A 123,147-nucleotide genomic window follows, 5' to 3' on the forward strand; every position below is an offset into this window, starting at 1 on the left:
AGTCATGGCAACAAAGAAGAACAGAGTCCTGAAGGGGATGCTCTGTGGCTATAAAGGAGCTGGAAAGGATTCTTGTCAGGTAACTTTGCGGACCCTGTTGCATCTGCACATTGAGGGTGACCCCTCCAAGCTTCCTCATTCCCAGGTGCCAGGGCCTGGGTGACCTGCCACCACCTCCTTTCGCTCCTTCTCGAAGGAGATTCATGGGCAGAACCTGGCCCGCCCTCTTCTTCCCGCGTCGAGTGCCTTCTGGAGGAGGGCGCGTTTGAGCCTGGACTCAGAGGATGAGTCTTGGGATTTCTTGGAAAGAGGAGAACAGCACTGTAGGGAGGGGGAGCAGCACGGACGGTGGCTCCGAGGTGTGAGGGAACTTGTCACATGTAGGGCCCACCTTCCAGGTCTGGAGCAATGAGGGGACCAGAGAAGAGGGCTGGAGTCGGGTTCCGCGTGGCCTGGGGCGCTGGGCCGAGTTTCTCGATGCCATCCGGGCAGGACTGTAGGCTAGGTGTTTGCGTCCGTCATCTCGGTGATGACGCGGAGTCCCGAGCGGGACCTGGGGCGGTGAGGGGGTGAAGGGGGTGTGTCTGAAGTTGGATCCTGCGTTCCTGGTGACTGACTGCTGGGAGGGTGAGGGCGAGGGAGAGGTTTGGAGGGTTCTGTTTCTGTCTGAGCTGGTTGGTGGGGGGCGGGGGCCCCCGAGCAGGTCTGGGAGAGGACATGCTGGGCATGCTGGGTTCTGCGTCCAATGGGGTGTCTATGGGATGTCTGGAAGTGGGGCATCAGATACGGAGGGAGCTGGCTGTATGGGTTAGGAGATTTAGAGAAATTTTAAGCTAGATGTATGGATTTGGGGGACTCTCATGCAGATGTGATATTCAAAATACTTAATAGCTAGTATGGTATGGGAAACAACCAGTTATAATAGCCTCCCAAGGATAGTAAAATTTTCCCATTAACGTTCCCCTTCCTGCCTCCCTCCCTTTCTTCTTTTCTTTCTCTCTCTCTCTTTTTTTTTTTTTTTTGAAGATTTTATTTTTAAGTACTCTCTATACCCAGTGTGGGGCTCAAACTTACAACCCCGAGATTAGGGTTGGGCCAGCCAGGCACCCCTTCCCATTAACTTTTCAATTCTCAGTTCTCAGGTTCACGGAAGGCCGGGCCCGGTAGGTCCCTGGGGAAGGCCCCCGCGTGCCCGACTGCCCAGTGCCTTACACAGCAGTCAGCCTGCTCTGATGTGGATGGCCTTCTAGTCCTGCATTCGTCTCTTTCTCTTTCTCCAGGGAGACTCTGGGGGCCCTCTGGTCTGTAAATTTAAGGAAACATGGGTCCAGGTAGGAGTCGTGAGCTGGGGCATTGGCTGCGGTCGTGGAAATATGCCTGGAGTTTATACAGATCTTGCTGTCTATGCGGAGTGGATAGCTGGAGTGATTAATCAGGCCTCCTTTTTGTATCCGGTGGTGTTCCTCATCCCACTTCTATGCCTAGTGCTGCCCCTGGGCATCCTGGTGGCCCCCTGATCACCCTGGCCCACTCCCCCTCCTATTTCCGAGTCTCACACCGGGCCTCTCCTCCGACCTCCCACTCCTGCTCAGATGCCCTTTCCTCCAGTTCTGGTTGGCATCCCCTGACCCAGTAGAGAGCCACACAATAGGAACTGGCAGCAAGGCTGGAGCCCCGAAAGCATCCCAGCCTGATGCCCCAGTCACCTGCACAACCTTGGCTGTACCTTTGCCCTCCTGGAAGGATGGGGTCAGGCATCCCAGCCTGAGAGCCGGCCGACCTGCCAGGGGGAGTGCGGGGCTTCCTTGTCATCTTGGAGAACCTCTGGGAGAGAAGAGCCCTCAGGAGTGGTGAGACAGCGTGGGACCTGGGTGTGGTCTCAGGCTGTCACCTGACCTTGTGTTGAAGCAGTCAGCTTGCTGATTGTGCAGAGAGAGAGAGAGGGAGGGGGTGTCACCATGTCCCTGCTGAGGTGTGAGGCCTGGGGTTTCCACATTGGACTGGGGTGCCTGAGTCTGGAAGACGTTTCCCTAGCACCCAGCTTGGATCCTGCCACACAGGTGCTCCTGTGGCAACCCCGTGATGGGCCCCCCTTCCTCAGTCTCTAGTGGTCCCATCCAGGCTCAGCCCAAGCTATGTGGAGGCATTGAGGAGTGTGGAGATCTCCGATGTCAACTGAATAAATGTTTGGATTGTCACTTGCGTGTTCTGTATCTCTCCTGATGTGGGGGTGTGGGGACACTGAGGAAAAGTTATCTCACATTTAACTTAGGGATGTGTTTGCGATGCTTTGGAAACTCTAGAATGAGAGGGGAGGCCCTCATCTACTCTGATCCGAGTCCGACTTGGGTCCTGCTGCTGTGCCCCTCGTGGCTACCAGCATCTCTTCAGGGAGCTTCGTAGCTGAGTTTGCTGGCCATTGCCTCTGGGGAGAAGACATGAGAGAGAGAGGAAGCTTGAGAGGGGTTAGGGCAGTGCCTTCGAACAGCAGCCCATACTTTCTGCCTGTTGGAGTTAGATGGAGCCTTGAGCACCATAACCTTGACCCAGCTCTGAAGGACACGGGGCCGAGGCTCAGGCAGGAGACAGGCTGAGTACTCACCATGTGTGTGCCGGACCCTGCCATCCCAGAGTCGCTGTTTGTCACCTTTCTCCCACTGTTAACGATTTCCTTCCCCCATCTCAAAACCTTGAGGTTCCTTTCTTTTAGCAGGGGATCAGTGCTGGTTGCATGTGAGAAGAAAGTGCCTGTGAATATTTAGGTGAATAAAGAAGTGATTAGATCCATAATAGCCCCATCTCACACTTTTCATTGCCTTCCTTCTGGACACATAGCCAGTCAGAGAAAAGACTGTCTTTCCAAGTCCCACCCACCTAAGTGTGGCACGAATTCTGGCCAATAAAATACAGACCGAAAGGTTGGTGAATTTGGGGGACGAGCCCTTCTTCAGCTCTCTTTCTTCTCTCCTGGCTGGAAGGCGTACATGGGAACCAGAGCTTGAGCACTGATCTTGGGACACGAGGGTATGGAGGTCTGGAGCTAAGGGTATGGAGCAGGAATTTAGAAGGAACTTGGCTCCTTGGAATTTGCAGGGCTGCTATCACAGCTCTTCATGCGACAGGGAAAGAAACTCTTTAATTAAGCCATTGTTCTCTTCCGTCTCAGTTACTTATAGAAAAACCTCATTCTAACCAACCAGGTGGAGCTTTATTTCTGGATTGTTATGAATATAAGTTTTAAAAGTCATTTATTTAGACTAATTAAAAAAAAATTTTTTTTAGGGAGGGGGTGAGAGGCAGAGGGAGAGGGAGAATCTTAAGCAGATTCCCTGCTGAGTGCAGAACCCAGCGCTGGGCTCCATCTCAGGACCCTGAGATGAAATCAGGAGTCAGACACTTAACTGACTGAGCCACCCAGGCGCCCCTAGACTAAATAATTTTTAATTCCCACTTCACTATACACTATGGCTTCTTTCTCTGTTCATTTTTCCAAAATTGATAAGGTTAAAAGCTTATGTTCATGAATGACTGTTCTTTCTTAATGCATTTCTGTATTATTTTCTGTATTGGGGTATAATTTATATATAGTAAAAGGTACACATTGCAATATACAATTTTATGAGTTTTAACAGAGGTATTCCCCCATGCTAATGTCTCCAAATCAGGATTGAAAACATTTGCATTAATCCAGGATATTCTCTTGTATCCCTTTCTAATCATCCCCTCCCAGAAGTAACCACGGTTCTGATGATCAGATTATTTGCATATTACTGAACCTCATTTTTTTTTTTTAAGAGTGGGAGGTGGGGTGGGGGTCTGAGGGAGAGAGAGAGAAGGGAATCTTTTTTTTTTTTTTTTTTTAAGATTTTATTTATTTATTTGACAGAGATTTACAAGTAGGCAGAGAGGCAGGGAGAGAGAGAGGAGGAAGCAGGCTCCCCGCTGAGCAGAGAGCCTGATGCGGGGCTCAATTCCAGGACCCTGGGATCATGACCCAAGCTGAAGGCAGAGGCTTTAATCCACTGAACCACCCAGGCGCCCCGAGAGAGAGAGAGAGTCTTAAGCAGGCTCCACACCCAGCAGGGAGCCTGATGCGGGGCTCGATCTCCCAACCCTGAGATCATGACCTGAGTCGAAGCCAGATGCTTAACTGACCGAACCACCCAGGTGCCCCTAGTTCATTCTTTTTTATTGGGGAGTAGTAATATTCCCACACAAACATTCCACCATTGGCTTAGTCTCCTTGATGGACACTTGGGTTGTTTCCAGTTTGGGGTATTATGAATGAAGCTGCTAATAAGCATTCTAGTACAAGATTTTTTTTGTTATCTATATACTTTCCCTTCTTTTGGGAATCAACCTAGGAGCAGAACTGCTGGCTAATGAGATTAACGAAAGGTTAATGTTATTAGAAATTTCCTAAGAGTCTTCCGAATTATTTGTACCATTTTACACTACTCCCAGCAATAAATGAGAGTTCCAGTTGATCCATACCCTCATCCGTCCTCAGGCTTTTTTTTTTTTTTTTTTTCCCCAATTCTAATAGGTATGAAATGGTACAGCATTAGGTTTTTTATTTCTGTTTCCCTGTAGATAATGATGTTGAGCATCTTTTTATGTACTACTGGTCATATGCATATCTTCTATGAAGTATGTTTTCAGCTCTTTTGTCCATCTTTAAATAGGATGCTTTTTTTTTTTTTAAATTGCTGACTTCTAAGTAGCCTTCCTGTATTCTGAGTAGATTCCTAAGTCTGTGACTCTTTTCACTTTTTAGCTAGGGGCTGTGAGGCTTTTTCTTCTATTTATTTCTCCTGGAAACTTTATAATTTTAGCTTTCATGTTTAGGTCTGTGGTCTACAAACTAATTTGGGAGATGGTATGAGACACAGGGATGAAAGTATATTTTTCTGTATCTTTAATGCTTATCCAGTTCCGGTACCATTTGCTGGAAATACATTTATTTTCACATTGACTTACATTGGTGCTTCGTCCAAAATTGACATCATATATGTGCATCTCTTTATGGATTCCCTATTTAGTTCCTTATCTGTTTGTGTGTGTGTGTGTGTGTGTGTGTATATATATATATATATATATATAGGTTTATCTGTATATTCTTATGCCAATTTTACAGTGCCCTAGTTACTGTAGCTTTTATAGTGAGTCTTGAAAGTCAGTAATGTTACACCTCCCAATTTCTTCATGTTTCTCAAGGTGGAGATTTGTGTAGAAATGGACAAGCTGATTCTAAAATGTATACAGAAAATCAAAGGATATAGAATAATAATAAAAAGAAAACTCTTATACTTCAAGACTTACCATAGAAGTGTAGTAGTCAAGGCAGTATGGTATTGGCACAAGGGCAGACATATGGGTCAGTGGAACAGGATAGAGAGTCTAGATATAGCTCCACACATATATGGCAAATTGGTTTCAACAATGGTACTGAGGCAATTCAATGTAGAAAAGGACAGTATTTTATTTATTTAAATTTTATTTATTTACTTATTAAAAGATTTAATTTATTTATTTTGGCAGAGAGAGACACAGCAAGAGAGGGAACACAATCAGGGGGAGTGGGAGAGGGAGAAACAGGCTTCCCACCAGGCAGGGAGCCCAATGCTGGGCTCCATGCCAGTTCCCTGGGATCATGAACTGAGCCACCCAGGCGCCCCAAGGATAGTCTTTTAAATAAATGATAACCGGCACAATGGGAGATTCCTATGTAAAAACAAAACAAAACAAATCTCTGAATCTTAACTTTGCATTGCATGTAAAAAATTACTTAAAATGGATTATAGAACTACACGGAAAGTCTACATCTAGAAAACTTCTAGAACAAGGAAGTAAAGTCTCTGTGACCCTTGAGTTCCAAAGATTGCTTAGACAGGACACAAAAAGCATGACCTACACAAGAAAATAAATGGTTGGATTTCATCAAAATGAAAATATTCTGCTCCTTAAAAGACACTGTTAAGAAAGTGAAAAACCGAAGCCACAGGCTGGACGAAAAGAGCAGAAATATCCACTCAGAGACTTATATATGAACGTTCATAGCATCTTTATTCATAATAGCCAGAATCTGGAAACAACTCAAGTGTCTGCCAACTGATAAATGATAATCAGTGAAAATGCTACTTGGCAATAAAAAAGAATAAACTGTTGATAGACCCAAGAACATGGATGGAAATTAAAAAAGCCTGTTGAGTGAAAGAAGCCAGACCCAAAGAATACAGATTTCTGATTCCATTTCTATGAAGACCATATAGGCACACTGGGTGATCACTGGTTGCTTATGATGCATGTGAGGAAGGCACAAATGCATTTTCTGGGGTTTCAAAATGATTTATAGCTTGATCAAAGTGGTGGTTATATGGAGATATATATATATATATATATATATATATATATATATACATTTTAAAGATTTTATTTATTTATTTGACAGAGATAGATCACAGGTAGAGAGGCAGGCAGAGAGAGAGAGAGAGGGAAGCAGGCTCCCTGCTGAGCAGAGAACCCGATGTGGGACTCGATCCCAGGACTCTGAGATCATGACCTGAGCCGAAGGCAGTGGCTTAACCCACTGAGCCACCCAGGCGCCCTGGATATATATATTAATTAAAAAGTAGATTGTGCACTTAAGGTCTATTTAACCATATGCAAATTTTTCCTAGTTAAAAAAAAAAAAAAGGCTAATATGACATATTCTAGTTTGGCCCCAATGTCTATTCTCTTCCTCTTGAATGATACATGTCTTATGAAATGACCTGATGTTTTAGGTCATTCTAGTGTTGTGCCAGCAGATATTTAACAAGCAGCTCTGGAGGGGGAAAAAAGCCCAGATTTGTAACATTTATTAGATTTCCATAGTATAAATACTTCCACTATGGCTTCTTTCTTTTTTTTTTCTCTCTCTCTCTTCTCTTCCTTCCTTCCTTCCTTCCTTCCTTCCTTCCTTCCTTCCTTCCTCCTTCCTTCCTTCCTTCCAGATTTTGTTTATTTATTTGAGAAAGAAGAAAGAATGGCAGAGAGAGGGTGTCAGAGAGAGCCCAAGCAGAGGGTAGGGGCAGAGCAGGGAGGAGAAGCAGACTCCCCCCTGAGCAAGGAGCCTGATGCAATGCAGGGCTTCAATCCCAGGACCTGGGCATCATGACGAAGGCAGACGCTTAACCACCTGAGCCACCCAGGTGCCCGCCCCGTGACTGATTTCAAGCTACCGACATCACATTACTGCATCTGGACTTGGGAAGAGAAGTATACCGTTAGATAGAAGTTCTACCATACAGCTATAGTAGCCCTAACCTCAAGAGCACAGGTAGTTAAAAAATTCAGGAAAATAACTAGGATGTAATGAATTTGGAGTATTTATTACCTCTGTTTTTAGTGTAACTTCTTTAATTATAGATTTTATAATTTAAATTTTAATAATGACCGTGCTTAACAGCCAGCTCATAAAATTCCTGACAATCACGAGTCTGCTTTCATGAGCTGGGACAAGCCAGCTCCAGCATCTACTGGGCTATGAGCAAATTTGGGGGCAGGCATTCGTGTTCAAATAACTTATTAAGAGAGTTATTTTCGAGGCACCTGGGTGGCTCAGTGGGTTAAAGCCTCTGCCTTCGGCTCAGGTCATGATCTCAGGGTCCTGGGTTCGAGTCCCGCATCGGGCTCTCTGCTCAGCAGGGAGCCTGCTTCTCTCTCTCTCTCTCTCTCTCTGCCTGCCTCTCTGCCTACTTGTGATCTCTGTCTGTCAAAAGAATAAATAAAATCTTTATAAAAAAGAGAGAGAGTTATTTTCAAGAAAAACCTATAGGGATGTGAGGGAAGCAGGATAGGAGAAAGGTCAAGAAATTTACTAAGAATGTGATTACAGGTGAAGTCTAGGCTGAGCAAGATCCTGGTATCTATGTTCTAGAATTCATCCAGACTTAAGGCAAGGGAGCTGGGCTTTCGTGCCCTGCCCCACTCTGTCTTTGGCTGTAGGCTGACTGGAGGGTTGGGAGGTAGGAATGCAACTCCTCATCACCTTCCGTCCTGTGGCTCCATGATCTCGAGGGGAAACCTCCTCAGAAGGATGCAGGTGTGAATTCCTAGTAACAATGCCCAGAGCAGTTGGCAGGTAGGTACACCAGAACAGTGTACATCTGTACATCTGTACATCTCCTGGAGATCTGGGTGCCTATGCACCTAACAAGTGCCATTCTCAGCTTCCCCTGAAGCTTAGGGTGACCATGGATTTAAGTTATGTTCCATGAGAGGTAAGTAGAAGTATGTGCTGTTGGGGGGATGTCCTTCAAAGGGACACAAGTATGGTTTTTGGCTCTTTCCCCTTTCTAAATTGGAAGAGGAGAAAGATGGAGATGCAGTTTTGGATGTTGAGAGGTGTGCCCGTGTGAAGGGTGACAGAACTGGACTTGGCTGCCTACGTTTAGACTGTGGAGCAAGAGAGAAAGAAACTGTATATCGGGACATCTCTGTTACCGCACCTTAGCCTGTATCCTAATGAACACAGTGAGTAAAGAAACAAGTAATAGCAAATATTTAAAAGCATGACTGTGTCACACAGTAACTTCTAATTTGTAGGTTTTCTTTTTTTCAATATAGAACCCCCCCAAAGAATCTATGAATTATCAAAACTGATAAAACAATTTGATAAGATTGTTGACTAGGAGAATAATGTAAAATTGTGTTTCTGAAAGACGTGTGTGACTTTGTGGGAAAATTTATGAAATTTTATTGAAGGCTGTGAAGGAAGACCTAAATAGAGATGCACCAAATTCATGAGCAAGGAAGCTCAATACCACGCAGATGTCAGTTCTCCCCCAAATGCTCTTTAGATTCAATGCGTATTTGAATAGAACTTTCAACGGTTAAAAAAAAAATTGTCAAACTTATCCAAAAGTTTATATGGAGTACCAAAAAGAGCCAAAACCCTAAAGAAGAAGTCAAGATGGGAGAATGCATCCTGTCATGTACTGCTACTCAAAATCTCTAGTAATTAAGAATATGTTAACTATACTTTAATTAAAAAAAAAATAATGGGCCATTCAGTACATGATGCTGACATAAAAGGTTAAATGGAAAATAAATAAAACTGAATTCCTATCTCACTATAAACAAAAAAAATACTTGGCTAAAAGACAAAACATAAAAAAAAAACTTTAAAGCTTTTAGAAGAAAATACAGGACAGTATCTTTAAGACCTCAGAATAGGGAAGGCTTAAAAAAAAAGATTTTATTTATTTGAGAGAGAGAGAACAAGAGAGGGGGGAGGGTCAGAGTGAGAAACAGACTCCCCACTGAGTGAGGAACCCAATGTGGGGCTTGACCCTGGGACTCTGGGATCATGACCTGAGCGGAAGGCAGATGCTCAAGTGACTGAGCCACCCAGGCGACCCTAGGGAAAGCTTTTTAAAATCAGACACGAAAAGCATAAATGATAAAGAAAAAGATGTAATGAAGTGAAAAGACAAGTTTATGGTTGTGAAATGATATCGGGAGCATTGCATTTACCAACAAAGAATTAGCATGCATAAAAAAAAAAAAAAAACCTCAGGGGCGCCTGGGTGGCTCAGTGGGTTAAAGCCTCTGCCTTCGGCTCAGGTCATGATCTCAGGGTCCTGGGATCGAGCCCCACATCGGGCTCTCTGCTCTGTGGGGAGCCTGCTTCCTCCTCTCTGCCTGCCTCTCTGCCTACTTGTGATCTCTGTCTGTCTAATAAATAAATAAAATCTTAAAAAAAAAAAAACCTCAATAAGAAGTATTTCAAAAGCAATCCAAATATAAAATTGGGCAGATGTTACAAACATTTTATAAAAAGACAGCACAAATGGCCAGGAAAGACATGAACATATACTCTAGGGAAATGCAAATTAAAGCCATAGCAAGATAGAATTTTATGCCCACCATGTGGGAAAAAACAGAACTGTGGCAATAACTGTTGGGACAAGTGGAGATTAATAGAAAGATTCATCTACTGACGGCGGGAGTATGGTTTGGTAAAATTTAATTTGAAAACTGGCATTAGGAGTTAAGAAAAATACATTTACACACAAATTATTGACAAATACATTTACACATGAATCGTTGACATCCAAGGTCATAACTCTTGCAGGTGACACAGGTAATTCAAAAGATACATAATGATGTGGAATTACTCTTAATCAAAAGTGAAAATCCACTGATTGTATATGTGGAAAACCAGTTGTTCTGCTAGAACTAGAGTTGTTAAGAGTTAGCACTGTATGACAATGTAGGACGAGGACCCTAGGGAGAAGGGCAAGTGAGTTGAACACTACAGTCATCCTGGCTTCCTAAGCAGAGGCAATTTTCACATGAAACAGGGAAGCCCAAACAGAACACAATGATAACACTAAGTTAAGGAGACAGACTGGGGCTCAGGAGGGCCAGGCATCTGGAGTTTCCAGGTCAGAATCCTGTAGAGCAGGGCTTAGCATGCTATGGTTTGTGGGCTAATTCCAGACACAGGCTGTTTTTGTATAGGACTAAGAATGGGGGCACCTGGGTGGCTCAGGTCATGATCTCAGGGTCCTGGGATCGAGCCCCACATCGGGCTCTCTGCTCTGTGGGGAGCCTGCTTCCTCCTCTCTGCCTGCCTCTCTGCCTACTTGTGATCTCTGTCTGTCAAATAAATAAATAAATAAATCTTTTAAAAAAAAGGACTAAGAATGATTTACACAGTTTTTAAAAAATTTTTAATTAAAAAATATTTTATTTATTTATTTGACAGAGATCACAAGTAGGCAGAGAGGCAGGCAGAGAGAGAGGGGGAAGCAGGCTCCCTGCTGAGCAGAGAGCCCAACTCGGGGCTCAACCCCAGGACCCTGAGACCATGACCTGAGCTGAAGGCAGAGGCTTCAACCTACTGAGCCACCCAGGCGCCTCAAATGATTTACACAGTTTTTTTTTTTGATTTGCACAGTTTTAAAGAGTTGTTTTTTATTTTCATTTAAAAAAATATTTTAGTTATTTACTTGACAGAGTCAAAGGGAGAGAGAGCACAGGCAGGCAGAGCAGCAGGCAGAGGGAGAGGCAGAGGAAGAGGGAGAAGCAGATTCCCTGCTGAGCAGGGAGCCTGATGGTGGGACTCTATCCCAGGATCCTGAGATGCTTAACTGACTGAGCCACCCAGGCGCCCCAAGAGTTGCTTTTTATTAAAATGCATATATGGCAGAGTCCACATGTGGCCTGCAACGCTTAAAATATTTAGTGTCTTTTATAGGGCAAGTTTGTCGATTCCTGCTGTACAGGATGGAGATATGCAGAGAAACAACTCCAGAATTTTGCAGAACACCCTCTTCAGTCTTTGGCTGAATACGAATGCATGCACACATAGGTTACACACAAGGCAAAGAACAGCTGGCAGGGGACAGGTGGGGGAGGGGCGGTGGGGAGTACAGGATGAACGGCTCAGAGAGCTCACACAGTGCTGGGAGATTCAAGGTTCATCCATCCAGAGAGCAAGGACCTCAGCCAATACTCAGGCAATCAGTAGAGACGTCACAAGCCTCGCACCTTAGTATTAAGGTAAGGTAGTCCTAGAATAAAGGCTATTCTAGACTTATCCTAACAAAGCTTAAAAACCAACTCCGGGTGATGGGTATTAAGGAGGGCATGTCTTGTGATGAGCCCCGGGTGTTAGGCTCAACTAATGAATTGTTGAACACTACAACAAAAACAAATGATGTGATATGTTGGCTAACTGAACATTAAAAACAACAACAACAACAACACTTCAAATGGACCACGATGAACTGCAAGTAATTTAGCTGCCTGCCAAATTTCCACACTCCTTAAAGAAAGAACATACAAGTCAAATAGTCCACAATGTAATATTAATAGTGCTCAGCATTCATTAAAAATCACTAGACCTATAACAAAGAGGTAAACCCATCAATAGAAACACATACAGAAATAGTAGCAAGAACTTTAAAACACCTGTTACTGGGGTGCCTGGATGGTTCACTCAGTTAAGTGTCCAACTCTTGGTTTCTGCTCAGGTCATAAGCTCAGGGTCCGGGGATGGAACCCCTGGGGTGGGCTATGAGTTCAGCATGAAGTCTGCTTGAGATTCTCCCCCTCTCCCTCTACCCTGCCTCTGGCTCACGCATTCCCTTTCTTGTACTCTCTCTCTAAAAATAAATAAATTAAATCTTAAAAAGTTAATAAAACACCTGGTATTAGTATTCTAAATTTGCTCAAAGATTAAAAAAAAAAAAAAAACATGAGGGCGTCTGGGTTGCTCAGTGGGTTAAAGCCTCTGCCTTCGGCTCAGGTCATGATTCCAGGGTCCTGGGATCGAGCCCCCATTAGGCTCTCTGCTCAGCAGGGAGCCTGCTTCCTCCCTCTCTCTCTCTGCCTGCCTCTCTGCTTACTTGTGATCTCTGTCTGTCAAATGAATAAATAAAACCTTTAAAAAAAAAAACATGAATGTGTCTAGAAGAGAATATAAAGAAAAAGCTAAATGGAACTGTTAGAGGTGAAAAATACACCACCTGCAGCGAGAAATTCGCTGGATGGGTTTGATCACAGATTGGATACTACAGAGGAAAATATTAATGAAATCGAAGGCACAGTCTAATATAAACATCCAAACTGAAGCACAGATAAGAAAAGGCTGAAAAGGGGCCCCTGGGTGGCTCAGTGGGTTAAGCTTCTGCCTTCAGCCCAGGTCATGATCCCAGGGTCCTGGGATTGAGCCCCGCGTCGGGCTCTCTCTCTCTCTGCCTGCCTCTCTGCCCACTTGTGTTCTCTGTCAAGTAAATAAATAAAATCTTTAAAAAAAAAAAAGAAAAGGCTGAAAAAAGTTATTGGACCCTGAGGATTTGACCTGTGGGATGGTATCAAGCGATCTTGCCTGAGAAATTGGAGTACAGAAGGATGGAAGAAAGCAGTGGGAGCAGAAATACCCGAAGACAGGATATTCTTCAAAAAATTTCAAAGAATTCAAATAATTGCTGAAAAATTTCTAAGTTTGATTAAAAACTAAAAGCCACAGTTTCAGGAAGCACAACGGACCCCAAGTAAACATAAAGAAAAACCACACTGCCGAACATAATCATTGAATTGTTATTTGAAACTCAGGGCTGGAGTTGAAAAGCAACTGGGAAAAAGACATGTTCTATACAGAGGAGCAAAGATAAGAATGATCAGGGCACCTGACTGGCTCTGCCAGTAGAGCACGTGACTCTTGATCTTGGGGTCGTGAGTTTAAGCCCCACACTGGGTGTAGGGATTATTTAAAAATAAAAAATCTTTAGAAAAAAGAGATAAGAATGATTGCAGACTTCTCTCCAGACACAATGCAAGTTAGAAGATAGTACAGAGAGGATCCTCTTCAAGTGTTAAAAGACGTCAAGTAAGAGTGTAGAATTCTACATCAAATGGAAATATCTTTCAAATATGAAATTGAAGTAAAGACGTTTAAAAACAAAAGCTCAGAGAATTCCTTCCCGGACTTCAAGAGATTCTGAAGTTCTTCAGGTTGAAGCAAAATGATATTATATGGAAATTGGTCTGTAGAGACACGAGGTAGGCCAGAAATGGTAGCATTGTTAGGAAATACTAAGGACTTCCCAATTTTCAATGTCTCGTAATGGAGCATATGAAACTTTCTGAACTTTCTGTACTCATTCCATTATAATCTATAGGTCTTTCACCTTGAATGGCTCTTATACCATATCTAATTTTGTAAAATCTTTGGAAAATATTGGTTTACCTAGTTAGTTAGATTTACCAAATGTTGACACATTTCATTACACAATATAAAAAATCACATTTACTTCTATCACTACCGTTGTCACAGAAGTATTTAATTATTGGAAATCTAAAATGTGTTGTCAGCCTATGATGCCTTTGCCAGAACCACTATCAGTGGACTCGTGGCACTGATTTAGTGTCTTGGGATCCTACATAGCATAGTACTACCAAGTACTGAAATGCATTGACTCCAGTAAGAATGAACAGCTAGTCCTCCAGGGTGGAAAGAAATCAATAGAATTATCCTGCCGCCAAATAGCTGTTTGGTCTCCTTCAGGGATGTAGCATTTTGGGGGGCTGGCATTGACTTTGGATGCTAACAGATAAGACTGTCCACAGCCACAGTAGCTCTACCAGTTTTGGTAAGAGGAAGCCCGTGTTGCTTTATCCAGTTGTGCCAGCACAAATACTCTGTTCATGGACACACTGTGCAAGCATGGAGGCTGACAAGGATGAGTGTTAGCTGATTTCTAGTGTGTGGGGGGGTTGTCTTATCCACTTGGTTGTTGAGTGGCTCTCATTGGTGGGAACTGGCACAGAATAGAAAAGGCTACATCCTTTTTTTTTTTTTTTCAGAGCTTTATTTATTTGAGAGAAAGAGAGAGAACAAGCTGAGCTGGGGGAGATGTAGAGGGAGAGAGAAGCATGCTCCCTGCTGAGCAGGGATCCTTATGCGGGGCTCAATCCCAGGACCCTGGGATCATGACCTGAGCTGAAGGCAGACGCTTAACCGACTGAGACACCCAGGCACCCCAAGGCTACACACTTTGTTTCTGCTCCCCTTGGTCCATTCATGTGCTCCTTCCCCAGATCTTGGAGTTTTGCTCCAACCAGTCACCCATTCATTACTGTGCGGGTGTCCATATATATTCTTACTCAGGCCACTTCTCCTTTTACACCAAGTCGATGAGCAGGTGTTCTGTTTGAAGCTCTATGCACAGGATGTCTCCCCATCACATTGGGGTTCTAGAGCAATAGCAATCTGTCTCCAGTTGGCACCGAGATTTTGGACCCAGCTGTGAACCAGGCCTTGGTTTTCTCCTCTTTCATCGGCTGATCATAGGATGCTCCTTATAAGGCTAGGGGCACGAACAGAGGGCAAAACTTTGATTCAATACAAGCAGGTGATACGGAGGTCAAATCTATTATTTTTGTGCAGCTTCCTCGTGTCTTCAAGACCTGTCATAGTAACCCAATTCCAAACGGCTCATGTCCATTGAACGACGAATTGCTTTGTCCAGCCGAGTTGACAACTTGGTTAGTCTGGCTGAATATCTCCTTTCTGATAGGAGGCACAGGAGTCTCAGTCACTTGATGTTCTTTGGTCTGGTACTTGGTTTCCTACTGGGGTGCAGGAGGGGGCTAGGAGCTGCTTTTCAAGTTTCTTTGCTGCAGACACTATGGCCTTGCTCTAGTACTCTTGAGGACTCTGCTGTGACTGTATAATTAGGACATAGCAGGGACTCCTGACAGCCTTTTTACTCTACCACAGCAAACTCTAGTAACCACGGGCTTTGCAGGGTCTTAGAGCCCCAGCGATAGACTGCTCATACCACAGCCTGACTTCACTTCTAGATAGAAGGAACGGCCAAGCACGGTGGCCACGTTTATGAACATACTCCAGGATAATGTCCCCGCTCAAGAGTTTTCACTTACTGGGGCGCCTGGGTGGCTTAGTGCGTTAAAGCCTATGTCTTCGGATCAGGTCATCTCCGGGTCCTGGGATCGAGCCCCACATCAAGCCCCACATCCCCACATTGAGCCCCACATGGAGCCCCACATCGGGCTCTCTGCTCAGCGGGAAGCCTGCTTCCTACTCCCCTCTCTCTCTGCCTGCCTCTCTGTCTGCTTGTGATTTCTGTCAAATAAATAAATAAAATATTAGGAAAAAAAAAAGAGTTTTCATTTATTCACGTTCCTTTTGCCATGTAAGGTAACATATTCATAGGTTCCAGGGATTAGAATAGGGACATCTTTGGGATGTCCGTATTCTGTCTACTATAAGGGTGTTTCCAGATGTTGGCTATTCAGAACAAAGCTACTAAAATCATTCGTACAGGTGTGTGTGTGTGTGTGTGTGTGTGTGTGTGTAGCTTTACTTCTCTGGGGTCAGTGTCCAGGAACGCAATGACTGAGTCCTACCGTAATGGCACATTTTGTTTTATAAGAAACTGCCAGTCTGCCTGCCTTACTTTCCTACCACAGGGTCTGGGTGATGCAGGACCTCTGCACCCGCGTCAGTCCGGGGTGTTGTCGCGACTGTTTCTCCTGGCCCGTCTGTTCCCGCTGTCCTGAGATCTCACTGTGGTTTGCGTTTGCCCTTGACTCTGGGCTCTGTGCCCGCGGAGGGGCAGTGTCATCTCCAAGCGGTCGGTGCCTCCCCGGGCAGCGGTCCGAAGTCCGCCCAGCAGGCCCGATCACTGCGGCGAGCCGGCGGAAGGAGGGGGCCGGGGTGGGGTGCGCGGGGACAGAAAGCCTCCCCGACGGTCAGGTCCCCCAGGGGGCGCGGCGGTACCCGGTTTCCCGCCTGCGCGAGTGCAGGGCCGCGGGCCGCCGCGAGGGGGCGCGGCGACAGGCGCGGCGTGGCGAGCCCATGGCGTCCCCGGGCGGCGGCTCCCCGGGCCTCCTGCTCTGGCTGCTGCTCCTCCAGCCCTGGCTCCGTGGGGCGCAGAGCGGGTCCGCGTCGCCCCCACTCTCCTCGGCGCCCACCTCCCAGTCGTCCTCGGGGGGCGGCCACGAGGTCCCCGGCGCGAGCGTGTGGAGGGCTGAGGGACAGTCTGCGACCCCGGGGCCCCAAGAGGCTGCCGCATCCCCCCAAGTGGTGGCGGTCACCCCAGGTGCCTCTGGCCCGTACAGGGCTGTGGCTACGGCAAAGCAACTGTTTCCTGCAGGTGATGTTTCTGGGCCTCGGAGAACTGGCCGGGGCCGAGGGGGCCGAGGGGGCCGAGGGGGACAGGACCCTGCTCTGGGGAGATGGCTTTTCCCGGGGAAGTGGGGGTGGGAGTCGGAGTGGGCCCAACCCTGCGCTTGAGCTCGGATGGGGACACGTGGCCTTTCTCCGAGGAGCCTTAGGGGATACAGAGCTGCTCTGGGGATGGGGTGGGGGCTCTGATGTAACATGGCCTTGTTTTGAGGGTTCTAGACTTCTGAGCATTATCCCGGCTCTGTGGGTGGTGCGGTCAGTGGCTTTACTTTCGGTCCCCTCCCTTGACTGACCTGTGCAGGATGCGGCCAGAGGTCCATGAGGATAGTGGGCGGATTCCCCGCGGCAGAGGGGAAGTGGCCTTGGCAGGTGAGCCTGCAGATCAATGACATACACATGTGCGGAGGCTCCCTCATTGCCAGTCGGTGGGTGCTGACCGCTGCCCACTGCATATTTGGGTGAGTGTCTGGGGCTCTGTGACCTGGAGCCAGTCCTGTCCCCTTCCCTGAGCTTCCTTTCCCTCATCTGAAGAAGAAGGGTCATAGATCCTGCCCTTCAGGCTTTGGTGGATGGGAGGTGACCATAGGGCCCTTGGTAGCCTGAAAGATTAAGACCCCAAACTGGGTTCAAAGCTTTTGCTGATTAGCTTCAAGCCAGTATGTGGACAAGGGGGAATATTTAAGAAGTGGGGAGTGCAGTAAACCAATATGGCTAGATTGGTGGGCTTAAACTTCCAAGCATGGGTAAACCGGCAGAGTTTGTGAAAACACAGATGGCCGGTCCTCAACAGCCCGTCTCTGATACAGACCAGAGTGGGATCTGAGCACCTGCCTCTCTAACATGGATGCTCCTCACCAGGGAACCAGACTTGGAGCACCACTGGGTAGACTGATCAGGGGTCCGGGGATGGGCCGTGGTGGGGGGGGTGGTGGCAGTGGTTGGTGGAGAGAGGCCCAGGCTGGGAAGGCCCAGAAGATGAGGAAGGGGAGGGTAGAGCCCTAGGATCTTTCTGCAGCCATGTGGAGTACACGGCAAAGCTGGGAGACATCTTCATGGAGGAGCATACCTCCAGAATGGCCATCGAGATCCCCGTCCAAGACATCGTTATTCATCAAGATTACAATCCTATCGGAATAATTGAGAATGACATTGCCCTTGCTCTGCTTGAGTTCCCTGTGAATTTTTCCTCCCACGTGCAGCCTGTGTGCCTCCCCAAAAAGGCGTTCATGGTACAAGGTGGTACTGAGTGCTGGGTGACTGGATGGGGGAAGCTCAACGAAGCAGGTAAGACTGAAGCAAGACGTGAAGCTCGGGCCAGGCAAGGGGCTGCCTCGTGCCCAGCGGCTGGCCTGCAAGCTCAAGGGGGAGACAGCGAGGCCATTGTTAGCAAGCGGGTGGGGAGGGGAGATGCCGGTAGGGAGTCATTAGTTGGTGTTCCACATTTTGATTAGAATTTCAGGACCTGGGGTCTCGGGTGATGAGCAAAGCAGGTTCTCTCTAGGGTGGATTTTAGCGCAGGGGGTGCTGGTGTTGCTCGCTCTGCTCACGGGAGGTGTCCCAACCGGAAGTCCTTGCCTTGGTGGACGGGGAGCTTCCTGTGAGTGAAAAGAGCCCAGAAAACTCCTCTTGGTGAGGCTGTTGGGCTTTCCATTCCTGGGGAGAGGTTGGATTTGATACCTTTGGGACACTTCTTGTCCAAGAATTTATGATCCTGCTCAAAAATAAAGCCACTTTGCGATGGACAGGACAACTGTCATGATTCCTAAAGATACTCAGAGGGACAGAGAGTTGGTTTTGATTTCTCAGGCCTGGTAAGGCCTCACCTCTTCCTGTCCTGATCTGTGCTTCCTTCGCCTGCCTTGGTTTTGAGTCCTACCTCCTCCTCTCCCCGACATCTGCTTCGGGCCTCATTGCTTCCTGTGTCAAATGGGGACCATATTCACTTCCCTAATGGGGTGTCTCTAGGTGGACACACTGCATCGAGACCAAGAGTGGGTGCTGGGGGCTCCTGTTCTGTTCCATTAGGCAGATCTACCTGCTCCTAAATTATTTCCACAGATCAACCCGGAAAAGTTGTGAAACGGCTACAGGAGGCTGAGCTAAACATTGTCCGTTATGAGAAATGTAACACGATGCTCCAAACAGAGATGGAAACTAGCAGCGACCTAGTCAAGGAGGGGATGGTCTGTGGTTACAGTACCCAAGGAAAGGATGCCTGCCAGGTCAGTTCATGGGCCCTTGGCTCTCTTGCCACTTTGTTGTCCCCTCACAGTTTCCTCGTTTGCAGGCTTCGGGACCTGAGGGATCCGCTGGCCCCTTCATTCATCCTTAATTCACGTCAAGGGGTTTCAAAGGGGAAAATGCCGAAAACTCGGCTGGCTGGCCTGCTTAGAGTGGGTTGGGAGAGGAGGGGAGACTCAGGCAGAAAATTACCAAAAATGCAAATCACATGTTTTGTACCCCTTCTGTGTGACAGGCAGTGTGCTTAGTGAAAGACTTTATTCATTATGATTAGCTCAACAGACATTTGGGGTTATATTCCATTTTTTTGGTACATGATTTTTTGCATAGGTATATGAATTTTGTTGGCTAAAATTTTCAACCCTTAAATCTGATATTCCCAGGAACCTAGGGCTGGTGGATGCCTGGGGGAGGGGAGTCCCCGGGAAGCCCCACGCGTGCCCATCTCCCCAACAGCCGGTTCTGATGTTGATTCTCTTCCATTCCTGTGTTTTTGTTTCTTTCTCTTTCTCCAGGGAGACTCTGGGGGGCCCCTGGTCTGTGAACTTAATAAGACATGGGTCCAGGTGGGGATTGTGAGCTGGGGCATTGGCTGCGGTCGCAAAAATCTTCCCGGAATTTATACAGAAGTTAGTTTCTACAAGGACTGGGTCATTGATCGCTTGAGTCAGGCTTGCTCTTGGGACGCAGCAGGCTTCCTCCCATTTCTGTGCCTGGTGCTGCCCCTGGGCATCCTGGTGGCCCCGTGATGACCCCGGCCCACCCCCCTCCTATTTCCGAGTCTCACACTGGGTCTCTCCTCCGACCTCCCACTCCTGCTCGGATGCCCTTTCCTCCAATTCTCGTTGGCATCCCCTGACCCTATAAAGAGCCACACAGTAGGAACTGGCAGCAAGGCTGGAGCCCCGAAAGCATCCCAGCCTGATGCCCCAGTCACCTGCACAACCTTGGCTGTACCTTTGCCCTCCTGGAACGATGGGGTCAGGCATCCCAGCCTGAGAGCCGGCCGACCTGCCAGGGGGAGTGCGGGGCTTCCTTGTCATCTTGGAGAGCCTCTGCGAGAGAAGAGCCCTCAGGAGCGGTGAGACAGCGTGGGACCTGGGTGTGGTCTCAGGCTGTCACCTGACCCCGTGTTAAAGCAGTCAGCTTGCTGATTGTGCAGAGAGAAAGAGAGAGAGAGAGGGAGGGGGTGTCACTATGTCCCTGCTGAGGTGTGAGGCCTGGGGTTTCCACATGGGACTGGGGCGTCTGGGGCTGGGAGACGTTTCCCTATCACCCAGCTCGGATCCTGCCACAAGACCCTCCTGGGGCAATCCTGCGGTGGGCCCTCCTTCCTCAGTCCCTAGTGGCCCCATCTAGGCTCAGCCCAAACTATGTGGATGCATTAAGGAATGTGGAGATCTCTGATGTCAACTGAATAAATGTTTGGAGCGTGTTCCTGTTCACTCTAAGTTCTGGTTTCCTGAAAGTTGTGGGCTTGCCTATGACATACTCTGTAGAGAAGTATGTTGCTTCGAACACACTTCCTGGCATCCAGTAAACTCTAGGATTCTAGGGTCAGAGGCGGGGCACTTGTCTACCTTGATACAGATCTGATGGATGGCCTTAGCCAGTGGGTCCTTCTGCCTGTCCTCCTGTTAGAGCCACCAGCATCTCTGTGGTTGGAAGTATTGTAGTTGAGTGTGGCAGCCTCTGTAGTCAGGAGCGGGGTGGCAGGGGCAAGAGGTCAGAGACGGGGGTGTGGCCCACTCACACAGCCTCATGCCTCCCCTTTGCTGCCCTGTGATGGACATGCCTTGAGGAGACACTATGGGCTGGGCGGGGTGTCAGGACGCCTTGAGCCCAAAGAGCTCCCCACAAGGAAAAGGCAGGTGGGGGGCCCTGGCTCATGTGTGTGTGTGTGTGTGTGTGTGTGTGTACAGTTTCTTTTTCCCAATCACCAGGTCTTGCGTCCCACAGTCACCTGGTACTGGCTGCCGATTCTCCCCCAGCCTCTCTCGCCTACCCGTCCTTCCAAAAATGCTCAGTGCTAAAGCTCCCAGTTATCCAGGACCTCAGTGGGCAGTCTGCGATCGCCCCACCTGCTGTCTGAGGGAGGCCCGTGTGGGACACTCTGCTTTGCAAAGCCCAGCCAGTTACAGCTAAATTCAGTAAAGACAGTAAAGGCAAAGAGAGAATCCCACAAGGGGCTAGCCCGGAGTCCCAGCCGCGGCTGCAGGAACATACCGCTCTGGAAATTTATGGTCCAGATGGGATGCCGCATGGCACGCTGATATTAGACTGTGGTTCTTGCTGGGGACGGAGACAGGAATTTAGTCCTGTGGTTTAGTTCCTGAGGATCCGCCTCTGGCTGCCCCAAAAGCTAGGCAGAGTCTCCCCGAGAGCGGCGCGCCGACTGCCAAGGAAGTGGCAGCCACTTTTTGTCTTCCCGACCAATATGCAATACCTTTTGTGAACAGGCACTGGGCTGCGGCCATGAAGAAGATGGGGACTGCAGGCGGAAGGGGAGAGCCCGTCGGTAGGATGACCCTTACTCGGGTCAGGGGCTTGGTGGCTGGGCAGAGCCTCTGAAAGACATAGATGACATGAGCCAAGAAGGAGGTTGAGGGGCAAGCAATGAGTTCTCCTGAAAATATTAGACTTTAAAAAGAAACAAAACAAATAGCGCTGGGGGTTTCTGGTCATAAGAAGGAAGCTACATCTTGCAATGACCATTCCTAGGGCCCAGATCACGGTCTTGAAATACAAGACCATGGGGGATCCCAAAGAAATCAGTGCCTCTTGGGAAAGCGGTCTGCAAAACGTCCAGGTGTGGGGCAGGGAATGTGTCCGAGGAGACGGAAATGTCGCGTCGAACCAGATAGCAAGGAAGTCATCCAAATGGCCAGGATCATGTCAGAAGGACTCAGGAGTCAACCAGAAGTGGTACCCCTAGGGGACAGCTGGTGTTGCCACGACCCCCACACACCTCTTGCAGAGAAATTATGTCATTCTCCCAGCTCCGGAAAATACTACCTTAGCTTCAGCCCTCACAAAAGCTGCACTTGGCGGTGGGAACGGACACACTGAGGATCCCAGCTTTGTACAGGTGCAGCCCAGGGCAGGTGCTTGGCTTTCTTGCCTCACTTGGGGCCAACTTGGCAGGGCTGCTTAGAGGATCAGTTGAGACTCAGTTGCAAATGCACTGTAGCTCAGCTTCGCCCATTGCCCAGTTCTGCCTCCCTTGCTCCCTTCCCCGCGTACCTCCCGAGAGCCCTCCTCCACACAGACCCTCGGCTACAGTTCCTGCTTCCGGGGAACCCCATCGGAGACACCTGGCCAGACCAACAAGGGACATGAGTTTCAATAAGGGTTTCAGTTCCCTATTGCTGCCTAACCAACCACCCCAAACTCAGTTGCTAAAAATAACATGGCTTTCTTTTTTCTTCCTTTTTTTGGTTTGTATGTTCTATTAAGTAGCCATGAGCACTGAATTAACAAATACCTAACAACCAGTCCTCAGGGAAATGCAGAAGGAGATTCACAGGACAGGAGCCGCACAACTTTGTCATCAGGGGGTCAATATGTGACTTTATTTTCTGTTGGTTTCTGGCTAAAGACACCTCATTTAACACACTCTGTTGATTCACTATCATTGAACTCAGGGCCCGCAGAAGGGTCATTCGTGCCTGCACGAAGCTCACCTAACATGTGTTTTCTCTGCGACGCACATCACAGCCCGGAGTCCTTAGCGACCCGAGATAGCCCCTAAGAAATATGCTTGAGGATCGTTTTAAACAGCAAAATCAGCAGCAGAAAAAAAAGCACACAAAAATGGAACGATACGGCACACGATAGACGGGGAGCAGGACATGGGTTACCCTGTGAGAGCTGAAGCTAGAAGGCATGGCGTCGCCCTGTCTACCTCAGCTGAGATCGGCTCTCGCCTTGTTTCTGATGAGGCATCTACTGTCACGCTTCCCTTCACATTATCATTGGTTTGGAGCCACTTCCTGAGGTTGTGCTTGGTCCAGTTTCACTTGTTTCGCATTCATTGAGCTGCCAGGATCTCCGAGGTCATCGTTTTTATTAAATTTGGAAAAATGTTGGGCCATTATTTCTTTTCTTTTTTTTTTAAGATTTATTTATTTATTTATTTGACAGACAGAGATCACAAGTAGGCAGAGTGGCAGGCAGAGAGAGAGGAGGAAGCAGGCTCTCCGCTGAGCAGAGAGCCTGACTCGGGGCTCGATCCCAGGACCCCGGGATCATGAACCTGAGCGGAAGGCAGAGGCTTTAACCCACTGAGTCACCCAGGCGCCCCACCTCCCAGTGATTTTTAACACCTGTCAGTTCTGGGTTGCTTTGGATTGACTGATTATTCTCATTATGCATTATATTTTCATGCTCCTTGAGTGCTGGGTATTCTTTGATTGTATACCAGACACTGTGACTTTTACCTAGATGTTTGCTATTTTACTAGACATTTTCTCAAGCTTTATTTGGGATGCAGCAAAATTATTTAGAAATGGATATTCTCAGAGCTCGCTTTAAAGAGCTGTTAGGACTGGAACACTTCTAAGTCTAGGAACTGTTATTTACTATTGCACAAGACCGACCTACCTTCCTTCCTTCCTTCCTTTAGATTTTATTTATTTATTAGAGAAAGAGAGAGAGCATGATCAAGGGGGATGGGCAGAGGGTGAAGCAGACTCCCTGCTGAGCAGGGAGCCGGAAGCTGGACTTGGTGGGACTTGATCCTAGGACTCTGGGATCATCACCTGAGCCTAAGGCAGACGCTTAATGGACTGAGCCACCCAGGTGCCCCGCCTGAGACAAGACCTTTCTGAACATGCTACCCAGTGCTCTGAGTCTTGGGTTCTTCCCAATCTGGCTGATGGAAACAGGCACTGTTCCTGAGCCCTGGTGAATACTGGGCATTGTTATTTCTAATCCTTTCAAGTGCTTATCTCTCTTGTTACAGATAGTCCCCCCCAACCCCCACTCACTGATCCGTGCATGGGGGAGTACTCAAGGGGGAGTGTCTGCGGATCTCTGGAGTTCTCTATGTCCCCTCCCGTCCCCCGTTAGTTCTCTGCATAGATGCCTTGCCCCCCAACCTCATAGCTTTACTTGCTCACTTCAGGGAGTCTCTGGGGTTCTGCCTAGGTTCCCCTTCTCTGAACTGTGGCCCGGAAATGCTCTGAAGGCCGCAAGCAGAGCCATGATAGAACTCACCCCATTTGGTTTCTAACTATCAGTGGTCCTGCCCTTGGGGGCCTGGCATCCAGTGTCCTGAAAACGATCGTTTCGTATTTTCGCCCATCTTTTGTTGTTCAGGTGGGAAGGGAAATCCTTGGTCATCTATCTTGGCCAGAAGGACAAGTGAGCACATGCATTTAATCATATTTTTCTATAATTAAAAGAAAATATCGGTAATATCTTGAAGTTCCTTCCCTTTATTCTGTATTTTTGTCTTTCTTTTATTCATTCTTCCTAGAATGTTGTCTCTTATTAAGCTTTTCAGAGAACAAAATTCTGATTGTGTTCACTTTCTTTATAATTTTGTCTCTATTGACTTCTGCTGCTGTTTCTTTCTGTTCTTTTTTTTTTTTTTTAAGATTTTATTTATTTATTTGGCAGACAGAGATCACAAGTAGGCAGAGAGGCAGGCAGAGAGAGGGGGGTGGGAAGCAGGCTCCCCGCTGAGCAGAGAGCCCAATGCGGGACCGGATCCCAGGACCCTGAGATCCTGACCCAGGCTGAAGACAGAGGCTTTAACCCACTGAGTCACCCAGGTGCCACAAGATTTTTAATTTATTTATTTTTAATTTTATTTATTTGAAAGAGAGATAACAAGCAGGCAGAGAGGCAAGCAGAGAAGCAAGCAGGTGGGGGGGGGGTTGGCTCCCCGATGAGCTGAGAGCCCAGTGTGGGGCTCAATCCCAGGACCCTGAGACCATGACATAAGCCGAAAGCAGAGGCTTAACCACTGAGCCACCCATCGCTGTTCTTTCCTTTTTCCTGAGCCCTGTTGTGGGGATTACTCCATTGACAGTTTTCACTTTCTGAGCTGTATATTTAGCTCATTTGTTAATGAGCTTTTTCTCTTCTTCTTTTCTTTTCTTTTTTTTTTTTTTTAAGATTTTATTTATTTAGGGACGCCTGGGTGGCTCAGTTGGTTAAGCAGCTGCCTTCGGCTCAGGTCATGATCCCAGCGTCCTGGGATCGAGTCCCACATCAGGCTCCTTGCTCCGCAGGGAGCCTGCTTCTCCCTCTGCCTCTGCCTGTCACTCTGTCTGCCTGTGCTCGCTCTCTCCCCCTCTCTCTGATAAATAAATAAAATCTTTAAAAAAATTTTTATTTATTTATTTGACAGACAGAGATCACAAGTAGGCAGAGAGGCAGGCAGAGAGAGAGGGGGAAGCAGGCTCCCTCCTGAGCAGAAAGCCCGATACGGGGCTCAATCCCAGGACCCTGGGATCATGACCTGAGCCGAAGGCAGAGGCTTAACCCACTGAGCCACCCAGGCACCCCAGTCTTTTTTATTTTCTGATATGGTTGAAGCTTTACATTACTTGCTAGGACTACAATAGCTGCCATGCGATATTTCATGTAATGCTTTCATTGTTAGTAATCTTTAAACTGGAATTATGTTTCTCATGATTTCCTTTTTAAAAATTATTTTATTTTATTTTAAAGTAAATTCTACATCCAACGTGGGGCTGGAACTCACGGCACTGAGATCAAGAGTTCCATGCTCTACCGACTGAGCCAACCAGGTACCTCTCTCATGATTTCCCCCAAGATTTTATTTATTTGTTTGACAGACAGAGATCACAAATAGGCAGAGAGGCAGGCAGAGAGAGAGGAAGGGAAGCAGGCTCCCTGCTGAGCAGAGAGCCCGATGCGGGGCTCGATCCCAGGACCCTGAGATCCTGACCTGAGCCGAAGGCAGAGGCTTAACCCACTGAGCCATGGAGGTGCCACTCCATTTTTTTTTTTAATTTTAAGATTTTATTTATTTATTTATTTAGAGAGCAGGAGATTGGAGAAGGGGCAAAGGGAGAGAGAATCTCTAGCTGACTCTTCCCTGAGCACGGAGATGTGGAGCCCACCTAGGGCTTGATCCCACCACACTGAGATCAGGACCTGAGCCAAAATCAAGAGTCAGATGCTCAACCAGGCACCCCTATGATTTTCTTTTTAACAGGAGGACCATTTTCTAGGCTTTTGTCTTTGTTGCAGAACTACAGGATTTTTTGCAGTAGTTGAGTTTGGTATTAGAGCTGTGAGGCTCAGGAATAGAAGCTATAGATCTTGATTCCTAGAGTTTACTGGTCTTCATTTGTGACCTTCATTCTGAATGTTTCTTATGTACTCAATGAGAATGAATGTTCTCTGTTTGTAGTAGTAAAATTCATCATACTGCTATCAGATCAAGATTATCAGTGGTGAAGTGCCTGGGTGGCCCAGTCGGTTGAGTGTCTGCCTTCGGCTCAGGTCATGCTCTTGGGGTTCTGGGATCAAGTCTCACATCAGGCTCCCTGTTCAGTGGGGACCCTGCTTCTCTCTCTACCTCTGCCTCTCTCTTTCTCTCATGAATAAATAAATCTTTAAAAGAAAGCTTATCAGTGGTCATAGCCAAATATCCTGTAATTTTTGCTTAATTTTGCCTGTTGGCTTCTTAAAAGGAATGTTTCAAAAACTCTGGTTTCCCATGAAGTTGGTCAACTGTTTTTTTTTGTTGTTGTTGTTTTAACCTGTTAAGGGCTCCTCATTGCTTCTTTTTAATTATTTCTTATTTTTACTGTATATAAATCTCTCTGTCCCTAATGGAATCTTTTAATTAATCAATTAATTAAACAGGACAGAGCACGCCAGCAGGGGAACAGGCAGAAGGAGAGGAAGAGAGAGAATTTCAGCCGACTCCGTGCTGAGTGTGGAGCCCAAACGGGGCTCTTACAACCCTGAGGTCATGATCTGAGCTGAAACTGAGAGCTGCAGACTCAGCTGACTGAGTCACTCAGGTGCCTCCCTCCCTGGCATAATCTTTGCCTTTGATCCTATGATCTGATAGAAAATTACTATCCCACCTTTCCTTTGCATCAGATTTGTCTGGTATTTCATTCCTATTCCTTTATTTCCGATGTATCTTCCTCTCTTTTTTTAGTATCTAGTATCTTGGAGAGTCTATTTCGGGACCTTATTTTTTTCTACCAACGTGAAAGTTCTTGTTTGTCTGCTGTGTCCAATCTGTTCATACTTAACTGCAAATACCATCGTATTAGGACTCGATACTGCTCTTTGGTTTTGTGTTTTCTATTTACCGTACTTCCCTTTTGTTTCTCGCCCTCTGTTGTGTAGGAAGCATGTCCTCGTCCTTTTAAGGGCTCCAGTGATTAGGTTACTCTGGGGGCTTCGGATCCAGAAGATCTCTATTTTAAGGTCGATGCAAGCAATGACATCTTCAAGCACCCGAGGAGCTTGAAGATTGTTTTCGGTTGAATAACCAGGAGGCGGGAATCCTGGAGATGCCACTCGGTGGGAATTGTGCCCCCCGCCCCTGGGTCCGCCAACATGAGCGCAGGGCCGCGGTCTGCCGCGAGGGGGCGCGTCGAGAGGGCTGCCTCACAGGTGGGTCCGTGGCATCCCGGGGTGGCCCCCTGGGCCTCGGCTCTGGCTTCTGCTCTTCCAGCCAGTGCTCAGTGGGGTCCGGTGGGGGCGGGGGGTTGTGGAGCGTGTTTGATGTCGGTGCCGGCTAAAGGGGCAAGGCCAGGGGGTATGCTGGGGGCCAGCTCCTGCCTCACTGATCTTTGCCAGGTGAGCGTTAGGGCCCCAGTGAGGATTCTGCAATGACCCTGGCAAGCCCAGAGGCGCCCTCGCCACCACGGCCCCTGGAGTCACCGCCCACCCCAACATCTACAACAGGGGCAGGGCCTCTAACGCTCACAGTGGAATCCAGCCAGACCACTGTATCTGAAACGTTCCCTCTTCAAGGTACTGCTTCTGGGAAGGTCTGAAGAGGTCTGCCTGGGAGGCCAGAGGGGAAGCTACTCCCCCCAGGAGCTAGAAGGGTCAGACTCTATCTTGAAGTGTTGGAGAGGAAACCTGCATCTGCACAATGATGGGTGCCCAGGGACCGGCGGTGGGAGGAGGGGGGAAAGGAGCCTCTAGCTTCACCTCCCATCCTTTCTCTTTAGTGAGCCAACCAGGATGCGGCCAGAGGTCTATGAGGATAGTGGGTGGATCACCGGTCCCAGACAAGAAGTGGCCTTGGCAGGTGAGCCTGCAGGCCCGGGATAGACACATATGTGGAGGCTTCCTCATTGCCAGTCGGTAGGTGTTGACCGCTGCCCACTGCATAATTGAGTGAGTGTCTGGGGCTCCAGGCTTGGCCCCAGCAGGCTCTGTGACCTGGAGCTGCTCCTGTCCCCTTCCCCAAACTTCCTCTTCTTCCTCTGAAAAGGAGTCACAGCCCCCTAGGTTTTATTCAGTCTGGAGTGAGACCCAGAATGCACATGTCCACCAAGTTTCGGGGGGCTGCTTTGGTAGTCTTGGGGCCTCACCTGGAGAAGCACCCGCTGGCGTAATTAGGGTCTGGAGACCGGATGTGCTTTGCAGGCAGGCAGGTGCCAGATGCTGGCTGAGGAGACAAGACCAGGCTGGGACAAACTTGGAAAATGTGGAAGGGGAGTGCAGACGCTTCGGGATTTCTGCGAAGGGCATGTCCTCTTCCCACAGCCAGGAGGAGTATACAGTGAGGCTGGGAGACAAGTTGTTACATTTTCGTTCCGAAACAACACCGGTGGTTCCCGTGCAAGACATTGTGTGCCATCGCTTTTACGAGGAGAAGTTGAGACGTGACGCCACCCTCGTTTTGCTGGCCTTCTCTGTGAATTACTCCTCATACATCCAGCCTGTGCGTCTCCCTGAAAGGGCGTGCCACGTGGAAAGTGGGACAGAGCGCTGGGTGACTCGCTGGAGCCGAGTGGCGGGAAGTGTGACAGGTAGGTGGGGAGCCGAGGGGCAGGCTGGTGGGCTGGCGTTGGCCCGCAGGCTGTTCCACAAGGGACAGGGAGGCTGATTCTTTAGCAGACGGGCAAGGGAGGAGGGGGAGGACGGCCCGGAGTAACGGAACCTCAGTAAGAATTGCTTAATGAGGGGTGTCTGGGTGGCAACGTCTGACTGTGGCTCAGGTCATAGTCTCGGGGTCCTGGGATTGAGCCCCGCACTCAGTGGGGAGTCTGCTTCTCCTTCTCTCTTTGCCCTTCCCCCCACTTATGCTCTCACTCTCTCTCAAATAAAAAAAAAAATCTTTCAATATTTTACTTATTTATTTGACAGAGAGAGACACAGTAAGAGGGAACACAAGCAGGGGGAGTGGGAGAGAGAGAAGCAGGCCTTCTGCTCAGCAGAAAGCCCGATGTGGGGCTGGATCCCAGAACCCTGGGATCATGACCTGAGCTGAAGGCAGACACTTAACGACTGAGCTACCCAGGTTTCTCCTACCAAAAAATCTTAAAAAAAAAAAAAAAGAATTGTTGGAATGTTGGAATGGCACCTCGGGGCTTGGGTGCCAGGGATGGTGGGTTCTGTCCAGTGTGGATTTCAGCTCCAGGGGGGATGAGCTGGCTGACATCCAGAGCTGTCCCTCCGTGGAAGTCCCTGCTTTGTAGGGAGGGACCTTCTCAGAGCAACCCTCCTGGTGAGGCTGGAGGGCCTCCTATCTCAGGGAAGAGGCTGGACCGGGATCTTTGGGGGTACTCCCTGTCTGAGAGTCTGCGAGTCTGACCGGCACAGGACACCTGTCACTTACTCTTGGTACTCAAGGGTGACACTTGCCTTTCACTTCCGGTTGGGAAGGCCTGGACTCTTTCTGTCCTGAGGGGTCCCTCCTGCTCCTGTCATGGCTTTTCTCCCCTCCGCCTCTCTCCTTGCCACCACTGCCTCAGGTCCCCCCTGTCAATAGGACAGCATCCATTGCCCTGACTACCTCTGAGGGGACAACAGAGTGGGTTTCGGGGGCTACTGTGCTGTCCCCTCACGCAGACCCTAACTTCGTCTTTGTCACTCCAGCTCCGGTGTCCATTCATCTTCAGCAGACCGAGCAACTCATCCCTCAATAGAAGAAATGTAACGACACAGTGTGGACACAGTTACGATCACGGTGCAACCTAGTGAAGAAAGGGGGTGATCTGCGGCTGTCAGCAAGGGAAGAGAGTCTGCAAGGTCAGTTCGTGGCTCTGTTGTGGCCTCTGTGGTGAGGATGGTCCCCCCACAAGCTTCCTCATTCCCAGGTGCCAGGGCCTGGGTGACCTGCCACCACCTCCTTTCACTCCTTAGTGAAGAACATTCATGGGCAGAACCTGGCCTTCCCTCTTCTTCCCACATCGAGTGCCTTCTGGAGGAGGGGGCGTTTGAGCCTGGACTCAGAGGATGAGTCTTAGGATTTCTTGGAAAGAGGAGAACAGCACTGTAGGGAGGGGGAGCAGCACGGACGGTGGCTCCGAGGTGTGAGGGAACTTGTCACGTGTAGGGCCCACCTTCCAGGCCTGGAGCAATGAGGGGACCAGAGAAGAGGGCTGGAGTCGGGTTCCGCGTTGCCTGGGGCGCTGGGCCGAGTTTCTCGATGCCATCCGGGCAGGACTGTAGGCTAGGTGTTTGCGTCCATCATCTAGGTGATGACGCGGAGTCCCGAGCGGGACCTGGGGAAGTGAGGGGGTGAAGGGGATGTGTCTGAGGTTGGTTCCTGACTGCTGGGAGGGTGGAGGCAAGGGAGAGGTTTGGACGGCTCTGTGTTTCTGTCTGAGCTGGTTGGTGGGGGGCGGTGGCCCCTGAGCAGGTCTGGGAAAGGACATGCCGGGTTCTGCATCCGTTGGGGTGTCTGTGGGATGTCTGGGACAGTGTGGGGTTGGGTATGTGGGTTTAAGGTCAGGGGGAATTTCAGGTTGGGGGAGAGGATTATGGGATCTTCCCGTGCAGGGTTGATACTCAAAATATTTCACATCTGTGGAGGCCTGGGACTGGCCAATCAGAATAGATATGAGCCTTAGTGCTGGAGGAGGGCTCTGGAGGCTGTGGACTGTGCTGGGGGTACCTGTTTGGTTGCTGGGTCATGGGAGGCTTGGAGAGGACCATGGGGGGCAGGTCAGGGGTAATGGAGGAACAGGGACATTCAAAGAGGATTTTAAGACATTACTGCTGCCCTGGGGCCCCCGGCTATATATCTGTGTGCATCCGTGAGCACCTGGGAAGGAGGAGTATTTCTCAGAGGCTGTTAAGGTTTTCACTTAGTTTTCAACTCTCAAATACTCCCAGGAACCTAGGGCTGGTGGATGCCTGGGGGAGGGGAGTCCCAGGGAAGGCCCTTGTGTGCCCATCTCCCCAACAGCCGGTTCTGATGTTGATTCCCTTCCATTCCTGTGTTTGTTTCTTTCTCTTTCTCCAGGGAGACTCTGGGGGGCCCCTGGTCTGTGAACTTAATAAGACATGGGTCCAGGTGGGGATTGTGAGCTGGGGCATGGACTGCGGTCGCAAAAATCTTCCCGGAATTTATACATAAGTTAGTTTCTACAAGGACTGGGTCATTGATCGCTTGAGTCAGGCTTGCTCTTGGGACTCAGCAGGCTACCTCCCATTTCTGTGCCTGATGCTGCCCCTTGGGCATCCTGGTGGCCCCGTGATGACCCCAGCCCACCCCCCCTCCTATTTTCGAGTCTCACACCGGGCCTCTCCTCCGACCTCCCACTCCTGCTCAGATGCCCTTTCCTCCAGTTCTGGTTGGCATCCCCTGACCCTGTAGAGAGCCACACAGTAGGAACAGGCAGCAAGGCTGGAGCCCCGAAAGCATCCCAGCCTGATGCCCCAGTCACCTGCCAAGGCCACACACACGACCTTGGCTGTGCCCTGCCCACCTGGAAGGATGGGGTCAGGCATCCCAGCCTGAGAGACCAGAAAAGGGAGCAAGAATGAACTTAGGGCAAGAGAAATATTCCTTCTCTCCTGCTTCTTCCACTTGCTGCTGCCCCCCCCTCCACTTTTTCTTTTCTTTTTTAAAGACTTTTATTTATTTGAGAGAGAGAGAGCGTGTGAGAGTGCACAAGCCAGGGGAGGGGCAAAGGGAGAGGGAGAAGCAGACTCCCCACTAAGCAGGGAGCCAGATGCCAGGACCCTGGGGTCATGACCTGAGCCAAAGGCAGACACTTAACGCACTGAGCCACCCAGGCGCCCCCCACTTCGTTAACAGACATCTGCGCTCCCACTGGGAGAAGGCAAGTGAGATTTATTGTTTTAGACACTGGATCTTTACCCTCATTCTCTGGCTCTGTGTTCCAGCGTCTCTCTTTCTGGCTTGGTAAAACACACATCACTGGTCCCCTGCCAGAGTTTTCAGTCCTGTAGGTCTGGGGTGGGGCCTGAGAACTGCATCTCTAACCAGCTCCAAGTTGACAGTTCTGCCGCACTGGGCACCAGTGCTTGGCCTGAACACGAGCAAAGAAGGCATTCTCCTCCCGACCACCTTGACACGGAAGTGGCACACATCACTTCTACTCACCTGTCTGCGGTGGGGACTCATTATGCGGACCCCCTTAGATACCAGGCTGGGGAATGTGGTCCCCAGAACTGAACACTCCCTCCCTCCCTACTAGACAAAAGAAGCGGGAATCTTCTGCTTCTGGGTGGTTCTCTCCCAATTCTGCCACACCCACCAGATGCAAAGACCCCGTCCTACAAAGTTGCTCTTCGAAGGCCCAAGGCCTAGCTAGCATCTGCCCCGCCCCCATTTCTTTCAGGTGCATACATCCCCTTGGTGGTCTGTAGAGGAGGAGGAATGCCTTTCCTTTCTCAGGACTCCCCCCAAGACTCCATATTCCAGTTTTAGATCCAGCTCAGATGCCACTTTCCTAAAGACATCTTCCTGGATTCCCCAGCCTTACTGTTCCTTTCTTGTGCTTTTCAGATTCTCAGATCAACAAAATCTGTGAACCCTTCCAACGCACCAATGCCAGGGGACCAAGGGTGTGGTCAGAGGCTGGGCGACAAAGGTGCCCTCAGAGGTCCAGAGGTTGGGGGCACTGTCCCCATCTTAAAGCAACAGGGGAGTGCTTGGCCACCCTGGAGGCGATCCTGGATCCTGGGCTCCGATGCCATCTTCAGGGAACAGGCACGAGGTGAGGGTGTGGATGCAGATGTGCCCATGGGGTGGGGGGGGGGGGGCGGGCGGGAGGGAGTCCAGGGCGTCATTGCGGGCTAGTGGGGCCGTCGTGTGCCCAGAACTCCATCACGTGCTGGAGGTGCCCTTGCGCGCGGCGGGGTCGCCATCACCTGCCGGGGCTCGCGGCACCGTGTCTGTCCCGTTAGGTGGCACCTCCCGGACCTCATGGCCGCCTTGCCGTTCAGCCACAGCGCTGGGCCTGGAGCCTCGGGGCTCTGGGGCCTGAGCCGCTGCGTCCTGCTGCTGCTGCCGCTGCTGACCTCGGGTGAGGCTGCGCCTCCTCCACCGCCCTGTGTCCCTCCGTCCGCCAGTCGGCCACCTTCCCCGTACTCCCCCCACCCTCCCCTCTGCCCCCCAGCCCCGCACTTGAGCCCAGATCCCTGCACGTGGCTAGCTCTTTGGCCTCCGGGGACTCTGTCCGCCACCCCCACCATGCTCCCCTGTCCCCCACTGCCATCCGTGTCGCCAGACTTCTGCCCGCCCCGCCCCGCCCCGGCCTCCTCCCTCAGACTTCACCAGCAGTGCGGAGGACCCCTGTGTCTTCTCCGGACGTGCAGCCACTTCCTCCGGCCTCCACGCTGGTGGGCATCGCGGCTGAGGCCAGAGGCACCCTTCCAGGCGGGCTCAGGCCGCCCCGCTGCCCCTTCTCCCACCGCCCCAGGCCACTGCGCATGTGCCGCGGCACGGCGGGCCCCACGCGGTCTCCCCGCGCTGAAACCCGGATCCCGCCTTCCCGCTTCTCCCCAGCGCCCTGTTCCCCCTGGCGTCTGGCTCACTGCGGCTTTATTCGCCGTGAAGATGCTCTCCCCCTTGCCCGCCTCCAGGCCCCAGGGGCCCTTCCGAACCCCACTGCTCGACACCAGCCTCCCCCATTTCTTTAGCAATCAGGGACTCCCCTCGTGTTCAAGGTCAGCCCGCTCGCCCTGCACCGGACTGCGGGCTGTGCCCGCGCTGTGCTCCCTCCGCCAACCTCTTGCTCATCTTCATCCTGTCCCTCTTTGCCATGGTTGCTTCTCCCCGTCCCTTCCCGCTCGCTGCCAGGTTTCTCAGAGTAGCCGCGTCCCCTTCACGCTTCCTTCCAGGGCTTCCTTGCTTCTCCCATAATCGTCCGCCCATCCTGGCCGCAGCTGCGACCTTTCTACCTTTTCCTCCGTTTTTCTAGTCCCCTGGCTTCTCGGGTCAGGCCTTCCGCTTCTCCTCTGTCTCAGGATAGCTCTGCGGCTCCGCACCTGCTTCCCAGCCAGTGCGCTCTGTTCATCCCTGCTGCGCTGTCTGGGCTCTCCCCCCCACACCCTGCCGCCCCCCAACGCCCCTGGGGCTCTGCTATGCAACGTGTCTGCGAGTGCACCTGCCTGCTGCAGGACCTAGAAACATCTCTGCTCCCCCGGGGTCCAAAGTGGAGCTTCTCGGCTGCCTATAAACTGGGTTCTCTAAGCCTGTTCTCTACTGCGCTGAATTGTAGGCACTCCTCTCTAAAAGCGGAACCTGGGGGTCATCCCAGACCCCCATAACGATCTGCCTGCATCCCACATCCAGCTCACCCTGTCTAGTCTCAGAGCCACTTCCTCGGACCACCTCCTTTCTTGCCTGGGTCCTGAAGAGGGATCTCAGCACCTACAGTCCGGTCAACTTCCTACTTCCTTGTCACAGTCCAAGCCTGAACATGTCACCCTTCTATAGGCCTCCCTCCTCCCGGAGGGTCTCTTTGCTTCTCTGCCTGGGTTATGAGGCCCCTCGTGGTTGACCCTGACTCTTCCTCCGTGGCATCATTTCTGGCCATCCTTGGCCTTGTTCTTCATTCTCATGGCATGCATCACAGTGTATCTTTTGCAATAATGTCATTGTCACTTTTCTGTTCTTACTGTCTTCTCATCTTTAAGTCCTGGCCCCAAAACTCTACTTCTCAGGAGCCTTCTTGTCCCCCCACTTCTTCTGGGCTCCCCTGAAACCTGTGGCCTTGTCCTTGCATTGATTTTCACACAGGTGGTTTTTTTTTGACTTTCATCTCCCCTGCTGGACAGCACGTTATCTGTTTGATACGCTCTGTCCCCTCCCTACCGGTCTTGGCTGGGAATGGAGTGGGAGGTTAGGAAATATTTGGTGAATGAATGAATGAACTAATTCATGATCTTTTGCTTCATCTTTGTTCCCCCTTTCTCCTTCAGGTTATAAAGAAAACACTTCCATACCAGGTGGGTAGGCTGAGCCGCCGCTTCAGAAAAACCTCAGCTCCGGGGAGGATGTGTTCTGAAGAGGGTCAGAGAGGTAGTGTTTCTGGGTCTGTAGGAAGCAGGAATTTAGTCTGAAGGACCTGCTTTCTAAAATGTCTTTTCCCTTAGACGTCATGGATGGTGGGTTACGTTCCTCATTGGTTCATGGGCTTCCGTTGTCATAGGACCTCCCTAATTGGTTATGAATTGTTCGGCTGATTAAATTAGTTATGCCTCCTTATATCCCTGCCCCTCCTCTTCCTCCTTTCAACCTTGCTTATATGTTCAGTGTGTGTCTCTGCTTATGTGTGTTCTTGTCAAAATACATATTGTGGTTTTGTGTGCACGTATTTTAACTTAAATAAATGATGTCTACAGTAGATCTCTTTCTATTTCCTCCTCTTTTCACCAGTTCCATTAAAATTTTTTTTCTATTTGGAAATAATTTTAAACTTACCAAACACTGCAAAAATACATTTAGGTCAAGAAACACATATCTAAATTTTCCCAGAATCAACTGAGGGTCACTTGCAGCCTGACTTCTGATCTCTAAATACCTAGGCATGTTTTTTTCTAAGACTATTCCCTTAGATAACCACAATATCTACTGATTAACTTCACTTCTCACATATCAGCCACTTCTCAATTTCAAAAATGTGCATTGAGGGGCGCCTGGGTGGCTCAGTGGATTAAACCTCTGCCTTCGGCTCAGGGTCCAGGGATGGAGCCCCGAAGTGTGAGCAGGGAGCCTGCTTCTCCTCTCTCTCTCTGCCTGCCTCTCTGCCTATTTGTGATCTCGGTCAAATCAATAATTAAAATCTTCTTAAAAAATGTACATTGAGGTGGCACCTGGGTGGCTCAGTGGGTTAAAGCCTCTGCCTTCGGCTCAGGTCATGATCCCAGGGTCCTGGGATCGAGCCCTGCATCTGGATCTCTGCTCCACCGGGAGCCTGCTTCCTCCTCTCTCTCTCTCTCTGCCTACCTGCGATCTCTCTCTGTCAAATAAATAAATAAAATCTTTTTAAAAAATATACATTGATACAGTGCTTTTATCTTATGTCCATAATCTAATGTGGCCAGCTCTCTGTATTCCTACTGGCCATCTGTAAAGGTGTAATGTTGTTACAGACGTACCAACCATGGTACGATGCAGCTTTTATATCTTTTTACCAATTAAAAAAAATCTAATAGAATGAAAAATGGCTTCTTGATTTAATTGACATTTTTCTCATTACTAATGAGTCTCAGCATGTCTCAATATACTTTTGACCTCTTGGATTTCTTCTAATAAATTGCTTGTCCCCTTCACATATTAACTGTTCTTTTTTTTTTTCTTATTGATTTCCTAGAGTTCCTTGTATATTCCTAGTAAAAGTCTTGTATTGATTTTCAGTGTCATAAATATTGCCACCCAATCTGTCATCTGCCAGTTAACTTTATTGCTAGAGTAAGAACAAAAACTAAGGGGTGCCTGGGTGGCTCAGTGGGTTAAAGCCTCTGCCTTCGGCTCAGGTCATGATCCCAGGGTCCTGGGATGGAGCCCTTTGGGGGAGGCTCAATCTCTGCTCAGCAGGGAGCCTGCTTCCTTTCCCCTTCTCTGCCTGCCTGTCTGCCTACTTGTGATCTCTGTCAAATCAATAAATAAAATCTTTAAAAAAAAACCCAAAAACACAAGACCTTGGTTTTGATGTAATAAAATTAATCCATTTCATGTTTTATGATTTGTTTTGAGATTTTGTTTAGGGAGCTGTTTCTCACCCCGTGCCATATGGTCTACTTAGCTTTAGGGTTTCACTTTTCTATTTAGGTCTCCAAGTGCTGCTATGGAGGAATCCGGTTTTGTTTTTCTTAATTATTTTGTCGTGAGTCAGTTTCCCCAGCCCCATCTACTCAACATCCATCCTTCACCCACCGATGGTGGTGACTCCTTTATCTACATTAAGATCCTGGGTCCCCAGAGCAGTCTCAGGCTCTCTGTTCTTTTCCATGGCTTCATTGGTTTGTCCTTGTCCATACCACACCGTTTTTGTTGTGACAGCTTTGATGTGTGTCTTGCTAGACACACACACCTGCTAGGACAAGCATTGTTTTATGTTCTCCTTTTTCAGAGACTGAGCTATTCACGGACTTTTGTTTTTCTACTTGAATTCTAGAGTAAGTTTATAAAGCTCCCTAAAATCCTCACTTGGAAAATGACTTTATAGTTTAGTTTTGGGAAAAAGTACATCTGAAATGGTTAGTTGTTTATTTAAAAGCAAGGGACGTCTCTCCATTTATGCTGTTCCTTTTCCATGTCCTTTATTGAGTTTTATTTATTTTTTTTCTTTATTAAGAGTTTTAAATGTATCACCATGATAAACTGGCCTAATGTTAATTTCTTGTTACTTAAGATATTTTTGTTGTTGAAATATATCTTATTTTGAATATATTTTCTCGTTGATTGTGCTGGAGTCAAGAAGCATAAATGATTTAAAAAGTAAGCCATTGGGATGGGCGCCTGGGTGGTTCAGTGGGTTAAAGTGTCTGCCTTCGGCTCAGGTCATGATCCCAGGGTCCTGGGATCAAGCCCCACATCGGGCTCTCTGCTCAGTGGGGAGCCTGCTTCCTCCTCTCTCTCTGCTTGCCTCTCTGCCTACTTGTGATCTCTGTTTGTAAAATAAATCTTAAAAAAAAAAAAAGGTAAGCTGTTGAAGTCTTATATACACGCACAACAGTACACAGATTTGAAGTGTCTGGCCTAAGAAATGATCACACAGTGAACCCACCTGTGTTAGTCACTGTCTTGGTGAGAAAGTAGAACTTTCCCAGCCCCCGATAGCTCCCTTATGCTCTCTCGATTACTTCCCCAGCCCTCCTCCTGCAAAGTACCATTTTTCTTGGCTTCTGACCGTATAGAATCTTTTTGCCTCTTCTTTAATGTTATGTGGTGCTTGCTGTAGGTTTGTGGTCTCTAACTTTCCTAAAGTTAAGGATTTCTTTTCTGGTCCCAAAGTAAGAGGTATTTTTGTTTCTATTTGTTTTTAGTCATAAATATATGTTGAATTTTTCAAATGTCTTCTGTGTTTTTTTGAGAAGAGCACATGATCCTTCTCTTTAGAGAAAAAGAACTGTGTATGTGGCAAATACAGGGAGGGCTTTTCTAGTGCGGGACCTCCCTTGCGCTCCTGAGACAATCTCTCTACACGATCGTGGTGCGTTATTTTTTCAAAATATAATGTTGAGTAACGCTCTATTTAGAAACTTTGGCATCTGTGCTCATTCATACTGCCGTACCAGTTGCCTGTGTTGGAACGTGGTGCAGACGAAGACTGTAAGCTGTGAGCGGGGACCCTCCGTGGGCTCCACGCTGGTGGGGCTCTTTCTTGAACGGCCTGTATAAAGGTTTCTGACCCAGAAGCCTGGAACTTTTCTCAGCTCCGAGCAGTGGCACTTCAGGAACATGGCCTCGCGATTCAGGCTAGACACAAGAGAACGCAGGGCTTGTGCCAGGACTCCTTCTATGCTTTCCCCTTGTTTTGGGGTTCCCTTCGAATCCCCTGTTGTCTCGGTATCTCTCTCTCTCGCCTGTGATGTCTTTATGTCTCTGTCTTCCAGCCTTGTATCTCTGTCACTGTCATTTCTGTCTAGCACAGTGCCTCTGTCCTTCTCTCGGCCTGCCTCCCCATCTTTGAAATGAGGACAAGCCCCCGCGTTTACAGCTTTGTGCCCATTGTCCCGGGGTGGGGGAGGGGCATCTTAGTCTCCGTTGTTCTCATCCTCCAATATGTGGTCCCTGTGTCTCCCTGGCACATCGTTCCTGAAGTTTGCGGCAGACCCTGGTGGTCCGAGGATTTGGAAGTGACCCGCCACTGGCCCTGGGAGGTGAGCCTCCGGCTAGAGAATGAACACGTATGTGGAGGGGCCCTCATTGATCTCAACTGGGTGGTCACTGCTGCCCACTGCATCCAAGGGTGAGTGTGGCCCCCGTGTCCACGGCCTGGAGCAAATGGGGGGTGGATTCTGCTAAGGGAGGGGGTTCTTGGTGGAGGTAGGAGCATCATGTTGTTTGCGAACCTGACTGGCTAGCCGGGGCAGTATGTCTTCTGTAGCACCAAAGAGTACTCAGTGATCCTGGGCACCTCCAAGCTGAAGCCCCTGCAGGCTTCCTTGATCCCTGTGAAGGACATCATCCTGCACCCCAAGTTCTGGGGCCGGACCTTCATCATGGGGGATATGGCCCTTCTCCAGCTTCACAGCCCTGCCACCTTTAGCAAGTATGTGCAGCCCATCTGCCTCCCGGAGCCCAGCTACAACCTGAAGGTGGGGACCCAGTGCTGGGTGACTGGCTGGGGCCAGGTCAAACAGCGCTTCTCAGGTGAGCACAGTGGGTCAAGGCGGGGGGTGCGGAACCACAGAGGGGGGCATTGCCTTCCTGCTGGGGTCTTGCTTGCTGGACCCCTTCATGGTGCCTCTCAGGAAGCTTGCAGCTGTCACCTCTGGGCCCTGGCTCTTTGGACTTAGGACTCTCCTTGTCCTAACACGTCTCCAGGTCTCCACGGCCAAGGCCACCATGCTTGCCGTGGGTACCTCACTCTGGTCCAGTGGCGCCGGGGCTGGGTGTGGTCTTTTGGCCTCTTACAGCAGCTCAGAGTCCGGGAATCCTACACTTACTCGTCCTCTCACTCATTCATTTGATGGGCGGCCCACCAGACCCTTCACGTGGGGAGTGCGTGCCTTACCTGCAGGGTGCTGGTCACTGAGTGTGGGCAGGGGCCCAGGCTGATGGGGAAAGGAGCTAAGACTTGGTCAGGTGATCCTTGAGATGGAGCTGGGAGGAATCTGGGATGAGTCTGGCCAGGGGCACATCTATCTGAGATGCCTGAAGGGGGAGCGAGGGTAACCAGGTGACAGAGGTCACAACCTATGCCAGACCCGGAGGCTGGAGAGAGAAGCCAGACGTGACTGGGGTCTCAGTTCGTCAGTGGTTGCATTGAAACTTGGCTTGTGGCCTGCTTGGTTTGGAAGCCAAAGCTTCCCAGAGAAAGGGATCCTGAAAGAGAGCCTGAGAGGGTGAGGGACTTGCCAGACGTGGTCCCCCCCATCCCCCGAAGGGAGACAGACTGGTGAAGGAAGGCATGAAGGGGTGTGGCTTGGCTGAGTCTCAAAAATGGAGGTGGCAGGACCCTGGGAGGAGGCCAGGGCTGAGCGGAATGAGGAGAACTTTCTCACCCCTCTGGGCTCCCCCACAGCTAACTCCACACTGACCACGGAGCTGCAGGAGGCTGAGGTGTTCATCATGGACAACAAGAAGTGTGACCAGATTTACCGCAAGAAGTCCTTCCTCCCCCACCTTGTCCCCCTTGTCCTGGGGGACATGATCTGTGCCACCAACTACGGAGAGAACTTGTGCTCTGTGAGTGGTTGGGAGGTCCGGCAGCTCTTCGGTCCAGAGCGACTCCCCGGGGTGGGGAGTGAGGGGACGTTCCCAGGGAGGGCTTTGCTTCGCGACCCTCACGGCGCAGCGCTCTGCTCCCCTCTTCCTTCCCCTGTGGCTTTGATTTTGCCTGATATTCTGGGATGGGTCTGAGGAGCCGAAGGGGGAGCTGAAGGAGGTAGTGAGATCCTCAGGGAGCAAGAAGAGGAGTCAGAGGGGTGGGCATTCCGGGTCCTCCGGGGTCCCGGCTCCCAGAGCTTCCATGATTCCTCCCTCTTTATCTAGGGGGATTCTGGCGGCCCACTGGCTTGCGAAGTCGAGGGCAGATGGATTCTGGCTGGGGTGTTGTCCTGGGAAAAAGCCTGTGCCAAAGCGGAGAACCCAGGCGTGTACACCCGCATCACCAAATACAGCAAATGGATCAGGAAGCAAATAGGCAGTGAGGCTCTCTCAGGCCCCCCAGCCTCCACCTGGCTCCTACTCCTGCTCTGGCTGCTGCAGCCCCAGATGGGTCCTTAGTCTCCCCTCTCTCTTCTTCCCGCATTGCCTCTGCCCTATGGGTCCGGATCAAGGTTAGACCAAGGTCATGTGTCTCTATTCAACAAGAGTCAAGGTGGGGAAAGAGTGGCCCCTGGGGATGGGGCTCTGCCTCGGCATCTGAGTGGGGAGAGACGCAGAGGATGACTACGCCCTGTGTGACTCCAGGAGAAGGGAAGTGTGGCCTCGAAGGGCTCTGGAACGGGGGACCAGGAGAGCAGGGATTAAATTTGTGCAAGTGTGAGCTGGCTCTGTTCTCTTTTGTGGGTGACCCTGGGATCTTAAATGTATTGTTAGTAGTCTACATTAAAAAAAAAAAAAATCACACACGTTGACAAACTTTCTCCGTCAATACCTAAAGCTAGTCATCATGTGATGTCATTGCGTATGTTCTGGGCAGCTGTGACATAGGTTTTGTAACCAGCAGCAGGTTTTGGGCTGTTTCGGACTCGCCCCCCTGGCGGCAGTCCTGCATGTGGGTGGTGGGGTTGGGGGAGGACACTCTGAACCATTTCTGCAGCTGTCTCCCTAGGAGTGGGCTGAGGGCAGGACAGTCGTCAAAGGACACACAAATTTTAGTACTTTTGGATGACTACAATCAAAGAGTATTCCTTCCCAAAGCTGAGCCAGTTTACAGTCATACCTACAGCATGGGAGAGTGAAACATTTCCCCTTTTGCTAAAGATGGATATTATCAGTCTTTAAAAATACGTCCATCCAATGCTAGAACACTCTCTCATTGCTGTATTCATCTGTATTTCCCTGATTGGAAATGTGCCTTTTCATGTGTTTATTGATGAAAAGATATACCTTTTCTCGAGTGAATCCTCTATTCATAGGCTTTGTCTCTTTTTAAGATTGGGTTGCTTTTCTTTTTCTTAATGAAAGTTTTTATCTTTTCTGAGTACTAAGCCTTTGTAAATTATTTTACAACCATTTCCTTAACTTTTAGAAATATGTGGAATGGATGGAATGATGAAAGTTTTCCATAAAGACCTTTAAAATTATCATGGAGTCAAGGGGCACCAGGGTGGCTCAGTTGCTTAAGTGTCTGCCTTTGGCTCAGGTCATGATCCTGGGGTCCTAGGACTGAGCTCCGCATGGGGCTTCCTCCTGAGGGGGGAACCTGCTTCTCCCTCTCCCTCTGCACCTTCCCCTGCTTGTGCATGGCACACTTTCTCAAATAAATAAAATTAAAAAAAAATTATTATGGAATCAAATCAATCTTTACTTCCCTTTATGGGTTTTGTGTCTAGTAAAATGTGCTCTTCTCCATCTCCAGGTTATAAAAGCTGTCTTCCCATATTTCTTTTCATCTTGATAAATTTATTTTTTATGTGTAACTCTGTGTGGTGTGAGGTGGGGATCCAACTCTTATTTCCAACTGGAGAGCCAATTCCACGGATACTATTTCTTGTAGCACCTGTCTTTTTCCTGCTGATTTGAATATCTGCATTTATAATAAGCAAGTCTTAATATATCCATGTGTATGTTTTTGAAACCTCTATTGTTTTCCCACTGATCTGTTTGTCCCTGGGTTAGTGCTGTATTGTTTCAAATAGCTTTATGTCATATTTTGTTAAGTGGTAGCGAAAGCTCTCCTTTAAAAAAAATATTGCCTAATTTACAGAGTTTATCTTCCAAGGAAACTTTACAGTCAGTGTGTCAATTTTCATTAAAGACACAATTGGTATTTGAATTGAAATTAGATATGCAGATTAATTTTTACAGTGTTGAATTCCTAACAGGGGTATGGTATATGTCTCCATTCATTCGGCTCTTCTATTCACGGATGTCTGGAAAAATACTGAGTGTATTTCTAAGTATTTTACAAATTTTGATTATATTCATTGTGGATGATTATCTCCTCCCATTATATTTTTTTCTAATTTTATATGTTAGGTATTTTAAAGCTGCTGATTTAAAAAAACAGTGATCATGGGGCACCTGGGTGGCTCAGTGGGTCAAGCCTCTGCCTTCAGCTCAGGTCATGATCTCAGGGTCCTGGGATCGAGCCTGAGTCAGGCTCTCTGCTTGGCAGGGAGCTTGCTTCCCCCCTCTCTCTCTGCCTGCCTTTCTACCTACTTGTGATCTCTCTCTCTGCCAAATAAAGAAAAAAATCTTAAAAAGAAACCCCAAAACAACAACAAAAAACGCCATAGTGATCTTGATTCCTGGTCATCTTGCAAAACTGACTTATTTAATTCATCAGTTTCTCAGTGGATTCTTTTGGCTTATTTTTGGCTAGTCAAATTCCCTAAAATGGTGAGAGTTACATCTTGTCCTTTTTGAAAATCCTACCATTTATTTTTGTTTTCTCATTGCCTGGGACCTCTAACCCATTGTGAAACAGTGGCCATAATGGTGGGGGTTCATGTGCTGACCCTGACCTCATCCTTCATGTGCTTCTCAGACACTCACTGGGAACCTTTGCTGTGCGAGGCAGATTTGGGCCCTGGTGACGCAGTAATGAACTATTAAGATGATTATATGGTTTTTCTTATTTAATTTGTTCACATAATGAAATTCATTGCTAGATCTCAGAAGGTTTCTTAGATAAATCCCTTAATACATTGTGGGTTCCATTTGCTGGCATTTTGTTTAGAATTTCTGTCCCAGACATGGTGGGCCTCCACTTTTCCTCTCTGTTCTACCATTGTTCAAGTTTGGTGTCATTGCTGTGCTAGCCTCTTAAAACAGGTTGAGAAGCGTTGTAATATTTTTCCTATGCCCTAGAGCAGTTTATATAAGGCCAACATTATCAGTTCCTGAGATTTTGTAGATTGTGCACATGAAACTCACTGGGCCCTGGAGGGGAGGGGGTTTTGGAGGGAGGGGATGGCTGGGTTATGGGCATTGGGGAGGTTGTGTGCTATGGTGGTGCTGTGAATTGTATAAGACAGATGAATCACAGACCTGTACCCCTGAAACAAATAATACATTATATGTTAATAAAATTTTAAAAAATAATGGGAAAACTCACTGGGCCTGATAGTTTTTTGTAAGGGATAAATCTTTATTTTTTAAAAATCTTGTATAGTTAATGGCCTAGTGGGTTCCTCACTGTTTTTGCATTACTTTAGTCTAGAAAATCACTTATGTTAGCTTACATTCTTACATTTCAACCCGATGTATAAAATTTGAACCCACGGCCTCTTTCCCATTTCTAATATTATTTATATATGTACTCATTGCCCTTTCTTAATTATTAGAGACTAGAATTGCCAAATTTTTGTCTATTTCATAGGTGTTTAAAAAAAAAAAAAACCCCAATCCATCTGCTAAGGGCACCTGGGTGGCTCAGTCGGTTAAGTGTCTGACTTGTGATTTCAGCTCAGGTCATGATCTCAGGGTGGTGGGATCAAGCCCAGTGTTGGGTCTACACTCAGTGCGGAGTCTGCTTAAGGTTCTTTCTCCCCTTGCCACTCTCTCTCTCTCTTAAATAAATAAATGAATCTTAAAAAAAAAATCCATCTGGTATACCTTATTGGTTGGCTTTATGGTTTCCATCCTTCCTTCATATTACCCTGGGTCCTGGTCTGCAGCCCTCCCACTCTGCCATGCTGTTCATGTCTTCAGGGTGAAGCTGTCACCCTCCCAGCTCCCAGGGTCTGATCGAGTCAGCCTAGTCCAGTGCCCTGGCCAGCTGGCTCCAGTTGGGTTACCAGGCAGCAGAAGGTATGGTTAGAGAAAGGACATACACACTTCTTCTCTAAATGTGGGTGAGAAAGCAGGAGGATGTGGGCTGTCAGCAACCATTTTTTAAACGTTTTTGTATCAATTCCACTTAGTGCTCATACAGTGTGAGATTAGTTTCAGGTGTACAATACAGTGACTCAACACTTTCGTACATCACTCCGTGCAGCTGGCATCCATTTCTCAACAAGGGGACCAACTCAGGAGGAAGCTGCCACCACTGAAGGGAGGGGACACATTTTTTTTTTGATTTTTTAAAAAAATGTATTTATTTGACAGAGAGAGAGATCACAAGTAGGCAGAGAGGCAGGCAGAGAGAGAGAGAAGGAAGCAGGCTCCACTCTGAGCAGAGAGCCCGATGTAGGACTCGATCCCAGGATCCTGAGATCATGACCTGAGCCGAAGGCAGAGGCTTAAACCACTGAGCCACGCAGGTGCCCCAGGAGGGGACAAATTTTAAGCCTATATGAGTAGAAGGTTCTCTTCTTTGGGGACACCTAAATGGTACAAACTAACTTTTGGTTTTGTAATCAAATCTTTTTTGTTCATGTCACTAAAACTCTTTTAGTCATTCTAACCTACTTTGGGGGGGGCTTATTTTACTGTCCTTTTTCTAACTTATTGAGTTGTATGCTGAATCAGTTATTACAGACTTCTTTGGTTTCTAATATTTTCACTTAATTCTATAAAATTTCCTCTGGGTCTTCCTTTGTCCATATGGCACACAGGTTGATATGTACTGACCTCATTATCATTCATTTCTGTATTGTTTCTAATTTCATGTGTATTTCTTATTTAACCCAAGAGTTCCATAGATGGGTGTTATTTGGAGGAGGATGGGGACTTCTTTTTTCCCCCATTAAAAATTATATCGCAGTGTGAATTTTATTATTTTTATGTTTTTCAATTTATTGATGTTTTATTGAGGCCTAGTATCTGCTCAGTTTTAGTGAATGTTTCATGTGTATTTGAAATGAAAACATTGTGTGTTTTGAAGCAGAGTTCTAGCCATAACTGATTGAACCAGGTTTGTTGACTGTATTACTCAAATCCGTTCAACACTTCAAATATTTTATGTCTATATAACCCATTGATTTCTGAGAGGCTTACCATGAGAATTAAGACTTCTTATAGTTCTAGCAATTCTTAATTTATGTATCAAAGCTATTTTGGTAAGAGTGCAAAGTACATGCTTACTACATCATCTTGGTGGGTTTTACCCTAGCAGTAAAAAAGTTGTCTTTGTCCCAACTGATATTATTTGTTTTTTCAAAGATCCAGATCATAGAGTTCATTCGTAATTCTGCTGTCCTAATTGATTAGGGTATAATTTTATATTTTGTACATGTTTCCAAAAGACTTTCCTTGGTTTTATTTTTTAATTTATTTAAATATTATTTATTTGAGAGAGAGAGAGAGAAGTGAACAGAAACAAGGGGAGAGGCAGAGGGAGAGGGAGAAACGGGCTCCCCTCTGAGCCAGGAGCCTGATGATGGGGCTCGGTCCCAGGACCCCAAGATCATGACCCAAGCCCAAGGCAGAGGCTTAACAGACTGAGCTGCCCAGGTGCCCAACTTGGCTTTATTTTATGTCTTTTACAGTTTCCTGATTGGAGCTTTTAATCCATTTGCGTTCTTTGTTATTCAATAACGAATATCCCTAAGGTTGTAGACTTGCTTTGAACACACCCAGTAAATTTTTAATGCATTGCTCTAATTATTCATATTTTCTGAAGAGTTTATAGAATGTTATTTCATCAAAATAAGTTAACAAAGTTTATTTTTAAAAATTTCGGCTAAGGCATTCACTGTTTTGTTATTAAATCCTTGAGTCATCGTGTCGTGGTACGAAAGTGTGGCCCAAACTGTTCAGGTTTTAGGGCAGTTACTGTGGTCCTGTTAGTAGTCTAGTGGGTGGTTCATTTTTATACCTGTTCCCTTCCCCCTAAGATAGTCGGAGACGGCTGTCCCCTAAAGGGAGGTGTTTCGGTTTCTCGCAGATCACTGATTGACGTTGCTTTATGGGATCCATGTTATGTGATCGATGGAGAGAACTTTATGATGTTACGTAGTCACTCTAATTTTTATCTTTTCCCAACATTAAATAGCCTTTTCTGTGTAAAGCTTTTGTCCTGAATCACATCTCTAGAGAGCAACATGCCATGTCTATTTTCACTTGCATATAATTATATATTTTTACCTGTCTTTTTACTTTTATGCTTCACGTCAATTTGTTTTAGGTGGCTCTCTGATAAGTAGCATGTGAATGGACTTTTCTTTTACCCAATACAAGAATCTTTGACTTTTTTTTTTTTTTTAAAGATTTTATTTATTTATTTGACAGAGAGAAATCACAAGTAGATGGAGAGGCAGGCAGAGAGAGAGAGAGAGGGAAGCAGGCTCCCTGCTGAGCAGAGAGCCTGATGCAGGACTCGATCCCAGGACCCTGAGATCATGACCCGAGCTGAAGGCAGCGGCTTAACCCACTGGGCCACCCAGGCGCCCCAGAATCTTTGACTTTTAAAAGTAGAGGGTTTTTGTATTCACATCGGTGGTGATGGTGGATATGCTTGTTTTTTTTTTGTTGAATTTTCTTATTTTGTTTCATTGATTAACCCCCTCCCCCAGAGTATTGTTTTCCACGGAGGCAGGAGAGTAGATCGGGTTTTTCTTCTCTGGATTTTTTCCTCCCCTCCCCTACCTTTCCCTCCCCTCTTTTCTCTCTCCCTCTTTCTCCCTGTTTCCCCCTAGAGGAAATGTGCTTGTAGGGAGGAAATGTGCTTGCAGGGAGAATCATTTCCTTGGTTTTCTGCCATGGATCTCTAGACATAGTTTGTTTTGCCTGTTTTTGAATTTCACACCGTACGTACCTTTCCGTGTCCGGCTTCTTTCCCTCCGTGGCATGTTATGACATTGGCCACGTCTCTCCGTGGAGCAGGCCACTCACTCTTGGCAAGCATTCTGAGCCTCCCCCCTGCCTTGGTTAGCTTTCAGTTAGGGCTCTAACCAGCAGTACTGGTGTGAACCGTCCTTAGAATCTTCCTGTGCATCTGTGCCTGACCGTGTCCAGGGCACGCAAGTGGGAGGGTGCGTACATGTTGTGGGACAGGCACACACTCTGCCTTACTAAGTGATCCCATAGTTCCCCACCGTGCTGGCCCGGTCCGTACCCTAGCAGTGTGCCAGCAACCTGGTTACCCTGCATCCTCAGCAACCCTGGTGAGGAGGGGCAGGAGGGAGCTGTCCTAATGGATAGTGTGAAGCACATGGGGTCCCTGGGGGGAACATGACTTTCAGAGAGGAAGAAGCTTGCAGGCCTGGGTCTTCATGAGCCAGCAAAAGAAATGCCTTCTTGGGGACCTCAGTGAGGTGCTGGGGAGGGCTCCCCAAGAAGGCATTTCTTCTTCTGGCTCATGAAGACCCAGGCCTGCAAACTTCTTCCTCTCTGAAAGTCACGTTCCCAGGCCCGGAACACCTGGCCTCCCTCTACCCAGGAGCCAAGGTTGTGGGAAAAAGGAAACCTCAACTTCCGGCTCAGGTACCCCCAGTAGGAACTAGCCATCATCCCCTTCCAGTGCCTCAGTTCCCACACCTGCAGGGTGCTCTCAGAAGGGTTTCATGGAGACTGGACTGGGCACTGGGGTCTACAGGTGCTGTAGTGGGCTCAGGACTAGGCACACAGGAGCACCATCAAGGTCAAGGCTGAGCCCAGGAGGCACCGTCGTGAGCCAGATACCAGCTGCTGTCACAGGCTCAGGGCTAGGCACTAGGCGCATCATTCCAGGGAGAGGCCTGGCGGCAGCATCCCATTATCACACAGGCCAGCCCTCACCATGACCACACTCTCTCCTCCTCAGGATCCTGCTTCTGTCCCAGCTGGGTGAGCCCCCGACCCTGTGGCAGAGGCCCACTCCCCGCTACCGTGAATAAACAAACCATGAGTTCTAGAATTCTCACATAGTGGAGATGCCCTGCCCCACCCCCACTCCCCACATCCCACTGGGGACCAGTGCAGGCTGGGCACCTTCTGGCCATGGAGTGTGGGCCAGGAGATCTTCAGAACTTCACAACTCCACTTGCCTCTGCCAGAGATGGGAATACCCTGTATTTTGAAGGTAAGGCTTTAAGGACATGGGAGAGAGGTGGGAGAGAGGGGTGCTGTCCTCATGCCTCAATTTCTCCATATCCTGATGGCCACATCATTACCAGCCTGCATGGTGTGCCAGCCTAGGGACCCAGAGGGTGTCGCAGAAGTTCTGGTTCACAGAGTAGCCACAACTAGAGGGAAGTGCCTTGTTAGAACCTGGGGAACAGGGCGCCTGGGTGGCTCAGTGGGTTAAGCCGCTGCCTTTGGCTCAGGTCATGATCTCAGGGTCCTGGGATCGAGTCCCGCATCGGGCTCTCTGCTCAGCAGGGAGCCTGCTTCCCTTCCTCTCTCTCTGCCTGTCTCTCTGCCTACTTGTGATCTCTCTCTGTGAAATAAATAAATAAAATCTTAAAAAAAAAAAAAAAAGAACCTGGGGAACAGGGTTGCCTGGGTGGCTTAGTCCGTTGAGTTGATGCAGCTCAGGTCATGATCTCAGGGTCCTGGGACGGAATCCCACATCAGGGTCCCAGTTTAGTGGGGAGCCTGCTTCTCCCTCTGCCTGCTGCTCCCCCTGCCTGTGTGCTCACTTGTTTCTCACTCTCTCTCTTGCTCTCTCTCTCTCACACAAATAAATAAAATCTTAAAAAAAAAAATTCGGGAACAAGCTAACAGCCTTGGACCAGATGAGCTTGTTTGAGGGGCGCAATCTCAGAGAACCAGGGCAGTGTGAGGTGTGAGTGACGGCTTCATGCTACCGACCCATGGTCTCAACCATGTGAGCTGGGCTTTACAGTACCCCCATTTCACAAGAGGAAACTGAGGCCCAGGGGACTTATGGGACTTGCGGAGCCAGAGTCAACACCAGTTTTCAGGAGACTCTTCTGGGTGAAACATTTGGGGCGCCGTGTGACAGAAGTCCTCTCAGCTGCCGCGTGGGATCTGGCCATGGCAGCCCTGGCTCAGGTCACCCGCCGGCTGACCGCTCATCCACTTGTCAGGAAACATGCTGGTGTGGCGTCTGTGGGTAGGGACATGTTCCCAACTCAGGGACCTCGCCTTTCTTTTTCCCTCACTGCGCACCTCCCCTTCTGAGACCAGTGCCTTGTAGAGTGAGTGAGTGAGAGATTGTCCTACTCGAGGCTGCCCCTGGACATCAGGGATGTTTTAGGGCAGGGAGGGTGGGCTCTGCCCCCCCAGAGCTGACTGTGGTGCCTACGATGATGTGGGAGTGGGCGGTACGGGGGTGTGACCTTACAGAGACAGAGGTCAATGAGCCAAGACACATTTTCCTGTTGCCACAGTTGAGCGTGGGCCGCGATGTCGAGGTGCAGCTTGTAAGTGGGCGTGCTGTGACTCCCGGGCTCTAAGAAGGGGTAGAGGTCGTCTGCTGTGGAGTCCATTTGAGCCCCCAAGTGTCCCCTGTGTGTGGGTTAGTGATACTGGGCCTCTGGGGAGGGTGATCTGCCAATCCATCATGGCTCGCCCCGGATCTGGGGGGAGCTTGGCATCTCCAGGCAGAATCCTGCCATTCCTGTGTGAGGTTTTGAGGCAGAAGGTTGGAGTAGGTGTTGTTATGGATGTGAGCCTGGGGAACGCATGCGAAGCCCACGCCTGCCCCTAGGTCAGTCACTTTTTAGGTGCTGAAGGTCATTGTACAGAACCCTGTCTCCGCAGGGCCCACAGCTTTGTGAGGAAGGAAAGGGCAGGCTTCTGGAACTCTTCTTTCCTCCCGGAGTGGGACAGTGCCCGTTGGGCAGGCTGTCCTCGGAAACAAGGTAGCCAGAACCCTACCATACCACATGAGAGGAGCTGGACATGTGGCTCGCTGCTGAGGGGAGATGGAACATAGGACAGCAAGCCACTGGACAGAGACACGAGCAGGAATGGAACAGTGAGAGAACAAGGCAAGACAAAAGTCCGTGGAGATGTGGGGCCTCGTGAGGGTGCCTGTGGACCCCTGTGGAAGGCCCTGTTGTGGGCAAAGGTGTCCAGCCATCGAAGTCTGTGGCAAGGGAAGCGGCCATCCACATGTCATTGCCCTGGGACATGGTTGAATGGTTTGGGGGGACTTCTATGAGGCAGGGCTCACTAGATGTTTCTGCTAAAGTATTTGGACCACCATAGATTATTAGGCTTATCTGATTATTAATGGACCCCTCCACCAGCGTCATGGGCCCTCCCTAGGCAAAGACAAGTCTTGGTTACTGCTTCTGAGTCCCTGATGATCTGCTTGGCAGGCACACTGAGGGAAACAGACTTTCTGGAACCACACCAGCTTCTGACGGCTGTAAACACATGTCTAGCTTTGCCTCTGATCTGTGATTGTGTGTTAACAGCTTGTTGGCCAGCCCAAACGTGACAGCAGGCTATATGCATAAAAAGCCTTATTTGTCTTTCTTCTTGGTCTCCAACCTTTGCGGTAGCATTTCTCCCTTTCCTGTCCTCAACGATGTTCACTTATTAAATCCCAGTACAAGACGGTCCAATTCAAGATCTCAGTCTCCAAACTAGTTCCATGCAGCTCCTTCTCCTCCCACTCCTCCCTGTTGGGGACAGGAAGGGGCAACGGGGGGACTGACATCACTACTCACTTCCACCTATGGTCACACAGAGCACACCTCTTGGGGCGTGGCTGTGAAGGTGGGCCCTGGAGTTGTACAAGGTGGCATCACTGTCCAGTCCTTTCTGGCTGGGCATTTGCTGCCTCTGGGTCTTTGGGTGTCATTTTTAGGGCAGTATGTGAGGTGGCTAGAATGTGGTGCTCTCTGCCTCGATGGTCTGCTGTGCTCAGCAGTTGGAGGGCCACTTGAGAATCTGCTTTGGGCTGGTATAGTCCCTTTTACCATTTTCCCTAGATCCCTGGTTACAGACCTGTGGTCATACCAACACTGCCTGCAAGATGGTGAAGGGGAAGCTGGTGGAGGTAGGCAAGTGGCCTTGGCACGTGAGCATCCTGTTTCTGGGAGCGTACATCTGCAGCGGCTCCCTCATCCACCACCAGTGGGTCCTCACGGCTGCACACTGCCTGCACAGGTCAGTCAGCGTGGCCAGCGGGTCCCAGGGGCTTTGCTTTCTGGCCCCAGGGGGAGCCCCCTGGTAAATCTGGGGATCTGGGACTAGGGGGCTGGTGATGCTATGCTCTACTCAGTCTGTGTCTCTCCAAACACTTTTGGCCTCACTGCTGGCTACCTGCCTCCTACCCCTGGACCTGCAGATCCAAGGACCCCAAAATGTACTCTGTGAGTATGGGAATCCAGCACCTCCCAGGCAACGGCACTCAGCTCCTGCTCACCGGCATTGTGATTCATGAGGATTTCCGCAACCTCATATCCCAGGACATTGCTCTCCTGAAGCTCAAGGACCACATCTCCTGGTCCCCCCTCATCCAGCCCGTCTGCCTTCCCAACAACAGATTCAAGCCATCTGTCGGAACCTCGTGCTGGGTGATCGGGTGGGGACGTAAACGCACTCAAGGTGAGTGAAGGCAGGCAGAGGGACCAAGACCCGGGACTCTTCAGAACACAACTCCAGCATGGGCTCATTTTATCAGTCTATCTATCTATCTATCTATTTACTTGAAACAGAGAGTGAGTGGGGGCTGGGGTTGGGGTGGGTGAGGCAGAAGGAGAGAGAAAATCCCAAGCAAGCTCCATGCCCATCCCGGAGCCTAATCTGGGGCTCGATCCCACGATCCCCGAGATTATGACCTGAGCCAAAATCAGGAGTTGGATGCCCAACGGAATGAGCCACCCAGGCGCCTCTCTTTGTTCATTCCTTTATTCACTTGTTCCCTCCATCAGCACACATTCCTGAGAACTCACACACACTGCACATTACCCTGACCTCTGTTGCTAGGAAGATACATACAGGGCTCTTGCGTAAAAGACGTACATAACCTTCATGAACCTCTGTTGCCAAAGTGGGGTTAAATCCAGTGCCAAGCCCACAACTTGCAACATGGCAGGGAATTGATCTTTGGCTATTAATGGGGTTCTCTGTCTGCAAGTGGTATATGGGCCATGGTCTCAGGAAGCATTAAGGCTTTGGGCAGCATTCATGCATACTCATTACCACCAGGCACCAATAATTCCTGGAGATCTGGCCTTTGTGGGAGCCACCCTCGAGTCCTAGAATCGAGGAGTGTTTGTGGGATCCTGCCTTCCAGGGGGTGGTGCACTTTGGGCTCTGGGGTCTTGACATCTTACCAGGTAGCCTTGGAGCTTGTCAGAGTTTAGCCTCCACCCTCATGAAACCTGAATTATTGCAGGAATCTCTCCTTGTCCTCATTCAGTGCCTGGGTGTTGTTTTGAGCCCCCGGGGATAATTTTGCTTCAGTCTTTTTAATGAGTTTAGTGTTCCCCACCCCGCAAAAGTCAGGCATGGAGATGGGGCCTTCACAAATTACCATCCCAGGAAACAGCCCTGCCTCGCACCCTGGTGAATCTGGGCAACTTCAAGTTGTAGGTGTGCCCGACGGTTGCAGAGATGACAAGGCAGGATCTCTCTCTCTCTCTTTCTCTCTCTCTCTCTTCAGTAACCCCAAAGAACACCTACAGTCTTCATGAGATGGCTGTCAAGATCATAAGCAGTGAAAGCTGCCATCAGCAGTATCAGTTCCTCTTCTTGAAGGACAAGAAGGACTTCATTGGGAAGGACATACTGTGTGTCAGCTCAGAATGGGGCATGGACTCTTGTCAGGTGCGGGGTGTGTGGCCCAGGGAAGGGAGAGGGCTTTCAGGCGCCATGTCTTCCTTTTCACAGGGCACTATATAACCTTATGAAAATCTCCTTCCCTTGGTCTTCATTTTCCAAGTCTGTAAAATAGGGCAGAAAATAATCTTTGCCTTTGTCCCCAATAATGGTAATAATTGGCAATGCATCTCAGGTCTTCAAAAAAATTTTTTTTTAAAGATTGTATTCATTTATTTTTGAGAGTGAGGGAGAAAGCAAGCACGTGCACGCACAGGGAACAGGGGATGGGCAGAGGGAGAGAATCTCAAGCAGATTCCCTGCTGAGCATGGAGCCCAACACAGGGCTCCATCGCATGACCCTGAGATCATGACTTGAGCCGAAATCAAGTCAGATGCTCAACCGACCTAGCCACCTAGGCGCCCCAGGTTTCAGTTCTTTTCATATCACACACTGCTAGGTAGTCTCACACACATCTCCCCATTTACACGTTCCAAAATTTCTCGATGGGATGTATCCCGCAGGGAACTTGTGGGTCATAGGCTGTACATACCGTCATCTTCAATAGTTCTTGCCGAATTGTTTTCCAAAGTGATTGCACGAATCCGTATTCTTAGAGCAGCGTTTGAGAATTCTGCTCTTCCCTATTGTTGCCAACATTTTTGGTACTGGCAGACTATAACACGTTTTCCATTCTGTTAAGTGAGAAACAGAGTGATAGTACACCATTGTGGTTGCTGTGGGCATGTCCCCAGTTACTAGTACAGTTATACATCTTTTCCCGTGCTCATTCTCCATTCGTGATTCTTCTTCTATGAATCACTATTTCAGCTACTTTGCACATTTTCTATTGTTTACCTTTTTCTTTTTATTATATTTTTGTATTTTGGATACTGGTTCTGTCTTCATTATATATATTTCAGGTATCTTGTCCCAGTTTTTCATTATGCTCCCAACATCTGTTGCTGAAGAGCAGTTTAGGTTTTTTTTTTTTAAAAGATTTTATTTATTCATTTGACAGAGAGAGAGATCACAAGTAGGCAGAGAGGCAGGCAGACAGGCGAGGGGAGGAAGCAGGCTCCCCACTGAGCAGAGAGCCCGATGTGGGGCTCAATCCCAGGACCCTGAGATCATGACCCAAGCCGAAGGCAGAGGCTGAACCCCCTGAGCCACCCAGGTACCCCAAGTTTAGGTTTTATGGTATCAAATGTAGATCCATGTTTTCCTTTCTGGTTTATGCTTTCTGCATCTTATTTAAGAAATCTTTCCTTTTCCTGAGGTCATAAAGACATTTTTTTCTTAAAAGTTTGGAAATTTTGGTGTTCACATTGACATCTTAAATCCATAGGCATTCATTTTGTGAATGGTGTAAGATTGAGAGAGAATTCTTTTTATTTATTTCCTCATGTGGACTTGCATTTGTCCCAATGGCACCCATTGCAAATTAAAAAAAAAAAAAAAAAGGACATCATATACACAAAATGTGGAGGTGATGGGGGTATAAAAATGTAGTGTTGAGAATATGTTCAAACTTAACTGATGTTAACTTAAAATAGATTGTTATATAGATAAGATGTTATGAACCTCAATGGTAAACACAAGTCAAAAACCTCTAATAAATACCCCCCCAAACACACAAAGAGAAAGGAATCTAAGCATAACACCAAAGAAAGTCGTCAAATCTCAAGAGAAGAGAACGAGAGAGGAAGAAAGGAACAGAGAAGAACTATAAAAACAACCAGATAACAATTAACAAAACTGCAGTAAGTATATAGCTATCAGTAATTACTTTAAATGTAAATGGGCTAAATGTGCTCCATTTAACTGAATGGATTTAAAAAAAAAAAAGCAAGACCCATTTATATGCTGCCTATAAGAGACTCCCTTCAGAACTAAAGATACATGCAACCTGAAAGTGAAGGGATGGAAAAAGATATTCCATGCAAATTGAAGCAAAAAGGAAAAAAAACCTGGGGTAGCAATGCTTATATCAGACAAAAGAAATTAAAAAAAAAAAACCCTAATGTAATAAAGAAGGGGATTGCGTAATGATAAAGGAATGAACCTAACAAGAGGATATAACAATTGTAAATATCTATGCACCCGATTTAGGAACATCTAAATACATAAAGCAAGTATTAACAGATGTAAAAGAAGAAATTAACAGTAGTACAACAATTTTGGGGTAATTTAGCAAGGAAACAACCCACTAGGTCAGATGGACTTTAATATAGTATATATGCTGCTGAATGTTTTATATATATAATATATATGTATGTGTATGTGTATATATATGTGGTGTGTATATAATGTATATATTATACATACATATATATAAAACATCCCATCCAAAAACTGCAGAATACACATTCTTTTCAAGTGCACAAGTGCACGTTCTCCAGCATAGATCATTCTCCAGGATAGATCACATGTTAGGCTCCCAAAACAAGTTTCGGTGAATTTAAGAAGATTGAAATCCTATCAAGCATCTTTCTGACCACAACAGTATGAAACTAGAAATCAATTACAAAAAAAAAATAAAAAAATTAAAACCCTGGAAAAAAATGGAAATGTGGAAGCTAAACTACACACTCCCAAATAAGCAATGGGTCAATGAAGAAATCAAAGAGGAAATTAAAAAAATAACTTGAGACAAATGAGAATGGAAATGCAATGGACCAAAATTTTTGAGATGAGGCAAAATCAGTTCCTCTTTAAAAATATTTGTTGTTTTTAATTTTAATTCCAATATAGTTAACGTACAGTGTTACATTAGTTTTAGGTGTACAATATAGTGATTCAGCAAATCTATGCATCATTATGCAGTGCTCATCATGGTAAGTTGACTCTTACTCCCCATCACCTATTTCACCCATGCCCCCACCTCCCCACTGATACGCTTTATTTTTTTAAAGATTTTATTTATGTATTTATTTATTTGACAGAGAGATATCAAAGGTAGGCAGAGAGGCAGGCGGAAAGATGGGGGGAAGCAGGCTCCCTGCTGAGCAGAAAGCCTCATGCCGGGCTCAGTCCCAGGACCCTGAGATCATGACCTGAGCCCAAAGGCAGAGGTTTAACCCACGGAACCACCAAGGTGCCCCTGATATGCTTTATTTTAAATGAGTACCCTCAGTTAAAGTTACTATTTTTTTTTCAACAAGAACATTTTTTACTTGAAGCATATTTCAAAATACATGGTCCTAAGAGATGTATAGAATATATTCCATCCAAGAAAAATACATATTTTCCACAAGAATACATAGAAGAATACTCTGATCAAAATATAAGAAGGAATACTCTGATCAAAATATAAGAAAGAGAAGAATAGGGGCACCTGGGTGGCTCAGTGGGTTAAAGCCTCTGCTTTCAGCTCAGGTCATGATCCCAGGGTCCTGGGATCGAGCCCCGCATTGGGCTCTCTGCTCAGCAGGAAGCCTGCTTCTTCCTCTCTCTGCCTGCCTCTCTGCCTACTTGTGATCTCTGTCTGTCAAATAAATTAAAAATTAAAAAAAAAGAAAAAGAAGTATACTCTGATCAAAATATAAGATAAATATTATAGATTTAAGACTGAAATCATACCAAAGATATTTTCCAACAATATCAACAATAAAACAAAATTGGAAAGTTTACAATGTAAATATTAAATATTTAATACATAAATATTAAATAACACACTACTGCACAAGCAATGGGTCAAATAAGATGGCAAGTCAAAATAAGTCTCAAAAGAAAAGATAAAGAAAACACTATTCTAAAACCTATGAGATGCAGCAAAGCAGATTTTAGAGTGAAATTTATGTTATAAGTGCTTATATTAAAAAAAAATTTCAAATAAATAACATTACACCACAAGGAGCTAGAAAAAGAAGAGTTGTAGCTAAAATTTAGTAGAGGAAGGAAATAACAAAAAAATCATTAATAAATAAAAATAGAGACCATAATAAACAATAAAGTAACATTGAAAGTAATGACTAGTTTTTTCAAAACAAAACAAAGCAAAAAACAAAACTGACAATGCTTTGACTAAAAAGAAGTTTGTAATATACAGGCCTACCTTGAGAAACAAAATGTCAGACAATCTAAACTTACATCTGAAGGAACAAGAGAAAGAACAAATCCCAAAGTTAGTAGAAGGAAATAATAAATATTGGAGTGATATAAATAAAATAGAGACTTAAAAAGCAATAGAAAAGATCACTCAAATTAGGAGCTGGTTCTTTGAAAAGATAAAATCGATAAACCTTTAGCAGGCTCATCAAGGAAATGAGAGAGGGCTCAAATAAACAATGAAATTAGAAATGAAAGAGAAGTTCAACTAACATCACAGAAATACAAAGAATTATAAGAGATGACTGTGAAAAATAATACACTAAAAAATTGGACAACCTAGAAGAAATAGATAAATTCCTAGAAACATATAATTTTCCAAGAATTAATGAGGAAGAAATCAAAATTTGATCGCTAGTAATGAAAAATGAATCAGTAATAAAAAAAAACTCCCCCTCAAAAAAGTCCAGGACAAGATGACTTCACAGGCGAATTCTACCAAACATTTATTTTTTATTTTTTTAAAAAAGAGGTTGGAATCTTTTATTTTATTTATTTGACACAGAGAGATCACAAGTAGGCAGAGAGGCAGGCACAGAGAGAGGGGGGGAAGTAGGTTCCCCGCTGAGCAGAGAGCCTGATGTGGGGCTCAATCCCAGGACCCTGAGATCATGACCTAAACGAAAGGCAGAGGCTTAACCCACTGAGCCACTCAGGCGCCCCTCTACCAAACATTTAAAGAAGATTTAATACCTGTTCTTCTCAAACTATTCCAAAAAATTGAAGAGGAAAGAATGGCTCCAAATTTATTCCATGAGGCCAGCACTACCCTGATACTAAAACCAGACAAAGACAGTACACAAAAAGAAAATTATAGAGCAATGTCCCTAATGAACATCGAAGCAAAAATCCTCAACAGAATATTAACAAACTGAATTCAACAATACATTAAAAGAATCATTCACCAGATCAAGTGGGATTTTTTCCAGGATGCAAAGATGGTTCAATATCTGCAAATCAATCAACATGATACAACACATTAACCAAAGGATAAAAATCATATGATCATTTCATTAGATGTAGAAAAAGCATTTGGCAAAATTCAACATCGATTCATAGTAAAAACTCTCAGCAAAAAGTGTATTGAGGCAAGATACAACATGATAGAAGCCATATATGACAATCCGCCAGCACAAAATACTCATGACGAAAAACTGAAAGCTTTTTCTCTAAGGTCAGGAACTAGGCAAGGATGTTCACTCTTGCCACTTTTACTCAACATAGTATTGAAGTTTTAGTCACTGCAATCAGACAAACAAAAGGAATAAAAGGCATCCAAATTAGTAAAGAAGAAGTAAAACTGTTTCTATTTGCAAATGATATACTATATATAGAAAACCCTACAGACTCCATCAAAAAACTAACAGAATAAAGGAATTCAGTAAAGTTGCAGGATACAAAATGAATATATAGAAATCTGTTACATTTCTATACACTAATAATGAAGTAACAGAAAGATATTAAGAAAACAACTCCATTTATGATTGCATCAAAAAGAATAAAATGCCTAGGAATAGATTTAACCAACGAGGTGAAAGACTTGTACTCTGAAAATTATAAGACATTGATGAAAGAAATTGAAGACAACCCAAATAAATGGGAAAATATACCATGTTCATGGTTTGGAAGAATTAATCATTAAAATGTCCATACTACCCAACTGAATCTACAGATTCAGTTCAATCCCTGTCTTAATACCAACAGGAATTTTGACAGAACTAGAAAAAAAAATCCTAAAATTTGTATAAAGCCACTAAAGACCCAGAATAGACAAAACAAACTTGAGAAAGAAGAACAAAGCTGGAGGTATCACAGTCCCAGATTGCAAGCTATACCACAAACTAGAGTAATCAAAACAGTATGGTACTGGCACAAAAATGGGCACAGATCAGTGGAACAGAATAGAGAGCCCCCAAACAAACCCATGATTACATGGTTAATTAATCTATGGCAAAGGAGGCAAGAATAGACAATGAGGAAAAGATTGTCTCATTAATAAGTAGTGTTGGGAAAACCAAACAGCTACACGCAAATAAGTGAAACTCGACCCTTTTCTTACACCATACACAAAAATAAACTCAAGATGGATTAAAGATCTAAATGTAAGACTCCCAAACCATAAAACTCCTAAAAGAAAACAGGCAATAAACTCTTGCATATCAGTCTTAGCATTATGTTTTTGAATCTGTCTCCTCAGGCAAGGCCAACAAAACAAAAACAATACAATTGGGACTACACCAAACTAAAAACTTTTGCACAGGAAAGGAAAGCATCAACAGAATGAAAAGGCAACCTACGGAATGGGAGAAGGTATTTGCAAATGATATTTCCTATAGTGGGTTAATTATCCAAGATATGTAAGAAACCATCAACATAAAAAAATACCCCAAACCAACAAAAAACCCAAAAATCTGATGAAAATGAGTAGAGGGCCTGAAAAGACATTTCTTCCAAAGAAGACCTACAGATGGCCAACAGACCCATGAAAAGATGCTCATCGCTCATCATCAGAGTAATACAAATCAAAACCACAATGAAATATCACCTCATGCCTGTCAGAATGGCTAAAATTAACAATACAAGAAACAACAAGCATCCATGAGGATGTGGAGAAAGGGGGGACCCTCTTGCACTGTTGGTGGGAATGCAAACCGGTGCTGCCACTGTGGAAAACAGTGTGGAATTTCCTCATAAAGTTAAAGAGTAGAACCACTCTATGATTCAATAATTCCACTGCTGGGTATCTACCTGAAGAAAACAAAAACACTAATTTGGAAAGATTAATGAATCCCTACACAGATTGCATTATTTACAACAGCCAAAATATGGAAGCAGCCCAAGGTCCCACCAATAAATGAGTGGATAAAGAAGACCTCTAATGTATTTTTGAGCTTTTTTCTTTTCTAATAAAGGTGTTTAAGGCAGGGCGCCTGGGTTGCTCAGTGGGTTAAAGCCCCTGCCTTTGACTCAGGTCATAATCCCAGGGTCATGGGATGAGTCTCTCTGCTCAGCAAGGAGCCTGCTTCCCCCCTCCTCCCGCCTGCTGCTCTGCCTACTTGTGATCTCTGTCAAATAAATACATAAAATCTTTAAAAAAAAAAAAAAGTATTTAAGGCTACAAATTTCCCTCTAAATACTGCTTTAGCCTAATGCCACATATTTTAATATGTAGCATTTTTACTGTTATCCACTTTCAAGTATTTTCTATAATTTCCATTCTTATTTTATTTTGACCCATGACTTATTTAGAAGTGTTTTTTTTCCATCCCCAAATACACGTGTGCTTGTTTGTTTCATTAATGATTTCTGACCAAGTCATCATGTGGTTATACATGGGGTAATACATACAGCAATACCAATTACATGAAATATGTTGCAACTTGCCTAGTTGCCTGGTATGTAGTTAAGTTTTTAATATTTATCTCACTGTTTTCTATTTCTTTTAATTTTTGTCCTTCTTCCCTTGGGCTTGAATTTTTTTTTCCTATCTTCTTGAGCAAAAAGATTTAGTTTTGTGTTTGAAGTACTTAAAACCATGAAATCATCTTTTAATTAAATGTGGTTTCATCTCTTAAATTTTGTATTATTGTGATTCCTTTATGGCTACCTTATTTTAAAAATATATATAGTATGATTTGAAAGGAAATGCATGCATTTCCTTCAAAAGGTGGTACATAAATGAAAAAATTGGGAAACGAAACTCTCCTATAATCAAACTACCTAGAAATTTCCCCTCTAAGTTGCTTAGTTTCTAACCTTAACACTTTCTTTCTATTCATATATGAACCTCTAAAAAAGTTTTAGGGTCTCTTCCTAGTTTTTAATCTTTAATGAAAGACTGTATTATAATTTTATTCTCCAAATTGTTTCTTTTACTTGAAATAGATCTCGAGCTATCTCAGACTGTCTATATAAATACAGTCCTTTCTTCCTAAATACTGAACAACAATTCTCTCATATGGCATAATCTATATAATCATTCTCCTATTGATAGACTTATTAACTCATTTCAGTATTTTTCTACCATGCCAGAGTAAAAATCTTTATTCATAGATCTTTGCACATTTGTTCAAATATTTCTCTAAGTAAATTTTTAAAAGTGTAATTACAAGATCAGTTGTATGCACATTTAAAATTTTTAAAAATATTGACAAATTAGCTTTCTCAAATATTTGATTTATATCAACACCAACAGTATTTTCTCTATGTCATCACCAGAATTAGGCATTATTTTTATTTTAATTTTTTTTTAAAGATTTTATGTATTTATCGGGGGGGGGGGAGTGAGCACAGGCAGACAGAATGGCAGGCAGAGGCAGAGGGAGAAGCAGGCTCCCCGCTGAACAAGGAGCCCGATGTGGGACTCAATCCCAGGACACCGGGATCATGACCTGAGCCGAAGGCAGCTGCTAAACCAACTGAGCCACACAGGCGTCCCTTATTTTAACTTTTGTTTCTCTTGTGGACTAAAACTTTTATATCTGCTTTAATTTCATGAAATTAGGCAATTTTAATTGCCTGTGCAACAGGCTATTAAGTAGGAAGTTTCAATGAAGTCATCAAAATATACTGTGTATCCGGATTCAAAGGTAGTTGTGTGACTGATGTTCCACAGTGTGTGTGTGTGTATCAAAGGATCAAGATGGTAAAGTGGGAGGTGATTTTATGAGGAGAATTTCCCAGGAAAGAGCTGCTCCTGCGCACTTACTCCTCCCCCTCTAAGGGATGGGGGTGGAGGAGGGTGCCTGTCCCACAGTAAGATCTCCTGGGAGGGGTTTCAACAAGACCACTCAGAATAAGGTGCTGGCCCACTCAGCAGTAGTCAGGTATCAATCTCCCCAAGATTCAGAGAGCAGGAAGTGCCTGGGGGATGAGCGGGTTCCCTTGCCTCCTCACTCTCCTGCTTTAACCTTGGAAGGTTTAGAAAACTGGTTAGCAAGATGGGGTTGGAAGGATTGCTGAAGGGAAGGAATGGGGAAAGTAGACCTGGCTTCCTCCTTCCCAGGCCTCCTGCTTGCCAAAAGCCCTAGATAGCAGTGGGGAGAAGTTTTACCTTCAGTTAAGTGTGGCATCGTGACTGTTGTGTGGGAATGGATATTCTGATTTCTGAATTGAAGTATGTTTATGTGACTGTGTCATCACAGCGACTATGATTACATTAATCACAGTGAGCAAGGCCTTCTGGTTCTGCCCAAGCACTTACCCAGGGTCAGGAAAAAGAGCTCAACTTCTAAATAGATTGTAAAAGAACAGAAGGTGTCCAGACTAAGATGCTTGAGTTGTTCAGTGGACCATTAACACTTTTCTTGGTCCTTTGCTCCTGATTTTCTATTAAACTACTTTTGTTTTTATTGATTTGTAAAAACTCTGAGTATTATATGCTGTACTTATTATTGGTGAAGGAATATCATGTCTTTTTCAACATAATTTAAAATGTTTTATTAATATGTGTACTTTTTATATAAACACACATACATACACGGAGAGAGAGTATATAAAACAAATATGGTAAAATATTAACAATTAGTAAATCTGGATAAATATTTACTTGTAACTTCTTTGTGAGTCTCAAACTACTTCAAAATAAAAAAGTTATTTAAAGCTTTGGGAGCTGGAAGTTTTAACCCTTTATAAAATGCTTTACAATATTTTACCCTATTTGTCCATCATTTGCCTTTTTTTGGTGTGGACTTTTTTTCCAAAGAGTTATTTAAAAATTTGATTTATCACTATTTCCCTCGATGATAGTGGTTTTTGTGCTGTGCCTAGAAGTACCTTTCCCACTCTAAGATTATAAAATTATTCACTCATACATGTTCTTAATTCTTTTCTTTAAATATTTTAATTTCAATTCATCAGGAAGTTTGATAGAAGGGATGTATTATTTTCCTCCAAACATAGCCTTTCCTCCAAATATAATCTTTTATTGAATACTTATTTTTTTTTGGCAATGAATTAGAAATGGTCCCTTTAGGAGCTGCCTGGCTGGCTCAGTCAGTGGAGCATGTGCCTCTTGATCTTGGGGTTGTGAGTTTGAGCCCCATATTGGGTATAGAGCCTACTTAAAAATAAAATCTTAAAAAAAAAAAAAAAAAAGAAATGCCCCCTTTATTATATTCTGCATTCCCATTTTATTTTGGTCTGTCTCTGAATCTTGTAGTCTCACTCCTCTGCCAACTCCACTCTTCTTAAATTATTGTAGCTTTTTAATTCCTTTTTTTTTTTGGTATGTGGTCAGACAAGTCCTCCTTCATCATTTTCCTTTTAAAGAATTTGCCTGGCTGTTCTCCCATGTTCATTCCAACTGAACAATCTCAGTAGAATGTCAAAAAGAAAATAACTTTGGCGATTTTGGTGGAAATTAATAGATTAACTTAAGGAAAATAGACTATTTTGTTTGATTTCTTTCTGTCTAGAGCAAGGAATTTATGGTTTCCTCCACATAGTTACTGCATGCTTCTGCTTAAGAATATGCCTACATGATTTATATCTCTTGTGAGCAGTATGTTTTCTTTCATTGTATTTTCTGCTTGAATTATATATTTGGTTTGTGCATGCGCACGTGTGCGTGTGCGTATGTAACAAGCATTCTTTCTGGACCTAGTTGATTCTCTTTAATTTCGCAGGTCCAGAGACAAATCATCTGCAGTGATCACTTGAACTCCTTTCCAATGGGTAGACTTCTGATTTTTCTTGTCTACTGCAGTGCAAGAACTATATTCCATGGCTCTGTCTTCCAGGAGATACGGCGCCATTTTGTTTTGAGCGTATTTCTCTCTCTCTCTCCTTTTGAAAGATTTTATCTATTTGAGATAGAGCAAGAGCAAGTGAGCAAGAGAGCACGAGGAGAGGCAGAGGCAGAGGGAGGAGCAGGCTATCCAACGAGCAGGGAGTCCGACATGGGGCTCGATCCCAAGACCCTGGGATCATGACCTGAGCCGAAGGCAGATGCTTAATGACTGAGCGACCCAGGTGCCCTGAGTGTGTCTCTTGTAATATGGCATAGAGCTGGATGCTGTTTTTGTCAGCGTATCTGGGAGCATAACCTTTAATTCATTTACCAAGAAGAATGTTTCTTTTTGTTCCCCCTCCTTATGTTTTAGGTTGATTTTTTTTTCCTCTCTACTTTTCTGCTGTCATAGTTTAGAAGTTGTCATGTTTCAATTTCATGCTGCTACTGGTCACTTTATATTTCCCACACACATATTTAGCCTTGAATTAACAAAATAGAGTCCATCAGCGTCTACAGCTTCTTCCTCAGTAGGACAAGACCTTCCTTCATTTTCACTTTCTTTATTTCCTTCTCCCAGACTCATCCTCTTGTTGAAAATATCTTGTTGAAAAGAGTGAGCTGAACTCTTTTGTTATTTCCAAGAATTTTTAGTTGACTCTCTAGGGCTACGCAGGCCTACAATCCCAGGAGCTGTAATTAGTAATGATTTTACCTCTTTGGTTTTCACGATGTTTGGTTTTTTCATTCCCTTGGGCATGTCTCCCCCAAACAACCTGGAATTTGTAGCTGGGCCTTATCTTGTCGCTGGCATTCACAGATGTTCTCCCCACACTTCATCACGAAACACGATGTTAATGTGGCATACCATCTATCAGGGAAAGAGAGGTTCCTTCCTGATCTGCTCTAGCATTTTATTCCAAGACTGAATGCCTTGCTTCATAAGACATATTTTCTGCAGCTCTCAAGATGACTTCTCACTCTGATCAAATTGCTGAGTCAGCCCCGAGAGCAGACTCCTCTTGTCTGCCTTGCTCGCCAGGATGTCTTTCCCTGCTCACCGTGTCCTCCTGCTTCACTCATCTGTCAGATTCAGATTTATAATATCCTTTTTTAAGAACATGTTTAATTTGTTTATTCATCCAACAGACAGCCCATGCTGGGCTCTGGGCCAGACACAGGGCCATGTGGGTGCAAGGCCCAGGAAAGGTACTGGCCTGGGAAGGAAATGTCCTGGGACAGCCATCCATGCATCATGACCCACCTGGCCTTTGCATTTTGTTTTCTTCCTCCAGTGAGGCTGGGCTCCTTTTTAAGGCATGCTGAGGAGGTCACCTCCTGTATCAAGATAAAGAATCGAGACGAGGCTTCACTTGAAAAATGTTAGCCCACGTTCTGGAACATTTGAAACAACATAAAAGATTTGTAAAGAATCAAGACAAGGCTTCACTTGAAAAATGTTAGTGCATGTTCTGGAACATTTGAAACAACATAAAAGATTTGCTCCTTGAATGCTGGATAGAAGTTGCCTATGAAACCACGTGGGCCTGTTTTCCTTTGAGGGGTAGGTTGTGGGCACAATTTTAAGTTGTTTTGCCCGTGGTTATTGGACTTATGTGATTTGCATTTTCTTAAAAATTACTCATTTCATCCAGAACTTCAATCCACAAAGAGGAGGTTACAAACATTCTTCAGATTCTGAAGAAGTGTATTTTCCCAGGATGCGGTTCTTGCCTCTTTTCTACTCACACCATGAAGTATTTGCATTTTCCTTCCCTTTCTGTTCTTCTTGGCAAGATTTACAAGGTGCTTATCTATTCTGTTGTTTTTTTTAAGAACAACCTATTGATTTTATTTCTCAAGGTGATGATTTTCTGCTTTCTACTGCACAGATTATCCCTTTTTTGTCTTTATTAATTCCTTTTCAAGTGTCTTGAGCTGAATGTGAGCTAATACATAACTGAGAGCAATAATGAATAAATTATTTTCATTCTCTCTTGTTTGAGGAAACTATTTAGACCAAGACTCCTCAATGTGAAATTCAGGCCCATATGCCATGGGCGTGGCCACATGTGGTTTTCTTATCGCTCTACATAATAATCATAGATTTTAATTCTGTTTTTACTTTAACATTTTTGAAAGTTAATTTATTTTCCTTTGTTAGGGTAGTTCACATTTTGTTATGGGCTCTGGTTTTATTTCACTGTGGTAAGAAAAATGTCCACATTTGAGATCTTTCTTTCTCCACACTATTGTCTCTGAGTTCTCTTTGTCTCTGGGCCCTTGGAGTCCAGTTAATCTTCTCTCTCAGGTAAGGCTCCTCATGTTATCATCATTAGCTGGATTATCCCTGTCTTGATTTTCCCCTTCATCATCCGTATTCTCTTCTGCAAAGGCACCTACTTAAATCTGTTTATTACATATCTTTAAAGATGCCTGTATCTTTGAAAAATGCATAGTGTTGCTGTATGTGTATTTTCACTTGCATCAATGACATTGTGATACTCATTCCCTCCTGTATTTGTTTGTTGAGCAGTCTCAATCTGTTAGAGAATCCACACTAAATGGTTTTATTCTTTCAAATCTCTGTCCACCTCCTCAATGCAATGTGCCTTATGTCAAAGCTTCTTCCTTCCTTAAACATCACTTTGGGCAGTCACTTTTAGTTATTACATGCACTGTCAGATTAGAAGTCTAGATTTAAATTGATTTGATTTAAATCTTGCCAAGCCTACCACTTTGCTCTCTTTTGGTCTCCTGGGAATGGGGTCCCCACTTCCAAACTGTCAGGGATCTGGAGACTGGGGTGGACACTCTGGAGTCTCCCTTAACCCTCTCTCTACTCCAGCTTCCTTTTCAATTCTATTTGCATGATCAGTGCTTCTCCATCCCCTCACTTTCAATCTGCACGTGTCTTTAAATCTGAAAGTAGTCTTCCGTAGGCAGCATATAGATGATTCTTGCTTTTTTTTTTTTAAAAATTCAAAGATTTTATTTATTTATTTGACAGAGATCACAAGTAGGCAGAGAGGCAGGCAGAGAGAGAGGGGAGGAAGCAGGCTCCCTGCTGAGCAGAGAGCCCAACGCAGGGCTCAGTCATGACCTGAGCCAAAGGCAGAGGCTTTAACACACTGAGCCACCCAGGTGCCCCTGATTCTTGCTTTTTTGTCTGTTTCTTCACTGTATGTCTTTTGATTGGAGCATTTACTTCATTTACATTCAGAGTCATTATTGAGAGTTATGTACTCGCTGCCATTTTGTTACTTGTTTTATGGTTGTTTCTGTAGTTCTGTTTTTTTCTTCTCTTGCTGTCTCACAATTTGCTGGCTTTCTTTAGTGGTACACTTGGATTCCTTTCTCTTTTTTTTTTGCATATTTACCATCAACTTTTTATTTGTGGTTACCTTCAGATTTGTATGTAACATCTTCTGCATATAGCAGTATCTATTAAGTTGGTGGTCACTTAAGTTTGGACCCATTCTTTACTCCTCTCTCCCCTACCTAATGTTTTAGATACATGGTGTCAAACTTTACATCTTTTTATTTTGTGAGTCCTTGGATTAATTTTAAAGATATAGTTATTTTACTGCTTTTGTGCTTCCTACTATTCTTACTCCTGCTTATGGTTTTTCCTTTCCACCAAAATGTCACCTTTAATATTTCTTGTAGAGCAGGTTTAGTGGCCATGAATTTCTTAACTTTTGTTTGTTTGGGAAGCTCTTTATCTCTCCTTTTATTCTGTGTGGTAGACTTACTGGATAGAATATTATTGGTTGTAGTTTTTTTTTCCTTTCAGCACTCTGAATATATCAATATATAGGTCTTCAAGGTTTCTGCTGAAAAATCAGCTAATAGCTTTATGGGGTTTCCTTTGTGTATAACTGTTTTCTTCTCTGTTGCTGCTTTTAACATTTTCTTTTTTTCACTACCTTTTGCCATTTTAATTACTATGTGTCTTGGTGTGGACCTCCTTGAGTTGATCTTATTAGGAGCTCTTCATGCCTCCTAGATGTGGATCTTTGTTTCCTTCCCCAGATTAGGGTGGTTTTCAGCTATTATTTTTTTAAATATATTTTCTGTCCTTCCTTTTTTCTCTTCTCCTTCTTGGATCCTTATAATGTGAATGTTATTACACTTAATGATGTTACTGAGTTCCCTTAATCTATTTTATTATTATTATTATTATTTTTCTCTCTCCTGTTCAGCTTAGTTGCTTTTTATTTTTCTGTCCTCCAGGCCACTGACCTATTTTTCTGCTTCCTCTAATATACTATAAATTCCATCCAGTGTATTTTTCATTTCAGTTATTGACTTCTTTATCTCTGGTTATTTTTTATGTTTTCTATCTCTTCTATCTCTTTGCTGAGGGACTCACTGGGGTCTTCCACTCTTTTCTCAAATCCAGTGAGTATCTTTATGACCATTCCTTTATTATTATTTTTTAAAGATTTATTTATTTATTGAGAGAGAGAGAGAGCGAGAGTGAGCACATGAATGGAGTGGGGTGGGGGGGGCAGGAAGAGTGAGGCAGAGGGAAAGAATCTCCAATGGACTCCCTACTGCCCTGTTGAGCACAGAGACTGACACAGTCTCAAACCCATTACCGTGAGATCGTGACTGGAGCTGAAATCGAGAGTTGGTGCTCAACCAACTGAGTCACCCAGGTGCTTTATTATGACCATTACTTTAAATATATTATCTCCATTTTGTTTAGGTCTCTTGCTGTGATTTTTGTCCTGTTCTTTTGCTTGGGACATATTCCTCTGTCTCATTTTGTCTAACTCTCTGTTTCTAAGTGTTAGGAAAGTCAGCTACACTTCCTGCTATTGCAAATAGGAGATTTCTGAAGAAGATGTTTTGTAGTGCCCTCAGTACAATGTTCCCGGTTCACCAGAACTTGGCACTTCAGGAGTATCTCCTATGTGTGTTGTGTGCACCCTACTATTGTGATTGAGCCATGTTTGCCTCCAGTCCAGTCATCCGCAGTGGCTCTCTTCACCTGCTATGGGTAGGATTTGGTACCTATATTGTTACTGGGTCAGTCTGGGGCTGCCATGGGCTTGAGTTGAGTCAGACCAGGTATTTGCAAGAACTGTAGTAGCATTGAACTGTAGGATGCTCTTTTTAGGTGTTGTCCCCTGAAAACTTTCACTGGTGGGTGGGGCCTGTAGTCAGTCCTGATGTCTGCCCCCAGCCACTGCTGGGGGCTACAGCTGGACTGGTATGTGTGGTTATCTTCCCCTCTCCCCAGAGCTAGTCAATTTGGAGTGGTGCTGGACCCTGTTGGCCTGGTTGCACTCTGCCAAGCTTGTGGCACTGCTTTGGATGGTCTCCTGCCAAGGGTGTGTTGGAAGGGGTGAGACTGCAGGAGAATGTGGTGCAGGTTGCACAGTGCCACCAAGGTCTGTGCTGGCCCACTGCAGGAAGATGATCTTCAGCTGCCTGGGAAAACTCCGCTGAGGCCAGCTCAGATGGAGGAGTGGGATGTGGATGCACTCTTAGCAAACTAGATGGGGAGGATTCCCAAGGGGCTGATTCCTGCCAGTGTCCATCCATGTATCTAGGCTGGAAGGGTGGGGGTGAGAAATGCACCTGCTGGATCTTTTCTTCCTGGAGAAGTCTCCCCCAAATCCCTTCCTCTCCAGCACACACTCTGAGATTAGTAAATAGATCTCCTTCTCATATATGCTAGGTGTTTTTTAAATTGCTGCTTCTGTGTTGTATCTCCATGGCTGTTTGTTATGCTATCTCTTTAAGAGCAGGGGCTCAACTTCCTATGACCCTCTGGCTCTCTCAGAGCTGAGCCACTGATTTTTTAAAGTTCCAGGATTGTAAGAACTCACAAAGTTAGGTCCCTCTGGTTTTCAAAGCCAAATGATATGGACATTTGTCTTCACAGAGGGAATCCCCTGTGCCTGAGGGACTCCTCTCTCCTCCCTCCACCTGTGGCATCCCCCCCTCTCACAGACAGTCTTACAGGTCAGTTTGGCTCCTGACTGGGTCTGACCCTTCCTACCCTCTTCAATGTGGCTTCTTCTCTATATTTAGCTGTGGTGAGTTTGTTCTGCCAGTCTTTGGGTCATTTTCTGGTTTATTTTCTCTGATGTGGGTGATATCTAGGTTTATCCATGGGGTGAGGTGAGCCCAGGATTCTCCTACTCTGCCAGCTTCCCCAGTCTCTCAATTCTCTTTCTCTGCTTGTTAACATTCAGGGTGTCCTTACAATATATTAAATATTGACCTCTCCCTGGTTTTAAACAGAGTAAATGCCCTATCTTAATTAATCATCTATCTTCAATGAGATTCAGTGTCCTTCACTGAATAGTCATAATTTTGATGTAATTAAGCCCAACACATCTCCCCTTTGCAATTTGTGGTCTTTGAATCTTATTTTAAAACATGGGCTTCATCTCAAGGTAAAGTCATGGCTTACATGTTTATAATGAGCCTTTAACTTTTCACGTTGAGAGTTTTAATTCCTCTAGAGTTTTGTTAGGTAGGATCCAACTTCATTTTTCTTCACCAGTTTCCCACCATTACCACAGAGATCTCCTTTCCCAGAGCTTTCTGGAGCACGTGCTACATCTTCTCACGTGCTGGCATTGGGTTGGCTCTCCAATGCATGACTTGTCTGTTTTCCTATTTTTATGCCAGTACCACAGTTTCTGTAATTACAGATTCGAAATACATCTAACTCTGGTGGGTCAAATCTGCCCCCAGCTTGACTCTCCCATTTGCTCTTCTTTCTCAGACCTGTCATAGAATCCATGGACTCATACCCTTCAATATCAATTTTAGAATCAGATCATCAAGGTCTTGGAAAAAAAATCCATCTGACATTTTATTTGGAATTGTGTGAACTTTAGAGATTGATGTAAGGAGGATTGACACTGTTATCTTTTAAAATAATTTTTTGCTTTCTATTGAAGAGACAAAAGCATATTTATAGAACATATATAGAGAATAGAGAATAACACAGCCAACACCCACAGCCTCCCTCCCAAGCCTATGAAATAGTGCTGCATTTCCAGAAACACTGAACCTTCCCTGGATGATAATCCCTGAGTCTCAAGCCAAGAAGTCTTTAATTATGCTTTTTTTTTTTTTTCCTGCTGCTGGCACTTGCTCATGGTATCTCCACTTCCCCATGTGTGGGATGATGCTTTAAAGAGTGAGGAAATGTTCCTTAGGGTGTCCTCTGTGAGAATTCTCTGGGCACATGACGAACCCAGGACCACTTTGAACGACATCCTTGGTTGGGTTTTTGGAATCACACACATAGTGTGAATTCAAATTGCAAATTCACATGAGGGGCAGGTATTCCTAGTTTCTCTGTCCTCAGAGGGCATGGTCCTTTTTTGGAGGTGTAGCTTTTTGCAGGAGGTTTTTGCCTTGGGCTCCCCTCCTTGCACAGGCCCTGGGTTTTGTCTTTTATCTCCGGCACCAGTGAGGAACACTGTGGAAATGGAAGCTCAGTTTCACCGGGTTTGGCAAATAGCCTTGGGACCAAAGCCAGGTGGGCTTTGCTGACCTCTCTGGGTTTTAGCCCTCCCTTGGGTTTTGGACTCTGAGGAGTCTTTATTTTCTTGCCAGCTCATCTGTGCATTTAAAATGAGAAATTTTTTTAAAAGGCTTTATTTATTTATTTGACAGAGATCACAAGTAGACAGACAGGCAGGCAGAGAGAGAGAGAGAGGGAAGCAGGCTCCCTGCTGAGCAAAGAGCCCCATGTGGGACTCGATCCCAGGACCCTGAGATCATGACCTGAACCGAAGGCAGTGGCTTAACCCACTGAGCCACCCAGGCGCCCTAAAATGAGAAATTTTTAACATCACTCATATTTAATTATCTACAGCAAGGTCAGGTAGGGAATCTGCCCTTGTATACTGCAGAAAGCCAAACGTTGAGCATTGGTATTTTTATGTTTTCAGCCGTCTCACCTAAGAACCAAAATATATCTTTACCTGCTTGTCAGTCTTCTTTTAATTCTTAGGTATAGTTTTATTATTTTTTTCCCTTAAGTGTCTCGTGCATTCTTCATTAGAAGATGTTCTTTAAATCTTGGTTTGAGTCACATTAAATATATATATGTATATAAATGTATAGAGATAGACCGTTTTCTGATTTATAAAACTTTTCAATACAGAAGAGCATAGAGGAAGTTTTAAAAAAATCATAAACCTGCTCTCAGCAGACATAACAGCTATGAGTTTTTGATGCTTGTTGTTATTAACATTATTCTTATGCTTCCACTTGTTTTACACAAAAAGAGGGGGCTGGTTTGCATTTCAAATAGTCACTCTGCAAGCAGGAGTGTGGAAAGAAGGTAAGGTAGTCAAGGGTGGCATCTTGGAGGCCCACCGGAATTTAAGGGAGCACAGAGATGGGGACGGGTGTTGGGTGGAGGTTCTGATCAAGAGTTAGCAGGAGAATGAAGAGGAAGGCCAGTGTGACCCTGAGCTGGGGCCCCAGGGCAGAGCTCCCGTGTCACAGAGCAGGTTCCTAGCCATGCCTCATTAGCAGGGATGACACAAGCCCAAGGCAGCTCGCACTCAGGATCTGGTTCAAGAAGGTGTGAATTTCCACAGCACCTGCAGTGAGGTCCTCACGATGCCTCCTTCATGCCTCCCCTCCTCCGCTCCACAGGATAATTCTGGCAGCTCCCTGGTTTGCCAGATGAACAACACCTGGATTCAGATGGGCGTGGTGAGCTGGAGTCCGAGCTGCCACCAGCCCCGCCTCCTGAGCATCTACACCAGCACCTCCGACTTCACCTACTGGATCAAGAAGCAGATCACCGACATGATGTTCACGAACAGGGCTGGCCCTGCCTTCCTGAGCCCAGTCGCCCTCACGGACTACATTCTACTGGTGTCCTTGGGCTCCCTGTGGCTCCTGTGAGCGGTGTCTCTGGGGCAGGCACTCCCAGAGGCCCCTTCTTCCTCCCGAGTTCTGCCCTCAGGAGCCATGCAGACCCAGGGAGCATGTGACAATAGGACAGAGAGTCCATGGGGAAGGGTCCCAGAGCCACTGGTTTTTAAGTTGTTCAATGAAGATGCTCTTGAGTTTTACGCCATGGAAGTCCTCTTTCTTCTTGACCGGGGCCAGAACCCTTCAGAGCCTCCCCAGCCCTGAGAGGCTTGTCTGTCGTCTCAAGGGGAGCCTTCCCCTGAAGGGCTTCTCTGTGCCACTGCTTGCCATGTTCCCCGCCCCCCAATTCTGGGAAGCAGTTTCCTCTTCTGCCAAATACCAGGTGGGACTCTGTGGGCCCTACTCCCTATTTAATCATCTCAGCACCCCAGCAACCCCAGTCCCCATGGTCCTCCTCTGGGTCTCTGACCAGCAGTCCCCTCAGGCCTTCCAAAGAGAATCTGTCATCATCCCAAGAAACTCCGTGACCCGACTTAGATTTATGGACTTGGTTCCAGAATCTGTGAGCCTCTCCCAAGCACTCAGATCCCCCTAAGGGTCTCCAGAACCCAACCAGTTCCTCTTCTCTCCCTGGCAGAGGTGGATGTTGGGGTGAGGGGGAGAAAAGGGGGCTGAGGCAGAGTGCTTGCCGGGATGAATCATAGGAGGTGACGGCACCCGGAGCTCCCAAGCTGCCTCAGCAACCTCCATCAGACTCTGGAGGTCAAGGCCAGGCTGGCCCAAGGGAGCCAGAGCCCTGCCTCCAGAGTGGAGATTGCCTGGGGGCAGCTCAGAGCTGGTGGGCCTTGGGTTCAGAGCCCTTGTCCTTCGGGTGCCACAAGTGTCGCGGGTATGATTTGTTGTCTCCGCAGAGACTGGAGTGCTGAATGCCCAACCTGAGTGTCTCTTGAATGCTAAATGCCCAACTGGAGTGCTGAATGCCCAACCAGCAGGTCCCGGCAAAAGATAGAGTGTCCCAACTTGATTTCATGTTCACCTAGAACTTCCCTACAGCTTTGAACCAAAGTTGCTCATAGGATTTCCCCACACTACTTATTAGATGAGTTATCTATGTCATGGAGCCATCAAAATGTTCCCCCAATTCCAACATACCTGAAGGCGGCCTTCTGCTCCCAGCAGGGTCTGCTGGCTACCGTCACTCTTCCTTTGTGACCAGGAACAGCGCCTACACAGTCTTTCCCAAGCAGATGGATCGGTCAGAGAAGAGCCTTTGCTGAACGGAGGGAGGGCGGGTGCTGCTTAAAATTATGCCATCTTCAAACATCGTTCTTGAAAGCCTTTCCAGCCGCTCAGTTTCAGTGCCCTGGGGCAAAGCCCCACTGCAGTTACCAGGCTGGGGGGTGTGGGGAAGGTGGGCCCTTTGGAAATCCTGGAGGACAGCCCCAGAGGTTGGGTCCCATCTCACGGGGTGGGGGGGAGGGGGAGGACGGAAGCACAAACCCAGCCGAGGTCGGTGGGCTGCAGGAGCGAGGCGGTACGGGAACTGGCTGTCCTAGCCCGAGGGACTCCAGGAAGGGCCTGTCCAGGCGCAGTGAGCGAGACCGTGGGGCGGAGGAGGCAGACGGCAGAAGCCCGGAGTCCGTCAGGGCCGCCCCTGGGCTGACGCGGGGAGCGCCACCGCGGGCGGCCATTGGGGGGCGCTCAAGCGGGACGGGGTAGCGGCGCCGGCCTCGCCCACACAGCGGACGCCGGCGCGGGCGGCCGATGGGGGGCGCCGTCGCGAGAGCAGCACCGCGGCGCCATCGCTGCCACTCCCGAATGGAGCTTCGGTGCAGGACGCCGGCCCGCAGGCAGGGCCCCCAGGGCCCCGGGGCATCTGCTCTTCCTCTGCTGCTGCTACTGCTGCTGCCACTGAGGCCCGTGGGTGAGCCCCATCCCGCCCCTCCCCACCCCCAGGCCTTCGCGGGGCCTCGTCTGACTGCCTCGCCCGGGCCTGACCTGACCCTCACTGCATCCTTCCTCAGGCTGCCTGGCGAGCCAAGCCCCAGGGACACTGCCTGAGCCTGCTTCCGCCGACCCTGGCGTCCCCTGTGGCCCCAATGCCACCTGTCCCTCAGACGAGCCTCGCCTCCCCCGCCAGGCCCCCACCGACCTGTCGCAGCCCATGACCCCCCAGACCCAGACCATGTCTGTTTCTACCGGGTACAACATCTTCCTCAGTGAGTACCGTGGACTCCCTGGGGGAGGAGGGTGCAGGAGCCATCGGAAGGACCTGTGACCCCTGGGGACCGAGGGGGACGGCAGAGGAAGGGCAGGGAGGAGTGAGAAGAGAGCTTCCTCGTACAGGGGTTTGCTGAGCATCTACTGGGGGCCAGGCCTCCCGTCCTGGAGAGGTGGGAAGGAAGGACACTCAGAGGAGCCTGGGGAGCACTGCTGTGTCCCCCCACCCACCCACCCCCACACCCACCCACCCCCTCCCCAGAGCTGACCCAGGCTCCCAGCCAAGGACTTAGGGGATTTCCAGCACAGCTTTCAGGGAGCCACCCCATGGGTGTCTCGGGAGCACCCCTGGGCGACCTTCTCTCCAGCAGCGGCTTTCCATGTGTTGAACAGAAACCCCCAGAATGATTTCTTATCTTGGAACTCAGTGCCCACAACTGAGCTACCACCAGAAGCCTGTCTCACAGGGCCCACTGCGTGCAGACACCCCCTCTCCTATGTGGCGCCCAACACGTGCTGGTGCTGGCCCATGCAGGCTGATGTCCCCATCCACACACAGTCCCCCCCCCCCCCCACACTCCCCGCAGGAAAACCCTGGGGGTGGGTTACTCTGAGGTTAGATATGTGCATTTTCAGTTTGAGAAGTTTTCCAAAGTGGCCGCACGCTCCCCACAACCGGGGGTGAGTAGTCTGGGCCGGTAACCCTCACCCATTGCTTGGGGCCAGAGCCACTGAGTTTCGTCGGGCAGGTGGTGTGGAGGGGAACCTCCCTGTGCTGAGGTCTGCAGGGCTCCCGGAGGATTCCTGGGGCTCAGCAGATTCTAGGTTGGCTTGCTGCTGAGGTGTCGTCCTTGGGGTGTGTCTGTTCACACCCATGGCCCGTTTTTCTCTTGGGTCGTCTCACTGAATCACAGGAGGGTTCCCAGAGGAGGGAGAGGGGTCTGGCTGGGCCGAAGTATGGGGGGTGGGTGCAGACAGAAACACGGATGAGTTTCTGAAGGATCTGGTCAGAGCTCCAGGCCCAGTGCCATACCAGAATGGGGGGGCTGGGAATGCTCTGGGCCCCCGGTCTGGGGGAGGAGGGACAGGGGTACCTGGGCAGCGCTGAGGCCCTTTAGAAGCTTGCAGACTTCCATTTTCATGTGCAAAAAAAGAGAGATTCCTGTGGGAAAAGAGAATCACTGCCTGAGTGTGGGCCACAGCTGGAGAGGCAGGAGATGGTCTGAGGGGAGGGAAGGCACCTTGGGGCGGGGTTGCAGGGGCCCATCCTCCAGCAAACTCTCACCTTCCTCCTCAGCCTGCGGCTCCTCCCAGGAGAAGGACCCCACTCTCAGGGACCCAGAGGCCATGGCTCGGCGGTGGCCATGGATGGTCAGTGTGCAGGCCAACGGCACACACATCTGTGCAGGCACCCTCATTGCCTCCCGCTGGGTGCTGACCGTGGCCCACTGCCTGATCTTGTGAGTTGGGGCCTAGGTGGGTGGGTGGAAAGGTATCCAGAGCCACGGGGCCTGGTCATGCTGCCAGCTGGGCCTTCGGCGGCAGCTGTGCTCTGGTCCCAACCCCAGCCTCTCTCTTCACTCTCAGCATGTGCAGGCTGAGTCCTGCCAATTCCTGATTCCTTCCCACAGGGCTGGGCACTTGCTCCCCTCCCCTTGGCTCCCCAGGCCTCAGCAGTCCTGCTGTAGATAGGAGATGGGGGCTTGGAAGCCACTAGCCAGACCTCCTTTCTCTTAGCCGCAGAGAGGAGGTCCTAAGTCCTCTGTCCCTCACACACTGTTTGCTTCACTTACATGCCTTCCTTCCTTCTACCCATAGCCTTTGACCCTCCTTTGAAACCCTGGCCTGGTCCCCAGGGGCAGAAAGGGGACGCATCACTCCTCTTGGCTTGCTGGGGCCAATAGATGAGAAGGTGCTCCCCGGGGAGTCCGGGCGGCGTGGGGACAAGAGAGAGAGCATGCCCACGTGCCAGGGCCAGGGGAGGGCCTGAGGGCAGCATCCGTGGAAAAGCCTGCTCCAAGCCCAAGGGCTGACCTGGAGATTGAGAGGCATGCTGGGAAAGGAGGCTGGAGGACGAGGCTGTGGCTGATTGATTGCACCCGGCCTCTGCCACTTCCAGGGCCTGCACTGGGTACCAGACAGAGTCCAGAGTTTGGAACTAGAGAAAACCAGGTCCACGTCCCAGCTCTGCCACTTCCTGGCTGTGTGGCCTTGAGCCTGTTTGCTGGGCTTCTCTGAGCCTTGGTTTTCCTCTCCGTAAAGTAAAGGGTTGTTGTAAAGGGCAGGACCACACAGCGGATGTGCAGAGGGCCCTGTTCACAGCTGTTGGGAGAGAGGGGCTTGGGGCGGCTTGAAGTAGGTGGGTGGCCTGCCTGGACTGACTCGGAGTGCCACAGCGGGGTGGAGGCCCGGGTGGGTTGCCTGGACCTGAAGACAGACTCCCCTCGTGGTCCCCTAGGCAAAATGTTACCTATTCAGTGCGGTTGGGGAGCCCGAGAATAGACCAGAAATCCCCGACGACCTCCGAAGTCCCGGTGTACCAGGTCATCTTGAACAAACGGTACCGGCCCCATCGGTACTGGTCCTGGGTGGGTCGGGCCCACGACATTGCCCTCCTCAAGCTCACGTGGCCGCTCAAATACAACAAGTACGTCTGGCCCATCTGCCTGCCTGGCTTGGATTTTGAGGTGAAGGACGGCTCCCTCTGCACTGTAACGGGCTGGGGACTCCCCAAGTTTGACGGTGAGTCAGAGCCTCTCCGGAACCGGTGGGGGGCGTGGTGGTGTGTGGGGGAGAACCCAGGGGGGGAAGGCCGGGGTCTCTGTGGACAGCTGTTTCTGAGACATCTTCCCTTCGGGCTTTGGTCTCCTTCCCCCTGGGGGGTCTTGGCAGCAAATGCGTCATGACCCTTCAGGCCTGAAGGGTCCCAGAGGCCCATGAGCCCTCAGCCCCAGGCCAGGGCCTGTAAACAGGACTTCCTTGAAGGCAGAGGGGCGCAGAGTGACAGCTTGTCTTGGGCGCGCAATCCCAGGATTTGAAGCAGAAATTTGCAGTGGGAGGAATAGGGTTTGGTGACTGTAGAAAGTTCCCCCAGCGGCCCTGCATGGTTGGCTAAGGACCGTCTGCAGCCAGAGTTGGCTAAGGGCCAGTCTGCAGCCAGTGAACCTCAAGTCCTTTATCTTCCCCGGGGATGGAGCAAGGCCCAAAGTGTAGGAGGGTCTTCCCAGGCCCACCCAGGGGCTATTTTCTTAGGAGTTTTAGGAAGGCCCAATCCATTCAGGGAGCCCCTCTTTTCCACAAGGCAGGCGCTCATCCCTTTGGCTTCACGGAACCATCTTGCCTAAAAATAGTCTGCAGTGGTTCCAGTCTGGGGCTGCGGGTGGCTGTTTGTCTTTCCTGCCATGGCCTGTCTGGGGAATGGCTGAGGATGGCCCCCCAGGGGCTCCAGCTAGAGACAGAGTCACACTGGAAGAGAGGGAGGAGGGGACAGGAGGCGGGAGGGCCTAGGGCCCACAGAGTGGGGGTGGGGGGGTGGGGGGGGTGTCTGGGCTAGCTAGGGTGAAAGAGACCTTTGGGGGAGGCTTAGCAAAGGAGGAATTTGGACCTGAGAGGGGCTGCGCAGGCCTTTGAGCTGGAAGGGTAGAAGCCAAGCTGCTGAGATGGGAACAGACCCCATGGACTGGATGGAGTCTGGTAGGGGTGAGACCAGGCCCGGCGAGGCCAGGCTGAGGGCAGCCTGCTCCGAGATCTCCAGGAGGGCCTCCTCAGAGGCTGGGGGGAGCAGGCCGGCTGCAGCAAGGACAGCCCCCCCCACCCCCCACCCCCCACCCCGCTGGCAGTGAACCATGGGGGGGACCTGTCCCCGCAGGCGTGTGGCCCCAGTTCCGGAGCATTCAGGAGAAGGGAGTCACCATCCTGAACAGCAAGGACTGTGACAAGTTATACCACAAGACCTCCAAAGTGCCCTCTCTGGTTCGGGTCGTGGACTCCCAGATGGTCTGTGCGGAGGACTTGAACCGGGAAAACTTCTGCTACGTGAGCACCTTCCTCCTGGCTCCCTCACCTCCAGGGGCGCCTGCAGAGATGGGGGGGGGCGCTCAGAGGGGAGGGGAGGACGGAGGAAGAGATGGGAAGGGAGAGAGAAGGGGGCGGTGAGAAGAAGGGGGGTGGGAGCCTGAGGGGGCGGGGGAGGTGAACGTCTCTGAGGGAGGTCTCCTGGGTCTGGATCTCGAGGACACCTCTGAGCTAGCTGACCCCCTGGGTTGTAGTAGGGGAGCTGCTGTGGAAGACAAGTGGCGTGAGGGTACCTTGCTTTGTCCTTGAGCCGGAGCACATCTCCCTCTGACCCTTTTCGTTACACACCCCTCCTGCAGGAGATAAGTGGCGAGCCCTTGGCCTGTTCTGTGGACACTACGTGGTACCTGGTGGGACTGGTGACCTGGGGCCCAGGCTGCGGGAGGAGCGAGGCCCCGCCCATCTACCTGCAGGTCACCGCCTACCAGCACTGGATCTGGGAACGGGTCAGCGGGCAGGCCCTGCCAGCCCCATCCAGGGCCCTGCTCCTGGTGCTCCTGCTGTCCCTCAACCTTGCTGCCCTCTGACACCCTCGTGCTGTCCCCTGGGGGTGCCGTCCTCACCCTCTGGGCCCAGCATGCTGCAGGTGTAGCTCTCCCTGCCCCGCAGGGCAGGGCAGAGCAGAGATGAGGTGCTCAATTAAACGCTTCTCTTCCCCAAGCTGCTTCCTTCCTGAGTCTGCTTGAGTGGGAGGTGAGCGAGCCGGGGAGGGGGGTGGGGTGAGGAGGCAGGGGGGAGAGGGGACTCCAGACTGTCTCTCCTGAAAGGCGCAGAGCCCCCTGGGTCTGTCTCCATCTATAGGTTTGGGGTGGCTCCCGCAGAAAGTGGAGGGAGAGTATAGGAATGATACTGGGGTCCAGAACGTACTCTGTGGGCTGAAATGGGGCTGCTGGGACCCAGGGTGAGGCTGGGGTAAAGGGGCAGCTATATCTGGGCCAGGGCAGGGAATGTGTTTTCTGGGCTACTTTAGTGGGAGTCAGGTTCTCCTTGACTTTGGCTGGAGCCACTCCCCCTCCCACTCCGTCTCTGCCCAGAAGCACTGTAGTGAACTTGGACCTTCCAGCCCTGTGCCCTGCCTAGAGCCTGAGGCAGGTGCCCACGGGGCTCAGACGTTAAGGGTGGCAGCCCTGCCTGTCCAAGAGAGATTAATAGAGGCCCTAGGGCAGAGGGCAGATGCAGCCCCGGCCTGGACATCCCCCAGTCTTTACCAGCAGCTTCTCCGACTTCCGGTGGCCCCTGCCCCTCTGGGCCTCTGTTGACTGGGCCACACAGGAAGCCTCTGGCTTGTATGTGTTGTAGGACCTTAACCACAACCTTAACCTCCTGCATGAGAAGTCCGTAGGCTAGACCGTGAGGCTAGAGTCAGGGTTCTGACTCCAGGCCCACAGCGGGGCTTCTGGGGTTTCTCTGTCCCTTCATGGCTCCGTGACCCGTGTCTGCCCGGGTCCCTCTTCTTGCATCACAGTCATCCAGCTCCAGGTCAGGATCCACACTGGACCCCGTCCCCAGCATGGGGCTCAGGCCACAAAGTGAAGGAGAGGAGGGCTCAGGCCACAAAGGGGAGGAGGAGAGAGGGGGCAGCTTCCTCCCGGTCTCGATGCCCAGCTGGCGGGTGCCTCTCCCTCCAGCTCATCCCAGTTCAGGCTGGGGGCAGAGTTAGGGGAGGGAGCTCCTGCTTGGCCAGTGCCGCCCGCCAGCCTGTCCCAGTGCGTCACCCTCTGCGTATATGCTCCAGGGACAGGGCACCCCGAGGGATCATCTCAGGCCACTCAGGTACAAGAAGGCACTCAGCTTTATTTACACATCCGTCGCAGGCCACCAGGGCTGCTCGCCCCAGCTCAGGAACGAACCATGGGGTCTCCTCAGTTTCCAGGCCCAGATGTGTGCGTCTCCGCGGAGGTTAGCCACCATGTGGAAATCCCTCTGTATGTCCCCTCCCCGAAAAGTCAGCCTTGGGGTGAGGGCTGTGGTCCTTCCCGACTCTGGTCCGCAGTGACTCCCTGAGGCGCCACCATTGAGGTGGTAGAAGAGGGAGCTGGATGCTGTTCTGCACAACAGGTGGAAGGCTGCCTGCTGCCTTGGCGCCCCTGACTGTCCCCTGCGGTGACCCCGGCAGGGGAGGGGGGGACCCTGACGACCCCCACAATGCTCCCCTCGGCTTCTCTGGGTCTCCCTGGATTCTCCCAGATAGGGCCCTGCTACCAGCTTTCTTCCCTTCTCCCTTTAGCCCGCAGGCCTCAGCCTTCTGCACCCCGACCCACCCCTGAGGCCCCCCCACAGCCCCGAGTCCCCAGGCCTCACCCTCGGCCTCCCAGCAGCCTCAGCTCCAGTGCGGCTGCCTGGCATGTGGGGCTGGAGTTCCACTGCCTCCAGGTGGGCGTTCTAGTTACCTCCCCGGCCGGGACCCCGGCTGGGCATGGGCCTGGGCAAGCTCCCTGGCTACCAGGGCTGCGTCTGGAGAAGGCTGAGAGCCTCGGCTCGGCGTCCCCCAGTGACCCTCTTCTCCCCCCCCCCCCCGGCCAGCCTGGCTGTGGCGTCACACCCCAGCCCCTCCAGTTCTGCCGTCTCCTTCTAAGAGGCAAGCCACGTCCTGTCAGCCCCGCAGAGCCACTGCTGTTCCTGGCAGAGGGACAGAGGCATGTCTGGGTGGGGGCAAGGCCACCCCACTCCGGATCTGCAGGGGGACAGTGGCCCAAGACCACTTTTGCTGAGCGGCCATGTGGGTGAGGTGAAAGAATTGGAGTCCAGGCTGGGAGGCAGGATGCCAGGTGCAGTCCCGCCCCTGCCCCCCAAATGGGCTGTCAGGATGGGGCCTCAGCAGGCCCCTCCAAGCCAAGAAGAGGGTGTTCTGCAATCTCTCTAGTCCACAGATGTGCTGGGAGTCCAAGATGCCCAGACCCTGGCCAGAACTTGAGCCCCAGGGCTAGCCAGCCTGGGCTGCCACCTCCAGGAAGCCCTCCTCATTTCTCCCCTTTCTTCTTCTTGGCTTCGTTCTTCTCATCCTCCTCTACCTTGATGGCCACGGTGTCCACACTGTCCTTCTTCTTCTTCTTCTTCTTATCCTCTGTGGGGTAGAAGAGGGACAGGGGGCCGGGGTGAGGCAGGGGGTCGTAGGACCCGCACCAGAGCCCCCCACAGCCAGCCCATCACTTCTTCCTTCCAAACCTCTCTCACCTGCAGAAGAGCTCCTTGTGTTACCTGCCTCACTTGGGCCCGTTTGTGCACTCTGGTCTCTAGGGACCAGAACCTCATGCTGGGAGAGGGGAGGAGCAGGGCCACTCTCAGGTTTAGGAGGGACAGGTGGCGAGGGGGGGCGGGGTTGGGGGACCCCTGCCTGCTCACCTCCAGGGATCTCCGTGAGCTCATTGAGGGGGGGCACCGTCTCCAGTTTGTCTGTGTACATCTTGGCGACCTTCCGCTGCAAGTAGCGGGCTTCAATCTCCTTCCGGGTCCGGGGCACGCGGCAGTTGAAGATGCAGCACAGAGTGATGACTGTGACAGGGGTGGGGGTAGGGGGTGGACAGAGCAGGCTTGGCCAAGGCTGGCGCTCAGACATCCCAGGAACGGTCCCCACATTTCAGACCTGCCCTCACCTGCCTACGTGCATCTCACCCAGCAATCGCTGGCAGAAGGCTCTTCGTTTGCACGAGATCCCTGTAGGCTCTGGGATTCTTCCCGAGATCTCTTCTCCTGAGCAGGGCGGACTTCAGAGAGTCACACAGGGACCCGCTCTCTGGAGGACCTGGCGCTGGGCTTAAGGGGCTGTTGCCGCTGTTCTTAACAATTTCTGAACAAGGGGGTCCTGTACTTTTTGCACTGGCCTCTAAGTCCTGTTGCTGATCTTGCTTTCTGACTAGATCGGGGCCCCTGGAGGACAGGACAGAGGCCTGCACAGTGACTCAAACGACAACCACCCAGACGCGCTGCCTGTGTTCCCACCCAGGCCTCTCAACTCCTGGTGCTTCCCCTCCAGCCTCCTGAGAGGACCTCAAACACTGAAGGACGGGGCCATGTCTCCCTCAGCCTCCCTGAGGACAAGCCTGGGCTTCTCCTGGCCATGAGGGTCCCCCAGAGGGCACAGACCCTGCCCTGGGGCGTTTACACAGATAGTTATTCCAGGAACAGTTTTCCGGCTGAAGGCAGCTGTGCCCACGCGAGCTGGGCCAAGGAATGGAGCTGGCCTGTCTAGTGATGGGCAGGGCTGGGCACGGCTGCCAGGACCCGGCTGGACTGAGTTTGTTTTTCTAAGGCCCCACAGTCTGACCACCCTGGCCCCGGCCTCGGGGGAGGGGACAGGGCTGCTGCTTATTATAAATCGGATGACAGGACATAACTTCCTGGCAGACTCCTGGGGGCAGGATGGCCAAGCAGGACAAGCCAGGCCTATTTTAAGGAAGATGGATTAGACCGATGTAGCCGGGACTGAAGCACCCTTTGGGGTCAACTTACGCAACCCCTTCAGCCAAATCTTGTGGCCCCACTAAGTCTCACCCAGATTCACAGAATGAGGGGAAAAAAAAAGAATGAATGAATGAATGCGTGGGATGCTCTCAAAGCCTTTGCTCCTGAGGACAACCAGATTCCCGAATGGATGGACAGGGGAGCTGACAATAATCGGGAACCCTGGGGGACTGCACGAGACCCCAGCAGTAGGTCTGACTGCACAGGGCTGTCCAGGGGCATGTGCTTCTCCTGGCACCTTGGATAAGCCTTTCTTATCCCTTCGAAGCTGGGTTCTAGTCTTCTCCAGGTCCCGGTGTGTATGCCCACGGCCCTGATCCTGCTGGCTTGGGCCACCCCTTCTAGCCGCCCGCTGGGCACGTCCTCTCACATGCTTGCTCTCCCCAGAGGCTGGTCCCAGGCCCCGAAAAGCCCGGGATCCAAAGGGAGCTCAGCTATTGGCACCTGGATCAGGGCTCAGACGCTGCCCCTCGATCCAGGCCTGCCCCACCCAGACTGGCCTGGTCATTTCTCATCAAAGAAGTTAAAAAACAATGTGCCTTGGATGGAGATCCAGGGCCCCGACAGGGGCTTGCAATGTGAGTCCTCAGGCTGGAGAGACCTCCCGGGGCACCCCCATCCAAACCCAGCCCCTCTGCTCAAGGTTCTGGGGTGACACGTCACCAACAGTGGTGCCACTAGGCCCAAGCTGACTGGGAGTCAGGAAAGATGATTCATCCCCAGAAGATGGGGTTAGGCCATCTCTGCTCCCTAGAGCCTGGCACGGAAGGTGACAACGAGTAGAGACCGGCTGCTCAGAGGCCTTTGGGACTCTCCCTTATCCTTTTCTAGGAAATAGGGTGGGGTGTAGGAGCTGGTCTACATGCTTCACATACAAGCTCCTCTTTGGGTCTGACATTGCAACCTTCTTGTGTGGTCCAGGCACCTCCACTGTCTGGGGCCGAGCAGAGCCCGGAGAGGCTAGCCTGTGTCTAGAGGCCCTTTGGTGTCTTTACTCCTGCTCCCTGGAGTACCCCGGAACGGCTCCCTTGACCTGCACCCTACACTGCTCCAGCAGGCAGATGCCTCTCAGAATCCTGCTTCTTGGTGCTGGGGTGCAGGTGTGGGGTGGCAGACGGGGCCATGGTTTCCCTTCTGGATACCTGGGCTCGGGCCGCAGCCACAGCTGGCTGTCCGCGGGGCCTCCCCAGAGAGGACTCAGTAGTTCTTGCCTTGGCCAGGAATGAAATGTAGCCTCTTGCTCAGCTCCCACTCCCACCCCAGCCGTGAAGAAATGGTGATGGTGGGGTGTGGATTATTTTCCCACAAGGAGGGCCTTTCTGGTGCCAGGAGAAGCACATGCAAATCAGATGTCTTTGTCTCCCTTGGAGTCCTTACATCTGGGTGGGCCCTCTGCCAGGACGCTCCCCTCCAGGGGACTTCATCCTGGGACAGCTCCAGCTAGAACTTAAATGACATTTTCGCTGCCCAGACCCGGGGTGCAGTCAGCAAAAATCTTATAGCGGAGATCTGAGAATTTGTGTCGGGGGCATTTCCTCCCACCTCTGCTTATACTGTCCTCTCTGCCTGGAATGCTTTTCCACTTGCCCACCCGGCAAAACTATGCATTCTCTCACTGATGTGCAGCTAAGAGACCCTTCTCCATGAAGCTTGTGTAGGGGGAGTGGGTTTGCTTTCTCTTCCTTGCCTGCGTCTTCCCGGCTCCATGGTGTACGGAAAGCGTTGTCAGACTCTACGTTGTACCCTGGCGGCCTCCCCCTTCCATTGGCCTTTCTCTACCCCTCTTTCCCCAGCGGCAGACCCCCTACTCTGGAAGGGCCGAAGGGAGCACACCAAACCCATTTCTGTTGTGAGTTTGCATCCAACAACTCCCAGTCCCAGGAGAGGAAGGGGTCTCCTGCTTTTAATCGAGGGGGGTGTGAGTCATTCCAGGGGAGTGGGAGTTGACAAGGCACGGTTTCCAGCCCGGGAGCCGCATCTGCCGGGCGTCTGGGGAGCCTCTAGGCTGAGCTGCGGCCAAGAATGGCCTTGCTGGGGCCTCTGGGTGTGGGCCCTTTAAGCGGGCCAAACTGCAGGAAAAGCATCAGGAGGCCAGCGATAGGGAAAAATGACACGTCCTCATCCTGGTTCAGCGGAGTCCCCTGTAATTACCGTAATTGCCCTGTGGCTGTGTCCCAGCCGGGCAGAATACTTCAGGTCACCACCAGCCTGTCAGTCCTCCACAGGGACTCTGTGTAGAACAGGAGATGCCAGAAACCACAGTGGGCCTCCTGCGGGCGACTGGCCTGCTTGCACTGCCCGGAATTGCTGCTCTGAGCCCCTGGGGGATGGTGCTGGTAGGGATGGGGGGAGACAGGGGGTGCTGTGCTTCTGCAGCGGCGTGGGAGGGGGCGGGGAGCAGCTACTCACTGATGGACAACACGAAGAGTGAGAAGATGCCCACCACGTGCCAGAGGCGCATGTCCCAGAACACCACCGTCTCCTTGGTCAGCGGGGGCGGCTTGGGCTTGGGCGGGGCCGTGCTGGGCTGCAGGTCAGGAGAGAGGGAAGTGAAGCCGGGCAGAGACCAGGGGCTGGGGCTGGGCAGAGAGAGGCCCAGGTTTCAGTAAGCACTCAGCCCGAGTGTTCCAGAATCTCCTAGAATCAGGTGTCTTATACAGTCACAGCCAACACCCTGGACCTTGCGAGGGTCCAGGTTTAGAGCGAGAGAAGAAAGCAGAGCCCCAGAACCATGGAGCCAGTGACCTGGAGTACCAGGGTGCCTGAGGACACCAAGGCCTAAAGGGGCAAAGGGGGATGGCTTGTCCCAATCAGGTTCAAGTCCCCTTCAGGCGGACTGCTAGTCTCGCCTCCTGCTCCAGCCCGGGGCCCCACAGGCCAATGGGGTCTCAGGACCAAGGCCAGAGACAAGGCGAGGACGGTGCTGTCCTGGGGGACTTTGCTTCCAAGCATCCTCAGTGTGGGGTGGGGTGTGGAGCTGGACCTAGGTCCCATGGCTCTGCTTCCTGGCCAGGACCCCCACTGGGTGACCTCAACATTTGCCTCTCCTGCCAGAGTCCTCTTCTGACTATGGGCTAGGCCGGAGCCCTCCCAGGACAGGACGAGATAAATAGTCTGCAAGGCGGCAGCGACACCTAGAGGCCAAGCATTGTAAGCATGGCTGGAACATCCCACCTTCCCAGTGAGATGCCACCTTGCTCTGGGAGTCTAGAGGGACACAGCCCTGCCCTGGGGGACTGAGGGAACAAGACCCTGCCCAGTAGGTCTGGGTAAGACCTGTCCCTAACCTGAGGGACTGAGAGGGCTATGACCCTATCTCTGTCACCAAATTAGGCTGAGGGATGTGGGCCGTGGAGAGGGGGGAGTGGGGGACGGGTGGGATTGGTTAAGGCTCAGAGGGAGAGAAGATGCTGGGACATCTGTGGACTTCGCTGTCTCCGGACTAACTGAATCAGGACAGACCTGCAGTCTCCTCTGGCTCTCTAGGAAGGAAAGGCAGCTCGAAGCTCAACCATCCATCTGGTCTTTCCCCTGGTCCATGAGGCATGGGCTGTGCACCTACCACAAGCCAGGAGCTTCCTCATTTCAACAACACCGCCCTTCAGCACGTCCCAGGTAATCTGTGAGCTTGGGATTGGTATGTGATTCCCCAGCACTTTTCCCTGAGTCAGGATAAACTTGTTACCTCTAAGCCTCACGTTCTCCACCTGTAACTTGAGTCAGGTGGTTCCTGGGCTTTCTGGGAAGCTCTCTACCCGATCAGAGTGGTAACGATGAGGAGAAGATACCCTTCCTCAGCATCATCCCGGGGGTCTGGATCCATTTGTAGGGTGAGACACATGGATGTGGGGTCAGGCACCTCTGTGGGGTCAGGGCACATGTGTGTAGGTACAGGGTATGCGTGCTGTGGGGGTATGCATCTATGGTCAGTCATAGGTCTGTAGAGTCCAGTGCTGTCTGGGCCAGGGTCTGGGCAGTGGCTGGCTTCCAAATTCTAAGGCTCAGTGTGTTTGGTCCAGCTGGGCTGTATGGCTGGAAGGTTCTCAGGTCCAGAGACAAGATCTCGGATTCTGGGCCCCAGTAGCTGAGAGTCCACTTCTGACACCTTCTCATTCTAGCCTTGTTCTGGGCAGAATTAAGATTCTAATCTCACCCTGATAGGGATCTTGGGTAGAGGGTACTAGCCAAGAGTGGCCATCTCTGTGGTGGGCACTGCGGAAGGTCTAAACCTAAAGCTTGGGAGCCCCAGGCTCCAGCAGCCGGAGAATGATGCCTGGAGGGGCCGTCGTGGGTGGTGTTGCGGACTCCGGCCCTACCCATCCTTCTGGTGCTTGCCTGGATCCCCTGGGCTCAGCCAGGCCCTTGTTCAGGCTGTAGGCAAATGGCAGGCAGATGAACTGCAAATGCAATTTCCCTTGATGAGCAGGGAGAAGATGAGCTCCCGGGGGCTGAGGGGAAGAGTCCTTGGCTCAGAACGGACACGAGCGCCACCCTCTGCCTTCTCCCGCACCCAGGCCAGCTCAGTTTCTGCACCCAAGGCCTTGGGGCAGCCAAGAAGGGGTCCAGGTACACTCTGTGTGACTCAGGCCAGCCTGGCTCCCCTTACAGGGACACTGGACCTGACACCTGACTCCAGCCCAGCCTTTTGATCACACTCCCCGGTCAGGAGCATGGACAGGCTTAGTATTAGGGAATAGGGCTCTCTCTTCTTGTCCCTCGGACCCTCAGGTTCAGGGCTGTGTCCTCTTAGGTCCTCAGGATAAGACTGTTCTCCCTCTCCCATCCTGTCCCCTGGCACCTGCTCCCAAGGGCTCTCCTGGACGCCTCACTGTTTCTTGTCCTTCTTTCTCTCTGTTCTCTCCTCTCTGCCCCTTGCACAGGCTCCGAATCCTGCTCCTTCCCGGCCCTGCCTCTTGGGCCTTTCCATCTGGCCTCATGTTTCAGAATTCTGGTTCTGGTCTGCCTCTTTGGCTCTCCTTCAGGCTCAGCAGGAATTGGGGACAGAGGGGACAAGGAGGCTGCAATGGTCCCCACTCTTGCCCTCCCAGCCCTTCTCGGCCCCAGCCATGCTCCTGGCCATCCACCCCACCCATCCTCCTCACCTTACTGGGCTATCTCAGCAGTGTCCCCAGCTCCCCCAGCTACATGCCCTCTTCCAGTTTATCCTCCTCCAAAACTCATCCACGACTCTTCCCTGCTCAGAGACCTTTGCTGGCTCTCCATAATCACCATGACCAAGTAAGACCTCCTGAGCCCTGGGTCCTGCTCTGCCTGTACCTTCCCTCTGGGGCCAAGTGCTCCACATGGGAGCTGAACTCAACACCGGGCTCCTCTGTAAATGGTCTCAGTCTTGTTGTCTCCCTGACCCCACCCTCCAACTTGGAAAGCCCTCACCTTCCCAAGGCTATGTCACCCCCATCAGCAGAAGATTTTTCCTCCAGCAGACTAGATCTAAGCAGATCCTAAGCTCAGGGACTAAGATTAGGAACTAGATCTCCCCTATCAGACTAGAGGTCACTGACACCAAGGACTCTGTCTCCCCCACCCCTCCCTGGCCCTCATTAGACCAAAGGCAAGAGGGTAAGGGCTGACTGAGCATAGCTGTATCCCCGGACAGGGAATCCATATGATCAGAGTGAGTCTCCCCCACCAGACTGAAATCTGGGGCTGTACCCTCCCATCAGGGACCCTAAGTTTTGGGGCTGAGTCTCCTGCACAGCCTGGAAGCACAGGGGACAGGGCAGTGTCACCCCATGATCCAGGTCTGCGAGGACAGTTGGAAGGGAAAAAGCCAGCTCCCAGGCAGATGGGCTTTCCCTAAGCCTCTGCTGGCGGGCCACAGCCTCCCCGGCCCTCCCGCGTCGCCACGCCTCACCTCCACCAGCTGCCCGGCGACCCTCGCGAAGCAGAGCCCCAGCGCCCAGAGGGGCCCCGCGCCCCGTCGCCGCCTCGCCATCTTCGCGCCCGCAGCTCCGCGCCCGCGGCTGCAGGTGGGGGGAGCCGGTCGCGCGGGGCCGGGCGCGGTTGGCCCGGTGACCGCCCCGCCAGCCGGCGCTCGCGGCGGCTATCTGGTCGCAGGCCGCGAGTGGGCATCATTTATTCATCATCGGTGTCTGGTTCCTGTGCTGCCGGCCCAGGGCCGGCCCCCCCCCATCCCCTGGGGGATAAGAGTCTGGATCCCCCTCCCCTAACCTCAGCCAGTCCGCCCAAGGGGTGGGAGTGGGTGTGAGGAGGAGGATGGGCTGGGGGCGGGTCCTTGAACTACAGGTCCCACCCCCACCCCCCTACTCCCCCACCCCCGCCCCAGTTGGGCCTCAGTTTCTCCATCTGGGGCAAGGGGAGGGGCTAACATCTGCTGATCTAGGAGGCCCTTCCCAGTCTGACGTTCTGAATTTGAAAAACCCTGCTGGACCCAGGCTGGTGATGATAGTTTGGAGGGGGGGGTGTTGGAGGGGTGGTAAGTTGGTGGGGGGGGGGTTGGTAGGCAGGTTGCCATAGGGACAGGCGCTCAGGGATGTCCTGGGCTTTCTGGGCTGGCTTCCTGCCCAGAAACGGGTCTGGTCACTCTGGACAGCAGAGCTACAGAGGGGGATGGGGACCTGGGGATGGTATGGTCAGCACTCTAGTTGTGGGTACTATGGAAGGTTCCTGAAGAAGCCAGCATCTGCTTCCCCCCGAGACAGGGAAGGCTCCACCTGGAAGGGCTGGAGGACCATTTCCCAACTCTGGCTGACCCTGAGCCTCTGCCACAGTCTGAGCCCCCATTGTCACTCCAGTCTGAGGCATGATCCTGACCTCACTCTCAACCTGGCCCACATGTTCTCGGGGGTCGTCAACCCACGATGAGCCTTGACAATCCAGGAATGGACGGAGGGTGGGTCTGAGGAGCTGTAGAGACCACAGGGGCTCTGAAGGAGGAGGAGGGAGGTCTGGGGTGGGGAGACCTCTCTGGTCCATCCTTCCTCTTCTCCCCTTTCCTACTTCCCCCCTCCCTTCCCCCCTCCTCCCTCCTCCCTCCTCCCTCCCTTTTTCCCATCCTCTTCTCTCCTTTCTTCCATTGTTATTTATCTTGTGCCTTCAGAGTGCTGGAGAACCAGCCAGCTGTTGGACCCTACATTCTTCATCACCATACACAGGGGAGAAGGCTGAGGGGCTTCGAGCATTGGGTCCGCCCTCAGAACTAGGGACCTTGTACTACAGAGCACAGAGATGCAGCAGATGGGCGAGGACCAAGGCGAGTGACAGCAGAGAGCAGAGGGCCAGCTGTGGACACCCACAGGGGGTAGGTCTGGGAGATCACAAGGCAGGCAGAAACAGAAGAGCCACTGGCAAAGGACAGCTGGCTCGAGGGATCCTTGCCAGTGGGGTGGCCAAGGCTGAGGGCTGGGTGGACTGGGCCTCCCCATCCTCCCCATGCACGCCCAAGCCAGGCAAACAGGAATTCTACTAAGGCTCAAGTCACTTGCTCAAGTTCCCACTTCCTCACACCATCTGTCATAGGCCAGGCTAGGGAAAGACACACGGACCAGCCAGGGAGGTCAGCCTTGGGACATAGGGTCAGAGAGGCCTTGGCTGGACTGGGCTGAGGTTAGTGGGCCTGACAGTGGCATTGGGGAAGCCATTACTCCTGTCTGCTTTGAATTCCTCATCTGCGGAATGGAAAGGATAAGACTGTCATCAAGGGGCTGTTGGGACCACGACATTGAACTAAGGATTACAGGAGTGCAGAGCGTAGGATGGCTCAGCCCAGGAAAGGTATTTCCCGCAAAGTTCAGTCCTTCCATCCAAGAAGTAGGGCAAGCTCAGTGAAGAAATCTGAAAGGGAATACAATCATGTGTGTCCTTACTGTCCCCTGAGATGGCCATTGTTCCACATGGGTTCCATTTCTTTGCAGGCTTTTTTTTTTTTTTTTTACCCAGAGCTTTTACCCAGCCCGACAATTCTAGACCCGCATGTCCCCCAAAGGCACTGTCAAATACTGTCACACAGGCTTTGAAGTCAAACTGACTTTAAAAAAACAGGGAGTCCTAAAACAGGACAGTTTTAAGCTTTTATAATCTGAGAAGTATGAAGCTGCAAATTTACAAGAAACACAGTTCAGAAGTTTATTCAAATTTCCTCTTTTTGCCCTGTAGAGATGGCAAAAGTTGACTGAAAACACTGAAGTTATTATCCGAAGTTCACAAAACTAAAGTTCACAAAACTAAAGTAAATTTTCCTTAAAAATTTAAGGAAACTTTTAAATTATGTTTCTTATAGGTTTGTAGCTTTATACTTTATAACATCTAAAGTTAGTAAAGTTTAAAACTAAGACTCCAGGGGCATGGTCATCTTGATGGCTGTGAGACCTCAGTGGGCAACTAAACGCTCTGAGTTTCAATCCCTCATCTGTAAAATGGGTATAATAGCAGTATCATGGCCCCTGCACGTCGCAAGCCTTTGGGCCATGCTAGTTGTTCTGTTGTGGTTATTGTGGGGAAAGGCAGTGTGATATCACACGGTAGTAAAACCCAGCAGCATTGGGGGTCCTAGGTGACTCAGTCGTTAAGCGTCTGCCTTCAGCTCAGGTCATGATCTCAGGGTCCTGGGATTGAGCCCCGCATTGGGCTCCCTGCTCAGTGGGGAGTCTGCTTCTCCCTCTCTCTCCTCCCCTGCTTGTGTTTCCTCTCTCATTGTCTCTGTTAAATAAACAAAAATTTTTTTTTAAAGATTTTATTTATTTATTTGACAGAGAGAGACCACAAGTAGGCAGAGAGGCAGGCAGAGAGAGAGAGGAGGAAGCAGGCTCCCCGCCAAGCAGAGATCCTGATGCGGGACTCGATCCCAGGATCCCGAGATCATGACCCGAGCCGAAGGCAGAGACTCAACCCACTGAGCTACCCACGCGCCCCAAATAAACAAAATCTTTACAGAAAAAGAAAAAACCCAGCAGCACCTCATTCAATGCCTGTCAAATATTTGCACTTTCCCCAGTTCTCCAAAATGTGAAACACCACGGTGAAAGAAACACCCGAAAAGCTAAAAAGGCTTTTCTATCTTGGAAGGCTCTTCTTCCTTCCGTGTACTTATGAGGAATTGAAGGCCGGAGAGGGGTTGTGCCCTCCGTCAGGTCATACAGGAACGGAGGACTCAGACTCAGTCTGTGGCCCCTGACCAAGGCTCTGCCCCTGCCCAGTACTATTTCTAGTCCTGCCCAGGATCCCCCTGCATCCTACCGCCAACAGGGCCCATCAAGTCTGGGTTGGCAGAAGTCTAGACCCTCAGGGTCCCCAGCCAGGCTCCCCTGGAAGTGTCCCCACTCCATGCATGGTTGCATGAAGGTTGGCCCGCAGAATCCTGTTTGTCCTTTGTGTGCTTTTTTTTAGCTCCTGTGGATTTCCGGTGGGGACCCAATCCTGTTTCCTGGGCCTCTGGGTTGGAAGCCACGGGCAGAGTCAATTGATGGTGGCCAGGGGGAACTGTGACAGCTCCTTCTTGGGGCCAGAAATGCCACGGCTCGAGGCTCAGCTCTGGTGAAGCAGAGGCTTGGGACTGGGTATCTTTCCAGCCACAGAGCCAGGCTGGGATCCGAGATATCTTGGACTTAGCCTGGGCTGGGGGTGGTGGGGGTGAGGTCAGGTGGGGGTGGGGAACAGGGCCAGCTAGGCCTGTGACACAGTGGCTGGGGCCTGCTGGGTGCTGGCCATCTCTGACCTTGTTGGCCCCAGGCCTGGCCCAGAATAACTCTGGGGCTGGGCTTGGACCTGGTGAGAACTTGTGTCCCAGGGCACGCATGTACACGGAAGTGCAGGCACACTCTGCACTCGCTTCTCTGCGGGTCTGAGTGTGAGTCTTCGTGTGTATTGCATGATGCAGTGTGTAAGTCTGTGTCCATGGGGATGGACACGTGGTCCACATAGACCCACACACAGGGCTGCCTCCTGAAATGTGCTACGTGGGAGTCCTGCCAGTGAGTTCAGTAGTAGATGGGTCTGTGTGGTGCACTTAAGTGCGCACACCACACATCCTTATGACTGTGGAATCACACATGTGCGCGGGGGGACATGGGAGTAGTGTGCACAGGTGTGTGCCGCACTGTGGCACTGTGCCTAGTGGTGGGACTGGGCATGGGCCCTTGGCCATGTTGCAGGGGACCAAGGGCAGGCAGACCCGGGGAGGTCGTCCTTCGTACACTACTGGGGGCATTACAGATGACTTGGTCCCATCCGAGAGAGAGACAGAGAGAGACAGAGAGGCCTAGAGGGTTTTGCCGCATTTGGCAGATAATAATACCACGCTTTGCAATGCTAGTGAGGTCACCCAGCCTGGGGGTGGGCGGTGGTGAAGGGAAGACCAGCCCCAGCCTTCCAATCCCCCTAGATGTGGCTGAACAGGAAGTCTGGGCTGCGGGGAGGAAGCGGAGGGGGCCTGTCCCTTCCTGCTCCAGCCCAGCTCCTCCCTCAGCTACAGGTACAGATGAGGACACTGAGACCCAAAGAGGGGAAGTGCTGGCCCAGAAAAGCCAAACACAAAATCAGCTTCCTCCTGCTCGGGACTCTGTCCTGCCTGCCTTGCTGGTCACGCACGGTGAGAACACGCACTCTTGGACAGCTGTTCGCTCTCTGCGTGTGGCTATGGCTACTCTCCAGCCCTTGGCCCTTCCTCCCAAGCCCCAGAAACCCCTTGCCTGATCACCCCCATGTGCTAGGGGACCTGCAGACCCACCGGAACCCTGCTCTTTTGGGAAGGAACCCCTTGAACCATCATGAGCTCCCTTCACTGGGGATCTCTCTTCAGCTTGGTAGGATGAGGCATGACCCCTCCACCCCTCAGACTTGAGTAGGAGGTTGGTGGGCTACCCTTTCTGCTCTTCCACTGCCCCCAACCGGTCCTGTTGGTCTCAGTGTTGTCAGCCATGAAAGGGGCAATGACTCCAGTCATCCCCTGGAAGCTGAGTCCCACGGGAATTGATGGGGGTTGGGAGGACTGGCATGGCCCCCCTGGAGGGGGACCAGACAGCAAGACAGCGGGCTCCTTTGTTACAGGCTGAACCTGTCCCCCCCCCCCCCCCCCCCCCCCCCCCCCCCCGTTCCCCTTGGGATTAGGCTTCCACCACCATTTCCAAGGTCACAGGCTCTGGAGCAGACAAGCGCTGATTTCTCGCTCTACTGGACCATGTAGAGACCCAGCAGTTCGGGCAGGGGGACTTCCCTAAGGTCACACAGAAAGGAGTGGAGGCTGGCCGTACACACCTGGCCCAAGGGGCTGCAGGGCAGCCTCGGTTTCCCCCACCCTCGGCTTCAAGTTTCTTGTGATTCTTGTGATTCGGTATTGGTAGAGGGGGTAAGGGGCTGCACCCAGGCCCCAGACCGTCAGAACAGGGGCAAGTGCACCGAGAAGGCTCTGGCAGGACCAGGAAAGCCACGCTGCTTCCCTGCCACTGCTTGCTACGCTGGGAGAACTTCCCCCGGGAAAACAGGCTGGCCCGGGCCTGAGTAAGTGAGTGAGTGGGTGTATGTGTGTTTCAGGGGGCGGAGGAGTCAGTACCCCTTCTCTCACTCCCATCCGGTCCCAGGAAACTTAGGACCCCGGAGAACTCCAGGTAAAGGCCGCAAGAGTAAACCTCTGGCGGGGGCGGACCGACACCGCGTCCCACCTCCTGCCAGGCGGGCCGGTCGGCGCCAGCTCCAACTTCCACTGGCAACTCCCGGAGGTGGGGCGGGGCTAGGGGCGTGGCGGGCGCCGGGGGCGTGGCGGGGGCGTGGCGGGCGCCGGAACGGGAGGGGGGCGGTGGGCGGCGTGCGGGCGGCGGGCTGCGAGCGGCCGAGGCGACGCTCCCCGCTCGGGGTACCGGCACCGCACAGGTAAGGGCGGGGCGGAGGTCGCGCGTCTGTGGCCTGGCTCCTGTGCTCCGCGTTCCCTCACTCCAGGTGGGACCTGCGCCTAGCGCCCCCTTGGCCAGCGCGTCGCCGTCACTCCACGACTCCTCGGTCCCAGGCGGCACTCACGCCGGGGCTGTCTGAGGTTGTCCCAAGGCCCCCTCCGTGCCAGCGGACTTAAGCCTCGTCCTCCCCGCCCCGTGGTCACCCGGCTCGGGTTTGGGGGCAGCGCAGGGACAGCCCCCGCACCCCCGTGTGGGGTGCGAGGGCCGCCCCCTGGACCTCACCCAACCAACCTGGGGGACTGCCAGGAGGAGGTGACGCCTGCAGTGAGACCGGCATGGGCAAATGCCTGGTGGCTGGAACAGGATCCCATGTTTGGGAAACTCTGGGGACTGCGTGTGCCCGGACGGGGAGGGGCAGGAGAGCTGTGAGAGCCTGGGAGTGGGGTGGGGGTGGTGGGCTGTCTAGGAGGAGAAATTGGGAGCCATGGAGGGCCAGAAAAGGGGTGTGGGGGTGGGGGGGAGGCCCAAGTGGTGACTGAGGGGTCAGCTGTGACAGTTGAGTGCTGCCTCCCTGGGGCAGCCCCTTTCTGCTCTACTGCTGTGCTTGCTGGTTGTTTTAGGGAGCCTGGGCAGCCCAGAAAAAAGTCACCAAGCAAAACTTCCTTGCCTATCCTGACCAGGAAATACCAGAGTGGGTGCCATGACAGGGTGTGGCCCAGGGGCCTAAGAGGCCTTGGAGAGGGTAGGGGATGTCCCAGTGACCCTGCCTGAGAGCAACCTGGCTTGGACAGAGGCCGGGAATGCAGGGGAGAGAGCAGGTCTGGCTACTGGTTAGATCGACACCGGGACGGGCAGCTGACTCACCTGGGCACGCCGAGACTAGCCAGTTCTGTCCTCACCCGCCCCACAGAGAGCACCAAGGCTGCCTGAGGAGGTAGGAGGCAGGGCCCTACTGGGAATTTGCTGTGTGCCCTGAGGCAAGTTGCCTAGCCTTTCTGAACTGCCTAGCTCAGGTGAGCCTGGTGGGACAGGGAGCCAGAGGCCTGGGTCAGACTGAGCCTTGCACGTGCTCTTCAGATAGTGTCTTGGTCCTCCAGTTCCTTTCTAGGCCTCAGTTTCTCCATATGTACCTCCTGTGCAGCCTGCCACTAAGGGACCTTAAACCTGGGTAGAGGGTAAGGAGGCCATGCCCTTGACCACAGCCGGGTGGGTTGGGGGTATGATGGGATTTGATCAGGGATTACTCCTGCTGGGTCCCTCTCATGTTATGGCTTAACACCTCCCTTCCACCCCCAAACACACTCATACCTGATACCTGGTCTGCTCCCTGCTCTCATACCCTTGGTTGCCTCCAGGATGAATTCCAAGCTCCCTAGCCAAGGAGTAGGGTCCCATGGTCAACACCAGGCCAGACCCCCAACCTCATCTACAACCTTTCCCCCCACCCACTACCTCACCAGTCATGCTTAACTTCTGGCCTGTCCTCTGGGCGATGTGCCTCAGTTCCCTAGGGGTGACATCCCTTTGGGGCCACAGATCTGGAAGGGTCCTAGAGTCGTGTCTGCCAGTCTGGGTCTATAAGACTCATCCTGAGGGGTCCAGGCAGCTTTGAGCCGGGAGGGAAGCAGAGGACCAGGTCTCCACACCCAGAGCAGCTCCCCGCACCTGTTTGTCCCTTCTAGGGAGGACTTACATAATTTGAAAGCTCTGATCTAATCAGACCCCCATTTCACAGAGGAGGTGACTGAGGCCTAGAGAGGAGCAGGGCTCTGGATAAGCTGGACCATGACCAGCACTGAGCAGTGGGGTCAGCAGGGAGTCCCTTGGGGGCTGCTGAGATGTGGGCCAAGGGTGCAGGCAGATAAGTAGGGAGGGGTAGCTGCCAGCCCTGCAGGGGGGCGGGGGGGTAGTCTGAGGTGGAGAGGGATAGAAAGCTCCATGTCCTGGGTCTGGCGTGGCTGGGGTGAGTCCCACCCAGATCAGTGTGAGTGTGGGGCTGCTTGCTACTCAGGACCTCCCAGCCTCCGGCTGTTGACAGCAGGTCCACACTCGCCCTCATCCGGTTCCTATCCGCTGGCTTCGGAGGATGCTGGCTGTACCCTCTTCCTCTGCCTTTAGCCCATGTCCTCACCTCTCAGTTCAGACCCCGACTGACTGGCTGCCCACTGGGGATGGAAAAGTCAGCCCCCAAAGGGTCTTTCCATTCCATCTGTTTCTGGAGATAATGGAGGAGGGTCAGGCGGCCCCCACTTGCTGTACCCTGGCCCCAGGTTGGGGGATTTACAGGGCTGTCGCAGGGACCCAGAGGGGCCCAGGGAGAAAGCAGGCCACAGCTGGGTGTCTAGCTGCTTCCCCTTCCTGCCTGTCCCTCCGGAGGCCTCGCCCTCCTGAAGCAGCAGCAGCAGGAAAGGTGGGGCAGGAATGCCGGGGCCTGGGCCCTTGGCCAGAGCTCTGAGGCGCCCGCCCCTCCTTCCCCAGAGTTGCAGGATTTGCCAGGGGCCTGAATGCCCTCTGGTGCCGCAGGGCTCTGGTTGGGAGGGATGAGACCCCTTCCTCTCTGCCCTTTTTGGGCTGTCTATGTTGCCTGCTCATTCCAGAAGCTTCCATTGTATCTCCCACCCCACCCACTCAGCTAACTGTGGAGCCTCAGAGTGTCAGAGCCAGGGAATGGCAGTGTGAGGGTCTGGGGCTAAGAAACCCTCCAGCTCTCAGCCCTGAGACGTCTGGTCAGGTCATTTGGGCAGATGAACTTTGCTTGGTGAGGGCATCCAGTGCTGCTGGGAGAGGGCTGTGTCTCTGGGAGGCTGTAGCCTAGCTGGGGGTGGGTGGGTGGGAGTCTTGGAGCCCAGGCCCCCTGCTCCCCCTGCCTCTCATCAGAAAGCCGCATTCCCAGGGGATCCCCGGCCTGCATGGTGGGCCCCTCACTCTGGGGTAAGAAGTCCATAGGCTCAAGCCCACCTGCCCACCCCTGCACCCCCCCCTTTCTTCCAGGCACAGCAGGGTCAGCCGGGTTGAGGGGCAGGGGGGTCTAGCTGTTACCCACACTGACCTCACCCCCCCCACTGCTCGGCACTGTCATCATGCCCATCTCTGCAAGTCTGACTCTGGGTCCTGCCGCTTCCTTGCCCTGAGGTCCTCCATGGCTCCTCTGATGACCACTTAGGCCACTCTTACCCTCGGAGCCTGCACCCTCAGGCCCATGATCCTTTGCTCTCATGGTGCCCACCTGCATGCTTTGTCCATCTCTCTGCCTCTTTATTTCTTGCCTATCTGTGATGGCTCCAGCAGGAGAGCACCTCCCTACTCCCCTAGACCTTTCCTTGCTTACGCAGCCCTTTGGGTGACAGGGGGTCCTCAGTCATGATCTTGAGAAAAAGGCTGGGTTCTTCTGACAGTGTGTCCTCGTTCCAAGAGACTCGGTGGAGGGGGAGTGAGGTCAGAGTGCCATTAGGTATTACTGTGAGCCCTTGGGAGCCATGGTGGATGTTTGAGCAGGGGAATGACTAGGCCAGAACTGGGCTTGAGGAGCACCTGCTTGGTCAGGTCCCTCAGCTGGGCCCCGGGGCAGAGCAGAACAGGGCAGGGGTCAGTGGCCTGTCCAGAAATTCCTCTTTGAGGCCGCCTGGGCCGATTGCTCACAGCTGTCATAGGTGGTCCTGGGCACACGGACGGAAGGCATGGCACTGACCCTGCTCTCGCTGGGGCCCTCACTCTTGCTTGTGTCCCTTTCACAGGCCCTGAGGGCAGTGCCCTGGCCATGTGCAGCCGGGAGGAGGAGGCCCTGCGGCGGCTGGAGGAGGTCTTCTCAGCTACCCTCGCCCGCATCAACAGCCTTGTCCTCCAGCCCCTGCTCGAAACCAGTGAGTCTTGGCTCTGCAGTGGCGAGGGTGGGGGACTCTGGAACCATCCTGGGGATCTGAGCCCTACCCTGTGAGACCTTCCGAGGCACAGCTTTCTCAGCCTCAAACGGGAGTGAGAACACTTGGTATCGGCATCCTCTGACAGGACTGGGGCTCTGCCTTTGGTCGCTGGCTATTCCCTTCTCCGAGGCATCCCCTGGGGCCAGACTGTGAACCCCTAGCCTCTATGTATAGCCAGCTATACATAGAGTCAAAATCCCACCTCTTCCAGGGCACGGGCCTCATTCTCTGCTTGGATTCTCATCCCGCTCTCACCTGGGCCATGACCCACTTGGGGGCTCACCTGTGAAGTGACCTTGGTCAGGTGCCTTCCACCTGGGGGCTCTGTCCGTGCTTCTGTGGGTACCAGCGGACCACGGGATCTTACGGACCCCATATCCCAGACCTGAGAAAGCCCAGAGTCTTGGGAGATTTAGTGTACTTGGTGCCCCTAGGTCATGAGTGCTGACCCTGTTTCGTGAGGGGGTGAATTGGTCCCCCCGCCCCTGATTCCTCAAGGGCACTGCCCCGCACTCTAGCCTGCCCGTCCCTGCTAAGCTCAGGGTGCCACACCGGCTTCCTCTCCTGTCCTAAGGACCCCAGCTGCAGCTCCTGGGCTACAGGGCGCCGCCCCCCTCACATTGCATTTGTGCTGCCCCCCCTTCCTCCAGCCCCAGAGCCCTCCGACCCCCAGGTCAGGGAGTGCCTGCGGCTCGTGCAGCAGCTGCACCAGAGCTCCCAGCGGCTCTGGGAGGTGACGGAGGAGAGCCTGCACTCGCTGCGGGAGCGGCTGGGCCACCACGACGCTGTGGGTCTGGAGTCCCTGCTGTTGCTGCGTGATGCTGACCGTGTCCTGCAGGTCCACGTGGAGTAAGGCATCGAGGAATGCTGGGGCATGAGGGCTCACCTGGCTTAGGTCAGGCTTAGGCCAAGGTCTGGGTTCAGTCTGGGATCAGGCTCTGCTGGGGTCGGCCTCAGGGCCTTGGGCTTCACCCCTGTCCCCGGGCACCGGCTCAGAGACCCCAGACCTGAGCCTTGGGGCCTCCCAGGGAAGAAAGACTAGGTGGAATTATCTGGTCAGGGGCAGGGCTGCAGCCAATCAGTGGGTGGGATCCGGGGATCCTGGCAAGGCAGGGATTAGGGTGAGAAGCTGTGGGCTGGGCCTGCAGGCTGTCTCCTGTGCTGCCGGCAGGTACATCGAGTCCTACGCTAGCTGCGTGGCGGTGCAGGCCTTTCAGAAGGCAGCAAAGAAGAGGAGGTGAGCCCGGGATGCTGCAGGGTCCCTCTGCGTGGATGGGGGTGTCCGGGACAGAAGGTCAGGGAAGTCCCATCCCCAGAGCAGCAGGTGTCAGAGCCCGTGATTCATCCTGGTTCTGACTGTTCCATACCGCTCCACACCGGAAGAGAGGGAGAGAAGCCTCTGGGGGCTGTAAGCACAGTCCAGACATCCAGTAGCCAGACTTTACCCTGGAAAGGGGAAAGAGGGGCTGTCCTGTTCAGGGAGGGTGCTTGGACTCAACAGTCCCTTCACACGGAGAAACTGCCATTGACTCTGCAATAGGGCGGCTGTATTAACCTGACAGGAGAGCCTTCTGGGGTCTGGGATTGCCCCTGGGATCTGGGGGCTCAGCTGGGGGATGGGGATGGCCGTGGGTTCAGGAATGGAGGAGGGGAGTGAAGGTGGTGTGAGTGGCCGTCCATCCACCCAGGGAGTTCTGGCGGGGCCAGCGCAAGGCCCTGGGGCAGCTCCTGTCGGGCGTGAGCTCCGAGGCCAAGGTGGGCACCGCACTGACCCAGGCCCTCCGCCAGCCGCTGGCCCATCACGTGCAGCAGTATGTGCTCCTTCTGCTGAGCCTCGGGGACAGTGTCACGGAGGTAGGTTGCAGGGGTGTGGGGGGGGGCGGGGCATGGAACGCTCACCAGGCCTGTTGCTTGTAGGGGAGCCAAAGGAGGAGGGAAGTAGGGCCCTGGCTCTGGGGACTCACCTTACTCGGTTTGAATAAGACCCAGCCACATGTTGGGGATCATGCAGTGTCCTGGGCCTGGCGGGGGGTGTTGACGGGGGGCTGGCAGAGACTCAGGAGCAGATGGAAAGCCGTGTTACTGGATGTGAGGACCTCTGGCCCAGGCCCAGCGGTGCTCTGGAGCCCCTTCGCTCTGGCCTCGCCCTGAAGGAAGGGCTGGCAGGCAGAAAGGGACACACTTCGGCTTCGATCCAGACCTTCCGAGCAGCTGGGGCCAAGCCAGGGCTTGGGCAAGCATCACAGGGTGGGGGAGGCTCTGACGAGTCTCCCGTCTCCCCGACTCACCGGCTGCTCTGTGTCCCCGCAGCCTCACCCCGCTCGGGAGCTGGTGGTGCACGCGGCCACCCTCTTTGGGAACCTGCAGTCCTTCATGAGGCAGGCGCTGGACCAGGCCCTGGCCACGCAGGCTCTCTGGCACTCTCTGAGCAGCCGGCTGAGAGTGAGTTTAGGGCCCCATGCGTGGTCAGGGAAGGGGCCTGCTGGACTCACTGTGCCTCCATTTCCCCATCTGGGAGTGGGGGCGGGGGCCGAACCAGGTGGCTGGGACGTCTGTCCATCCAGCAGTCCTCAGGCGCTTGTGGAGCACCTCCCTGGTCAGGGGTCAGGCACCTGGTGAGCTGGCTCTGAGGAAGGGGAGTCAGAATTAATGCCACCAAATGATCCTATGGTGACATCACTGCCCGCTGCGGCATGTAGTGCCCCCGCTGGGGTGGAAAGCCCCCTGTGCCCTGGGAGGGTGTGACAGGCCTGGGGCACAGGGTAGACAGTTAGGTGAGCAGGAGAGGGGACATGACTTGCCAGTGAGAGGCAGGGACTGCAGAGCCCCAGTGAGTGTTGTTGGGGGGCTTGGCGGGGGCAGTGGATTGAGGGGCGGTGGGCGTCAAAGCGAAGCTTCAAGATAGGCTGTGCTGCCCCTCCAGACCTTGGAGCCCCAGTGTCCGCCAGCGAGCTGGGGGCCTCCAGGAGATGCTCAGATTGTGGGGGGCTGGCGCGCCTGGCAGAGGCAGGTGGAGGAGTGGGTACAGCCACCGGGAATGGGGGGTGCCTGAGTCCCTACCCCCCTGCTCTGCTCCCCAGGATGTGCTCTGCACCCCTGCGCGTCGACTGCTGCAGGACAGCCAAGACGTAGCCGTGACGGTCACCCCGCTGCGGGCAGAGCGTGTGCTGCTCTTCAACGATGCCCTCGTCTTGCTGCAGGTTTGGGGGATCTGACCAGAGGTCCTGGGGCCGCAGCAGGGGTCTGGGGTCTGGCCGAGAAGCGGGATGGAGATAGCTGGCAGCAAGGGAGAACTCAGGCTCCCCGGGTTTGGGGGTGGGGAGGATGGGGAGCCGAGAGGCTGGCAGGCCGGGGTGGGGGCGGAGGGTAGAGTCATTCCTGCAGGAGGGGGACGCTGTGGGGCAAGGCTGCTCCAGGTGTGTCCCAGCCTCAGCGCTTGCCGACTGGCATCCCTGCTAAATATTCCCTCGGTTTCCTCCTCTGCAAAATGCTTGGGAGTGAGTTTGTCCTTCTGTGGATGCCGGACAACTCTTCGTTCTCTTCCTGGGTGGCTCTTGGTGGCTGGGAGGGCTGGATAAAACCTCAGGGCACACAAGAGGCTTCTAGAGAAGAGTGCCATGTGGGAGCAGTGCCTAGGATTCTGGATATCACAGGCCGGGGGTTTGGGATTGCTCCCTGGCCCGTAACCTTGACTGTGCCTAGCTCCCCCTGAACTCAGACTGCCCTTGTGTTAGCCAGAGCACTGTCTTCTTTGTCCCCTCTGAATGTCAGTCTGGGACTCCCCTGCACATAGGAAGGCTGAGGCCTGGCAGGGAGGCTACCTGCCCAGACCCATGTCTCCTGAAATCTGGTTCTGGGGTTCTGATTCACTTTGGACTCCCCTCCACTCCCGACTTCGCTGTCTGTGCTCCAGATATACTGATGACATGTCACTTACATGCTCTGTGCCCTTTCCTACCTCTGGACCTTTGCATGTCCTGTGCCGGGCCCGCCCTTGTCCCTGCCTGTGTCTGGCCCCCTCCTCCTGCCCTTTGGTCCTGGGCCTGAACCCCCTTTACCTCCTGGGGCAGTGAGGCAGTGATCAGCCTGCCTAGGCCAGGCAGGAGGTCGCTGCATGCATGAAATCTTTTTTAGAGGAAGGGATGTTCATCAGTTCTCAGAGCAGGGACTGCTTTCCAGGTAGAGGAAGCAGCATGAGCCAAGGGTCAGATTGAGGGGGACTAGGGGAGGCTTGAGATGGTGTGAGTGTGGCAGGGCCATGGCGTCTTGGTATGGAGGGGGCGAGGAGTGGGGACCTGGGAGCCAGGAGTGGTCTGTGTGGTCTCAGGGGTCTGGCTCAGCAGCGAGGTCCCCATCCCCCAGACGGTAGGAGCCTGAGAGGTTTCTAGCAGGGGCCAATGGTATCCGAGCTGTGGACATGATGGAGCAGGATGTGTGGGGGGTGGGGGAGGCTGCTCCCGAGGTCCCCTCCAGCCCTCAGATGGGAAGGGAGACGGAGGAGCTGCCCTGGAGGTGGGGACCAGTCTCAGTGCTGGGCACGCTGGACTGAGCAGCCAGGGGCACTCAGTGGTGTGGCCGCAGGTCAGTGCCTGGAGCAAGCCTGGGCCAGATCAGTAGGGGAGCGTCTGAGCTGGGCCCTGGGTGACCCGGTGCCCCATCTTCTTCCAGGGTCACAGTGTCCACACCTTTGATCTGAAGCTGGTGTGGGTGGATCCTGGGCAGGACGGGTGAGCAGCCCCCTCCAATGACACCCCGGGCCTTCTGTCCCTCCACCCTCATGAAACTGCCCGCACCCCAGGGCTGGGGCCTCTCGGAACACCCTCCCGGACAGAGCGGGGGCCTACTCGTCACCTCCATCTGTCTAGGTGCACCTTTCAACTCCTCACACCCGAGGACAAGCTCTCCTTTTGCTCTAAGAACGCTCAGGACCTGGTGAGTGTGGGTGGGCTGTGAATCGGGGCAGTGGGGGGAGAGGAGTGAGGGGAGATACCAGGAGGGGCGGGGGAGGGCACAGGTATGGCACCCTGGAGGCTCCCTGCGAGTGGCCAGGCCTCTGGGGTCATGGTCAGAGGGCGGCGGTGGTCAGCCTGGGGTCAAGCATCAAAATGCCACAGAGCCCAGGGCATTTTCCCCCATGAAGCCGGGATTGGGGCCTGTGCGGGTCCTGGTGGTTCTGTGTGGCCCCTCTGGGCAGACCCTGAAACCGCACAAGAGGAGCTCAGGTCTGGATGCGGGGCCCTTGGGTGCAGCATGGGGTGGTGGGAGTTCCCCCAAGTGCCTGAATGGGTCGGGGGTGGTGGAGGCGGTACTATCTGGAGCTACCCTGCAAGGCTTCCTAGAGGGGCCACTGGCACAGCAGGGACCTCTCCTGTGTCTCCCCTGTCCCCACCAGATGGTCTGGCAGTGGAAAGTGACTCAGGCTGTGTGCCAGGCCCTACGTGGGAAGAAGGACTTCCCTGTGCTGGGGACAGGCCTGGAGCCCTCTGAGCCCCCCGCCTGCCGCTGCGTGGCATACACCTTCCGTGCTGAGGGCCGGCTCTGTCAGGCCACCTACGAGGGCGAGTGGTGTCGGGGCAGGCCCCATGGCAGGTGAGCGACCGGGGCTCCTCCTGGGAGTTAGAGGGGCGGACAGGACCCAATCACCTCCGGCCACCACCAAAGGCTCTTCCTTCCTACATGCATCAGTCAACTCTGTTTGTCCCCTATTCTGTCTTAACACGCCGTCGGACAGGACCTGGCCCATAGTAGGTCTGTGCCACGTGGAGTGTTGATGCTGGTGATGAGCCCCGGGCACGTGGGACAGACTGTAGGTCTGCAGTTGCTGTTCTCAGGAGGGCAGAGGGATAATTTTCATGTCCCCGTGACACTAGCTGGTGATGGAAATGGTTGGCAGACCTCCTGTCTTCACCAGTCTTTATGAGAACACGTCGGGGGAGCGTTAACTGCCCATTCTGTAGGTGCAGGAACTGAGGCCAGAGACTGGTATGACTTGCCCAAGGCCTTAGGGCAGGTTGTAGGGTGAGTTCAGCTTCAGCCACAGGTCTGTGTGACCCCACGAGCAGGAGGGCTTTGGGAGCACATGCGCTCCCGCTCCCCGACCCCCAGGCCACAGCTGGGAAAGCCGAGGCCCAGAAAGCAGAAGGGACTTGCTCAGGTGATGCTCACAAGCATGTTAGTCTCTGAGACCTTGCCTACTTCCAGAAGGGGCTCGAGGAGACAAATGAACAAAACATAACAAACAAACAAGCAAACAAACAAAACCCAGAAAACACGAGGCCATATCAGAAGAGGAGAGGAGGGTGCTAGAAACCACTGACGAGCGTTTGACTTAAGCTTAAAGTTTAGCTTGGACCTTCCTGTTGATCAAGGGGGAAAAGGGAACCTGGATGTTTCTAGAGCCCTCCCTGTGGGGTGTGGTGAGTGTGCTGGCGGCTGCTGGGGCCGTTGTGTGGGCCGTTGTGTCAGGAGTCAAGAAGGGTCAGAGAAGAAGGCTGGGTCGGGGCAGAGAGTCCGCTCCGGGGGGAACCTCTGAGGGAGCCCGCGATGGAGGTCAGCCAGGGGGCCTGTGTTTGTTGAAGGGTGGGCCTGGCAGGACTGATATGCATGGACCTCAACTGTCTTGCAGGGGCACCCTGAGGTGGCCAGATGGCCGGAATCACGTGGGGAGCTTTTGCCAAGGCCTGGAGCATGGGTAAGGCGGGGGGTGGGCAGACAGGTGGCTTTCGTCCTCGCTACCGTCCCCAGCCTGGCCCCATCCTCGATTCCCAGACCTCAGGCAGGAACTTAAGGCCATTTGGTCCAGCTCCCCTTAGGGCACAGAAGGGAAAGCCTGGGGCGGGGGGGGGGGGCATGGAGGGCGTGGTTGGGGCGGGAAGGTGCTCCGGGGATGCGTGAGGGGTAGGGACAGGGGTGTCCCGAGAGTGGCCCTTGGGAAGTAAAGATTCCTGAGCACCTAGGAGATTCTCCCCGTCGTGTGAGAAGGCCCCTCGGAGGCAGGGACACTCCGGGGCAGCATGGAGGGGTGCCGTGGGGTGTCCTGGGTCAAGGGGACAGCCAGGTGCTGACGGTGCTCCCCACGCACCCACACTGGCAGCTTCGGCATCCGCCTGGTGCCTCAGGCCTCTGAGGACAAGTTTGACTGTTACAAGTGCCACTGGCGGGAAGGCAGCATGTGCGGCTACGGCATCTGTGAGTAAGTGTCCCTCGGCCGGGTGGCAGGGCAGGTGCGAGGGGCGGCCGCATGCCCCGGGCTGAGCTCAGGGAGGCCGGGCCAGCTTTGGTGACCCTCCGCAGGTACGGCACCGACGAGGTGTACAAAGGCTACTTCTGGGCAGGCCTGCGGCACGGATTTGGGGTCCTCGAGAGCGCCCCGCAAGCCTCACAGCCCTGCAGGTACACGGGCCACTGGGAGAAGGGCCAGCGGAGCGGGTATGGCATCGAAGAGGACAGCGACAGGTGAGCACTCCGCTGCCGCCCTGCGGGGGGAGGGCAGGCTTAGAGCTAGACCCCCACACAGACCGGGGTGCCTCAGGGTGCAGCACTGTCGTCAGAGGGTCAGGTCCATTTGTCCCCCCAGAGCCCCCCCCGAAACCCCTCACTTCCTGTCCACAACCTTGGTTGATGCTGAATCTCAGAATGAGGGGGCCCTGAGCTCGCTGACCAAGAAGCGTCCCCGGTCTGGCCCCTCCTTGCACTGTCCGGGAAGAGTTTCTGAGCCCTGGTCTAGTCCATGTAGGGACCACAGCCCTTCCTGGCTCTCTGGGCTGTGAGACAAAGCCCAAGGCCCTCAGCCTGGCATTCAAGGCTTGCCTGTTTCTCTGGCCTGACCCCTGCCATGCCACCGTTGCACCCTGCCAGACTTCTAGACCACCAGACGCCCCCTCGTACATTGTTTCAGTTGTAGGCTCCTACCTCCGTGACTTTGCTTTCCATCTGCCCTTCCTGCCACCGCTTCCAAGAAGCCTGCCAGGATACCCTCCCCCAGGCAGGCTCCCTTCTCCTCCACCCTCTTTTCCTCTTGGAGGTCTTGACCTCTCTCACCCCGAGCGTGAGTTGAGTGGGTGCAGGCGATGTCATTGCTCCTTACCTGCTCTCCACCCTCATCCCAATCCCAACCACACTGGCAGAGCACACAGAAGTGCCCGGGAACGATTCTGACCCCACTCTGGCTCCTCTCCAGGGGGGAACGCTATATCGGCATGTGGCAGGCTGACCAGCGCCATGGCCCGGGGGTCATGGTCACACAGGCTGGTGTCTGCTACCAGGGGACCTTCCAAGCGGACAAGATGGTGGTGAGTGGGGTGACCCATGTGTGCCCTGAGCTACTCTCTCCCTGCACTGGTGCTGCATTCTGGAGCCCCCCTGCTCTCAGGGCCCCGATGTTGAGCAGAGGCTGGGCAGGGGTGGGTGGGGCAGGAAGCTGGGTTTCTAGGTGCTGGAGGAAGCCAGAGCCTCAGCAGGAATGCAGTTCTGCCAGCCCCTGACGCTGGCCTTGGCCCTCCCAGCCTCAGTTTCCCCATCAGCAACTCAGGTTCGCTACTTCCTGTAAACACTCAGGGAAATTAGTAAGGATGAAGTGCACGGGGACGGTGATACCAGCCGCCTCTGCAACGGACACGTAGACACCCCTGCCTGGAGGCCTAGCTCTGGGCTCAGCTCCCGGTACAACCTCACAGGGCCCTCCCAGTAACCCTGTGGATCGTTTCACTGTCCCCAGCGAATGAATGACACATATGAGGCTCAGAGAGGTCAGAGAACCTACCTGGTGTCACATTCTATCGAGTGGCAGGGCTGAGCCTCGCTCCTAGGTCTCCTGAGCCCTGGCACACCTGCAGCCGCCTCCTGCCTCACCCAAACCTGGCCATGTGCTTCAGCACATAGGAAGGCTCTGGCCTGGGGATTTTTATTGTTGTTCTGGATTGTGCTTTGGCTTGGGCTCCACTTTGTTCTGGAAAGGATTGAAGGAGGAAGAAACTATAAGAATAGACATATTAAAGATTCAAGTAGGACACAATTTATACCCCACTGGGCCCTGAGCTTCCTGGCAGCCAGTGCAACAAGGGAGCCTATTCAGCTCCACTGTCCCTGAGGGTCAGTGCCAGGGGAGTGGGGTTGGCTGAGGAGAAGCCCAGCACTTCCTGAGCCATCAGTGGGGAAGGAAGGGCCCCCAAGAGAGAGCTGGAGCCAAGTCCCAGGCAGTCATTCAGAGGAACGCAGGAATGAGGTCTGTGGGGCTGGTGCTCAGCACTCAGAGGGCCAAGGGCTGGCACCCACCTCAGTACAGTGCTGGGGGGTGTGACAGGGCTCAGGACTGTTCTGCCCCCGGGGTTGATGCCTACTTCCTGTCTTCCTGCCGTTCCTCCCCACTCCCAGTCTCCTGGCCCTTCCCTTGCTCCTACTCCTGCTTCCGTCCCTAGGGCCCCGGGATCCTCCTCTCTGAAGATGACTCCTTATATGAAGGCACCTTCACCAGGGACCTGACCCTTGTGGGGAAGGTGAGGACCACTGAGACCCATTCCACCCCCACCAAGGTCTTGGGTGGACCCTGTAATCTCCCCACTCGGACCCAGGGCTGAGGGTGTAGGCAGTGGGTGGGGAAGGTAGGGGAGGGCCTCTCTCGTCTCCATGGCATCCGGTGGGCACCATGATGCCCTCCTGCTGTGGAGCTGTGATTCGATCCTGATGGGAGGCAAGAGGGGACAGGTGTACAGCGTGCTGGTAGCTGGGCTCTGTCTCCCGAGAGGCCCCTGGGTTGGAATCCACCCCTTCTACCGGCATCAGTGCCTTGGGCAGGGGCTCCTGGAGTAACTGTCCTTCCGCATGGTCCTGAGCTGACCAAGCAGAAGACAGTTGGGCCCTCCTTGGGCCTTTGGAAATGTGGGGGCTGTTTCAGTCTCCTAATGACTGGGGGGCACTGTGGCATCAAAGTGGGGAGGCCAGGAGTGCTTGGAATGGGACAGCCCAGGCAGCAGGACCCTTCCCAGGGCCAATACAGCTCATGCCTTCCCCAGGCCTCTTCCTACTTCTGGACTTACCCCGTGTCCCGCCCTTCCCCATGTCCCACATTAGTTGTTCTCCTGACCTGATAGTCCCTCCCTCACTCCCTCTCAGTCTCCCACCTTTGAGGTGAGCTCCTGGGCCATTGGTACAACTCCTGATCGGGGGCTCCTGCAGGTGTGGATGATTAGGAACCCCCAGGGTGGGGCCAGTGGAACGGATGGTGGGAAGGCGACCTGTCAGTCCCTAGCCTCTGTGACCCAGGATGGACAGGCACGAGGCTTGTCATGATTGGAGGGAAGGGCAGCTGGACGGACAGACAGGTGTCCCTGCCTCCTTTCCCTGGTTTGCAGGGCAAGGTCACCTTCCCCAACGGCTTCACCCTGGAGGGCTCTTTTGGCAGTGGGGCAGGGAAAGGACTGCATACCCAGGGAGTGCTGGACACGGCTGCCTTCCCGCCAGATCCAAGCAGCACCCGAAAGAGGTGAGAGCCTGACCCGGCCCCTGGCCTGTGCATTCTGGAGTGTGTGTGTGTGTGTGTGTGCGTGTGTGCGCGCTTGAGCGTGTGTATGTGTGTGTGTGCACCGTGCATGTGCATGTGTCTGTGTCTGTGTCTATGTCTCCAGCCCCAGGACTTGGGCCTTACCAGAGGAGCTTTTCTGTACTCCCTCTTAGCTCTTTGGAGAGTTCAGCGGACTCAGGTCACACAGCCCTCGAGTCAGAGACTCCCGGGATCAAGGGCTACGGCATAACTTCACACACCACAAAACCAGAGAAAAATATTATGCAGAGACTGCTTAGACCCTGCTTTTTTTTTTTTTTTTTCTGGGAAGGGTACATGGCCGTTTGTAAACACAGCACACATAAGCAAGAATAAAATGGAAATAAAAGTATGAGTTGAACTTAAAGGAAGGGATGGGACAAGTAAGTCCTGTGATAGTGATGACTGAGTGTGAGCCTGGCTCTGAGTTCCCTGGCAGCCAAGGTAAAGAAGGCAACTTGCTAAGTGGTCTTACTGTCGCTATCATGGGGTCTTTGAGAAGGGGATTGACTTTTTCCCCACGGGGACAGAGTTCTTCCTTGGAAAACTAGTTCAGATGGTGACTTGGACCATGTCTGTTGAGGTACGGATGGTATTTCTGATGGTCCTAGGCAGCATTGCAGGTGTGGGGAGGGAGTAGATTACTAGACCCACTGTCCTTAACATGCTTCTCCCTGACAGCAGGAGCTGGGAGTAGACGGCAAACCTCAAAAGCATGGCCAAGCCTGGGTGGGGTGCAGATGTAGGAAAATCTGTGAACCTGACATGGGAAGGTGGGGCTCTATTGGGCACACACATGGCCAGACCCCCAGGCCTGCTGGTCAAGACAGGATCAAGCTCAGGAAGGAACCAGGTGTGGTGACAGGGAGCGTGGGCTCTCTCGCAGGAGGATCCGGGACTTCGGGCCGTGTTCTCTCTTAGTTCAAGAACCTGCTGTCTGGACTTGGCCTCCAGCTCTCCAGATCTCTCTGTCTCCTTTCCATGGCTCTGTATGTCCCTTTCTTCTCCACTGTGGAGTAGATTCTCTCTCCCTTTCTCTGCCTCTCCTTTCTTCTCCTGGAGGCTTGGAGGTCAGCACCCCCCAGTCCACCTACCATTCCTGGGCCCCGGCTCGGGCCCAGGCGGGATGTCCCCACCTTTTCAAGGGCCTGGACGGGGTCCTGCCCGCTACAGCCCCATTCCTACCCCCCCCCCACTGCCTCTGTTGCAGGCAGCTAGGTGTGGGTGCCTTCCCCGTGGAGAGCCGCTGGCAGGGGGTCTATGGCCCCTTCCGGGACTTCATTAGTGCCGGCTGCCCTGGGGACGAGCAGGAGGCCCTGCTGGGCTTCCATGTACAGAACTCGAGGGAGCTGCGCAAATCCCAGGAGTACCTGTGCTGTGAGAGGTAGGTGCATTTGTGCGTGCGTGTGTGTGTGCATGGGGGGTACCTGCTTGTATGTGTGTGTGTGTGTGCATATGCATGCACAGGGAGGCACCCACAGCATCCAGAGAACCAGGGCGAGCATTCGTGGGGCTCTGGGTAGGCTGGAAGGAAGGTCTCCTGGAGGGGGCAGGCCGTGGCCCACGGGTAGGTGAGAGACATGTGTGCCCGGTGCCCTAGGACCCAGCCCGAGGCCTGTGCAGGCAGAATGGAGGACGTCCTGGACGAGCTCTTGCTGCACCGGGAGCCCAGGGCCCTGCGGGAGTGCCTCGGGAAGGTGAGGGCTCTGGGGGAGTGGGGGAGGGGGTCCGAGGGGAGGGAGGTCATCTCACTGCCCCTTGTGCTGTCTGGATGGCCCAGGCCTGTGAACCCCTTCTCCTTTGAGGGTCTCAGTGCTCCCATCTAGGAAATGGGAGCAGCCTTGGGAGCCTTGCTGGGGCATGCTTTGCTCCAGCTCCTGGCGGCGAACACCTCTCTATTGCCTTTGCACCTGCCAGGCTCTGAGCAGCTCGCTGCACCCCTTGGGCAAGCTGCTGCGGACGCTGATGCTGACCTTCCAGGCCACGTATGCGGGCATCGGGGCCAACAAGCACCTGCAGACGCTGGCCCAGGAGGAGGTGAAGCAGCACGCGAGGGAGCTCTGGGCTGCCTACAGGTGAGCTGCATGGTCCCTGGGGACGACCACAGCCCGGTCTGTGAGCACAGGCAGGTACAGCTCCGCCGTTCCCTGAGGTCGGGTGCTCAGCCTAGCCTCCCTGGGCAGGAATGGTGCTTCTGGATCGAGAAAGAACCAGAACTCTGCCTGTAGCCAGAGTCCAAGCCTAGACCAGGCACTGGGCTGACCCCTGACCCCAGGGGAGCTCTCAACCTCCGTGGGCTGAGCCTCCCTCTGGACTCACACCCCATCTCCAGTCTGGGCTGAGTTGAGACCCCATCTGTTATTACAAATGGGGGCCCCAGATGTTGCAATTCCAGCATTCTGGGGCTGAGGTCCTGTGCTCCCAGCTTCCTAACTACAGAGGTCTGGGAGGCTGGGCTCCTCATGCCCCATGGCTCTGGGGGGTGGAGCTTGCCACCCTGGGCTTTAGTGACTCGAGCTCTGTGGGAAGTGGCAGCTCTGCAGCCCATGTCATCCGTTTGCAGGGGTCTGCTGCAGGTGGCCTTACGACGCAAGGGCCAGGCTCCAGAGGAGGACGAGGATCCGGAGGCAAGGTGACCGCTCCTGTGGGGTGTGCGGGGTCCCCGCCCTGGGGGTAGCCAGGCTCAGGACCAGGGAGGCTGCCCACGTTCGCTTCTGGAGCCTCCCTTGGGGCATTGGGGGTGGAAGCCTCCCTTGGGGCATTGGGGGTGCTTCCGGGGAAGTGTTGTGGGTTCATGCTACTGACCGATGTTCGTTCAGCATCTGAGGATTGGAATGCCCCATGACCTCGTCATTGGGTCATGTGGGCAGGGCCCCCACCGCGAGGTATCAGGTGCATCTTTGTTGTAAAGTTCCTGTCCCAGCCTCCTCTCTATGGTGACCCCTACCCCAGGTGCCCTCTCCCCCCTACATGCAGATAGGGAAGCTGAGGCCTGGCAGGGGCCAAGCCCGAGGCCACACAGAGTGGGAGTGAAGTGCATCATTAAATCTGTCTCCTGTCCTCCAAGACCAGACCTTATAGTTTGCCTTCTGATTTCAGGCCCAGAGATCCCAGTCAGGGAGGCCTGTGGCTGCATTGCCGGAGACATGGGAGATTGGGTTAGGTAGAACATCCCCCATGGAGTGCTAGGAAGCCCAGAAAACGAAGAGGCAGCCCTGGACCAGCATGTCATGGCTGCTGAGTGCTTTGCTGCGTCTCTTGTCTAGCCGGGGCCTGGGTTTTGCTTTCGATCACATGGGGATCAAACCCTGCCCCAGCCGCCATAGCGGTTCTTGGCATCCAGCGAGAGGATCTGGGGCCATGGATTTCAACCAAGGGAGTGAATCACTGAGAACGGACTTCGGAAGCATTTTCTAGGGAATGGAGGAGACAGGGACGCTGTTTGCTGTGGGACAAGGAGCTCTGTGGGCTTTTTGAGGGGCAGGCCAAGTAGGAATCCCTCCCCCCGGGGCCCACCCCTGCCGGCCCCAACCTGTTCTGCTGCTGTCACTCAGGGACCTGCAGGTGCATGGCCTCGTGCTGCCGCTTATGCTGCCCAGCTTCTACTCGGAGCTCTTCACTCTCTACCTGCTTCTCCACGAGTCGGAGGATAGTCTCTACAGCCAGGGCATTGCCAACCTGAGCCTCTTCCCTGACACAAAGCTGCTCGAGTTCCTAGATGTGCAGAAGTAAGCCTTCCCTCCTTGCCATGTTTGCTGGGGCCCATGTGCACAGAGGGTACACACAGAGTTCAATGGTCTTTAGCAGAAAAGGGGGTGGTGTTCATTGGCTCACATACCCATGAACTTCTAGCTTTATGCTAGTGTTGCTAGCTTCAGGTGTGGCTGGATCTAGCTGCTGAACTATCTAGTGAAGGGAAGCAACTTCTCTTTTTCTCTTGATGTATCTCCGGCTCCCATTTATGGTGCCAGACATGGGACATGGTACCAGCCACTCAAGGTTTATACTCCACCAGCTCTGTCCCCCACTATGCCCCAGGGAGCCTGTGTCCCCTTCCTAACAGCTCCAGCAGGACCCCTGAAGTCCCTCACTGGCTTGTCTCGGTGTGTGAGACTGCCCCTAAATGCTGTCTGTGGCCCACATAGGCCAATCTACTTCCCTATCTACTACGGGGGCTGGAGTGAGGTGTCCTGTTCCCAGCAACTGGACTGAGAGTCGGGGAGGGGAGCTCCTGAAGGGGAAACTGAGGACTGTTCTGGGAGCAAGGCCCTTTTACCCTCAGTTGCTAAAACATCCTTTCTCCTCAGTACCCCTTCTGATCTCCTGATGCTACGGGTGACCACCTGCCTGACAGAGGGCATGGGTGCTCTCTCTCCCCCCACACCCGGTGGTCCCTTGTCACACAGCTGTGATGTTTCCCACCCACCTGAAACCCCGTTTCCCCTTCCATCGCGAATGTCTCCTGCAACCGAATAGCCACCAGCCTAGAGGGCTGGGTGCCAGCAGCTTCCCTAGTGTCTCTTCCTCCCCACCTCCTCCTGCCTCCTCTCTGCTGCTTCCTCCACGCTGGCCTCTCCGCTCCATTGTCTCCCCAAGTCCCTGCCCTGTGCTGTGTCCTGTGGTACCCACGTCCCTCCCCATTCACCAGCCTGTCTCGGCTCACAAAGCCTCCAGAACAGTCTCTTCCACTGTCATTCTCCGGTCCAAGCCCTGGGACTTTGCTCACAGGGTCCCTTGGCCTGCAGCACTGCCCCTCACCCCTCTGTTAAGTTTTGGGGTGGTGTCTTCCCCAGGAATCTCTCCCATTCTCCCCTTGCCCTGACCTCCATGCAAGCACTCGGAGAGGCCATCGTGGACCCCTGTCCTGTGCTCAGCCCTGCTGGGGGACACGGTGTACAGGGAATGTGCCCCCTGACCTCAGACCCTGCCCCCTCCTCCTCGTAAAGGCTCTTTGTCACTCTTGTTTCATTTCAGGCACCTGTGGCCCCTCAAGGACCTCACGCTGACAACCAATCAGGTGAGAAGGTGGGTCCGTTACCTGCCCCAGGAAGGGGGAGGCCTGAGCGTTGAGCAGGGCCCGCAGAGCCTGCTCACCCTCCGCCTTCCTGCTGCAGAGGGGCCCAGGCAGTGCTGGCCAACAGGTGTGGGGGACACCCACCTTTCTGGGTTGTTCTGATCTCCTGGGTGGGTGAGGGGACGGCCGCTGGCACCCCCCACAGGCGGGTGAAGATCCAGGCTCCGCCCCTCTTCCTGGCTGTACTGCTGTGGGCAGAGTACTTGTCTCTGAGCCTCAGTTCCCCCACGGGTGAGAGTACTCTCTGCTGCGGGGTTGGTGCTCCCTCATGAGAGTGTTGGGAGGGGGCGGTGGGCCACTACACACCAGGTTGTGGCCCTCCAGGTGTGCGTGCTTGGTCAGCAGCAGCTGGGAAGCTGTTAGAACAGCAGATTCTTGGACCACCCCCACCCCTGACCCAGACGTACTGAGTCAAACTCAAAGCGGACCTGAACTCTGCGTTTCAACAAGTCCTTGGGTTGAGAGCCGCTGACTTAGGGACCCACCCCCAGTGGCTCCCAGTGGCCATTGGGATCATTATCTTCCTTCCCAACCCCTGGAGACCATTATCCCACTTTATAGTTGAGTAAACTGAGGCTCACAGTGGCGTTGTGACTTGCCCTAGGCCACTCAACCCTCGGGGCGGGGCTGTCCTGGAGCCAGTGATGGGAACTGTGGGTGGTGAGAGCTCTGACTCTGGGAGGGAGGGGCTGACAGGCCTGGGGGGACCCTGACCTCATTGTCTGTTCCCCCTGCCCCCCACCACTGTAGAGACTTTCCCTGGTCAGGGACAAGTGCTTCCTGTCAGCCACTGAATGTCTGCAGAAGATCATGTGAGTTCACGCCCTGGGCAGGGGAGGGGGAGTGGGGACAGGAGTGTGGGGGCCCCTGGTTGGGGCTGAACATGAGGGCCCCTGCCACAGCACTACGGTGGATCCCCGGGAGAAGCTGGAGGTGCTGGAGAAGACATATGGGGAGATTGAGGCCACTGTGTCGCGTGTGCTGGGCCAGGAGCACAAGCTGCCCATGGACGACCTGTTACCCCTGCTTATCTATGTGGTGTCACGTGCCCGGTGAGCCCCAGCCTGGGGGAGGGGCGCTGAGGGGTGGGCTACCGGAGGACCCCATCCCAGCCTGCAGAGAAACCCCACCTAGGGTCCCGTGGGGGCCAGGAGCAGAACGGGGACCGCAGCCCAGGTAGCCAGCCATCCGGGCCAGCGCTCCGTCCCCGGCTGCTTGGGGCCTGTCGCTGGGATGGGCCTCTTTCTCCCTCTCACTGTGGGGCTGGGTATTCTCCAGAATCCAGCACCTGGGAGCCGAGATCCACCTGATTCGTGACATGATGGACCCCATCCACACAGGAGGCTTGTATGACTTCTTGCTCACAGCCCTGGAGGTGAGGGACCGAGCTCTTGGACAGAGGCAAAAATACTCTGGCCCGTGGGGCAGACGCCTTCCCTGCCCTGGACAGTGTTGTAGGGATGACCCCACATTCACTGCTCGTATGTGCTTCTGTGGGGAGGGCCCCACAGGGTCCCTGGTCCTGCCCTTGTTAAAGGGGCTGGGGAAGGGCTCCTACTTCATCCCAGCCCTTGGGTCCCTGGGACCTCCGGCATGTTCCAGGCTGTTCCAGGCTGCCTCCCTGAGCATAACAGGAGAGGGGAGGCCCCCTTCCTTGCAGACCATGGCAGAGGCTGAATTGGAGTCGGGGTGGTCCAGGCCGGGGAGATGGGTGCATCCCAGTATTGGGCCGTTTTTGCATGGGGCCAGGGGCAGGCAGGCCAGCTCCCCATCAGCCTGGCCTCTTTCCCAACAGTCCTGTTACGAGCACATCCAGAAGGAAGACATGCACCGCTTTCCTGGCCGCTGGGACTCCAAGGATCTCTGGTAGCTGGGCTGGCCCGGGCCCACTGCAGAGCGGAGAGGGGCCGCTGCGGACATCCCTGGGGAGGAAGCAAGGCCAGGGCCTCATCACCCGCAGAGCAGACGGCAGACTGGAGGTGGCTCTCAGAGGAGACGAGCTATTAGTGTCTCCCGAGGAGATACGGCTGCTACCACCCCTGAGCACTGATGGCAATGACACTGGAGCCGGGGGCTTCCCCTCCCCCTCGCCCTGCCGCTAGGTCAGTCTCAAGGATGACCTCCTGGACCTGCCTCGACTCACAGGTTTTTTGCCAACCAAGCCTCCCCAGCTTCAATGTTGTTGTCTGTGTCCCAGTGGCCCAGACGGTCTGTGACGGACCTTCTGCGCATCTTGCTGGATTCTGGAGTCCTTCTGGAAGTTTGCCATTAGTCTGCTGGGCTGATTTCCTCCCATCATTGTCGGTGTTGTTCCCTGTTTCTCCACTCTCGGTCCGAGGCTCCAGGTGGCTAGTGACCGCTCTGTGTATTAGAATTCTTGTCCACGAGCGGCCTCCTGGGGACCTGCCTCTTTCCTGACTCTGTCCCAGGGCAGAGCTGGCCTCTCGGGAGGCAAGGGGGAACAGAGTCCCGCGCCCCCTGGCCTGCTGGGTGGCCTCTGGCCAGGCCCTTCCCCTTGGTGGTATGTAATCGAGCAGGGGCTCAGGGTGTCCGCTGCGGCCGTGCCTCTGTGGGGTAGGTACATGGGAACGCCGGAGCAAGCCGCAGGACTGGGTGAGGGCACTCGCCTTGTTCGCTTCGCCTCCTGCGGGCCCCATGTGCCAGCAAACTGCACACCTGAGGCCCACGGGCCTGCACGCCAGAGGACAGCAGGGGTGTGGGGCCATCTGTGCCCTGTCCAGGTTTGGGACCCTGTGGGGGGGGGGAGCCCAGGGGGAGTTCAGGTGCCTTTGGGAGCAGAGGACTTTGCTCCCCTGCTGGTTCTTGTGTGGGACTAAGAGACACAGGAGCAAGGGCTTGGGGTGGCTTCATCCCTGCCCAGCCTCGTTCCTCATCCCCACAGCGAGGGGCTTGGACTGGGTGACCTAGACAGGCTCCCCCTGTGCTAACAGGAGATGTGCAGTGGTAGGCAGGGTGATTGTGTTCTGAAGGGGTCCAGGGGCAAAGTGTGGGGAGAGGGTAGATTTATGCAGGAATGTGGCCCCAGAAGGCAGGCTGGGCCCCAAGGTGGCCACCATGGCCACCTTGCCACCGTGCCCTGGGTTGTGAGTGATCAGGTCACCATTCTTGGCTGTGCTTTCTGTAACCAGAGCACTGACCTCAAGGCCTGTGAGGGAGGGGCTGAGGGAGGCTCTGAGAAAGCCCAGGCAGCCATGAACCCAAGGCCGAGTCCCTTCCTGGAGGCTCAGGGGTGGGGGACAGCTGGTCATGGGAGGAGGTCACCCACGGATTCTCAGATGACGTAGGGCCTTGGGGCGGGGCTGAAGCTTTCTCCGGCTGGTTCCACTGAGCATGGCAGTGTGAACGATGTCTTGGGCTCTGGTTTTGCCGGAAACCCCTGTGGGGTACTGTCTGGACCATGGAACAGTTGAGGAGGGCTGGCTCTCCTCCCAGAAAGGCGCCCATGGCAGAGAGAAGAGAAAACCAGCAAAGCCGAGTCCATGGCTACTCCAGAGTGGGAGCTGGGGGACAACTAGAGGGCCCTAACTCCTGACCAGGCCTCTTACTCAGATCACCCCCGAGGGTGCTAGAAGCCAGGGCACGGCCCAGACAAATCCCTTGCCCACTGCAGCCTTGGAGAAGGCCGGAGGGAGTGGGGGCGGGGGATGGGCGGGCAGAGGATTGCTGGAGAAGTCTCAGCAATGCTGTCGAGTAAATGCTCCCTTAGTGTGGATCCTGAGTGAGAGCCACCTGGCCTCAGCTGTCTGCTCTCCCAGAGGGATGGCTGGACACTGGGGAAGGGATAAGTTCAGGATTTGGGTCAAGGTCCATGTTAGGGATTAATGTTAAAGTCAGAAGCAGGGTCAGTGTCAGGTTAGGGTTAGGGGTTAGAATAGGAGTGACGGCGAGAGTTTAGAAGGAATGATGGTCAAGGTCGGAGTTCAGTCAAGGTCAGAGTGAGGGTAAAATCAGGTACTGGGTCCAGATCAGGACTTTCCTGATTGGCCTTGTCCGGGGTTGTGCAGAAGGGAGCTCTGGCTTTTATTACTCTTGCGAAGGGCAGAAATTGGGTGGGGGCCGGGCAGCCAAGACCTTGGTCTCTCTGTGACTGTGGTCCAGTCCTTCCCCTTCTGTGTCCTGTTTGGCATCTGCAAGAACAGTTGTTGTGCAAGACCACTGGTCTGCCATCCTGGGAAGGGGAGGAAAAGCTGGCAAGAGGTAGAGCTGGGACCCAGGTGCTGGGGAGGTGCCCGTGTCGTGACCCCTTCCGGGGGTGGTGCTCTGTGCCCGTAGAGAGAAGGGTTCAGTTTGAGTGCAGAACCGGACCCAAGCAACTATGCACATTGTTCACGACACACCTGAGGCCGGGGGCTACGTCCCGCCTCCCCTTCACATCCTGCTGCGATTTTAAAAAAGAAATGTTCATTCTGCGAGGCAGGCCAGGGGGAGAGTGTGGCAGGGACTCAAATCTGTGGGGGTAAGACCTGCTGGCCTCTGTGTTTGGGAAGTTCTGGCGGTGTCTGGGGACACCTTGGGTGAAAGCTGCTGGTGGCTGGGGACAGGGGAGTCCTGCCCTGGCTTTTTCCTGAGCCCCTGACACCTTCCCTCGTTCTGCTGGCTGGGAAGGACGCGCAGGAGCCGGCCCGCCCAGAGCAGCGTCAAGGCCCTTCCTCTGTCCTGAGGGGCAAGGCACACTGCACCCCCAGCTGCTGATCCCTCGGCAGGGCAGCCTGGAGCTGGGGCAGCTGTGCCCAGTGCCGGGGGGACTCGGTCTCTGTGTGGGGAAGCGGGGAGGACATTCGAGAAGGGGCTAGCTAGTCCTGCTACCCCCTGTGCAGTCCTTGGGCTGTCACGCCCAGGCCTGCCTTCAGAAGCCAGTGTTTCCCCCCAAACTGCTGCAGTCCTCATGAGAAGTGTGGGGGTGGGGGGACCGTCCTAAAAGGAGTGGCAGCGGAAGAGAAAGCAAGGGACTGCCAACGCACATGGGACCTCGGTCTCAGGAAGCCACTGCTTCATACAGAGGGATGCTGTTCATACGGCCACACCAGGCTCAGTGTCAGAAACCAGGTGCAGACCATCAGCTGGTACACCTGGCCCAAACGGTGCAGACCAGCTGTCACAGGTTGTCTCTGAGATTTCCCAGACACCAGCGCAGGACCTTATTCATCACTAGCTCATGAATTTCATTTCGTTTGGCCAAGGGTCTGTACCAGGCTGCAGGCATCCCCAGGGGCAAGCAGAGGTGACAGATGGGCGGGCGGAGAGGAGCCGTGTACTTACACAGGGAGCATTGCCAATGCTTCCGAGGAAAGGTGACCTCAGGGACTGGTGGCTGTCTGCGTCCCATGGGTCCCGTCCTGAGTGGGGTCTTGCTCACTGCTGGAGAAAGAACCCAGAAGACACTTGCCTTCTGTGTGGTCAGGACAGGACAGGAGGTCTGTGTCCTGGCCAATGGCACCATGGACCTGGACCTTAAGGAAGTTGCCAGAGGGAGGAATGGCCTGCCTAGCAGGATGGAAAGGCAGGGACATGGGCTTGGCTTTCCTAGAATGCAGAGGGTTGGGAATGAGTGAAGGAGAGGTCAGGTAAACCCAAAGTGAGAAAGGCTTGCCAAACCGATGGGGACCTTTTCCATTTCCTGATTTTTCAGCCTCCCATGATACTGTTCTCTGTCCTGGTTGGTGGTTGGTGGTTATCAAATACCCACCAGTTCTTTCTCCCTCTTCCCAGCAAGACATGGAGGCAGGGGCCCCTCCCCTTCAACCTTCACCTTCTGAGGCTGGGTTCCAGTAGCTCCCATGCCCTCTGCCGGTTCTCCAGGACACGGGGGCTGGGAGCATGTCACCACTGAGTGAGAAGTTGCCACCCCGAGCGGCCAGGTGGGGAGACCATGCGGGGGACACCGAAGAGAGAGATGGATGCCCAGCAGACCCAGCTCCTCTGGGATCCAGTTGCTTGGGTCTCCCAGCCCAGACCCTGAGCATGTGAACAAAAACAGTTTGGGGTGACTGCTGCCTTGGCTGCCATCTGGCTGGAACCTTAGGAGATGTCTCCTAGCCCAAGCTGAGCTGCCTAGCCGAGCCCGTCAACCCCAAATTCAGGAGCAAATCGCACAACTGCTGGTGTTTCAAGCCACTGTCTGGGGGTGTCTTTTTGATGGGACAGCAAGTACACAGAACCGTCCTTTCTCCATTATTCATTACCTATCCTTCCATCAAAAACACTTCTACATGCTTCCTTTTTAAAAGCTTCATATCCCATGGTACGTGGAAGTCTGCCATCAATGGCCATAAATGGAAGACAATTGTATAAAGCAACACAGGAAATGGAACTACGTGATCAGTTTCTACATAGGGACAGTGGCCGCCTCCCCTGGGTGGGGCTGTGTCCCACTGGCAGCTTCCCAGCACTCGTAGAACCTATTCTCGAGCCCCCTTCTAAGCCCCACCACCAGCTGAGATGCACCCCTTTCTCAGAGGTCCGGGTTCCTGCCCCATGGGGCCCATCGTCCGAACTTCTAAGTTTCACTATTTCTAGCCTCTTTCCCTTCTTCCTCCAGCCCTAGGGAGAGGGGCTGCTTTCTGTAATTCTTTGAGAATTCTTGCTTTGCCATTTCAGTTCTTCAGCTGCTGGGTGTAGAAGGCAACATCACTGTCACCCTAAGATATCCATGCTCTAATCCTCAGAGCCTGTGAACTAGTCACCTTAATGGCCAAAGGGACTTTGTAGATGTGAATAAGGATCCTGCAATAGGGAAATTATCCTGGATTACCTGTGTGAGCCCAGTCTAATCAGGAGGGTCCTTAAAAGTGGAAGGCAGAAGAAAGTCAGAGGGAGATGTGGCTAGGAGGAATGTGACTAGGAGATAGGGAACAGGACAGAAAGCCTCTAGAAGCTGCAAGAGGAAAAAAAATGGACTCTGCCGCAGAGAGCCTTCAGAAAGGAGCACCACCCAAATGAGAACTAGGTTAGATTTCTAACCTCCAGAACTGAAAGATAATGAATTTGTGTTGTTTCTAGCCACTCCATTTGTGGTAATTTGCGATAACAGCCGTAGAAAACACACACACGGGTTAACACTTATGTATAAAATTCTCTCAACATAACACGTGGTCATCCTCCCCAGTCCTGGAAACACAGGTTCCCTCCCACTCCCTCAAGTCCAGGCTGCTCCCTGTCACTCCAGATGGTGGGCACACCCCACTTCTCCTGCCACTGCCTCTGGGGGCTGGAGGGCTATGGCTTTCAGCAAGCTCTTCCCTCTGCTGTCTCTGACCTTCTACTTCCCATCACTGGTCCCCCGATGATGCAGAGTCCCCAGGATTCAAGGATCCTAGGAAGCCAAGACTCTGTCCCCTCCTCACTTGTGACATCTTCAGCTCATATATTCCTCTGTCATTGTGTAGGACCTTCTCAACGCCAGGACTTTTGTCTCTAAACCCCCACCAGGCCCCCACTTACTCAGGGCAGGTGACAAACCTGCCTCCAGTTCTCTCTCTTAAAAAGGA

The 123,147-nt window shown here is 51.7% G+C and overlaps 7 protein-coding genes across 14 annotated transcripts in view; 6 read left to right on the forward strand and 1 right to left on the reverse strand.

Moving 5' to 3' along the window:
* Positions 1-2,198, forward strand: part of LOC101687160 (putative serine protease 42) — an 11,487-nt gene extending 9,289 nt beyond the window's left edge. For 2 of the 3 annotated variants that reach the window (XM_004760786.3, XM_045080704.1), the window contains 2 exons: positions 1-79; positions 1,281-2,198. The exon at positions 1-79 is cut by the window's left edge and continues 82 nt beyond it. In XM_004760786.3, coding sequence (XP_004760843.2) covers positions 1-79; positions 1,281-1,517 — 316 coding nt within the window. In that variant the 3' untranslated portion in view covers positions 1,518-2,198. Of the gene's footprint in view, positions 80-1,135; positions 1,164-1,280 lie in introns of all 3 variants that reach the window. The other variant, XM_045080710.1, reaches the window with a different exon arrangement.
* Positions 2,199-16,360: 14,162 nt separating this feature from the next.
* Positions 16,361-20,384, forward strand: LOC101682507 (serine protease 44). The gene is made up of 5 exons (XM_013060453.2): positions 16,361-16,676; positions 17,010-17,166; positions 17,724-17,992; positions 18,767-18,930; positions 19,465-20,384. The coding sequence occupies exons 1-5, from the start codon at positions 16,379-16,381 to the stop codon at positions 19,696-19,698; spliced, it is 1,122 nt and encodes a 373-aa protein (XP_012915907.2). The 5' UTR covers positions 16,361-16,378; the 3' UTR covers positions 19,699-20,384.
* A 12,871-nt stretch (positions 20,385-33,255) lies between these two features.
* Positions 33,256-41,578, forward strand: LOC101687633 (putative serine protease 45). Its single transcript, XM_004760788.2, has 6 exons — positions 33,256-33,411; positions 35,312-35,338; positions 39,159-39,306; positions 39,445-39,710; positions 40,585-40,748; positions 41,055-41,578. The coding sequence occupies exons 1-6, from the start codon at positions 33,312-33,314 to the stop codon at positions 41,286-41,288; spliced, it is 939 nt and encodes a 312-aa protein (XP_004760845.1). The 5' UTR covers positions 33,256-33,311; the 3' UTR covers positions 41,289-41,578.
* A 7,398-nt stretch (positions 41,579-48,976) lies between these two features.
* LOC101688104 (putative serine protease 46) lies at positions 48,977-73,688 on the forward strand. Its single transcript, XM_004760790.1, has 5 exons — positions 48,977-49,116; positions 51,944-52,121; positions 52,303-52,562; positions 53,623-53,786; positions 73,265-73,688. The coding sequence occupies exons 1-5, from the start codon at positions 49,035-49,037 to the stop codon at positions 73,517-73,519; spliced, it is 939 nt and encodes a 312-aa protein (XP_004760847.1). The 5' UTR covers positions 48,977-49,034; the 3' UTR covers positions 73,520-73,688.
* Positions 73,689-75,202: 1,514 nt separating this feature from the next.
* On the forward strand, positions 75,203-80,437 carry LOC101688883 (serine protease 50). Its single transcript, XM_004760793.2, has 6 exons — positions 75,203-75,413; positions 75,514-75,708; positions 77,007-77,169; positions 78,168-78,451; positions 79,578-79,744; positions 80,083-80,437. Exons 1-6 carry the CDS (start codon positions 75,254-75,256, stop codon positions 80,308-80,310), a joined length of 1,197 nt encoding a protein of 398 aa, XP_004760850.1. The 5' UTR covers positions 75,203-75,253; the 3' UTR covers positions 80,311-80,437.
* A 1,136-nt stretch (positions 80,438-81,573) lies between these two features.
* TMIE (transmembrane inner ear) lies at positions 81,574-90,468 on the reverse strand. Its single transcript, XM_004760792.3, has 4 exons — positions 90,120-90,468; positions 86,654-86,771; positions 83,126-83,275; positions 81,574-82,847 (listed from the first exon to the last, which is right to left on the reverse strand). The coding sequence occupies exons 1-4, from the start codon at positions 90,198-90,200 to the stop codon at positions 82,744-82,746; spliced, it is 453 nt and encodes a 150-aa protein (XP_004760849.2). The 5' UTR covers positions 90,201-90,468; the 3' UTR covers positions 81,574-82,743.
* A 5,515-nt stretch (positions 90,469-95,983) lies between these two features.
* On the forward strand, positions 95,984-118,027 carry ALS2CL (ALS2 C-terminal like). Of its 6 annotated transcripts, none has more exons than XM_004760797.2 (26): positions 95,984-96,088; positions 99,843-99,968; positions 100,679-100,877; positions 101,200-101,265; positions 101,717-101,882; positions 102,339-102,470; positions 103,109-103,228; positions 104,697-104,755; positions 104,894-104,960; positions 105,421-105,617; positions 106,654-106,719; positions 107,122-107,220; positions 107,322-107,483; positions 108,208-108,319; positions 109,445-109,522; positions 110,378-110,508; positions 111,776-111,949; positions 112,166-112,262; positions 112,483-112,640; positions 113,129-113,197; positions 114,120-114,293; positions 115,540-115,582; positions 116,390-116,451; positions 116,542-116,691; positions 116,918-117,014; positions 117,435-118,027. In XM_004760797.2, exons 2-26 carry the CDS (start codon positions 99,866-99,868, stop codon positions 117,507-117,509), a joined length of 2,856 nt encoding a protein of 951 aa, XP_004760854.1. In that variant the 5' UTR covers positions 95,984-96,088; positions 99,843-99,865; the 3' UTR covers positions 117,510-118,027. The 6 variants fall into 6 exon arrangements, with proteins under 6 accessions (XP_004760854.1, XP_044936658.1, XP_012916062.1 ...); XM_045080723.1 differs by having other exon boundaries at positions 107,122-107,216; positions 107,363-107,483; XM_045080716.1 differs by lacking the exon at positions 95,984-96,088 and adding an exon at positions 96,104-97,042.
* The last annotated feature ends 5,120 nt before the right edge of the window (positions 118,028-123,147 follow it).

The sequence above is a fragment of the Mustela putorius genome, unplaced genomic scaffold (genome assembly GCF_011764305.1).
Source record: "Mustela putorius furo isolate JIRA1106 unplaced genomic scaffold, ASM1176430v1.1 tig00000095_pilon_pilon_pilon, whole genome shotgun sequence".
Classification (NCBI taxonomy): domain Eukaryota; kingdom Metazoa; phylum Chordata; class Mammalia; order Carnivora; family Mustelidae; genus Mustela; species Mustela putorius.

Bases quoted from the DNA above. Each gene is read 5' to 3' on its own strand.
- LOC101682507 (XM_013060453.2), top strand. From the start codon at position 16,379: ATGGCGTCCCCGGGCGGCGGCTCCCCGGGCCTCCTGCTCTGGCTGCTG. The intron at 16,677-17,009 runs GTGATGTTTCTG...TGACCTGTGCAG, and splicing joins AAAGCAACTGTTTCCTGCAG to GATGCGGCCAGAGGTCCATG. The intron at 17,167-17,723 runs GTGAGTGTCTGG...ATCTTTCTGCAG, and splicing joins GCTGCCCACTGCATATTTGG to CCATGTGGAGTACACGGCAA.
- LOC101687633 (XM_004760788.2), top strand. From the start codon at position 33,312: ATGGCCGCCTTGCCGTTCAGCCACAGCGCTGGGCCTGGAGCCTCGGGG. The intron at 33,412-35,311 runs GTGAGGCTGCGC...TTTCTCCTTCAG, and splicing joins GCTGCCGCTGCTGACCTCGG to GTTATAAAGAAAACACTTCC. The intron at 35,339-39,158 runs GTGGGTAGGCTG...TCGTTCCTGAAG, and splicing joins AGAAAACACTTCCATACCAG to TTTGCGGCAGACCCTGGTGG.
- LOC101688104 (XM_004760790.1), top strand. From the start codon at position 49,035: ATGGAGTGTGGGCCAGGAGATCTTCAGAACTTCACAACTCCACTTGCC. The intron at 49,117-51,943 runs GTAAGGCTTTAA...CATTTTCCCTAG, and splicing joins GAATACCCTGTATTTTGAAG to ATCCCTGGTTACAGACCTGT. The intron at 52,122-52,302 runs GTCAGTCAGCGT...CTGGACCTGCAG, and splicing joins GCTGCACACTGCCTGCACAG to ATCCAAGGACCCCAAAATGT.
- LOC101688883 (XM_004760793.2), top strand. From the start codon at position 75,254: ATGGGGGGCGCCGTCGCGAGAGCAGCACCGCGGCGCCATCGCTGCCAC. The intron at 75,414-75,513 runs GTGAGCCCCATC...ATCCTTCCTCAG, and splicing joins GCTGCCACTGAGGCCCGTGG to GCTGCCTGGCGAGCCAAGCC. The intron at 78,452-79,577 runs GTGAGTCAGAGC...CTGTCCCCGCAG, and splicing joins GGGACTCCCCAAGTTTGACG to GCGTGTGGCCCCAGTTCCGG.
- TMIE (XM_004760792.3), bottom strand. From the start codon at position 90,200: ATGGCGAGGCGGCGACGGGGCGCGGGGCCCCTCTGGGCGCTGGGGCTC. The intron at 86,772-90,119 runs GTGAGGCGTGGC...CCTGACCTGCAG, and splicing joins TCGCCGGGCAGCTGGTGGAG to CCCAGCACGGCCCCGCCCAA. The intron at 82,848-83,125 runs GTGAGCAGGCAG...TCTACCCCACAG, and splicing joins GCTCACGGAGATCCCTGGAG to AGGATAAGAAGAAGAAGAAG.
- ALS2CL (XM_004760797.2), top strand. From the start codon at position 99,866: ATGTGCAGCCGGGAGGAGGAGGCCCTGCGGCGGCTGGAGGAGGTCTTC. The intron at 102,471-103,108 runs GTGAGTTTAGGG...TCTGCTCCCCAG, and splicing joins CTCTGAGCAGCCGGCTGAGA to GATGTGCTCTGCACCCCTGC. The intron at 104,961-105,420 runs GTGAGTGTGGGT...TGTCCCCACCAG, and splicing joins CTAAGAACGCTCAGGACCTG to ATGGTCTGGCAGTGGAAAGT.